The sequence below is a fragment of the Tasmannia lanceolata genome, unplaced genomic scaffold, assembly GCF_043159265.1.
Source record: "Tasmannia lanceolata isolate RefF3 unplaced genomic scaffold, GAP_Taslan_0.1 ptg000037l, whole genome shotgun sequence".
NCBI classification, from domain to species: Eukaryota; Viridiplantae; Streptophyta; class Magnoliopsida; order Canellales; family Winteraceae; genus Tasmannia; species Tasmannia lanceolata.
The window spans coordinates 47,058,864-47,203,042 of NW_027518714.1; the positions used below are offsets into that span (position 1 = coordinate 47,058,864).

Consider the following 144,179-nt stretch of genomic DNA (forward strand, 5'->3'; position numbering starts at 1 on the left):
AAATTAGATGCACCTACTGAATACAAAATTTCCCATTAGCCCTTCAAGACGAAAAGTTCAATTGCAATTCAATTGTTGAGACCATATATGAAAATTTCGGGATTTATATTGATAATTATTTTGTATTTTATTTATGTTTATTCGAGTTATGAAATAAAACATTGTCGTAAAATTCATTTTACTATGAAAATCAAGTTTGTTTAGGGACACGAGCTCCAATTAGACCCATCTGAAGCATCCCACAAGTACACTGTATTTCCAAGGGCCATTGTTAAGATATTGCTACTACTCCAATTCAGCAAGTTCAAATAGTAGTTATCTACAATTTTTTGGGTATCTAATTTCCCCACTGCAGACTGTAAGATCATAAAAGGATGATCAGTTAAAAAAACTGTGAAACAACCAATTACCTCAAAAGCTTAGGCTCTTAGTGTTCGTGTTATTTAATCTTTTATCCTTCCACTTTGCACTTTAATATTTCCAGATTTGATCTGCACCGTTGGATCAAGATGAAGGTGGACCGGTTGGATGGGTGGGTCAAATGGTTCGTAGGCCCATCAAGCCGACCGGTTGGGTTGGGCTTCGGTTCGGGCCTAATGGTTGGCCCAACGGGCCCATAACTCCAACGGTCAAAGGGTGTGATCAAATGGGTTGTGTCCCTTCCCCCAACGGTAAAGTGCCAAGGGGGTGCGATCCACACCATAGATGGTTGATCTAACGATGACTGGGTTGGAGAGAGGTTTTACTCAAACCAACAGTCACATCTAGGATCGATCAAGACCGTTCAATATTAATGGGTGCAATCTAACGGTCAGATTTCAAACATTCTGGAAAGGTGCCCTGTAGAGGTGTTTTTCACACTGAAAAGACACTAGGTGGTCTACAAAATGTGCAGAATTCGGTCATTTCAAAAAGAAAAAACGAATTGGAAATTCTGACAGACTTTACACTCTCTTCTACACTCCTACAAAATCCCCAAGTATTTCTACATACTGTTTTTCTTTTGTTTACTGTTCTAGATACTGTTTTTCTGCAGAAACATTATCTAGAAATTTCTCTAAGGCTTGAAATTTCGGAAGGGCATTTCGGGTTTTGATTCCGCTAGTGCTACGCGTCATCAAACATTAGTAGGGCTTCCCTACTAGGCTTCATTGTATCTTGGAGGCAATTCGCGGATCCCCTTTGCACACTACTAGTGGGGGCGAATCTTGTCTTAAGGAAAGTGATTTCACGCCTTGAAGCAACAAGTTTCTGTTTTCTATCAACAACAGTACCCTCAATTTTTTCAACAATCTTAAGACAAGAGTCGTCTACTGTTGTTTCAATGTCACTTTATTCGGTTCGTCAAATGACCTAAGACTTTGTCAAACTCGAACGTTTCGACAAAGGAAATTTCAAGCGCTGGCAGAAGAAGTTGCACTTCATTTTGACATCACTCAAAGTGGTCCGGGTTCTCACTACTCTAAAGCCGGCAGCAAATGAAAATGAAACTTTGGCGGAGGCTCGTGCAAGGATGAAGTGGGAACAGGATGACTACATTTGCAAAGGGCACATGTAGACTTTGATATCACATATGACAACATTCACATAATTAAAAGTTACATTGTTTTAGGTGAAGTTCTAACCTATCCGGAAGGAAAAGGCAAGAAAAGTATTCCCGGGTTACAAAAAGAAAAGGATCCACTATGCACGGTACTTGAGATTGCCCATTTTCTTCTCCTATTTTTTAATACCTATATCAATTCCCAACATTTATCAAAAAACCACCTTTGTTTTTTTTGTCCAGGACCAAGATTTCAAATCAGATGACCTCAGTTTGGAAGAAGTTACATAACTTTCTTGGTTGAGCTTAGTTTGGAAGAAGTCACATAGCTTTCTCATCACTTTTGACTTGAGAATCAGATGACTACGCTTTTTGTTTATAAAATATGTTAATATTACATGTAAATTAACTACATACATCTAGTTTTTAACCCTATGTATATTTTAACTACAGCTTTGTAAATAGAAGTTACCTTGTGTTTATATCTTGACGTAATCTTAAACTATAGATGTAACTTATGCTAATTTTCCCACTTTCATGTGATCTGTTTTCAACCTGAACACCACATGAAACAAAAAAGATACTTATCACTGGTTTGATCTTCTAAACAGGTACTTACAACAAAACAACTCTTATATGCATCCTTTTTTATGCTTACAACTAAATCACTAATAAATAGTGTGTAGACACCCTCATTTTGCTACAAGCTGGCCAACGCACCTCATCCCGAACCTCGGCTCACTCAACCGCTCAGGAACGCAACCTCTCATGCTTCCCCAAGTCACTACAATGACTTGGAGAACCGGGGGGCAAATGATGGGGTATGGAAAGCCACATCCAACCAGTTGTCGACACTTGGCCCCCTAAGGGCCCACCAAGGAGTTGACACAGCCCTAAGGGCAACCTAGTAATCTGCCAAGAGCAGGTAAAAACAAGCCCACACATGGGCCGACACCTGTCTAGGGGTAGGTAATCCAACCACCCCAGAGCTCTCACCATAAATAGCCTTCACTCATGCTAAGGTAGGGGGAGAGAAAAATTCTTAAGCTATAACTCCAAGCTCTGGCTTTACTCTTCTGCTCATACTGACTTGAGTGTCGAAGGGCCCGTCCGGAGCAAAGACTCCCGGTTGGTCTTTTGACCTTGTGCGCTACTGTGCATGACATTTTTAAGTCAACTTGGACCACCCAGATCAGCTCTTTTGTCACTGCCGTATCTGTTACCAATTTTGGGCCTAACATGTTTAAATGCTGACTTGACTCTTATGAGTCATCGTTAATGTAGTATTAAAACATAACAAAATAACAAGTTAACAGGAAACTCGGCTGAGGTGACTCGACTCAATGGCAAATCGAGCCTAACTTGTGAAAATGATTCAGTGTTTGTATCATAAGAAAAACAAAAAATATACCAGATGCCAGAGGTGCTAAGCCTAAACTAAGGCCCTATTTTCTTGGGCGCTGTTCGTTTCAGATATTGGCAACCGATGGTTAGGGCCCCAACCGATTATTAGCACATGCATGTGCACGTGTGTTAATGGGAAATGAGTCGATGTAATGCCAAGTCAGTTTACAACTTGGCATGGAGGTGTCGTTAGGTGGATCATGTTAGGGGTAAAATTGGTATACACGGTACCGACCCTCAAACCAATCCTTCACCGATCGACTAGATCATGTCAACCTCCACAAACAATACTCATTAACGAATCACGCCCATAAGACTACACCTTCATATGGTAACGAACCTCAGAAGAAGTCAAACACAATCGCGGGAATCTCGCCATTGTGCGACCAATCCGGACTACCGTTGCACCTAAGGCGCAATATTCAAATTCGAAACATCCCGCCTAGACCACCGTCCAAAATCTCTGCCCAGAATCGTCGGAAATCATATCTCCACGATCTTATTCTCCATCCATCACGCTCCACGTAGGATAAATTCAAGGCCTAATTAATATCTCCAAGATTGTGGATCTCTTCCCCTATAAAAAGGGGTCTACAAACTCAAGCAAGGGCATTCAGTCAATTCTCCTTCTCCTTCACCTTTTCCCTCTTTGGTCTGGTAACTTGGCTTGGCCCTCCCCCATTCATCGTCCATTGTCTGTGATTGCCTATTTCTGACTTGAGTGTCGAAATGGCCGCCCGGAACCACAACTCTGGGTTCACAGACGCTTTTTCTGTGAGCGCAGGATTCCAGGTTCTGCCATGCTAGTTCGTGCAGTCAGATTTTGGGCGTCATCAAATTGGCACCATCCGTGGGACCTGTCTATGCGAAGGTCGAAAGCTACCTCCCAACCTAACGGTGGAATGGTTACAAGAAGCCAAGCCAGTCAACGAAACCAGGAACAGCCGGAGGAGACAGGAGAAATGGTTGTCACCTGCAACTCCCCAGTTACTATGACCACCTTCAACTAGTTCACACAACAACTCGGAGACGTTGGCCGCCCTCCAACAAATACTTCAGAGAATCCCTCCTCAACCGGTGGCACCACCCCCTCTTGTGAACCCACTGACCGAGAGAATCTCACCCGCCGAAATTTCAGAGGAGCATGAATCCTCAGAAAGACAAAATCCTCAGAATCAAAAACCCCTCCAGCACCAACAACGATCTGCATCAATCACCAGCTCGCCATCTGACTATCGTCGTGATAATCGCCGTCAAAGACGCAATGACCCAATGGCGGAGCCTACAAATTTGGCTCATCAAATTGATGATCAGATACCTCCACATAGAGAGAGCCCGACGAGAAACGACCAAGCAGAACAAAACCCCACTATCATGGCTGATCTCCAACGTCAGATAAGAGAACTCCAACAGCAAATGCAGGCACCTTGTGACCCGGACCTCCTAGCAGAATGGGATAGCAAGATCGCTTCTCAGTTCATCCGAGGAATCATCAATGCTATCGTTGCTATGAATTCAGACATGCCTCGATTGGACCTCTATGACGGATCATTCGACCCTCTTGAGTTCCTTCGAGCATACCACCGTGCGATGGTGATCAGGAACGCTTCTGACGCCACAATGTGCAAGGCATCCTCTGCCTACCTAAAGAAAGATGCCAGTAACTGCTACAGCCGACTGAGGTCTAACTCCATTGAGTCCTTTCATGAATTAGGGAAGGAATTTGTCGCCTATTTCGTTAACAGTCGGCCCCGAAAGAAACCGGCAGACACTCTTCTGACTTTGAGACAGGGGAGGGACAAGACACTCAGGAAGTTCATTGGTCAGTTCCGCGCAGAACTTCACCAGATCAACGAACCAAACTTCGATATGGTCCGGCCGCGTTTCGCCATGCCATTCGAGATAGGGATATGAAAGTAGCCCTGAACATGAACCCCCCTCAAGACCTCCAAGAACTCATGGCCACCGCAAATCGGTACACAATAATGAGGAATCTTTTGCCATGGAGAAAGAGCTGGAAAGTACCCGAGGAGTGAGAAGCGGAAAGACTATTTCAGATCGGGACCGAATCATAAACAAGGGTGATACAACGACCGCCAAAGTCATCGCGCCCCTAATCCCCATCCTGAAAGGGTCAACTTTACTCCGTTGAACACCACCATGTCAAATATCCTGTACGAAATTCGTAATAAGGAACCCATACATTGGCCCGAAAGAATGCGAAATGCAGGAAAGGAAAAAAATCTAATAAATATTGTCACTTTCACCAAGATCATGGGCACACCACCGACAACTGTTATCATCTTAAGAATGAAATTGGAAGACTTACGGGACTTGGTCGGATCGATCGTTACCTCTAAAACCCTCCAAGGAGCCAGCAGGGACCCAGATCCGAAGTACACCGACCAGATGAACATCGATGTTCGCCCGGCCTCCAACTGAAAGGTAGCAGACAAAGAACTTCGGATCAAGAAGAAGCACCCAGGATCACTGCGAATATCGATACCATTTATGGTGGTCCCGCTTCCGGTGGACCGACCGTGGAAGGATGCACCAGATATGCTGGACAAATCAATTCTATGGAGACCCCCTCGAAAAAGTCAAAATCAGACTCGAACAACAACATGCCTATCACTTTTACTGAGAAAGACAATGGAAAGATAGTTCGACAGCATGACGACGCTATAGTCATTCGACTCGCTATCGTCAATTTCAATGTAAGTCGAATTCTCGTAGATACTGGAAGCTCCGTCAACGTTCTCCACCAGGATGCTTTCACTGAGATGCATACCCATAAAGATAGACTGGAACCGGTGGATTGGTCTATCTTTGGATTCTCCGGAGCAGAGGTCAAAGTGCGGGGAAAAATCAAACTCCCTGTCAAATTTGGAAGTTACCCTGCTCAGCGAACCATTATGCAAACCTTCGTGATAGTCCACGTCCCTTCTTCCTATAATGGTATCATCGGACGGCCAGCACTGAACGAGCTGGGGGCAGTGGTTTCTACTGCCCACCTGAAAATAAAATTCCCCACAAAGATCGGCGTAGGAGAATGTGTCGGTGATCAGGAGAAAGCTCGCAAATGTTACGCCGCCCTGCTAAAAAAGAAGAAGGCAGCCAAAGAAACCTTCTCGATCGGTGGTCCCGACCCTCGAGTTGAAGTAAAGCGGGGAGAACCGGTCGAGGAACTTACAAAGATTCCTTTGTTCCCATGATCCGATGAACAAACCATCCAGATAGGTTCTCTCTTGACAGGTAAGTTTAAAATCGAACTTATCAATTTCTTAAAAACTAATTCGGATATCTTCGCCTGGTCCGCGTCAGACATGCAGGGAATTCCCTCTGACGTAGCAGTCCACAAACTAAACATGGACCCGAGTTACAAGCCTGTCAAACAAAAGAAACGTAATTCCACCGCCGAAAGACAAAAGCACATCAAAGAAGAAGTGGATAAGCTTCTTGAGGCCAAGTTCATAAGGGAAATTCATTACCCAGAGTGGCTCGCCAATGTGGTGATGGTCAAAAATTCTAACGAAAAATGGCGGATTTGTATAGATTTTACCCATCTTAACAAAGCTTGCCCCAAGGACTGTTGCCCGTTACCAAGGATCGACCATCTCATCAACGCTACCGCCGGACATGAAATGCTGAGCTTCATGGATGCCTTTTCTGGCTACAACCAGATACAGATGTACGAACCTGATATTCTGAAAACCTCCTTCATCATCAACCAAGGATTGTTTTGTTATGAGGACATGCCATTTGGCCCCAAGAACGCTGGTGCCACGTACCAACGATTGGTCAATAAGATTTTTGCCAAGCAAATCGGAAGGAACATGGAAGTGTATGTTGACGATATGCTCGTCAAAAGCCTCGAAGCGCAAAACCACATTGCCGACCTTGAAGAGGCCTTTGCCGTACTCCGTCGAAACCGAATGAAGTTCAACCCCGTCAAGTGCACCTTTGGGGTTACCTCCGGAAAATTCCTAGGCTTCATGGTCAGCCAGCGAGGAATTGAGGCTAATCCCGAGAAGATAAAAGCGCTACTAGAAATGACAGCACCAAAGGAAGTCAGGGATGTGCAGAGGCTCACAGGCAGAATCGCGGCCCTCTGCAAGTTTATGTCTAAATCCGCCGAAAGATGCCTGCCATTCTTCAAAACCCTCCGAGGCGTGAAAGATTTTCAGTGGACAGAGGAATGTCAGGCCGCCTTCGACCAACTAAAGGCATATCTCCAAACGCCTCCATTACTCTCAAAGCCGGTACCGGGGGAAGATTTATACCTGTACCTGGCTGTTGGATCCAGCTCGGTCAGCTCCGTTATCGTTCGGCAGGAGGGGAGAGCAGAGCAACCCATTTATTATGTTAGTAGAGTACTCCATGATGCCGAAGCGCGGTATCAAGAGGTTGAGAAATTTGCCTTTGCCGTCGTCATATTTGTAAGAAAGCTTTGTCCGTATTTTCAAGCTCATCCCATTACAGTCCTCACCGACCAACCTCTTCGAAAGATATTGCAGAAGCCCGACACCTCGGGCCGACTAATTAATTGGGCAGTCGAGTTGGGGGAATTTGACATTCAAATAAAGCCACGGCCCGCGATCAAATCACAAGTACTCGTAGACTTATTGCTGAACGCAGGGTACCGATGGACGAACTGGAAAAACAAGATACTTCGCCGAGGAGCCGACTCCTGGTTCACCGGACCAGAATCCTCTGTGGATGTTATACGTTGACGACTCTGCCACCGCTGGGGGCAGTGGCGCTGGATTGGTTTTGTCAGGACTTTACAACTTCCTCACAGAATACGCCCTGAAGATGGATTTCAAAGCCTCGTACAATGAAGCGAAGTATGAAGCCTTAATCGTTGGAATAGCACTTGCGGCCGAGTTACGTGCCAACCGAGTCAGAGCACATAGTGACTCACAACTGACCGTGAGCCAAGTCAACGGTTTTAGTGAAGCTAAAGAAGAGCGAATGATCAAGTACCTAGAAAAGGTGCATAAGGAGATCTCCGCCTTCGAAGAATTCCAACTACTGCAGATCCCCCAAACCATGAATTCCTGTGCCAATGCACTCTCCAAAATGGCATCATCTGGCATAGTTAAATCAGGAAATGTCTTCACCGAGATTCTCTCCGAACCCAGTGTCGAAGGAAAGAAAATCATACAAATCGGAGAAGAGCCTAGTTGGATGGACCCGATAGTGCACTACTTAAGAGACGTCACTCTACCCTCTGAAGAGAAAGAGGCCCGACGCTTGATTGCCAAAGCCTCCCATTACATCTTCGACAGACAAGCGTTATACAAGCGATCCTTCTCATGGCCACTATTGAAATGTCTCCAACCCTCGGCTGCGGAACTTGCCATGAGAGAGGTCCACGAAGGAATCTGTGGTGATCATTCGGGCGGAAAGGTGTTAGCTCACAAGATACTCCGCCGAGGTTTCTTCTGGCTGATTCTGCAGCAGGACGCATCGAATTTTGTCAGAAAATGCGAGTAGTGCCAGAAGTTCGCTACGGTGACCCATCTCCCTGCGGTTCCCTACAAACCCATCTCCAATCCTTTCCCGTTCACCATGTGGGGAATGGACTTACTCGGACCTTTTCCGAACTCGACCAAGGGGCACCAAATGATGTATGTTGCTATCGACTATTTCACCAAATGGGTCGAGGCCAAAGCGATGAAAAAGATCACTTCCAAAGAAATGGAAAACTTCTTCTACCATGATATTATTTGTAGGTTCGGAATTCTGCAGGTCCTCGTAACCGACAGTGGAACCCAGTTTCCAAGCAGGCAGTCAAGGACTTTGTGGGAAACTCGGCATCGAACAACGATTTACATCGGTCGGCCATCCACAAGCTAACGGACAGGTTGAAGTAACCAACCGGACACTCTTGCAAGGATTAAAGAAGAGCGTAGAGAACGCCCGGGGCTTATGGGCAAAAGAATTACCAAATCTCCTATGGGCATATAGAACCACCCCCAGGACTACAACAGGAGAATCACCATTTAGCCTCGCCTTCGGAGTAGATGCTGTTATACCGGTCGAGATTGGTGCCCACTCCCCATGGCTTGAAACATACAACGAACAGGCGAACCCCAACACCTGAGAAGTAGTCTCGACCTTGTAGAAGAAACTCGAGAAAAAGCCTGAATTCGGATGGCCGCGTATCAACAAAGGGTCGCCCGATACAACTCCAAAATAAAGGAGAGGGCAGTGAAAACAGGAGACTTGGTTCTACGACGAGCCGAAGTCTCCGACCCTCGCAACTCGGGAAAGTTGGCTCCTACTTGGGAAGGGCCCCACCTTGTCTCCCGCATACTCCAACCAGGGTCATATCAGTTGGAGAGTCTGGAAGGCGACCCTATTCCCCGCACTTGGCATATATCGAACTTGAAGAAATTCTACCAATAGGCAAGAAGGCAGTTCTTTTTCATTTTATGTGTTTTCAATAAATCTATGTGTTCGTTTTTGTCTTTGTGATATTGCAGACCTGTAATTTTCTCCTCCAAATAATGAAATCTCCTTTTCAATTCTCCATTCGTAGAGCAATTACTCCTCAACAATAATAAATCTCCAAGACAAACAGGCTACAAACTAAGGTCGAAATTCAAAAAGATATGACTCGTAAACCGACGCCCCAAGAGCCTCGGTAGAGAGTCTATCTACTTAAAAGATATGACCCATAAACTGATGACCCAAGAGGCTCGGTAGAGAGTCTATCTACTTAAAAGATATGACCCATAAACCGATGCCCCAAGAGGCTCGGTAGAGAGTCTATCTACTTAAAAGATATGACCCATAAACCAATGACCCAAGAGCCTCGGTGGAGAGTCTATCTACTTAAAAGATATGACCCATAAACCGATGCCCCAAGAGGCTCGGTAGAGAGTCTATCTACTTAAAAGATATAACCCATAAATTGATGACCCAAGAGGCTCGGTAGAGAGTCTATCTACTTAAAAGATATGACACATTAACCGATGCCCCAAGAGGCTCGGTAGAGAGTCTATCTGCTTCAAAAAAGTAAACCAATATCCTATGAGAATCGGTAGAGAACTTACCATCGCCAGTAAGAGGTAAAAACGTCCCAATTACATCACCCTAAAAAAAGGATTGCCTCGAAGGACAAACCCTTCCGTCCCAATTACGTCACCCTAAGTTTTTACAGAACAAGTTCATGAAACAAGCAAAAAGAAAATCACTGGATCTCGACCCTTAAACATCCTTCTCCGAGTTTCCTTCTGCAGGCGGAACGGAGGATTCCACTCCAGGAGATACAACCACAGGATCTGCCACATTCGCTTCAGTCGCCTCAGAATCCTCTCCCTCAGAAAGTTCGGTCCCTGGTGGTCCCTCCAGCCTTTCGATAGGAAATTCGGAGTCAATGGCCTTAACCTGGTTCCAATAATCAACAAACCCCTTTGCTTCAAATTCCAAGACATGAAGGGCCATATCCGTCTGGTACTCTTAGGACTGGCGAAACTCCGCAATTGCCATAGACCGAATCTCTCCTTCTCGTTGCGCAACCTCATTCCACTCCTTCTCGAGGTTAGCACGGATCTCCTTCTCCTGGTTAAGTTGATCCTTAACCCTCTGAAGGTCGGCCTGGGCATCTGTATAAAGTTTCTTCGCATCCGCCATGGACTCCTCGAACACTCTCCTATTCTCCACCTGCATAACCGCATAATTCTTCACCTCTTTGGATGCGTGAGCGTAAAGAGATTGGTAATTTTCCATGTGTCGCGAGGAATAGGAACAAATATCTGATAACTGCGGTCACAAAGAGAAAAAAGATAAATATTTGCAGTTCCTGAAGGACGCTCAAAGAATTAAAAATAAAAATGCACACCTTCTTGGCCAAAGCAACCAAGTCCCGATTCTAGGCATAGTGCGAGCACTTTTCCATCTCTGCCAAGTCTTTTGGTAAGACACTCGTCATCGCCATCTCCACCGCCACCCTTGGGTTACGGAAAGCGGAATTAGCAGTACTGACCTTCCAGCTATGATCAAAATAAAGCCCCTGTTGGAATGCCTGATCCTCTGAAAGGGTCACCGGCAGAAAGGTCCCGTCGCAACCCTCGGCAGGGAAGGTCTCCGAAGTCACGGCTGGATCTTTACCTTTGAGACCCTGACCCTCTGCCAACTTGCTCTTTTTACCATGACTCTTCTCTCGCAAATCCACTTGCCGCTTACTGTGGACCCCGATCCGAGGAAGGTGAGGGAACTTGTCCCTAACACCCTCTGGATCATCCACGTGTGAATGGAGAGCTCTACCAAGGAACTCTCGAAACGGATGCCACCCTCATAGCATAGCACGAGTGGGGATATAAAAAGAAAGAGATATGTCTTGATTCGGAGCCAAGGCTCGAAACCGAGACATACCTAAAATAAACTCAGAGTCGCCATCCATGGATATGCCATGGAACCCTAAAATCAAATCCTCTGTGCAATGGATAACCAGAAATATATATGGGTTCGTGCCTGGTTACGAATGGAGAAGGTCTGAAGAGCACCCCCAATTCGTCTGAGTGCAAGCACTTGGTCTCTTATGCCATTTTCATTAACTCCAAAGAAGTTTGGGTAAAAATCATGTCAAATGGGAACAAATATCCCCTCGTGAACGTCTACCTAATCATGCATGACTCGGGGGTGAAATAATAAGCACACATAAAGTAAGATAAAAGATGTGTCACCTAAGCATAGCTAGGTTATGAGTGACATGCCTAATGGGTGTCTAAGTTCCGATGTGCAAACACATGCAAACTATAGCTAAAGGTATAGGATCAGTACAAGAAAGTAAGAAAACACATCAAAACATATAATAATAGCACAATAAATCCTAAGACTCTAAACGATTCGCCCGAGTCCTCGGATGGTCTGGTATTCATCCAAAGAAGCCTACGTATCCCCACCTCAACGAGAATCAAGGCAACGTAGTTCTTCGCGCCTATTCTAAGCTATGATGCCTAAGACACCTAGCCCTCTATCCTAGACTCGATCTAAAAGACCGGACCAATTATTAAAGTTCATTGTACGATTATTTAAATTCTAGTGAATTGTAGATTTTAGGACACCCTATATGCCCTAACTAAATGCAGGTTAGCCTTAAGCTAATGCAGGTGGTTCCTACAACCTATGTGTAACTAGGTTGTGCGTCCTAGGGAAAGCAATGGGATCACTAACACATCTTAGACCTAGTCATCACTCGGCGATGTGGATCACCGACTGACCGGACGGAGGCGCTCCTATAACTCTAAGACAGACCCCTAACTCTAAAACAAGCACACAACAATCAAACAAACAAACAACCTACAAAAGAAACTTCTAACTCTAAAACTCTCTATCTAAGAGAAACTCCTAACTCTAGAGGAATCTCTTTTGAAAATAAAGTTTTAAAGGTTTTTGAAAGATTTTCAAAATTTATTTTACAAGGTTTGGCTGGACTTGGGATAAAGATCCCAAGCTGCACTACGTACCTCGTGAGAGAGGATCAAGCCAACGTAGTTCGAAACGAACTCTCCTAATTACTACTTCTAAAACACTCAACACTTTAGACTTTTTTAAGGTTTTTCAAATAATTTTGATGTTTTAAATTTATAATATTTTTGAGTTTTAAGATATTCAATGTTTTTGGATTTTAAAACTTTTTCCAATGTTTTGAGTTTCGAATTTCTGATATTTTTGGATTTTAAAATATTCCAATACTTTTGGATTCTTAAATGTTTTCACCCTTCCAGGAGACACGCTAGCATAACCACAAACTAACGCAAAGCCCTAAATCAAAAGGGGAAACCCCGAACAAACAACAAGCGTCTCAAAGAGACGAACCACAACACGTAAAGAAGTGTCCCAAGAACAGAGAAAATGAATTCAAGATCTCAAACAAGCAAAGCTCTAATAAGACTGAGTTAGTCTCTAATAAACAAGAGTGACTACAACACTAAGGAGAAGCTCCTAAAAAAACTATAGAAAAGGGGGAAATGAGTCAAAGACTCTCTAATAACACTCTTAAAAGGATAAATGAGTCAAGGACTCTCTAATAATACCACTAAAAAGGATAAATGAGCCAAAGACTCTCTAATAACTCCACCACAAAGATGAAGGAGTCAAAGACTCTCTAATAATACCGCTAAAGGGAATAAATGAGTCAAAGACTCTCTAATAAGGACAATTGAGTCAAAGACTCGCTAATGACATCGCTAAGAAAAACAAATGAGTCAAAGACTCTCTAATAACATCGCTAAAAAAACAAATGAGTCAAAGACTCTCTAGCAAGACCAATAAAGACAACTTAGCCAAAGACTCTCTAATAACACTATCTAAAGGACGAGTGAGTCAACGACTCTTTAATAAAAAATACTAAAGAAGACAAATGAGCCAAAGGCTCTCTAATACTACAACTTAAAGGAGGAATGAATCAAAGACTCTCTAAAAGGAGCTGCTCTAATATAAGCCTAGGTAAGCCTTCTAAAAATGGAAACCCTCTAAATGAGACAAGGCTTGTCTCCATATAGGGGCTCCACAAATGAGGCAAGGCATGCCTCCTAGGGGTACACTATCTGAGCAGTCCAATACCTATGTGAGAAGATTAATCTCCAAATATGCTTTAACATATGACTACTTGTCACGCAAGGACAAAGGGAAAATGCAAACCATTTTTAAATTGAAATGTAAAGAACTGAAAATAGCTACTCCAATATGACAATTGTCCAAGGGAAAATGCAAACCATTTTTAAATTGAAATGTAAAGAACTGAAAATAGCTACTCCAATATGACAATTGTCCCTCTTTTAAGAGCCAACTAAGTATCCAATGACATTACCATATTCACTCCAAACCATCCCAAACATTCAAACATGCACCCAATGATGGAAAATTACATACCATTTCCCACAGTTGATAATATGAATGCATAAAGATTCCTCATCTAAAATTATTCCAATGGGGTTGACATGACTGTTATTGCTATAACCATTATATTAAACCTATCTCACTTGATACATCAATGAAAAGCAAGACCAGCAGCAATTTGTTTGATGTTAAGACAATTCAAGGAATAATGAGAAAAACAAGCAGACTTGGTGTACTTACAACAACTAGCAGGTGACAACACAAGCACTACACTATGTTTCTTTGCCTATTGAAAATAGCAAAAATGACACTTTGAAAAGGACAAGGAAAGGGAGTAGAGAAAGCAATTATAAGCATAGATAATTCCTAATATTAATTTTGATCCTTCAAAATATGTCAAGAATTAACCTCCCCATAAACATGCTCTCAACATAAATTACATCCATTTTCGTCCAAAATCTCCTTTGAATACAAATGTTGGAAACAGGTAATCCGAACCAAAGTAGGACCTAGGGAACCAAATTAGGATTGAAATACATGAACTAGACCCCATCTATTCAGATTGAATAAAATATGGATTTGGCCAAGGCAAAATTCTAGAAATTAAATCCGTTCAACACATTTTAGGGCACTAAAATTGAAATGGAAATTAACAGGATGAATAGAAAAGCATGATTTCTAAAATAGAATCAACCAATCTCATAGATGAACAAATTTGAAATGAGCTGAACAAGAGAAAATACCTAATCCAAGGGACCTTTGTTAGATTCGAGCTTCTCTTATTTCCCTTTCTTCTGCCAATGAATGAGAGCTTGATGGTGGAAAATGCTCATAATGGTGGTAAATATGGGTTATATGAAAGGGGTTTCGAAGATAATGGCTCGGTAGAAGAGATGGTGGATCTAATGGATTCGGTGGTCAACGAGCATAGGTTGTCGAAAAATAGAGACGGTGGTGGTGCCGGTCAATGGTTGAAGAGGTGGAGGATGCGGCTGTGAAGAAGAGGGTGGTTAAGATGGGGAAGAAAATGGGTTTGATGATGAAGCTTTGGGTTGATTCTACTGGTAATGAAGGTGGAATTAGTAGCTATGGAGGAAATGGGTTTTGGATAAAGCAGGGGATAGGTTGGAGATGGGTTTACGGGGGTGGCTGTGGTAGTGGTGGAGATCTCGATGGTGATGATGATCGGCGGCAATGGAGAGGTCGAGGAAGATGATCGGTTGGAGGAGACGATGGCCACGGCTCTCTTTTTTCCTCTTCTCTGCGATCCCTCTTCTTTTTTTCTTTTTTTTTTGATGGATGGAAATGGGTTGCAGAGGGAGAGGAGGATGGTGGATATGAAGATGGTTGTGGTGAGAAGAGATGAGATGGAGCCGGAGGTGAGCCGATGAAAATGGGTTTCAAGGTGGATGGGGTTACCGGATTTAATGGGGTTGGCCGGCGGGAATGGGTTGGTGGAGAAGAAGAGAGGGTTTGGGTTGTGGGAATGAGGTGATGAAGAAGATGGAGGTGGGTTTTGTGATGGATGTGATGGAAGAAAATTGAGGGGGATTTAACAGAAAAATGGTTTGATGTGGTGGAGCTCGGCCGGATTCCTGCAATCCGGCCGGAGAAGATGGGAAGAAGAAAATGGTCGTGGAGATGAAGATGGGCTTGGCCGGTCCTCCTCCTCCTCCCTCTCTCTTTCTGCGATCTCTTTCCGCAAATGGGGTTTTTTCTCTTCCTCTCTTTCTCCCTTCCCTCTGAAAAATCAAGAAAAATCCTTTTTAATTTCTGAAAATCTCAGATCTGGATCTGAGATTTTCTCTCAAAATCTCCTTCTTATTCTCCCCTCACTCTCTGTTTCTCTTTCAACGAGAATGAGATCCTCCTCTCTTCTACAAAAAATGATATATTTGCCTCCCTTTTTCCGTGGACAACCCCTACCTTGATTAATTCAACCCCCCTATTCAGTTATACTACGATGCTCTTGAGGCTCGTCCCATTTGCCCATTCTCGGCAGATTTTGCCGCAACCTTACAGGGGCCCTGGTGGGACCTTAAGCTACTTCAGGGTTCAATTTGGGACCCCCAACTCACTTATTGGACAGGGTTTTGCACAATCAACACGAACTTGGGTCTGGTCAAAATGGGGTGTCTACAGATGCCCCTCTTTGGCATAGCGTGCTTGTCATGCGAACGGCAAAGTTGAACAGACAACACATTTTGATTGACCCGAAAACAAAACAAAGCAAATTTTTGGGTTTTTGTTCTAAAACAACATTCACAAGGGTAAAGCAACAAAGTGACTCCTAAAAGGACTCTAATACTGCAAGCAATAAGGAGATAGTCTTTCACTGACTCTTAACACGACAACCATGACATCTCAAAGAGATAGCCTCTCCCTAATACTCATGAGTCAACTATCTAAACTAGTTAGCAAATATGAATGATTGATTATAAAACACAAACACTTTTTTTTTTATCAGGCTAAGCCAAAGTAAACATAACAGTTGCCCAAAGAGCGCCAAACAAACAAACAAACCAATCACTTAATCATTCAAAGAATTTTCATTTTTTTTTAGAAACTTGCAAAAATAGGCCAAAGACCACTGTAGTGAAACTCGTCCAAAACAAGCTTAAGACCAAATACTCAAAGAGTTTTTTTTTCTTTTTATAACACGTCGATTAGTCTAAAACTTACTCGACCACTAATTAGGGTACTCAAATACTTGAGCCAAACTCAAACTTCTAATACCGAGGCGAAACTAAGTTTCAAGCCTGGCGATAGATATACAGATCATTGCAGAAAATAAATCTGTTTAGGTATCCGAGTAACTCTGACTCCTCTCTTTCAAGGTAACGAATCACTCCGGATCATGTGGTTCTGTTAAACAGTTCCACATAAACCCAAATTCGTATGTTCTGCTAAACAGTCCCATACAAACCTCTTCGCAGATACACATGACTCCTAACTCGTTAGGAAGCTGCACATTGCGGAACGATGATTAGGCAAGTCACTATGTGACATTGCACTACTAATCATCAGGGTACTAAATACCCAAGAGAAGGAAGAAAAAACCAATCCGTGTAACACAAGATCAGAAATATTTTCCCTATTAAAACCTTTCAAAAAGACCAAACCGTGTAACACAGGTTCAGTACTTTCTATCTCTGTTAAAATCTTTCAAAAAGACCAAACCGTGTAACACAGGTTCGTTAATTTCTATCTCTGTTAAAATCTTTCAAAAAGACCAAACCGTGTAACACAGGTTCAGTAATTTCTATCTCTGTTAAAATCTTTCAAAAAGACCAAACCGTGTAACACAGGTTCGGTAATTTCTATCTCTGTTAAAATCCTTCAAAAAGACCAAACCGTGTAACACAGGTTTGGTAATTTCTATCTCTGTTAAAATCTTTCAAAAGGACATAACTGTGTAACACAGGTTCGGTAATTTCTATCTCTGTTAAAATCTTTCAAAAAGACCAAACAGTGTAACACAGGTTCCGTAATTTCTATCTCTGCTAAAATCTTTCAACAAGACCAAACCGTGTAACACAGGTTCGGTAATTTCCAATTCTATTAAAATCTTTCACAAGGACCAAACCGTGTAACACAGGTTCGGTAATTTCTATCTCTTAAAAACACTCAAAGAGTTTTTGTCATTGAATTAAAACTTTATCAAAGCAAATAAAAACCAAACACTCAAAGAGTACAAATCAGATAAGTACACACTAATCATTCAAAGAGTTTTTTTTTTTTATAGCTTTATTAAAAAATTTGTCAAAACAAGTATAAACCAAAGGTTTTTTTTTTTTAATGATGGAAGAAAAGATCAAACCGTGTAACACAGAATATAGTAATTTCTTCCTTTATTGAAAACTTTCTAAAACCATGGAAGAAAAACCAAACCGTGGAACACGGAACCATCAATTTCTATCCTTATTAAAAACCTTCAAAAGGAATAAAGAATTTACCATCTTTGATCGATTTCACTAATGGGCCAGTCATCTCTTACCGAGAATAACTATGAGCGCATGATCTTTGCTGAAAGCAAATCTCAAGTAGATTGATGAGATTTTCAGGTGCTGACTCTCTTTAACAAGTGAAAAGCATTCTGATGAGGTTTGAAGGATGCAGGAGTAGATTCTATACTTCGCTAGGAATTGAAGTTTCTGAAACTGACTCCAAAAGAAACAATTTGATCAAGGAATTCAACTCAAAGAATATGTCCAAGCTTCTCTGGTTTCTATTTGCTAAGAATAGATATCCCAGTTATCATTGTGTAATATCTTTTATGACGCAAGTCATAAAAGATGCCCCTAGTATAATGCGCTTCCATGACAAGGTCTGAAGAAAGCAGAACCAAGGTAAGTAGGAAAATTTTGAGTTTGCATGGGTTCTTTCTCTGGTATATGGGTAAAAGGATATCCACAATGGATGAGTCTGAGAATTTTTTTCTTTCTTTCATTGCTCACTACTTGAGGCTTTGATGTCTCTGGCAAGTTTGAACAAAATGTCTCTTGCCCTTTCCTTGATTTCTAAACCAGGATCTGCTCTGAATTTTTTTTGCATTTCAGAAAGTATACACTCGCTCTTCCAGTGCCAAACACTCGGACTTTAGAAGAAATGAATATCAATGAAAAACAGACTTCTAAGGACTCAACAAAGAAGACGCAGATTATTCAAGGGACCTGACTCACTTTCGATTCACCCTTAGATAAAATGTGTTATTTTGTTATGGTAAGGCTAGCCACTCTTAGAGTACTCTCGAAAATCATGTCAAGAGGCTCTAGTTTCCTCCATCAGGACATCCGTCATGCTTACCCCCTTCGGATTGCGCAATGTTAATGCCCCTAGTTTAAAAGGATATCAAAGTAAGTCTTGTCGACACTACTCGGATTCCAGGATCCAGCCCTGTGTAGAGGTTGCTTCTCCGTCTCCTTGATTTCTCTTTTCGAAAGAAGTCAAAACTAATGCCTTCCAATTTTCGGTCTAAAAGACCACTTGTCTCAACTTTTGCTTTCCAAGTTTTCAGTCTAAAAGACCACTTGTCTCAACTTTTGGTTGCACTACTTGCACTCAAACTTTGGAATTCTTCGCTACTGAGGAACTCTTTCTGCTTCCATTCAACTCAACTTTTCATGGGAAGTCTTTGCCTCTGACTAGATTGCATCTTCAAGTTTTCAATCCAGCAGACCGCTACCTTTACTTTACATAAGCCAATCTCTTTGGTTATTGACTTAGCAAGAAAATGACTTTATCTAGGCCGCCATTTCGGGTTTTCAACCTAGTGAGTCTTCAGATTCTCGTTCTTTTTTTCTGTTTTTCTTTTCATTCGGTCGAACCTTTGCTTGTTTCACCAGAAGGACTTTCTAGGCGGGCTCGAGTTCAAAAGGGTTGAATACCTAAGGTTCTAAGGAATTGGACCGAATCTGGTCTTGCCAGACTTCCTATGTACCCCAAAAATGGATGATCAGATCCGCGTAGTTCACTTTGGGGTTTTTCAAAGAATGGTTTAGCATTTAGCTTCAAAATTTTTAAAAGGGATTTTATCCCAAGGTTTGACCAAACCTGAATTAATCAAGTTGCCTACGTACCCCTGAAGAGTTAGGGATCAGGTCCGACGTAGTTCGGGTGCATAAATGCCCCGGGTTTATAATATGGTTAGAAAAAAAATATGGTTTGATTTGACTTTTTGGCCCAAAGGGTTTACAAATGGATTTTAAAACATTAGGATTTTGGCTATAAAAGTTCAAACGCCCAATGATGGCCTTCCAGTGTATTTGATGTACAAGCTCTTGAATGCTAAGGTTCAATGACTTTGAATAATTTTGCCAAGAAGTCTGGCGGTATTCTTAGACAAGACTTCAACCACGGTGTTCAACTTAAAGTTATACTCATTTCAAAGATCTTGAATTGGTACTCAAGATTCTACAACTCCTTGTCTAAAAATCTTCTCTTAATATCTCATCAGCTCCACAGGATGTCTGATGCTTTTCTCTTTAAAATTTTACTCTTCAACTGGATGTCTAAAGCAGATGAAGTCTTGCTTTGCTCAACGACAGGGCATTCCCCTGGTTTATCCCTATAGGATCAAGCAAGACTACTTCAAACCCCTATAAACAGGTTTATCAATTCTTTGCGCTCCTCGGGAGATAAAGTTTTGCCAATCCATCTTTCCCGAGTTTCGGATTTTGAAACCACTATCGATAGCTTCGATTTCTTCTTCAAGTGGCTATGCTAGACACTCTTCCTCTCGTTTGACCATCTTTCAGATCTCGAGGTGAATTTTGTCTGCATTCTCATCCGAGAAGGGAGTCTTTAGTTGTTTAAACATTAGATCTAAGAGTGAATCACAGAGTATCAAAGATACGAAATCAACCACTCTATTGAATTGAAGACTGTAAGTACATTGATGATTTTTGACACACCTCAATGGGCTCTTCATCAGTTCTGATAGAAAACAGAACACTGACTCTATATAAGAAAGACTGATAGATATGACACTTCTCTCTCTTTTTTTTAAACATCTACATAACTGAACTTTTTCAACTTAGAGAGAAGAAAGTTGATGTACACTCAATGAAAGACAAATCTAAAGACATAGGACACTTCTTCAAAGGTAGTGAACTGACACTGAAAGTTTATAGATGATACACCTTTCCTCATGATAATGATAACTATAAAGTTCGATCCCGGAGTAGGAATCCCAGAAAAGGCAACTCCACAAGGTCTAGGTTAAATGGGGCAACAAAAGGCTTATATTGACAATGTAGGTAAAACAATAGACTGCCTGGATCAAGTATGATTGGAAATGGTCAGTTTTTAAAAAGAATGGTCTTTCGCTAAACATAGACTCTCGACTTGGAAGCACACACACTAGATCAATAGTCAAGGGATAAAGATTCTGAACAAATAGAGAAAAGAGTAATCTTGAAATACACCAACGGGTATTTTATTCTGAAAATCAAAGAAATATTGTCTATGAAGGTCAAGGAAAAATAGACAGTGATAATATGACCTACATCAACTGGGTCTCAAGGAATTCTCAATCCACTCCTTTAAGTCTTTTTGAGATATGGCTGCTCTCTTTTGAGGTATGAAAAAGTTAGGAATGATTAACACCCCTAATCTAAATGAGTTTGGACCTCTGCAATAATCATGCACTCGAAGGATACAGGTAAGATCAAACTTTTCCATCAATGGTTTCGATATGATCCAAGGGTAAAATGATATATGATAGATAAACATGGATCAAATGAAAAATCAATGGCTCAGATAATAGACCATGGCCATAAGAATGACAAAAGTAGGGTCAAGGACCAGATCTAAAATCTGAATGATGGATATCAACAACTGTACAATCAATATGATCAGAAATTATAGACCATGGCTATAAAGGCACTATATCAGCCATCAACCAGGTCTAAGACACAACGAGTAGACAGGTAAGGATCTAATCCTACTGAGCAATGTATACATAAGATGAATTTATGATACAACCAAAGAATGGATACATAACCAAAGGGTAGCCAATAAATTGTGACCACGAGAACGACCCGTACAGACCACTAATCCAGTAAAACTGAAAGGAATGCAAATACAACTGATCAAGCCAGAAGTTTTCACTAGAAATGGGTTTTAAGCTAATCGAGGCTACACATGGGAATTGAGGCAAGGTAAACTGACTCTAAAGAATAGCAGTCATGCTCAAAAATATTTTGCGAAAAATTAAACAGCATAACGGCTAGACAAGAAAGTCAAGGTAAGGTAAACTCATGGTTTAACTAACTCAAAGAAATAGCGGTTATGCTCAAAATATTCTGCGAAAAATTCGGCAGCATAACAACTAGACAAGAAAGTCAAGATAAGGTAAACTCATGGTTTAACTAACTCTAAAGGATAGCGGTCATGCTCAAAATATTCTGGACAAAATCAGGCAGCATGAGGACGCTAGGAAGGATTCCCACAACTCAACCAAAGGTATATGAATAACGGTGTAAGATAAGCTCGGAATATGGTTACCAGAAAAAGGTGACCAAATGAAGAACCGACCAAAGGTGAGAACATACAACAACGGGCCAAACCCTATAATCAACAGATCAAGGACTAAACCTGGCCAAGGTAATGGCAATCAAAAGCCACTGACTAGATCTAGAACTGAATAATGAATGGATACAACTGATTAAAAGGAATAAGGAACTATAACTAAGAGGAGAACCCTAATATATATAATTAGTATATATAGGGATATACACACATACACAAATCCTAACCAGGGGCACCAGCCCTAATCTAATCTAACTGAGTCAAGGAAGCCTCGACTCAAGACTGACTAATGAGTGTACTAGGACCGCGCTGTAGCCATGTAAAATGAGCTACCCTAGTATACAAATGGGACAAAGCTCCTATCTCTAGGCTCCACATGTGTGAGCAACACATGTTAGACCCTATATGAATGCAATATGTATATATATACGGGTACTTCCTAGGTGGATTTCACTAAGTCAGTAAGTATATACATAATATATAAAACAAAGAACGACTCCGGACTCAATCTATCGGGTACTATGCGTATGAAACATACTTAACATGTATAACACAAGTACGCCCCATGTTATACATAGTATGCTTCGTTGCTCATCGGCTGCTGTAGACAAAAGTACGCCTAATGTCTACGGCTGCAACACCGGCGCATAGCTTGAAAATAGATACAACAGTCCCGTCAGGGTAATAAACTCCCAGTCTGGCACGCACTGTATCTATTTTCGTAGAGCCAAGAATAATGAAAAACAATGAAAAAAAAAAGTAAAGAAAACAATATGATAACATATGATGTGCAGTGTGTGAATCCCTTGTTTTAATTATGCACCTATCTGGTGCCCCTGGATTCTAACGATAGAATTCCCATTTAAAATGACTTTAGCCCAAATTTCTCCAAAGTTAGTAAAAATGGCATTTTTATAGAGTTAGCCAATGTTTCAAGAACTCCCCAGCAGAGTCACCAGCCTGTGTACCCCGATCCGAGGAAGGTGAGGGAACTTGTCCCTAACACCCTCTGGATCATCCACGTGTGAATGGAGAGCTCTACCAAGGAACTCTCGAAACGGATGCCACTCTCATAGCATAGCACGAGTGGCGATATAAAAAGAAAGAGATATGTCTTGATCCGGAGCCAAGGCTCGAAACCGAGACATACCTAAAATAAACTCAGAGTTGCCATCCATGGATATGCCATGGAACCCTAAAATCAAATCCTCTGTGCAATGGATAACCAGAAATATATATGGGTTCGTGCCTGGTTACGAATGGAGAAGGTCTGAAGAGCACCCCCAATTCGTTCGAGTGTAAGCACTTGGTCTCTTATGCCATTTTCATTAACTCCAAAAAAGTTTGGGTAAAAATCATGTCAAATGGGAACAAATATCCCCTCGTGAACGTCTACCTAATCATGCATGACTCGGGGATGAAATAATAAGCACACATAAAGTAAGATAAAAGATGTGTCACATAAGCATAGCTAGGTTATGAGTGACATGCCTAATGGGTGTCTAAGTTCCAATGTGCAAACACATGCAAGCTATAGCTAAAGGTATAGGATCAGTACAAGAAAGTAAGAAAACACATCAAAACATATAATAATAGCACAACAAATCCTAAGACTCTAAACGATTAGCCCGAGCCCTCGGATGGTCTGGTATTCATCCAAAGAAGCATACGTATCCCTGCCTCCACGAGAATCAAGGCAACGTAGTTCTTCGCCCCTATTCTAAGCTATGATGCCTAAGACACCTAGCCCTCTATCCTAGACTCGATCTAAAAGACCGGACCAATTATTAAAGTTCATTGTACGATTATTTAAATTCCAGTGAATTGTGGATTTTAGGACACCCTATATGCCCTAACTAAATGCAGGTTAGCCTTAAGCTAATGCAGGTGGTTCCAACAACCTATGTGTAACTAGGCTGTGCGTCCTAAGGAAAACAATGGGATCACTAACGCATCTTAGACCTAGTCATCACTCAGCGATGTGGATCGCCGACTGACCGGACGGAGGCGCTCCTATAACTCTAAGACAGACCCCTAACTCTAAAACAAGCACACAACAATCAAACAAACAAACAACCTATCAAAAGAAAATTCCAACTCTAAAACTCTCTATCTAAGAGAAACTTCTAACTCTAGAGGAATATCTTTTGAAAATAAGGTTTTAAAGGTTTTTGAAAGATTTTCAAAGTTTATTATACAAGGATTGGCTGGACTTGGGATAAAGATCCCAAGCTGCACTACGTACCTCGTGAGAAATGATCAAGCCAACGTAGTTCGAAACGAACTCTTCTAATTACTACTTCTAAAACACTCAACACTTTAGACTTTTTTAAGGTTTTTCAAATGTTTTTTATGTTTTAAATTTCTAATATTTTTGAGTTTTAAGATATTCAATGTTTTTGGATTTTAAAACTTTTTTCAATGTTTTGAGTTTCGAATTTCTGATGTTTTTGGATTTTAAAATATTCCAATACTTTTGGATTCTTAAATGTATTCACCCTTCAAGGAGACACGCTAGCATAACCACAAACTAGGGCAAAGCCCTAAATCAAAAGGGGAAACCCCGAACAAACAACAAGCGTCTCAAAGAGACGAACCACAACACGTAAAGAAGTGTCCCAAGAACAGAGAAAATGAATCCAAGATCTCAAACAAGCAAAGCTCTAATAAGACTGAGTTAGTCTCTAATAAGACTGAGTTAGTCTCTAATAAACAAGAGTGACTACAACACTAAGGAGAAGCTCCTAAAAACAACTATAGAAAATGGGGAAATGAGTCAAAGACTCTCTAATAACACTCCTAAAAGGACAAATGAGTCAAGGACTCTCTAATAATACCACTAAAAAGGATAAATGAGCCAAAGACTCTCTAATAACTCCACCACAAAGATGAAGGAGTCAAAGACTCTCTAATAATACCGCTAAAGGGAACAAATGAGTCAAAGACTCTCTAATAAGGACAATTGAGTCAAAGACTCGCTAATAACATCGCTAAGAAAAACAAATGAGTCAAAGACTCTCTAATAACATCGCTAAAAAAAACAAATGAGTCAAAGACTCTCTAGCAAGACCAATAAAGACAACTGAGCCAAAGACTCTCTAATAACACTATCTAAAGGACGAGTGAGTCAACGACTCTTTAATAAAAAACACTAAAGAAGACAAATGAGCCAAAGGCTCTCTAATACTACAACTTAAAGGAGGAATGAATCAAAGACTCTCTAAAAGGAGCTGCTCTAATATAAGCCTAGGTAAGCCTTCTAAAAATGGAAACCCTCTAAATGAGACAAGGCTTGTCTCCATATAGGGGCTCCACAAATGAGGCAAGGCATGCCTCCTAGGGGTACACTATCTGAGCAGTCCAATACCTATGTGAGAAGATTAATCTCCAAATATGCTTTAACAAATGACTACTTGTCACGCAAGGACAAAGGGAAAATGCAAACCATTTTTAAATTGAAATGTAAAGAACTGAAAATAGCTACTCCAATATGACAATTGTCCCTCTTTTAAGAGCCAACTAAGTATCCAATGACATTACCATATTCACTCCAAACCATCCCAAACATTCAAACATGCACCCAATGATGGAAAATTCCATACCATTTCCCACAGTTGATAATATGAATGCATAAAGATTCCTCATCTAAAATTATTCCAATGGGGTTGACATGACTGTTATTGCTATAACCATTATATTAAACCTATCTCACTTGATACATCAATGAAAAGCAAGACCAGCAGCAATTTGTTTGATGTTAAGACAATTCAAGGAATAATGAGAAAAACAAGCAGACTTGGTGTACTTACAACAACTAGCAGGTGACAACACAAGCACTACACTATGTTTCTTTGCCTATTGAAAATAGCAAAAATGACACTTTGAAAAGGACAAGGAAAGGGAGTAGAGAAAGCAATTATAAGCATAGATAATTCCTAATATTAATTTTGATCCTTCAAAATATGTCAAGAATTAACCTCCCCATAAAAATGCTCTCAACATGAATTACATCCATTTTCGTCCAAAATCTCCTTTGAATACAAATGTTGGAAACAGGTAATCCGAACCAAAGTAGGACCTAGGGAACCAAATTAGGATTGAAATACATGAACTAGACCCCATCTATTCAGATTGAATAAAATATGGATTTGGCCAAGGCAAAATTCTAGAAATTAAATCCGTTCAACACATTTTAGGGCACTAAAATTGAAATGAAAATTAACAGGATGAATAGAAAAGCATGATTTCTAAAACAGAATCAACCAATCTCATAGATGAACAAATTTGAAATGAGCTGAACAAGAGAAAATACCTTATCCAAGGGACCTTTGTTAGATTCGAGCTTCTCTTATTTCCCTTTCTTCTGCCAACGAATGAGAGCTTGATGGTGGAAAATGCTCATAATGGTGGTAAATATGGGTTATATGAAAGGGGTTTCGAAGATAATGGCTCGGTAGAAGAGATGGTGGATCTAATGGATTCGGTGGTCAACGAGCAGAGGTTGTAAGGAGAGGTTGTCGAAAAATAGAGACGGTGGTGGTGCCGGTCAATTGTGGAAGAGGTGGAGGATGCGCCTGTGAAGAAGAGGGTGGTTAAGATGGGGAAGAAAATGGGTTTGATGATGAAGCTTTAGGTTGATTCTAATGGTAATGGAGGTGGAATTAGTAGCTATGGAGGAAATGGGTTTTGGATAAAGCAGGGGATGGGTTGGAGATGGGTTTACAGGGGTGGCTGTGGTAGTGGTGGAGATCTCGATGGTGATGATGATCGGCGGCAATGGAGAGGTCGAGGAAGATGATCGGTTGGAGGAGACGATGGCCACGGCTCCTTTTTTCCTCTTCTCTGCGATCCCTCTTTTTTTTCTTTTTTCTTTTTTTTTTGATGGATGGAAATGGGTTGCAGAGGGGGAGGAGGATGGTGGATATGAAGATGGTTGTGGTGAGAAGAGATGAGATGGAGCCGGAGGTGAGCCGATGAAAATGGGTTTCAAGGTGGATGGGGTTGCCGGATTTAACGGGGTTGGCCGGCGGGAATGGGTTGGTGGAGAAGAAGAGAGGGTTTGGGTTGTGAGAATGAGGTGGTGGAGAAGATGGAGGTGGGTTTTGTGATGGATGTGTTGGAAGAAAATTGAGGTGGGATTTAACAAAAAATGGTTTGATGTGGTGGAGCTCGGCCGGATTCCGGCAATTCGACCGGAGAAGATGGGAAGAAGAAAATGGCCGTGGAGATGAAGATGGGCTTGGCCGGTCCTCCTTCTCCTCCCTCTCTCTTTCTGCGATCTCTTTCCGCAAATGGGGTTTTTTCTCTTCTTCTCTTTCTCCCTCCCCTCTGAAAAATCAAGAAAAATCCTTTTTAATTTCTGAAACTCTCAAAATCTCAGATCCAGATATGAGATTTTCTCTCAAAATCTCCTTCTTCTTCTCCCCTCTCTCTCTGTTTCTCTTTCAACGAGAATGAGATCCTCCTCTCGTCTACAAAAAATGATATATTTGCCTCCCTTTTTCCGTGGACAACCCCTACCTCGATTAATTCAACCCCCCTATTCACTTATACTACGATGCTCTCGAGGCTCGTCCCATTTGCCCATTCTCGGCAGATTTTGCCACAACCTTACAGAAGCCCTGGTGGGACCTTAAGTTACTTCAGGGTTCAATTTGGGACCCCCAACTCACTGATTGGACGGGGTTTTGCACAATCAACACGAACTTGGGTCTGGTCAAAATGGGGTTTCTACACTTGCCTTGCTTGGCTTTCTCCGGAGAGGCAACCTCTTTGGATCCTGCGAGGCCGACCCTTTCCCAGCTTTGTCCGCCTGACGCTTCAAAGCTTTCTCCTCCTTCAGCCAGGCTATTTCCTCTATTTTTAATCTCCGAGCCTCCGCCAAAGCCGAGGCAGAAATACTAGCACCCGAACCTTGTGTTGGCATTTCTGCGATAAGACTAAGAAACAAGTCACAATACAATAAAAGGGAAGCAAATAAAAGCGCGGGAAAGAAGGTCGGAAGAGGGAATCACCAGACTGACTCTCGTCAACACTCGTCTCATCATATACTCCTCCTCTTCCCCACCATCGTTCTGAACCTCATCCTCCGAATCTACGACTACATTGCTTAGGCCAAACTTGACCAATACTTGTTCGGATTTGAAATCCCGAACATCAAACCTTTCCTTTCCTACTTCTATACCCCTACCTACAACATCGTTGAATACCAACTGACTCAATGTTCCTAAAGAAAACTTCAGCCCCATCTTCTCCTCGTTAGGCTCCGTCCAATCAAAGGGAAATCGCCACCCGGCTGTTTGAGGTGGCTTCACGAAGAAAAATTCATTCTTCCACCGCTTGATGGAAGACGGAGATCCGCCCATGATCATCATTGTTCGCCGCTGAGCCACATCTACCCAATCCCCCTTCATCTTTATAAGAAAATACTTCTGAATCACATCCAAGGATAGCGGGGCTCTCACCATCTTACTTTTTACTATGTACGCCAAGAGACCCCTCCAACCATTCAGAAAAATCTGGAATGGTGCCAGGCCAAAAAAAAAATCCATCAGAATTGGATGAAGGGGGAAACGAACGCCCGCCTCAATAACCTTCTTGGAAAAGGCCGACTCCCCCTCCACGCTGTTGTTGCATGCCCGCTCGTTGAAGGTAGGGAGCCGAACTTCATAATCATCCGAAATGTGAAACTTCTCCCGCAATCGCTTAAGATCTGAAGGTTGAAGAATACCTATTGAACCCATAGCAACTTCAGGGCGATATGCCCCACCATGAGGCACCTGAGGCCTATGAAGCTCCACAGACTCCCAAGCTAGGCACCTAATGTGAACATCCATCGGTGCCAATTGTGAATTACTCCTATCCTCAGACAACGTGACAATCACGGGGGCTTCACTCGGCACCAACTCTGTTGCGCCTGGAGGCTCAAGGGGGAGAATCGGATCCACCTCTTTCCTTAAACGTGGTGCTATCCTTTTCTGTGACCCTCCGCTTTTTTCAACCGCCATGCCATTACCGACTCTTTTGGCCCTAATGTTACGCCTCTTCACCGACGATTGCTCCGACAGACTCTCTACCTCTATTTCCGACTGGATTCGAGGAGAGGAGGAAGATTCCTCCATTCCCACAGGTTCAATGTATTGGTTTTGAAAATCCGTGTTTTCCGACAAAATTATTCTAAAGAAAATGAAATGCGAGGTCGGGTTGAGAAACGCACCGGTGAGATCGGAGAGAAACGTTGAAAAGCTCGCCGGAGAAGACGAACCAGCGTTGGAAAAGGGAGGAACCGGACCAAAAAATTTAAAGTTTCGACGAAAATCGGATAGGACGGAAAGCCCCACCAAGAAAAGGAAGATGATTCACTAAAAGAAGTGGGATCTCACGCCGGAAAATCCAAAGGAATCTCACCGGAATAAAAGAAAGAGGCAAAGGGAGAGAAAAAGAAATAAAGGTGAAAAAGAAAATGTAAATGGGCGGGCTTTTATAAGACCCGCAGGTGGGAAACTCAAAAGTCGCGTCCCTCTGACATGGGGCGCCACGTGGCATCCCGTAATCCACGCACGACTTTTGGAGCATTAAATACGTCGTCTCATCATTATTTGAAGCGTCAAACCGCCGTTACTAAAAGGTCACGACCGTTACACTTGTCTCTCCCAAGCACCCCTCAAAACGCGGCAACAGATACTCCCAAGACAAAGCTTCCCCCGGTGCCGGATATCATTTGGGAGACTTAATCCTACAATACACCCGAGTTATGTGATATCCACGCCAAGATCAGAATACCCTCGGAACCGAATATACGCACTTGTACCACGAGCGTAACTCCAACTAAACAACACATCCTCACACGGTGATGCATAATTCATGACATTCGGCTCCAACTGTTATCGAACAACGTACCTGGCAAACATCTACAAGCGTCGGCCGCGCACTACTATCGGTATTGAATAATACTGAAAGTTACAGGAAAAACAATAGAAATGACAAATATTCTTTTATTCAAAAGTAAGAAAACTTCTACAAAAGGAGGGCTTCTAGGCCATTTACGAGAAAGAAATAACATCTGAGACTCCATCAAACTACGTCTAACTACGAAGGACGAAAGGAGCTTGAGTCTAATAGTGCCAAGGTCGTGGCCGAGGGCGTGGTCATTCGACCGGATCTTCCTCCGGCTCCTCTTCAGGGTCTTCCTCAGGATCCTCCTCTGGCGAATCCTCCTCCAGATGAGGTTCGAGACCGGATGAAACAGATCCAACCCTCATGTCACCTCCAGTTACTCCTTGTAACATCGCTTTCAGGGCCTCGTTCTCCATTTCTAACTTCTCGACCTTGGCCCTCAATCGAAGAACCTCTGAGCAAGCTTGCTGAAGAAGTTGATCCGCCACCCCGCATCCTCTCTCCATAGTATGCTTCAAGGACCGCTTATAGTTGGCAACAAAGTGGGGAACGTCACCAAGAGCAAGATAGTCTCCGAACGTAGGGGAACCTGAATGTTCCTTGGGTTCCACTTTCCTCTTCTTCTTACTCTGGGAGCCGCGATCCACTCTCTCAACCCCGGCCGAGGGGGAAACTGCCACCGGAGTCACCACTTCCGGCAAGTCAACCTCCGCCACTTGTGGGTTTTTTGCCCTCTGCGACCCCCTAGCTCTCTGAGATACCGGTTCTTCGATGAAAACTTAAGGCTCCTCATCCCCATCCGAGGGCGAATTCACCTCCACCACTGAAATTATCGCTCCTGGTTGGTCATCACCGATAAGCTCCTGAGACATTTTTCGACAAAGAAAAAGGAAAAAGGAAGAGGAGATGGAAAATAATCCTTTTCCCCACTCCTATTTTATAGGAGCTACTGGGCGGAAAAATTGGGCGGTATTTGATGTCCCGCCAATTTTTCAAACTCATTTGAAGCGGGAAAATAAAAACCTCTCCCATTTTCAAAAAATCATGTTGAAAATTAGGCGGGATTCAATGCCTCCGCCACCCATAATGAAGATAACGGTCGACAACGGGTGAAAAAACGTGCCCCGCTATGAGCCGTCTCCTCAAGAATCCACGCCTATCAAACAACGTGACCCACCGATTCCCGATAAAAACTCTTCAACTCCATCATCTTCAGAGAGTCGGCACCAGTCCACCGCTTGAAAATTTTAGCTACTTCCTTGACCCTTATAAAGGGACAAGAAAGTAGGGGCAGTATGTTAGGGGTAAAATCAGTATACACGGTACCAACCCTCAAATCCATCATTCACCGTTCGACTAGATCACGTCAACCTCCACAAGCAACACTCATTAACAAATCACGCCCATAAGACTACACCTTCATACGGTAACGAACCTCGGAAGAAGTCAAACACAATCACGGGAATCTTACCATTGTGCGACCAATCCGGACTACCGTTGCACGTGAGGCGCAATATTCAAATTCGAAACATCCCGTCTAGGCCACCGTCCAAAATCTCCGCCCAGAATCGTCGGAAATCATATCTCCATGATCTAATTCTCCATCCATCACGCTCTACGTAGGCTAAATTAAAGGCCTAATTAATATCTCCAAGATCGTGGATCTCTTCCCCTATAAAAAGAGGTCTACACACTTAAGCAAGGGCATTCAGTCAATTCTCCTTCTCCTTCACCTTTTCTCTCTTTGGTCTGGTAACTTGGCTTGGCTCTCCCCCATTCATCGTCCATTGTCTGTGATTGCCTATTTCTGACTTGAGTGTCGAAGTGGCCTCTCGGAGCCACAACTCCGGGTCCACTGACGCTTTTCCTATGTACGCAGGATTCCAAGTTCTGCCATGCTAGTTCGTGCAGTCAGATTTAGGAATCACCCACCGAAGGATGAGCGCAGGTGAGACGGTGGCAAGGTGGGAGATGTAACTGAAAGGGCAATTTTTGCAATAACCGTTAGTTTGAAACGGTGGAAAGGAGGCTTTTCTTGAATGGATATGGTGAAAGGTCATGATGGCTGAACGGCCATGTGTGGATCTGTTCTACAAGAGAGCCCAGACCCTCCTCTTGCAGTCATTCAATTCATTCGAGATTTCTGCCACTGTCGCATTCTCGTTTTATTATTGGATGAAATACATAGCCCTTTCCTCTCTATTCTCTCATATTTTTACATATTAATTTGCATATGTTTTTCTCCGTGTAATCTTTCAGTGCTCCCTTTATCTCTTGTGTTATTGATAATTTTAAACCATTGATTCACACAATTTATCACTGCTCAAGCATTCGCATGGGCTGGTGATGATGGTATTATCACTGTCTACGTCCAAGCACATGGTGCTATTGTTGGCTAGCTTCGAAGAGAGATGCATTTTGGAGTCAGATATGGGCTCCCACTTGGACCTTGAGTCATCGCAGTTGATCCCGAGCTTCGTGGCCATGTTGGAACCATAGGCTTGGAGACACTTACCCTTTAGGGTTAGAGTGTTTTGTGGTGTGTAGGTCCAATGGTTCGATCCAGAACAAGGACCGAGCTTAAGTGGCTCCAATAAAGACTTTAGGACCATGCAGAGGCCCGTTAATGGATGGAAAACTATATTGTATGGTGCAACTTTGGATAATCCTGGGCCTGCATTTTCAGTAAAATATAATTAGTTCATGGTTTATGTTGGGAAAGTTGCCTTATTTCCCATATACGGTGGGAAGGCAAGTAGGCAATAAACCAAAATAGCAATTGCTTTTAGGTTTAGGAGAACCTAGTGATAAAAAGAGAGTATTTTCTCTCGTGGGAAGTTGCGGCAACACAGTGGGCTGCAAAACGAAAGTTTTATATTCTCTTTTTGGCCTCTTTGGTTGCAAAAAGAATGGAAGACGGCTGGGCTTTTGTGGTATTCCGAAATGCTGGAAGATGTTTGGTTGCCAAATTTGAGCTCAAATTCCATTTGACTACCAAATATCAAGGGGACGTCATTATTACAATTTTGCTTAGGTGGCGCTGATGTGGCGAGAATTGTCCCCTCCACTAAAATTCAAATTGCAAACCTCCTTTTTAGAGTTTTTATATAAGAAAAAGAGTGGAATTTGTTTGTCTTATATAATCATTGCCTTTTTCCTTTCTTTCTCTCTCTTCCTTTTCTTTGTCTTCCACCGCCCATTTTGATAATGACACCCCAAATATTTCCACACATCTTCTAGCAACCAAACGCCTTACTGTTTTTTCCTTTTGACTACCACTCTTCTCCCCAAGACAAGCCTACACAACTTCCATGCTTGTCACCTCCCCCTTTGACTACTTCTTCCACTAAAATCCCATAAACCAAACAAGGCATTTAGGGTGTGTTCGGCTACCTCAAGGTGAAAGAGGAAAATAGGAGAGGAAAAGAGAGGAGAGAGAAAGAGATAAGGAGGAGAGGAAGGTTTCTTCTTGGGTTTGTCACGGGGTTCTCTTGGGTGTTTTCTTGGGTTGCTCTCGGTGTATGGTCTTGGTTTGAGTGAAGCAAGGAAAGGGTTGCGAGTTTTGGGTTTTGGGTTAAATCCATTGTAATCCTTGTATATTGTTTTTTCCCAAAGTGGAAGATCGTGGAGTAGGCTTTGCCGAACCATAAAAAATCTTGGTGTTCATCTTGTGGCTTGTTTATTATTTTTTATCTTTTCCGTTTAATTTGTGCACGATCGGATCAGATTGCCCAATGGATTTTCTCAACAAGTGCTATCAAAGCTCAGGTGGAGCGAACGTTGAGGCCGGGTGGAGTGATTGTGGGTATTGTGGTAGGATCGCGGTTAGAGCGATTTTTTTTAGGTGGAAAGATTGCCAAAGAAGATTCTTGTTCGAGGTGGAGCGATACACGGAGAAGTGCGAAGTAATCTGAGATGGTAGTAAAATCGAGTTCTACCCAGTTCAACATTGTCAGATTTGACGGAAAGGGTAGTTTCACCCTATGGCAGATGAGGGTGAAGGACATCCTAGTTCATTAGAGATTAGCTAAGGCATTGAAGGGAAAGGATGGGAATCCGGAGAAGATGACGGGTGCCGAATGAGAAGACATAGAATCGAAGGCGGTCAACACGATTCTACTATGTCTTGCAGATAGCGTTATGTTTAACATTATGGAAGAAGAAGATGCGCCTAAATTATGGGAGAAGTTGGAAAAGCTTTCTATGTCAAAAAGCTTGGCCAACCGGTTGTATTTGAAACGGCAATTGTACGGGCTGAAGATGCAGGAAGGCGGTGACCTTCTGGAACACATCACAGTGTTCAACGGGCTTGTGGATCAGCTCCACAAGGTTGATGAAAAGTTGAGGAAGAAGACAAGGCCCTACTACTTCTTACTTCACTTCCTGATTCATATGACAACCTGGTGACAACTTTACTGTATGGTAAGGATACGATAAAGTTGGAGGAAGTCACGGCATCGCCCATATCGAATGAGATGAACAAGAAACCTGTTCTTGGTGGAAATGAAGAGCATGGGTTGGTTGTTCATGGTGGGAATCAAAGAGGAAGGTCGTTTGACAGGGGATCTAATAAAGGTAGGTCAAGATCCAGAGTCGGCGAAAAAGGCGTGCAATGTTACCGTTGTAAAGAATATGGCCATATCAAGTGTGATTGTCCAAAGCGAGCTGACCGGGCGGACAATGGTGCTATGAATACTATGGTGGCGACGGATGAGCAGAGCGAAGTGTTTGGAGACATTCTCAGAGTCTCATCAGGTAATCACACTTCTCATGATGAGTGGATTATAGATTCAGGTCGCTCTGTTCATGTATGCTCCAGGAGGGAATATTTTGATACGTTCCAGGAGACAAGGGCAGGTGTAGTGTCCTTGGGTGGCGGGTCTACTTGTGACGTCACGGGAGTTGGAACGGTAAAGATCAAAATGTTTGATGGAGTGGTTAGTACTTTGGGTGGTATGGTGTATGTCCCAAAGATGCGAAAGAATCTAGTGTCTCTTGGCCGGTTGGACTCCAGGGGGTTACAGGTTTTCAGCTACAAGTGGAGCCATGAAAATCACATGCGGCTATATGGTTCTGATGAAAGGAGAGAAGTGTGGCGGACTATATAGTGTTCCCAAGATCTCGATGGTTAGTTGGAAACGGAGTGGTAGCACATGCACACGTAGGGTCTCTTTCGCAGTTGGTGCAGAGACATGTTTCCAGGTTGCAGACGATTGTGAGAGGATGACAGTACTTGCGCTAGGGGAGGATGGATCGAGATCCCTCTCCAAGGTTGACTAGGTGAGTCAACAGGTTGGCAGCTACACATGTGCATTGGTCGTGCTAATCGAATCGGAACGAGTCCGAACCAGGATGATTCTGTGTAGCTGGTACTTCTGAAGGCCAATGGTGTTTTACGGTGAAAGGGACCGGTGGTGACATCAAGGGAAAATCTTCAGGTGGTTGGGAAATAAGCCAAGGTGGTGATTGTTGGGAAAGCTGCCTTATTTCCCATATACGGTGGGAAGGCAATAAGCCAAAATAGCAATGATAAAAAGAGAGTATTTTCTCTCATGGGAAGTTGCGGCAACACAGTGGGCTGCAAAACGAGAGTTTTGTTTTCTCTTTTGGGGTGTGTTCGGCTACCTCAAGGTGAAAGAGGAAAATAGGAGAGGAAAAGAGAGGAGAGAGAAAGAGATAAAGAGGAGAGGAAGAAGGTTTCTTCTTGGGTTTGTCTCGGGGTTCTCTCGGGTGTTTTTGCGGGTTGCTCTCGGTGTATGGTCTTGGTTTGAGTGAAGAAGGAAAGGGTTGCGGGTTTTGGGTTAAATCCATTGTAATCTTTGTATATTATTTTTTCTCATAGTGCAAGATCGTGTTTCTCGCCCGTGGAGTAGGCTTTGCGGAACCACGTAAAATCTTGGTGTTCATCTAGTTTCTTGTTTATTATTTTTTATCTTTTCCGTTTAATTTGTGCACGATCGGATCGGATTGCCCGGCGGATTTTCTCAGCAGTTTATGTTTAAATTCCGACTCGACTCTTAAGATTCATGGTTAATGTAGTACTAAAATACTAAAACATAAAAAAATAACAAGTTAACTGGAAACTCGGCTGAGCTGACTCGACTTAGCACCAAATCGAGCCTAACTTGTCAAAATGATTCAGTGGTTGTATTATAAGAAAAATAAAAAATATGCCAGATGCCAGAGGTGCTAAGCCTAAATCAAGGCCCCGTTTTGCTTTTTTTTTTTTGGCACTGTTCGTTTCAGATTGTGACAATCGATGGTGAGGGCCCCAACCAATTATTGGTCCAAAATTAAAATCATTTCAGATTGTGACAACCAATGGTGAGGCCCCAACCGATTAATAATAATCGGTTGGGGCCCTCACCATTGGTTGTCAAATCTGAAAAGAACAGGGTCTTAAATTTTGCAACCGAATGGGAGTCCAAATCAATTGTTACTCAAAATTAAACGTGATTTTGTGCATAAATCAATAACCGCAATATTGATTAGAATGCATTTAACAAATTGCCATTAGCGTAGTCGGAGCAATTGGGCCTAGGCCAGGTCGGGTTGAGCTTTTGCTAAGAAATGAATTAGAATCAACCGAACCCAAATAGATTTTACCAAAGTTACTGGCGATCACAACTTACCTTGGAAGGGAGATTGCAAAGCTGAGATCCTCTCCAAGAAGCTCAAATTTCGCGGACCACACCAATCCCAACCCAACATCCCAAAAGTCTCATCCATCTCCATAATCCCTTCTCTCAAGTAGTAGCTCCCTTGTAAAGCCCACAAAGACCAATCCAAATCCAATTCAGCTGCAACGCCAAACATGCAATTCAAGAACCTGTTTTCATTCACATTGGTACCCCTTTGATCCACTCCGAACTCACTCAAAAAAAGTGGCCACCCTTGTTCCAAAAGGAACCCTCCTCTTCTCTTGAAATCACCCTCCAAGCTTCCACACACCTGATTTGGATTCCCATTTGCCCGAGCCCTATTTGCATGCCAGTGCAGCTCAAAAACTAACTTTCCAGTAAATGAGAGCTGCACCTGCTTGTTTGAAAGGAAACTCAACTCTCTATCAAATTTCAGACCTGATAATATGACCAGAATGTTTGGGTTTGCTGCGTGGACTGCCTCATCCCCTTTCTGCATGTACCTAAATAGTTAGACCCAAGAGAAAAGTAATTAGGACTATAGTAAATTCAAACCGAGTTGACTCGCCAACAACTCGACGGCCGTGAAAATGTGTAGAAACCACCACAGAGCCAAAAAAATCAACCTAAGGCCCTGTACGTTTGAGATTGTTACAACTGCATGCCCCCTAGCAGATTATTTGACTCAAATTTAATGTAATTTTGACTCTAATAATCGGTTGGGAGCTCACAATTGGTGGTCATAATCACAAATGAACAGGGCCTAATGCCATATAAGTTTATGACAACCGATTGTGAGTGCTAAACCGATTATTGAACAGGGCCTAAGGCTGTGACAACCGATTGTGAGTGCTAAACCGGTTATTGAACAGGGCCTAAGGCTGTGGCAACCGATTGTGAGTGCTAAACCAATTATTGAACAGGGACTAAGGCCTAGTTCGTTTTAGATTGTTGCTAGTCCCAAACTGATTGGTTGATTAAAATTAAAAGTAATTTTGAGTCCAATAAGGCCACGTTTGGATACTAGCAAGATTTGGATTTGGATTTAGTTGATATTTTGAGCTAGATCAGATCCTTAGATTTCCAAATCAGCTACAACAGTGCAAAAAAATCTGATTTTCAAATCTTTTCTGCGAGACATTATTTGGAAATCAATATTTGTGGCGACTTCCGTCACCATCGCTGCTCCTCGACGTTGCAGCGAGACATCCCTCCGTCCCTCAATCTCTCTCTTTCTCTCTTAAAACATGATCATGAAGATGATTGATGTGTTTTGTATCCAAAACTCAAATCCAAATCAAAATACAAATGCATGAGGTATCCAAACGGGCCCTAATTGGTTTTGGACTCACGATGGGATGTCAAAATCTAAAATGAACGTGGCCTAAAGGATTTGTGAGGCAATTTTGTGGAAAGACATTTCCCGGCTCACGTTTGCAGGAGAGAACAGCCACACAGGCTCACTTTGTAGCAGATTTTCTCTTATTCATTTAATTCATTAAAGGTGGCTCTTTCTTACACTTCTCAAAAGTAAGCCGTGAAATGGCTTTCCAAGAAATTGCATTGCAGATTCCCATATATAATGTAGGCATTCATATGGAAGATAATTGTTCTCTTTACAACAAAGTCCTCGAGTTTCGACTCATAAATGACTCATTTAAGTTCACTAGACTCGATCGACCCAATTTCAAATCTAGTAGAGTTTTGAGTTTTTGAACTATGATTACCAGTGGATTTTCTATCAGCCATTAGCACCTATCCCTAATAAGGCTCTGTTTGGATTGCAAGACAAACATTTTTGATGGAAACTTTTTTCTTCGGATTTTTTTGCTTTTTGCAATTTAGAGGGAAATGAGATTTTAATTTAGAGGGATAACTAGGGCTGGCAATTTCACCCAGGAAAACGGGGATCCGCCCCGCTTGAGGAGGGGATTCCCCGATTTGAGTGGGGAAGGGGAAGGGGATTTAAAAAACTCTCCGGTGAGGGGAAGGGGAGGAGAAGGGGATGGAGTTGGCCCCGCCCCGCCCTCATTAATGCCATTTTTTTCTTGTATTTTTGTAAGTGTTTTTTTTTTTTTTGGGAAAACTACTATAAGCCCCTTGGATCGAAACATATCTACAAGATTCTCCCAAAATTTTCATAATTTCCATTAGTACAGTTTTGTCCCTGAAATAGCTTTTTATGTTTTCTTTTACCCATAATCTATTTGGCATTGTCCCTCATTATATTAGTATATTACCCTTAGAAATCCCTAAAATCTCTCCATCGAACCATCACTGTAAGGCAACATTAAAATCCTTTGAAAATCTCCCTCCCCCAAATGAAGGCAACATCTCTTTGATGAGTGATGAGATTTTATATGGTGTGCGCTCGTATAGTCCATTATTTTTCAAAAAGTAATGGCCCATCAAATGGACAGTTTGGATCATCCTACAATGTGCCCATCAAGTGGAAGGTTTGGATCATCCTATGCCTATGGTAGTATGGTGTGCCCATCAAATGGACGGTTTGGATCTTCCTATGGTGTGGCACGGACAATACTTTTTGGCAAGTGGGATTGGGAATCAGGGATTTGCTAGGGACTTGATGATCAATTAAATAAATCTGAGAGCAACCACCATTATCCCTAGGTTAATAAAATGAATAAGACAAAATCTTAGCTTGTGTGGGTTGTGTGGCTACTCTCACATGCAATAGCCAAGCCGCAACATGCCTAAAGTGATTGTCCCTAGCAAATCTTTAGTTTTAAACCTAACATTTAACAAAGTAAAGTGATCGTCCCCGAAGGAGGCGGGGCGGGAAAGGGGAGGGGATGGGGATTAGATATGCCCCGTGGGGAGGGGAGGGGGGATTCCCCATGATCCCCGCAGTGGGGAGGGGAAGGGGAGGGGAGAAATTCCCCGCAGAGGGGAAGGGGTAGGGGACCCCAACATCCGGCCCCGACCCGCCCCGTTGCCAGCCCTAGATAACATCCTAAATTGAAGATGCCTCTAAATACAAATTGAATAGTAGTGCATGTTCAAGTTATCCTTCTTAATTTCGTGTGTAAAAAAATAGCTTTTAGAAATATTTTTCTTACCTGTACGAATCGTTGAGGTTTTGTTTGCGCCCACGAAGTTCATTCCTTAGGCTCATGCCGACCACATAGCTCGCCCATTGAACATGGTCGCCATTCGTGTGAGTCCGGTGAGCCATAGGTTCGGATCAAAGTACTTGTCACCGAAGAAGCCGTTGTCATCGGAGCTGCTACAGCACCACCCCGATGAATGATTCAAGCTTGTACCCCAAGCAAGCAGTTATTGCAGACCTGAAAAACTTTGATCCGATTAAGTTCAAGCCCAAACTGAAGTGACAGTTAATAATGAGTTGGGTTCTGCCCTTTCTTTGTGCAAGAATGACATTAGCAAAAATTAACACTGCCCAGTAATTCCTGTCTTGAAATATGCTGTAAATTATCAGCAGTTGGGTTTTGGATGTATTATAAATCTGTTGAAACTATTGGTGGCTGAATTTACTATAATGCCCAGTAATTACTATTGGTCTTGGTTTAGAAATACTATCATTGATTTGCCATTGTGAGGAAAGCTTATGATGCATTGAGAACAATGGTTGGAACTCATTGCTTCCAGAATTTTCTTATGTATTGCGTGATAGACACATTTTAATGTCGTAGGTGTAGGACTCGGAAGGGAAATTAAAGAAAGAGCCCTTTATCAGATTTGAACCGATGACTTACGCCTTACCAGGGCGTTACTCTTACTACTTAGTTAAAAAAGGGCCCACTTTCTTCTATTCATGAATTAGTCACTACTCACTATGAGTTTAGTGCATGTACCTATATATATATATATATATATATATATATATATACACACTATTGGGCTATACCGTACTTTTTGACAGATACAGAGTTTTGTATGCCCACCTATTTAAGTTTCAGCCCAAATAATGGAGGGTTTGGATCATCTTATCGAGTGGGCCATACCGCCCTTTTCGAAAAATTAGGGTTTGTACGGCCACCATCATATAATTTCAATCTCTCCCTCAAAAGCCGAAACCTTTCACGGTCCCAAACCCTCCTCAGGGTTTTACATTCTACAAAATTAAGTCTATGAAGGGTTCCTACAGTACTTGAAGAACCCACCTAATTAATTCTCTCCTTTTATTTCCTCTCATCTTTCTCATTAATCAGTATGAAGTTCATACAAAAAATCTCGGGTATTTCTCCATCCATCCATTTATCTCTAAACACAGTCAATACCTACTACTTTCTTTTGATTTTCCTTCCATTTTTGTCTTCAGGGCATCGATTGGCTTTGAATCGCGTTCTGGGTTACCCTTCTTTTGGTTCTTCATATTCAACATCTGCTTCAACTGACGGATACGCCAAGAGAAACTATGCAAACAATGTGTCAGAGTATAACACTGTTCTTGGTTCGCTTATCTCTCAGAGAAGGTGATTTATTTCTGAATCCATTTCTGTCTTTTTTCTCTATGTTCTGTGCATTTTGGTTTTAAATTTCGGTTCTGGTCATGAGCAAAATAGAAACATTTTGGTTTCGGTACGCAATTTGGGCTGAAATCTTGTAAAATCACGAAAATATTTTGGTACAAAATCACGACTGAAATCCAGATAAGATTCTTCACCACTAGATTTTCGTTAAGTTATGGCCCTGTTTGGATTGTATGAATTTTCTTGAAAAGTTTGGAAAAGAAAACTATTTCTAAATTTTTTTACCTTGTTTTACACACTAAAAGGGATGACTTGAACCAACCCTATTCAATTTTTACTTAGGGACCTTCAATTTATGATAGTATCTCACTAAATTAACCATAATCATACCACTTCTCTCTAGATTGTACTCAACTCAACTCAACTCAACTAAGCCTTTGTCCCAAATTAGTTGGGGTCGGCTAATGAATCCTTTAGAAAATTTTCATGAAGAAGGTGAAAGGATCTACCCGGCTCAAATTGACTAAGTCTAATCCTGACACTTGTTGGGTTCTCTCTAAATTGTAGAAAGAACAAATTTTCGTAACACAAAAAAAATTGTCAGAAATGTTTTTCTTGCAATCCAAACAGGGGCCAAAGGGATCTCTTTTTTTTCTCTTTCCTGCGGGTGGAGTTAATTTTTGTTAGGGTCTCTATCGAACTGTTGGCATTTTGACAAAAACTTTGTTTTTTATCTGAAAAGTTACATGTTTTGGATGAAATCTCGAAATTTATGACGAAATCCCAAAATTTCGGAAGGAATCTTGTATTTTTTGAAACTAAGTGGATTTCATTTCGGTAGCGGCCGAAATTGAAATTTATCGGGCCAAACAAAATGTTTTGACCCAAATTTAAGAACATGGTTTTGTGTTGTTGATGGGTTTTGCTGCTTACAGGCATTTCTTGCTGAGAGATGTCTATGATGACATGATGCTTGACGGGGTTCAGCCAATAAGAGATACATTCCATTCTCTGATCTTGGGGACGATGAAGGGGAGTCGTCTGCAAGATGCCTTTTTCTTCAGAGACAAAATGAAAGAAGTGGGATTGGTACCTGATGTAAGTATTAGTTACAGCTTTGTAATGTAGTTAATACATTTTACATAGCTTGATAACTTTTGGGTGGTAAGGGTTTCAATTCTCAGATCTGATAACTTTTGGGTGGTAATGGTTTTGATTCTCAGATCTTATATTTTCTAAAATTTTAAAAATTTAAGAGTTTTTTTTAGAAAATGAAAAGAAAAATTTAAGCCTTGCAATGCACAATTATACTATAAGCTCAGATTTAACTCAGTTATATACTTCTATTGTATTCAATGCACAATATTCTATGACTTATCCTGTGAAGGATGCAACGAAGAATTACTTTCGTCTGATATAAATAGTAAATTCTAACGGGAGATGAAAATTGGGTGAGAATGAGGTGATCAAATGGCTTAAGCTTCTTGTCCATAAGAAATTGGACCAATGGATAGAAAGCATCATTTCCAAACTGTAGTAAGGTCCCAATTTTGTCTGGTTTAGTTTTCATCAGCACAATCCGCATCCTTCAGAGAAATTGTTTTAGAGGGGACCCGGTGTGTTGAATGGATATGGAAGCAGGCTTTGTAAGTTCACCTGGTCTATTAAAAAAGACATAGATTCAGGTGAAGTACTTTATTTACATTGTTTTTTGAAACAGATAACATAGATTAATAAAGAGAAGATTACAAGTGCAAAAGTCAGGGGGTAGGGACTGCTTCATAAACAAGGAACCTCTAAGTGCACCGATTTGACCAGACGATCTGCCAACTCATTAGCACTTCTAGGTGTTGGATATATATGTTTGTATGTGTGTAATGCCAAAGGGGCATAGTTGTCTTTTCTCTCTTTATTCTTTAATATAAATACATGAGTGAATGGGGAAGACCCTAACTCATTCAATTCTCTCATCTCTTTCTCTCTCAACATGGTATCATAGCCCTAGGGTTTGTGTGCCCTAGGGACCCTCCTTGGAGATCATCTCCATCTTCTTCTCCCTCATCCCCTCCACGCATGCCCTAGCTTCTCCCACCCGCTTCTCTCTCGTCTCTCCATCTCTCTCGACTCTCTCTTTCTCGCCCCACCCTCTCTCCTCACCCTCTCCATCTCTCGCCCCAACCCCCTTCTCCCTCTCTTCTGTTTCCCTCCCGCCCAAAACCCCCTCCCGACCTCCCTCCCTCACTCGCCGACCCTCTCCCTCTCCCTCTCGCCTCTGCAACTCCTGCCCCACCCTCTCTCTCAAACCCCTTCCCCACTCGCCCCACTCCCTCCCTCTCACCCTCCCACCTCTCTCCAGCCCCCTCTCTCACCCTCACGACCCCCTCCCTCTCTCGTCCCCCACCTTCTTACCCTCTATCACTTTCCCGACCACGTCCGTCCCTCGTCTGCTGCCTCCCTCACCCGCCACAACCTCTCCCTCTTCCCTCTTCTTCTTCCATTCTTTTCCTTTTTTTTAAAATTACCCCTCTCCCTCATTTCCTCCAAACCCTAACTTCCTACATCTTTTTCCCCTTCTCCCTACCCTCCTTCAACCCTAACTTTCTCTCTTCCTTTTTATTTTCAATGGTCTAAATCTCTCTTATCTTTATTTTTCCTTAATCCGTGGCTCCGATCCCTTCTTCTGCTTGGCCATCGTCCTATTTCTATGCTTCTCTATATGTTTTGTCCACCTATGGCCCTTCTCTTTATCCTTTGTCATCGGAGCCACGCTCTTTCGATGGAGTCCACTCTTTGACTCCTTATTATCATCATCATTGTCTTCTCTTTCTTTCCAGTGTTGGTGATCCTCACCTTTTCTTGTGGATTCTACGATTACTTCGGCTCCTCCTGCCAGCCCCTCACCTGCTGACAGTGGGATTGCTCTCCCATCAGCTCCTTCCTCGTCGAGCTACAATCCGACAATACATTCTCCCTCTGTCGAGCAGTCCTTTCCTCAGATGACCTCGGAGCGCCTCGACGACTCCAGTTATCTTAGCTGGTGAAGAGCGGTTGAGACCTACCTTCTCGCTCGGGGTAGAGTCGCTCTCATTGAGCGTGGTCCTCCCCCCTCCACTGACTCCTCCTATGACAGGTGGCGTTAGGATGATGTGATGGTTCACACCTTACTCTGGCAGAGCATGACTCCCAATATTGCTCGACCGATGACGGACTTGGCCACCGCTAAGGATATTTGGGAGCATGCTGCTCTCATGTTCTCTGAGGTTGATAACGTCACTCGCATTTGCGCTACCTACTCCGAGTGGATTCGTTTTGAGCGCGGTGATTTGTCTCTCGTCGATCATTACAGTCGAATCATCTCTTTCTGTCAGCAGTTGGACGTGTTTATGCCCCTTACTTCAGACCTGACGGTCCTTGCTCGTCAGAGGGACCAACTTAGGGCATTCCACTATCTTGAGTCTTTGGGCCCGAAGTTTTTACCATTTCGTCAGCAATTAGTTGGCTCAGGCTCCATCTCTTCTGTCACAGAGATCTACTCCCGTGCTCAGCAGTGCCTCCCAGGCGGGTCATCCACGACTCTCCCTAGTGAGGGTTCTGCCCTTGCTACTTATGATGCTAGGGACTCCTCTCGGTGCAGCACTACCTCTTTTGGTTGTGGCACTGACTCTTTTGGGCGTGGCTGTTGTCGTGGCTGTGGTACTGGGGGCTGTGGTCGGCCATGTTGCACTCATTGTCAGAAGGATGGCCACCGTATTGAGACCTGCTTCATGCTTCATGACGAATTTCGCCGTTCGCGTGCCGAACATCTCTCTGCTGCCTCTGCCCCCGAGGGCCCTGTTCAGTCTGTTGGTTCTGGCCTTCCCGAGGATCCTTTTGAGTTCACCAGGGCCGATTATGAGGACCTTCAGCGTCTCCGCCTTAGCAGCCGCCCACCCTCTATGGTTGTTGCCCAGTCAGGTAGTTCGCCCGCATCCCTACTCACTAGCTCCAGCTCTTGGATCATTGATTTTGGGGCCTCCAATCATGTGACCGGTAACTCCCAATCTCTTACGTCATTTCAGTCATTTCGTTCTCATTATCGATCTGTCACTCTTGCTGATGGCACTGAAGCCCCCATTTCTGGTATTGGTACTCTCTCACCCCATGAGGGTCTTACCCTCTCATCTGTCTTGTGTGTTCCTACCTCACCATTTATCAGTAAGTCAGCTTACCAAAAATTTGAATTGCTCTGTCTCATTTTTTCCCTCGTATTGTGTTTTTCAAGATCTCTTGACTGGGGCGACGATTGGAATGGGTCGTGAGCTGGGCGGCCTCTACCACCCCTCTAACACTATTTTGAGTACTTCTGTTGATGCCTATCAGTGGCACTGCCGTCTTGGTCATCCATCTCTTCAGCGCCTCCGGCAGACCTCTATTGTCTCCTCTAGCATTCAGCCATTTCAGTGCGAGTCATGTGAACACGGGAAACACCATCGTGTGTCGTTCCCTTCTAGGCCTGTTACTAGAGTTTTGTGACCTTTTGAGTTGGTCCATTCAGATGTATGGGGTCCCTCGAGGACCAAGTCACTTTTTGGATCTGCATACTTTATTATATTTGTGGATGATTTTAGTCGGATGAGATGGGTTTATTTACTTAAACATCGTTCTGAAATTTTAATGCCTTTCGCACATTTTATGCTGAAATTACTGCTCAATATAATTTTACTCTCAAGTGTTTACGCATAGATAATGCACGAGAGTATTTTTCCTTGTCGAGTGGTTTTGAGGAGTTCTTAGCGAGTTGTGGTATCCTTCATCAGTCTTCGTGTGCATACACCTTTCAGCAAAATAGTGTTGCTGAGTTGCGCTATCTTCTTGACATGGCACGTACTCTACTCTTTCAGATGCATGCTCCTAAGATATATTGGAGTGATGCCATTCTCACGTCCTGCTTCCTCGCTAACCGTCTTCCATCGTCAGTGTTAGACAATCACTCTCCCTTCTCGATACTTAACCGTCAGGGCGAAAATTTCCCTCTTACTCCTCGTGTGTTTGGCTGTGTGTGCTTTGTCCACAAGTTAGGTCTAGGTGTGGACAAACTGGATCCCCGGGCTGAAAGATGTGTTTTTCTGGGTTACTCTCGTACCCAGAAAGGCTACCGGTGTTACAGTCCTCGTCTTCATCGGTGCTTTGTCTCCGCCGATGTTACCTTCTTCGAGTCTGTTCTTTATTTTGCTAGATCTACTCCTCATCCACATGTGTCTCTTGTTCCGGTTCCGCTTCCAGTTCTCCCTGATCGGGTGCCTCCTATTCCTGCACCAGTGTCCTCTCCGTCGGCTCCCCTACCGGCTTCTCTTCCGGCCTCCGGCCCAGTGCAGTTCTACTATCGCAGACCTCGGCCACCTCCAGCTCCACTTGCGCCCCTCTTGTCTCAACCATAGATTCTGCCGTCCACTTCCTAGGTATTGCCTCCTTCTGATCCTCCTTTAGATTCTCCCATTGCATCTTGTACCGCTCTCGTACTACGGCTCATCCTATATCTTCTTATGTATCTTATGATCATCTTTCTCCTACATTTCACAGCTTTGTGTCTTCTTTGTCTCCTGTCTCCTTGCCTAGGTCCTTACAGAAAGCTCTTGCCCATCCTCGGTGGCGTGCTGCTATGGATGATGAGATGAGCGCCTTTCAGCGAACCATACTTGGGATTTAGTCATTCTCCCCTGGAGTCCATCCTGTTGGATGCCGATTGGTCTATGCCATCAAGTACCTTCCAGATGGGTCAGTTGAGCGCCTTAAAGCGCGGTTGGTTGCCAAAGGATACACTCAGACTTATGGGATTGATTATACTGAGACTTTTTCTCCTGTTGCCAAAATCTCCTCTTTTCGTGTTCTTATCTCGTTAGCCGTCAATCATGGTTGGCCTCTTCATTAGCTTGATGTCAAAAATGCATTCCTCCATCTAGATTTAGTTGAGGAGATGTATATGGAGCAACCTCGAGGGTATGTTGCTCAGGGGGAGCTGACCAGTCATAATATGGCCTCAAACAATCCCCTCGTGCGTGGTTTGGCAAGTATAGTGATTCTCTCATGGGCTATGGTATGAAACAATGTGAGGTGGACCACTCTGTGTTTGGCCTCAAGTCCCACACTGGTCATGTCATTCTCATAGTCTATGTGGATGGTATTATGATTGCAGGGAGTGACTCTCATGGCATTCAACGGCTAAAGAATTTCTTGCAGAAACAGTTCTCCAAAAAAGGATCTTGGTTGCCTTCGATACTTCTTAGGGATTGAGGTATCTTACTCCAGTACCAATATCTCTCTATCTCAGCGGAAATATGTGTTGGACCTCCTAGATGAGACTAGATCCTTGGGGATCAAACCTGCCACTACTCCCATGGACCCAAATGTAAAGCTTCTATCAGAAGAGGGGGACTTATTAGAGGATCCTGGTCGATATAAAAGACTTGTTGGGAAGCTCATCTATCTCACTGTCACTCATCCTGATATTTCTTATGCTGTGGGAGTTGTCAGCCAATTCATGAGTAACCCTCGTACTTCTCACTTGGCGGCGGTAGTGCATATTCTTTGATACTTGAAAAGTGCCCTAGGGAAAGGACTACTTTTCAAGAAACATAGTCACATAAAGTTAGAGGCCTTTTGTGATGCTGATTGGGTTGGTTCTCCAGCTGACAGATGATCTACTACTGGATATTGCATATTTGTTGGGGGAAACCTAGTGTCCTGGCGTAGCAAGAACCAAACTGTCGTGTCTAAGTCAAGTGCTGAAGCAGAATACAAGTCTATGTCTTACACTTGTAGTGAGCTTATCTGGCTGCGCTCTCTTCTCTTTGAGATTGGGTTCCCTCCATCTTCTCCTACCGAGTTGTATTGTGACAACCAAGCGGCTATCTATATTTCAAACAATCCAGTGTTTCATGAGCGTACGAAACACATTGAAGTGAACTGCCACTTCATTAGACACAGGATCCAGCAGGACGTGGTGCACACTTCCTTCACTCAATCTGCCGATTAGCTAGCTGACACCTTCACCAAACCGTTGAGCAAAGCGAAGTTTGTTCATATTTGTAACAAGCTAGGAATGTGTAATATATACATTCCAGCTTGAGGGGGAGTGTTGGATATATATGTTTGTATGTGTGATGCCACAGGGGCATAGTTGTCTGTTCTCTTTTCTCTCTTCAATATAAATACTTGAGTGAAGGGGGAAGACCCTAACTCATTCAATTCTCTCATCTCTTTCTCTCTCAACACTATGGATAAGAGAAACAAATAAAAACCTATCTTTACCCATCTCCCTAATCTCATTAATGTTATTTGGCTAGCATCCAATGGCCGTCGCAATTTCCCTTGGCCAACGACATAATGTTGGAAGAGTCACATTCCACTTCAAGATTACCCTCCATCTAGCTAAAGAAAATGCTTAGGCCCCGATGAAGAGTGTGAGCCTCCACCTCATAGGCATCTATGTGACCAATTTATCTTGCAAAGGAATAGGTGATGCGACCCCTGAAATCCATTAATAAGCCAACAATACCCACCATGCCTGGGTTGCCAAGGGGTTTTTTCCACCTAGCTACCACTTTTTCTTTAGGGACAATGCCTTCCAACATTGCTCCACAGTTTCAAAGAATGCTATCAACTGAGAAGCCCCGAAATGCCTTGTGTTGCAATGCCCATGTGACCACAATGAACTTGCTTTTCCATGCCAACCATCTAGGAAGAAAGTGCTTTATTTAGATTGCCTAAAATTTTTCATAGTGGGGGGGGTGGGGGGGGGGGGGGGCATAGATGTTTATGCTTGGGTAATACTCCTACATCGACTCTCAAAGGGGTTTATTCTAAACCGAAGACAAATAATTTTATGTTTGAAATAAAGCTTCTATAAAATTTTCTTCGAAAGCATCTTGTAACTCACGAGGGTAATTCTGGAAAGAATGTTTAATTGCTGAACCTAAATGACTAAAAAGTAAAAATTGGAAGACTACAAATTTGTAAAACCTGTAATATAATCAACCGTGAAGTTATCCTTAACTTACTTGTAACTCTAACCTCCACTGTAACCCTAGCTATTCCTTCTTCTTCTTCATGATTTGCTTCTCCCATTTGCTTGTGACTGCCAATTATGATCTAAACACCTTCCAGTAATCTCTAAAATTATTCATAGTTTTCAAATATATCTAAAATTCTCATTAAGCTGGTCCTAAGAGAAGATACGAAGTCCCCCTCTCCCCCAAATAGTAGTCTTTTTTAACATATGCATATTATTAACTGGAAAAGCAGCACAGTACAAAAAATCCACATTTGGTCCTGAAATTATTCACAATGTCCAAATATATTTAAAATTCTTCATAAGCAAGTCCAAAAAAGAAGATACTGACTCTTTTGCCCCCAAAATGCTAGTCTTCTGTTTGAACATATGAATATTATTAAAAGTGAAAGCAACATACTAGAAACAAGTAAAGATCCGAAAGAAGGAAAAAAAAGAAAGCAAAAAGATAAAACAACAAAAGAAACCAATACAAGCCAAGACACATGTTCAGATAGGCCTTATAACAGAGATTTGTTACAGATCAAACATATGGTTCCAAGGTAATGTATCATTACAATTGACCCCAATGTTTTCTAGTTTATCTGCCTTAATGTTTTCTTCATTATGAATGTGGGAGAAAGATCGCTCCACCAAAATGGCACAATTTGGTTCCATCTCTCTTTTGCTTTTTGAATGGTAGGTTCTCTCTTAAAGTATCGCATATCTTATCTCGAAGGGGGCCTAGATATATTCTCAAGCAACAAAATGATGACTAGTCATGTTTTTTCATGTATATTCACATCAAAGGTCTTAAAAATCAAATAAAAAAACCACAATCTTGTAATAAAAATGACTCATTTTGGTGAATTTTCCGCTCAAATTAAATCTATCATTAACAAAATTAATATTATGAAATAATAGAAAAATGTGTAAATAAACACATAAATAACATTACCAATTAAAAAAACACACATAAATAACAATGAAGCTGATAGAGTTGTTCATACCGGAGTTCGTGAAGACTAGTATCGGTTTTTGATTTTCTACCTCCCAAGGATCTCCGTTTTATGTAGTTTCTTGTAGGTTATAGCCTATCTCGGGTGCGGGTACGACACGACACGGGTACGTGGGTACTTGATTTTCCAAAAAAAAAAACGAGTGCGGGTACGCCGAATATAATAATATATTTTAATATTTTATTATAAATTACAGCACAGCACATTACAACACAATAACACATAACATAACAAACAAACAACAAATTACAACACTATTCACATAAAATAAAAGAGAGAGAGAGAGGAGATAGAGAGAGAGAGAGACAAACAGAGAGACACAGACAGAGAGACACGGAGAAAGAGAGAGACTGAGAGAGACCGAGAGAGACAGAGAGAGAGAGATACAGAGAGAGATGCAGATTGAGAGAGAGAGAGAGAGTGAAGAGAGAAAGACAGAGAGGGGAGAGAGAGACTTACCGAGAGAGGAGAGAGAGGGCTAGCCGGAGAAGATGGTGGATTTCTGCCGGAGGAAGATCGTTGGGCGGGAGTGAGGGAGAGAGGGTTTAGGCCTTTAGGGAGAAGTGGAGAATGATTTGGGGAAAATGAGCCCTTGCTCATTCTAAACGACGTTTTAGAGTAAACCCCCCCCACCCCGCACCCACTCTTTTTTAAAAACCCTTTCCACTTTTGGATAAGATACCCCTTCTGCTTTTTTTTAAAAAAAAAAAATCCCTAAATATGTGTTGGGTGTGCACACTACGCGTACCCGACACTTACCCGAGCACCCCCTCTTCTCAATCTCATTGTATTTCTCTCTCTCTTTTTTTTTTATGATATTACCGTTCAAAATGGAAAAAATAAATGTATAAATACCACCCAAATCTCTTCATCTTTCAAAAGATATGCATATTCTATGAATCATGCATGTTTTTGATGTATTAAAAGCATAGAGTTGTTCATACCGGAGTTCCTGATGACTAGTATCGGTTTTTCATTTTTTCCCTCCCGAGGATCTCCGTTTTATGTAGTTTCTTGTAGGTTCTTTCTTGTCTCTTCTTTTGTCGTGAGGCACCCCTCTTCTCAATCTCATTGTATATCTCTTTTTTATTTATTTATGATATTACCATTCAAAATGGAAAAAATAAATGTATAAATACCACCCAAATCTCTTCATCTTTCAAAAGATATGCATATTCTATGAATCATGCACGTTTTTGATGTATTAAAAGCTATCCGTAATAAAAAATAGAAGAAATAGGGATTTTGCCTCATATGAAAAAATCCTCAAATATCTTGATGCGGGCTTCAATCTTCTTTTATTGGTCGATTCGTGCTTCAAATCTTGTTGTGGTTGGATATTGTAGTTCTTGGTTGATTATTCATCAGTCAAAAAAAAAAAGAAGTTCTTGGTTGATTTATGTTGCATGCCTTAAATCCCTCAAAACACCTTGGAATCAAACAAGGCATTTGGGCAAATATGTTCAGGTTGATCTTTTGCATGAAAGAGCACTCCGAAAACACATGGGGATGACACGTTACAATACCCATACATGCCGATACACCTAGCTTATTGGCCAATACAACCGATATGCCTAGCGTATTGGCCAATATGATATTGATGCACATATGATTTTCTATTAACATCGATACATGCAGTGTATTCTATACATTCGATGTTTTGAACCGTGATTATGCCTTATAAGTCTTGCTATTAGAGTATTAGTTAAGTTAATGAATTGTATCTGGCATTTAGGCCTGTAGCTCAATGGATCAGGCTATGTATCTCAACCTTGAGGTCGCAAGTTCAAATTCCAGCTTACCTACCAAAAAAAATGAGTTGTATCTGGCATATTCTTTGTGATACATAGAAAAATGTAACACATTACTGATAATGGCCTGTGTCAAGTCCAAAAGCCAACAACTGAGTTGTGGAATGAATTGTATCTGGCAAATTCTTTGCGATACATATTAAATGTAACACATTGCTCATAATGGCCTGTGTCAAGTTCAAAAGCCAACAAATGAGCTGTGGGTTTTCTCTCTCTCTTTCTCTCCCATTCTTTATGCCTTCTGTTGGCATTTGGAGTTTCGCAACTTCTACGGAAATGTTGCCGAGTCTGGTTCTTCCTACTATAAGCAACTTCATTGATGGTAACCAGGAAGAAAAATATTTCCTTTAGTTCAATGGATGTAATTTGGAGATCTTGCTTCTCTGTTTTCCTTAAAACGAATGCCTTTTCTTCTTTGGGATTCTCAATATACGTACTGGAAGAATATTTTCCATTAGTATTCACCTAACTATACCCAATAAAATTTGCGTTCACAGCTGAGAAGCCATGAAAACAATCATAGACTGTATATGTTGTGATTCAGGACCCCAACCCAGAGCTCGAAAAACTCTTTAACATTTATAGAGAAAAGAGAATGAGACACGTACGGTGGAGTAATAAACATCAACTGAAATTGGGGGAAACTCTATTGATTCTCATCCCTTCTTTACAAAATCAACACCAAATCGGAAAGAAAATACATCATTAACAACCCTTGAAATAGTTACCGGATTTGTCATCCGCCCTCCGACCCGCGATCCGGGGTCGCACGATCCCAAACATGGTTCGCTAGCGACCCAGATCGCCAAAAATGACGACCCGCAGCGACCCGCGGGAGAGAAAGAGAGAGATGCATATAGACTAAGGGAGAGATGGAGAGAGAGCTACAAATTTTATATAATTTGGGTTGGATTAGAACTGGAACTTTCTTTTTGAAAAAAATATGTAGGGCATACATGGGTTTTTTTATGGCTGTAGTATGGACCATGGTTTTAAATTTCGGTTTCGGTACCGGTTTCGGACCCCACTGGAATCAAAATTTCAGCCGAAATCGAAATTTCGGCTGAAATCCGGCGAAACCAGAAAAACACTATTTTATTCGATATAAAATTTCGGCCGATATTACTTGAATTTCGGTAAATTTAGTCGAAATTTCAGTAAAATATTAATTTAATAAAAAAAAACAGATTTTTTGGGTGAAATTTCGGGGAAAAACGAAATTTCGACCGAAATTCTGAAATTTCGGACGAAATAAAATACCATTTCGGGTATTAGTGATTTCGGTGTCCACCGAAATCCGAATTTAAAACCATGGTATGGACTATGGAAGGATATTCATATATTCCAACGGAAACTTTCTTTATGAAAAAATATGTATGCCATACATGAGGTTTTTATATTTTGTGTATTAAATGTATGTAGTGTGTTCTATGGAATAATATTCGTATAAAAATATATGAAATTATATATGTGTGTGTGTGTGTGTGAGAGAGAGAGAGAGAGAGAGAGAGAGAGAGAGAGAGAGAGAGAGAGAGAGAGTTAGCGCTCCAAACAGATACCGACCCCGAATAGAGAACCAACATAGCATACCCTCTCGTACCGCCTACCGGGTTACCATCGTACCCCGTACCGGTTCCTGTACCACGTACCGGAACGAACCGCATTCCTGGTAACATTGTCTCAAACACAAACACCTAACAAATCTTGAGATCCATGTCCAAAGTTGCAAACAGATTTTTCAAGTTTTTCGGACTGAAATCAAAACTGACACAGTGATTCCAAAATTTTTAACTAAATGCACCAAAATACATGATAAAGCAAGATCTTCCAGGCTGCTGACCCCCTACTGTGATTTGTTGCTGTCAAACTTCAGTGTGGTGACATTGGTTTTACGACCTCAAAAGTATAAAAAAGAAAAATATTGTGATAAACACATTAGAAAACCATTATTTTTCAAAAAATGTCATTATCTTGCATATCTAAGATCTAATTTTAAAGTGCTTCATCACCAATAAAGTTTATTAGAAGATAGAAAAAAGCATTAGACATCGAGACCCTATGTTATGGGTCTGATACCATTTAGGGGTTCAATATTAAGAATCATGCATTTTTACATGAGCTCTACACTGTCCTTGATAAATACCCTATATACATATACACCCACTAAGATGAAATAACTAGACCATCTTTAATAATTCCTTGTTACAAAATGCACTCCTACTCAAAGGATGAATAGCAGTTAAAAATTAAAAATGAAGCTTGTTACTGAAATCCAGCCCTAGATAATGGTTTGTGCAATTCCACTCGATACTTGTGTTACCCGATTGCTATTTTATTGGTCTAGGAAGAAGATCTTGAACCATATCATCTGCTAAATTATGCATATAGGTTTGTCCTGTTTAATTATGCGATAAAAAGGATGAAATCGTACCATTCAAAAAAAATAAAAAGGATGAAATGGTCATATTACGTATAGAGACCCATACTTTTTAATGTAACTAAAAAGAGGTAATCTAAACTGAAGGGCGCCCTTGCATAAATAAAGTGAAAGGGCGCCCCCATTGGTTGAAAGTGCATTTAATGCCATTGGTTGAAAATGCATTTATAATAGCACCGTAGATGTAAAAGTCAAAGGCATTAAATGCACTTTCAACCACTGGGGGCGCCCTTTCACCTTATTTATGCAAGGGCACCCTTCAGTTTAGATTTCCTCAACTAAAAACACCATAACTTAATTTGTTATATATCTATGCCTACAGGTTTATGCACTGATGTGACAAGTTATTCCATTCATCAATGTTTTTGCTGTGCCCAAATATGTCAATTGTTGACAAAAAAATATCTATACAAGTTGTTCTTTGTTCTTTTTTGTTTTTCATATTCCCTCTACTTGTAATATTGTACAGCTATAATGAATATTATTATTTCTGTCATTCCCTCTACTTGTAATATTGTGCAGCTATACTGAATATTATTATTTCTGTCACAGGTTGCTTTATACAACTTCTTGATATCAACTTGTGGAAAATGCAAGAATTCTGATCCTGCAATTCAAGTATGTTTTCTCTTTTTCCTTTTCATCATTTTTCTTTTTACGTAAGAATACTAAGTAAATACCATTCAAAAAAAAGAAAAAAGAATACCAAGTAAATAATATTTTCTTCTCACTTCTCTTTATATAATTGCTAACTTGTTTGGAATCTCTTGAAATTGAAGCTCTTGGATGAAATGAAAAGGCTCGGGGTGAAACCAACTGGGCAAACCTACATTTGTCTCCTTAATGCTTTTGCGGCAACCGGACGTATAGATCGAGTGTATGCTATTTCATACTATACACCTGGTTCCTTTTCATTTTTGCCAATACAGTACTATGATTTTTTTTGCAAGATCAGTATTATTTTTTGCAAGAACAGTATTGTAAATGGCTTGGAAGCAATCTTTTATATGATAAGACGTACCCATGTGGTTGTGGTTTGCACCAAGCCTGTGCTGCAAGTTCATCATGGTAAACCTCATTTTGAACAAGGATTGAAATGTTGGTTTCGTCCGAAATTATAGAAAAAAAATTTCGGGTTTTCCGAAAATTTTGGCTGAAATTTCTGAAATTCCGATTTTTCTGCCAAAATTTCGGAAATTTCGGAATCTGAACCGACACTGAATCTATGTACTTTTGGTGTCAGTCTGGACCGAAATCCGAAATATTGGTATTTCGGCCAAAATTTAAAACTATGATTTTGAATTGTTTGGGACATTTTATCTGAGTAAGTTTTACAACAAAATTTTGCTAAAGTAGGCCTTCCATGGAGAATGAAAATCAGAGCCATTTCGGTGGGAGTACAAGAATGAAATGGAACAATTATTAGCATAAACTAATACGGATCTTTGTGGTTGGTTGGAAAATTTTGTAAACTGTTGTGATATGGTGGTTCTTTTCTGTATCTTTTCGTATCTATAAATATATGAGTTGATTATAAGCTATTTGTTTGTGAATGAATGAAAAAGTGAGAAAACCATCGATACGTCTGCGCAAAAGTCATCTGAGTTGACAATAAGTCAAAGGTAAACTTTCAAAAAAAAAAAAGACACTAAGTAAAAGGTATATCCATCAAAGATTCCTCATTGAAAATCTATACCATGTGGACTATCCAAACCAGTTTTCATTTTTCTTATATGTCTGAGTTTTGTCCCAACCATGGTTTTAAATTTTGGCCAATATTTCAGATTTGCACCAAGAGCGAAACAAAATTCGCATATTCCGCTGAAATTCCAAAATTTCCACCAAAATTTCAATTGAAATTGTAGAGAAAACAAAATTTTTCCACGAAATTTACCAGATTTCTGCCGAAATTTCCACGATAACCGAAATATTTCGATTTCCATTGTGACTGAAACTGAACCAAAACTGAAATTTAAACCTTGGTCCCAACACCAGCATTTCTTTGCAGTAGCTTCGAACTTCGGCCAATTAATCTCTGAGCAATCCATTGAGTGATTATAACATCGAGAAGCAATGACGGGAAAATTCATATCTTGCCTTGATTCTTTCTTTTATGAGAAATTTGGATATGAATCCAAGATGCAGCTCACTTTGGGGCCGTTTGGATACGCGGATTTTAGAATCTTGTATTTCCTCAAAATTGTAGATGGGAGACGAGAGAAGAAAGATACCAGCAGGAGATTGTCCCATGTTTTCAGGTTTTAGAAATCTCAGGATGGGGGAGAGATTTCTAAAACCTGGATTTCTTACATAAAATCCAAGAAACGCTGTCTGGACAGCATACAACAGCTTCATCATTAACCTTTTTTTACCCTGTTTTCAAACTCAAACCTGGATTCTAAAACCCGCGTATCCAAACGGACACTTAGTGGTCTTGTATCCACATGTTTTAGCTGTGACTGATGAGTTGGCAACTAATCTAAGCAAATGACTCTTTTTCCCACTCAGTTGAGTTGGAGATGTTGACTGTCTCAGTACAAGATTCTGAGACAAATCAAGTTACTTATTCGTTGGATAAATACATGATTCTATTGTTTCAAGATAAATTTGTGTTGGTTTGAAATTTCGACCGTATTTGCATAAACACTTAAGGTCATTTTTCTTGGTCAACACTACAGTTCATTAAGACCAAATATTGCTAATGTCTTCAAGGCAACCTAAGTGGAAATCTGCTCTCACTGGCACATGATTCCAAATCTTTTTGCCCTAATATTTGCTGCCGTATGCCCATGTGTGACCTTAAATATTTCCAAAGCAGGAAAGAGATAGAAGTTTTTAACAATACTATATCATGTTCATTTAGTTTCTTACTCATAAATTTTATTGTATTGTTTTTAAATATTATGGACTATCCCTTTTAATTGTGAATCAATTTGTTTAGTTTTTTCAGTTTTTCTTCAGTACATGTGTTGCATTATTATCTTTTTCCGGAGTCAGGTTAAATACGATTTTTAACAAGAGAAGGATACAAAGGGATCCAAGAAGTCAAAGTCCTACAACAATTACAATTAATTGTCAGTTCTGAGAGTCAGGGGTGGTCTCTCACATTATGTGCTATCTCTGTTTTTCTAGCATTCCAAAGTGGCTTATGATAGTGATTGAGTTGTAGAAACAGAGGTGATGGTCTACAAGATGGTGGTGGCTTTTGCTACCATGATTTGAAATTTCGGCAAATTTTAATTTTTAAAATTTTCCTCGAAATTTAGAATTTTAGCTGAAATTTCGGCTAAAAATTCGGATTTTTCCGATTTTTTAACAGTATTTTGGCTGAGGCCGAAATCATTACCAAAACCGAAATTTCAAACCTTGTTTGCTGCGAGTGTGTGAGAATGGAACATCCATCATGCCATTTTCTAGTTTAAGTGTTTCACTTGTTTGAATGGATTTCGAAACTAAGTGACGAAATATATGTTTTACTACTGTTACAGGTATGCGATTGTTCGTGATATGACTGCTGCTGGTCTTGGTTTAAACAAGTTCTGCTATGCTGGACTTATTACTGCTTATAAAAACAGGGCAACTACAACTGATGAGACAACTACAAAAGTATGTGATATATATTGTAATCAGAAGCTATGTCACAAAGATCTCTGATTTTTTCAAAATTTAGCGATTTTATCACATCACTTTGATAAAACGAAAAAATCTCGAAATAATCCCGAGAATTTAAAAATATAGCTATATTTTCATTTACCGTGATAATATCGCTATAATATCAAGATATTTTTATGGTATTTTTATCATTTTTAATTTTTTTTCTTAATTTCCATATTTTTAAATAAAAAATTTATCGTTTTTTTCCCAATATAAACCGGAAAAAATAAAACACATTTAATCTATCCCGAGATTTTCCCTTGCCAAGAAGGTCCCGATAACGATATTTTTAACTTAGATCAGAAGTAGTCAAATTGTTGCTTGCATATTACATTGTGTGTTTCTTTTTTGTTTTTTTATTGTAAAGATCATTGATCTTGTGAGGCAATCGAAAGGGTGGTCGTCTGTTGAAGAGCGAAGCGACAGTGCAGAGAATGTAATGTTGGGTGTTCCTGAGGAGGAACTTTATAGTATCCCAACTGCAGAATTTGTTCACAGGCGTGGTGGATTTCTTAATAGGAGATTGACCGTTTATCATGTTGCTCTTCATGCTTGTGCGGATTTGCAGAGTGTAGAGGTAGTATTTTATCACCAGCTTTATTTAAATTCTCTTTAAAGAAGAATTTCAATCAAGATTTATATCAGAGAAGGAAATCTTTGCTAGTATGCTACTAGTACCATTTAGTGTTTAGAACAATGGGCATTTTCTCTCTGTCATGGTTTTTTAGGTTGTTTTATGTCACTCACACTGTGCTATCAACTCAGGCTTACAATGTCGTGGGTTCTTTCATCTCCAATACCACTTGCACACAATGGAAGGATAGGGCATATAACTGACAGTTGGCTTTTTCTTTTTTCATAACAAAAAGATAAAAGGCAAGGAAGAACCGTTAGAACATAGGGTACATATTTGAAAATGGTCTATTAGGTAAGAGTAGCTCGTTCGTCAAGGCTTCTCCAATTGTGTTACTATATAAAGGTATGACCGTGGGAGAGCAATGGTGGAACACCGAACTTGTTGTGGGGTCATGCTAAAGTAGTAATCCTTTCTAACAATGAAATATTGCATAGTATGTTAATCTTTTTTTTATTGATAACATACTATGTTAATCAAGGCTTGTTATCATGCCACTTTGGGCTAAGAACTTACCCCATTTGGCCATGTACATGTGCTATAGTACATGCGTATCTTTTTGGGAATGATGGCCATGACATCGTCCATTCTGACCCAGAAAATATTGTGATGCCTTCCTCAACTTGTGGCAAAGGAAATCCATAAATTTTGCCTCCGGTTGATTTCCATGGCAATCCAGAGCTCGCTTAGATGTCTCCTAACTTGATGTCTTTGGCTCTTTGCTTTGGACTCTAGTAGCTCCACATTAATGAGCTTATTCAATGCCCTCACATAATCAATGTTTTAAATTTTTGTTTTGGTTTTGGTTCCAGTTGCCATGGAAACAAACCGAAATGATCGCTTGCTGTTGGAAATTTCAATAGAAATCCTAGAAAATCATGAAAAACATATGCAAATGATAGAATTTTAAGGTGAAACCTTGGGAAATGCTAGAATAAGCACAAATGCACACTTAGAAACCATCACATAAGCAAGACAACCATCCATAATGGTTTCTTAACATCAAACACCTAGTGACATGTGCTGTCATGCATGTCTGATAATTCACTGCATGACACATTACAAATAATTCATATAAATATTTGTATATAATGCGTATACCACATTTCACAAGTAATTCATATAAATGGAATTGTGTAGCACGTACTGATATAATATACAAGTAATGCAATTACGATTTTGGTTTCGGAATAAGTTTCAGCTTCGGTATCATTTCAATGGGGATGGACACATAAACATTTTGATCTTTTCATGTTAGTTTCGGTGGAAATTTAAAACCATGCACATAATAAGTAACATTCCTGTAGCTTCAATATACGTGGCCTCCTTACTTAGAGCTTCAATTACGCCAACTAATCTTGTCCCCGAAGATCATTATGGGTGAGGTTTGGAGATTGGTGTCTTATATTAAAAAACCTGTCATATTTTTTTTGCTTATTAGTGTCTTATATTTGCAATTTATTGACTATTGTCTTGCAAAATCTATATTAAATTATTATTAGGTACATCACCTATGTTAAATCTAGTTATTTTTACGATATTTTATTTATAGATGTCTCGATCGGAAAAGAATCAATAGAAAAAGAAAGAATCAGAATTGATCGATCTCTTTCTCGAAACAAATGAAAAGGAAAAGAAAGATGAAACATAAATCAAGGATCAACTAAGCCCTCTCGGGGGCTTGCTTAAGAATAAGAAAGAGGAATCTCTATATATATTTTTTGAAAAGCGACTAGAATATTTATATTAATATAGAAATTAGAGGATACAAAAGATGGGGACCAGCAGTCCCCAGCATATATACAGACATGAGGGCTACTCATCAAGACTCGAGGCCGAGAGCTCTCATCAGAAGCGAAGACCTCCTCATCAAGACTCAAGGCCGAGAGTTCCTCATCAGATGGAGCTTTGTCATCTAATGCTCTCTTTCTGGAAATCATTGCCTCTAGTTTCTGAATCCCCTCCAACGAAGGCACCTTGAGGTCTGCTCATCCTCCAATAATTTGATGAAAAGAGGATGCTTGTGCATGGGAAGTGAGATTCTTTTACGTTACGCAAACCAGTCAGACTAAAAAACACCTCGGCATCCTGTTAACTTTGTCCTTAAATAACTTCCATTGATGTTTTAAGAAGTCCCTAGTAACCTCTCTATGAGTAGGCAAGTGTTTAGATGCTAATTTCTCCAGGTATGCCATCTTTTTCAGTAGTTTTAAGGAGGTCTCCATCTCAAAAGGATCCACCGGCAGCTTTCTCTTTCGGCCAAGAGGCAATCTTGAAGAAGCAGGGCAAGAGGAGGACGAACCGCTCTGGTTTTCCATCTTAGGTACAAGACCCTGAACCCAGAAGAAACAAAGGAAACAAAGAACCAAAAAGGAAATGCACCGCCTCAGGATGGGTACTGAGGGAAGGCCAAGTAACCAAACCGATAATTAATCTAGCATGCAAAAATCTCCCGCTATGATGAGATAACATTAATTGTGCCAAAGTGGCCATTTCCAAATCCCCTAATACAAGTAACCTTTTCTGATACTCTGAATTATTAAAGTCCCAAAAAATGGATACTTTAGTCATATGTCACACTAGAGATACCACCCAACTTTCTCACGAAAGGAAATAATCATACTCCAATAGCCGTCATCCAAATAGAAATCGTATCACAAAAGAGATTCACCTTCTCCGATTAATATCCGAACTCTGAACCAGGACATGGGAACCCCTCATCCACATGCGACACGTGTCTGGGGTAGCGAGGGGGTCCCAACAATAGATTTGAAAGCTCCTAAAATTTCAGCCCCCCCACCTAGTGGATATTTCAGGGGGTTTCTCAATTTGTCCAAGATTGGTCTTCCATAGGATGGCCCCCCAATAGATTCAGATTTATCCAATTTGCAGCCTTGAATCCTTGGACCCACCTTTTCCGACTTTCGAGACTCGAAGCGAGCTCTCGAAAAAGGTAAACGAGAAATCAAAAGTCTAAGGGTTTGAAGATCTACTCTTGACTTCAAAAATCCATTCTGCCAAGATTTTTGACAAAGGGATCTGACAAGCCTAAGAGGGTGACCATGCCTCTTCCTTAAGGGTACTCTCTTAGAAGACTCTGGTATTGAGGAAAGGGGAGGACCTGAACTGGGGAGGTTGGAGACTTCTGATGCCTTGCTTTCATTCAGAGAAAGAGGCAGAAAAGAGGTAGGCACCGTACCAAGCCTATGACCTGGCACCTTAGAGCGATTCAAATTTGAACGCAAGGGCCCCACTAGGTCAACAGTCTACTTACGCTGAGATTCCAAAGGGGGGCAAGTCAGCGATCCCCCGGCCATCGGCAGCTGCTCCGAACTCTGATTGCTCCGAACTACAACTCCCACCGTGAAACTTTGATCCAATACTCGAATCTGAATAGAGGGTGGAGGCATCTTCCACCACGAATAAGGATTTTAGCGGATACAAACGTCATACAGCTTTTATGCTCCCCTTCCATTTGCACTTCCAAGACTTGACCAAGTAGATTTCCTATTGTCGATAGGGCGCAAACATGGAGGGGGATGCCATAGAAGTTAACCCAAAGCGCCTCCATGCCTTGTGCATACTCTGTGCTCCAGGGGTAGAGAGAAGTCAAATGACTAATCCATGCCTTCGTTCCTTTGGCCATAATCATGGTAGCCTCCTCCGAATCAAACATAAACAAGATTTCATTCCTTGATAACTCAGAGGGGCACAGAAGGGAGGGAGTATTCCAGGAACTCTTTGCCCACTGCCATAAGTCGTCGAGGGATCCGGCATCAATCTGTTTCCTCCCAATGAGGCAACACTCAAGGGAATCCAGCCTTGTTTCCACCTCCTTACCCGAGATTGTTATAGATGGCACACCCCCTTCAACTAGCGAGGAGATTTGTCCCGAATCAGGCCATCGGTCAACTTCTTTACTAGTAGTTTCGAAAGATTCACCCTGATTATTCTTTTTCTTACTAAGGCTAGATCCCTCCGTCCTAATCAAGTGGCACCTTCGGCATTTGTTCCTCCATCCAAAATTTGGATATTGGCAGGATGAACAACTCCAATCTCCGGGACTCCGCATCAGATTCTCCTTGCTTTGAGTCCGTAATTCCTTTCGATATGGGGTTGATGCTCTTAACAGGAGATCCCGATGGATTTGCATGCACCATCGGCAGCACCAACGCCTTTTAAAGTTCCAATAGGCATAGGCCGAGCAAAACCAATCCCTCCCAGAGACAGCCTCGCCATTATCCATTTTCTTATTTTCCAGAACAAGGTTACCTGGAACGCGGTACGGGAACGGGTACAGGGTACTGTGGTAGCCCGGTACAAAGCGAAGAGAACATAACTACCAAATTCTGAAATAAAAATATAAAAACATGAACAGACTAATAAACTATTGTGCAGCTCTCTTTTCTTAATTCACCGAAGTGTTCCCTCTCTATGTATCTCTCCCTTTTCCGCGGGTTGCCCGGGTCGCCATTTTTTGCGATCCGGGTCGCAAACGACCCACGTTTCGGGTCAGCGATCCTGGATCGTGGGTCGGAGGGTGATCCCGGTAACATTGTTCCAGAAAACCTCTTCTCAGACCTCAACCGGAATTGTTCACCAAAGTGTTGAATATGACTGGAAACCCACCCCATGTAAGAGATGCAAAGATTTCAGTCATTCCCCGGATAGATGCCCAACTATCCAAAATGCCCCATTACCAAACTCAAATCAAGTCAAGCAAAAATGAATCTCTTTATTTAAGTATCGCAGGTAAGATATACTTGCCCATTCTTTTAGTTATTCTCTCTTTGGTGCCTGGACAAATTTGTACCTTCAAGGGGACATTTTACCCCATCATGCAAATGACGTTATTTAATATTAGAATGGCCTCCTTACTTAGATCTTCAATTACGCCAACTAATCTTGTCCCCGAAGATCATTATGGGTGAGGTTTGGAGATTGGTGTCTTGTATTAAAAAAACTGTCATATTTTTTTTTGCTTATTAGTGTCTTATATTTTCAATTTATTGACTATTGTCTTGAAAAAGCTATATTAAATTATTATTAAGTACATCACCTATGTTAAAATCTAGTTTATTTTTACAATATTTTATTTATAGATATCTCGATCGGAAAAGAATCGATAGAAAAAGAAAGAATCGGAATTGATCGATCTCTTTCTCGAAACAAATGAAAAGGAAAAGAAAGATGAAACATAAATCATGGATCAACTAAGCCCTCTCGGGGGCTTGTTTAAGAATAAGAAAGAGGAATCTCTATATTTAAGTATCGTAGTAAGATATACTTGCCCATTCTTTTAGCTATTCTCTCTTTGGTGCCTGGACAAATTTGTACCATCAAGGGGACATTTTACCCCATTATGCAAATGACGTTAATTAATATTAGAATTATTTTGGGAACTTCCTCACAAGTTTACTTTAAAAGTCTTTGATAGGAACCACCCATTGTTTAAAAAGGTAGAGGAAGCGGTGCGAGATCTAGAATTCTCATGAGTGATAGGTACAACTCAATGTAGAAGGCATAATCCTTGAGGCACAAGTCGAAAATAGAGAAAATGGGGATTCTATCATGTCACTTGAGGTGGTTGTTTGCCAAGATAAATTTAGTAAAACCTTCTGCATGAGAGAAACCGGTTTCACGACTTTTGAGTCCATTGAATGGTTGCACAAAAATCACAAAAGCACTATGGACAAACTGATCCCTAGAAATTGTAGACCTGGAATTTGTCAAATGGGGTCAAATTAACCCCTCAATATCTGTGATTCAATTCTATTTGACCCCCAGGTTTATTTGGTCTTGGATGGCAAAAAAAAAAAAAAAAAAGGGAATGCGAAATGCTTCTTTTATTTCACTATTTTTGGAATTCGGGGCGTATGCCTCCTTATATGCTTATGTCTCTCATGAGAGGTGTACGTTTCTATGGCACCTCACTAGATGAGAAGTGTGCATTGTGGCGCCTCATTAGATGAGATGTGTGCATTGTGTCTATTTTGCTTCAACCCTATGCCTTACTTGTCTCAAGTTGCCTCAAGTTGTACATCATTCCTCACTCCCTACCAAGGTTTTAAATTTCTATTTCGGCTTTCGTTTCGGTCGCCACAAAAACAAAAGCATTTCAGTTTTTGTTGGAAATTTCGGTGGAAACCTTGTAAAATCACAAAAACATATGAAAACTTATCCAAATGATATAATTTTAAGATGAGACTTCATTAAATGCTAGAATAAGCACAAATACATAGAAAATATCGCAAACGCAAGGCTGTCATCCATAGTTGTCTAACAACATCGGTGACATGCATTGTCTCGCATATTTGATAACTTAGTACATACCACATTTCACATGTAATTCATGAGATTTTATATCGTGCATGCCCTTATAGTCTCGTAATTTTCAAAAAGTACTACACGGACCACATCATAGGATGATTCAAACCGTCCATGTGATGGAACAGAATGTAAATAGGCTGTACCCCAAAACTCATTTTCACAGGATGATCCTAGCCCTCCGATCTATAGAGGTTTTCATGATATGCAGTTCCTCTAGAGATCGGAGGGTTGGGATCATCCTATAGAAGTGATTTTTTGGACACAATCTTATTACGTTGTGGCCCATCACATGGACAATTTGGATTATCATATATATATATATATATATATATATATATATGGTCCGTGCATTACTTTTTTAAAAATAGGGGACTATAAGCGCTTGCACCATATAAAATCTCGTAATTCATAATAATATTTATCCATAATACATACACCACATTTCATAAGCAATTCATATAAATAAAATTATGCTATACTTCTTGATATTGTATACCCACTAATATGCTTACGGTTTTGGTTTCAGCATGCGTTTCGGTTTCAGCATGCGTTTCGGTTTTGGTATGCGTTTTCTGGGGATGGAAATAAAAGCATTTCAGTCGTTTCATGTGGATTTCGTTTAAAATTTAAAACCATGCTTTCTCAACATAGGACTATCATTATGCCAGCCATTCGATGATTTAATATTTAGAGCGTTTCCCATGACAATTTTGGGACTTCTACATTCACCCCATTCATCAATCTCGTGGCATTCTTGATTTTCATCCCCAAGCACCATGCTTTATGAGTTGAAGTTGTTTCTTGCCCGCACATATTTAACACATTTAACCCTGTTATTTGCTGCTAAATTTACTTACATCTTGACTCACTATTAATATGCCATTTCCAACATGGAACCATCATTAGGTCAGTAACCGTAGGGGACATTTCTATGTTCACCAAGGCATTTTGATTCACATTGAAGCTATTCGTTGCTCTGACGCAGTGGATCAAACGAAAGTCGTAACCGAAGCGTACAATCCGGGAATTGCCCTAGAATCCACTAGGGAAGAAGAACCCTAGAATCCACTAGGAAAGAAGAGAGAGAAGAAGAGAAGAAGGACATAAAAAGAAACTTCTATTCCAATATTCTTGATTGATGAAAACTACAGTTTACATTGCCTTGTATAAAAGAAATGCAATTCCTAATTAAGTAAACTTCTCTTAAAAGAAAGGCCTAAAATCCTACCACATAAAGAAAGCACCTATAATTAGAACACCTACAATTAGAAGTGTAATCCTACTATACTCAGGAAACGAAATCCTAATAATTAGTAAACTAGTGTCCTATGTCCATGGTTTTAAATTTCGACAGAAATCCGAAATGGAGACCAACACCGAAATCACGAAAACCCGAAACGGTATTTTATTTCGGCCGAAATTTTGGAATTTCGGTCGTAATTTCACCCAAATTTCGACCGAAATTAAATATTGAATAAAATATTCTTTTCTTTGTTTCGCCAGATTTTGGCTGAAATTTCGGTTGAAATTTCAAAATTTCAGGGGCCCGAAACCGGTACCGAAACCGAAATTTTAAACCATGCCCATGTCAGACCATCCCACTTGAAAGAAACTCGCCCGTAAGTTTAGACAAAAAATGAATAGAACAAGCTGAAATTTAGACCCTTCGTGGAATAGATCTGTATGGATGAACTACTCGCTCCGGCCTTGAATTGCAATCCTCTCCATCAAATCAAATTCTTCTATCTACCTGGTAATCCGGCATGTGTTGACAGAAGGTTCGACTTGATTCGACTAGAAATTAGTCATAAGATAAACTCTTCGATCCATGGTACCTGAGGCAGAATGTATCCTTCGTTGTGCTCGATATGATCGGCGTGGTCATAGAGATGGGGTAAAGCTTCGTCTGTCATCTCTGACTCATGCGCTGCAACTAAGAATTTCATCATGATTCTCCGCCGATTGATTAGGGCTCTGCATGCTCTCTGAATGACATTGGTAGCATATTTGGTTCACAAGTAATCAACTCGGGCAATCTTTTGACGCCACCAACTCTGAATCTTGATTGCAGAACTGACACACTTCTTAAATTCTCTTTGGGCACGGTACATGTGCCATGTCTTTTGAATTAGAAGACATGCAGCTTCTTCTTGGCATGGTCCATGGCCTTCTAAGCTTTCTCACGTCTCAATCTGGCTTGGATCTTCAACCTCTCACGATCGGTAACCGGCGTGAATTCTTTAATAAATAGATCACGTACTTCATACCAACAACTAAGCGATGCTTAACACAACATGTATCGCTCCCATTCCATTTTTAGTAGCATCGATGTAACATGACCACCTACTGTCGCTCTAGCATATTTAATCACCTCAATTAGAAATGGAGCTAGGGTAGAAGAGAGGAAGAAGAAGAGGAATGGAGAGATGGAGTGTCTCCACTAGGGAGCTCCTCATGAATTTGATGTATATATAGGCCCAAATTAGGGCAACAATGTACAATGACTACAATACTCCTAACTACTACAAGCTAAGAAGCACGGGTACGGGTGCGGGTACGACACGACACGGGTACGTGGGTATGTGATTTTCCAAAACAACCAAGTGTGGGTACTTTGCGGGTACACCGAATTTAATATATTTTAATATTTTATTATATATTTATAAAAATTTATAAAAACAATTGAAGAACAATCAAACAACACTAACATCGCCAGAATGGTAAAATCTAATATTACTTCATATTTCATAAGTTCCATGTACATGATTGCATCATTCATTAGATATAACGTCATTCGCCTCATCTCCAATTTCATCCTCTACATCATCTGTAAAAACAACAGCCTCCAACTCCGGCTCATCCAATGAAAGATTAGCACCAACATCCTCAAAAGAATCAAATGAATCTCTACCTATGTCCCACATCTTTGTCTCTCCCTGTTTATACTGTGGAGATCGTCTTGATAGAAGACGAAGATTGCTATGAACAAAAACCAAGCCTTGAACTCGTTGTGGAATTATCTTGTCCCTTTTCAGGGAATGCACAAATGAGTAAGTGCTCCAATTCCTCGACGCACAAGACGAGGATGAAGGCTATATAAGAAGCTTCAAAGCTAAGCTTTGAAGCATAGGAGCACATGTACTATGGACAACCCACGAATCATGAGGCTCTAAAGTGGCTCGGTCATTGATGGAATCACTGTCATTGAATAATTCAGACTTCATAGAGAAGTGGGCAAACTCCATATTAGCCTTCTTGCGATTTGCTGAATTGAGAAAGTACCTTTTGAGGCACTTTACGCTCTCTGCATAAATCTCCGTATTCCTATGTGGAGGAACTCGATTTGAACCCTCAACAAGCCATTCTTCTCTATAATACTTGTAAGAGTAGAAAAAAATAATTGAATGTGCCAAGCAATGAAGTGGAGTGTTGCTCTTGTTCCAACGATCAATAAGAATTTCGTGCACCACTTCATAAAAGTTAAACGACTCTCCTTTCCTGTTTCCTTCCTATATATTGCCGCCTTCACTTTCTCAATCATTGTGTCTCACATATCATAAACCAAATGAAGACAAGGCTTATCCGTGTAGCACTCTCTAAGCATGTCATACATAGGAGATATAAATGAGAGTATGTATTCGATAAAATCCCACCAAATGTCATCTAACACCTTATCTTTCACAAACCTTGCTTTTCTCACATCATCCTCTCGATAGTAAGTCCATTTGTCACTAATCACCATTGCTTGAATGCCTTGCTTTAAGAATTTAGATTTCTTTAGCATCACAATTACACTTGCAAATCGTGTCTCCGCAACGGAAAGCAACTTCAAACTATTAAACTCATTTAATATAGCCAATCTCATCGAATGATTCACGATGAAATTATTGATTACCATAACATCTCCCGCAACATCCGAGATCCAACTACATTCTTCATAGGCAACTTGATTTGTTTCCACATTCTTTGCAGCACATATATTCTTCAAAGCAAGGTTGAGTGTGTGCACCACACACGGGGTCCAAAAAATGGAAGTAAATTGCGCTTCAACTAGTTGTCAGGCCGCCTTGCAATTTGGAGCATTATCGGTAATTACTTGGACAACATTCTCATGTCCAACCTCATTAATTACCTCCTTTAACAAGTTAGTAATGAAATGTTTGTTCTTTGTTTCCCGCGAACAATCTATCGCCTTAAGAAACATAGGCCTACCTTCCGTTACCGCCATGAAATTAATGAGGGGCCTCCTTTGTGAGTCGCTCCATCCATCACTAACAATGTTCACACCTTTCTCCTTCCATGTATCTCTAATTGGTTGCAACAACTTATCAATATCAGCCCTCTCTCTTTGTAGTAGAGTTGTCTTAGCAAATTGTACCCTGGAGGCAAATAACCCGAAAGTGCATTATTGGCAGCAAAAGTGTATGAACTAGCCTAGTATGAGTTTCTTGCTAGGTGAAATGACAAGCCACCAGAGTAAAATATCTTAGCAATCTCGGCATGTAGTTGATCACGGGCCGCCATGTTGAATGCGGTTTCAATTGCACTCACACTTCCACATGTCTTTCTCTTCTCTAAATCATAACTTGGAGGGACAAACATACTTGTACAACCCAATGATCCACTACTAGATGATAGTGGCAATGACGCTTTCTTGGGAGCATTTTGCTTCATAAGTCCCTTAGCTTCTTCTTTCAACCTTTGTATTGCAGCTAGATCACTCTTTTTAACCTAAGGACATGCTCCGATTCCTTGTCTGGCTATCTTTATCAAGTGAGTCTTAACCCTTATGTATGAGCTACTAAAACTCCTCTGACAATAATTGCATTGCCACTTCACATTCCCTTAACCTTAGGATCTCTATCAAATCTAGACGGATGCTTCCATAAAGGCTTCGAGACATCTTCATCACTAGAAGGTGTATGTGCGGTACTGGCACTGACACCGGATGAAGACATTCTTAAATCTATTAAAGAACAAAACTAATTTTAGTACGCAAAGTAGCAAACCCAACAAAACAAGGCAACATTTGCAACCTAAATAAGATTTGGGTTTGGCCCTTTTTGACTCCAAATCAACTGTCACAATCTCAAACAAACAAGACCTAAATGGCTAAATCAATCAAAAAACCCTAAAATAAACAGGGCCTAATTGTAATTGTGAGCCCCAAACAGATTATTGGACTCAAAATTATACATAATTTTGAATCCAATAATCAGTTTTGGGCTCTCAATTGGTTGTCACAACTCACAATCTAAAAAATCAGGGCCTAAATGTAATTTTGAGCCCCAAATAGATTATTGAACTCAAAATTAGGCAATTTTGAATCCAATAATAAGTTTTTGGGCTCTCAATTAGTTATCACAATCTAAAAATACCGAAAAATAAACATTTTCAATATATCCTGGGTATGTCATGAATCGATCATCTCTTTGATCCTTGGGTGGCACTCTGGACCCTTCACTGACACAAGTAGTGCTTTATGGTTGACCTTCCCCTACGCCATAATTTGGAACGTTTGAAAGGAGCGTAACAGGCAGATATTTGAGGAAAAAAGTAGAAACTCTGGTCGCCTTGCTTCAGACATTAAAAGTCAAATTAGTTTCATGGACAAAGGCTAAGAAAAGAACTACCTATGGGATGAGTGATCTTATAAGGAATTGGTGGTAAGTCTTATGGGACAGAGCAATCAGAACCAAACCCAAACCAAAATGGGCTCCACCGCCACTGGGGTGGCTGAAACTTAATTTTGATGGCTGTTCCCTTGGTAATCCAGGGAAAGCTGGTATAGGGGGAGTTATCAGAAATTCTAGTGTCTCGATGGTTATGACTTTCTTTGGACCAGCTGGTATCTGTGATGCAAATGAAGCAGAAATCAGGGCTCTCCTATTCGGACTGCGTTGGGCTTTTGAGAACAACAAGAGTCCCCTAATTGTTGAAAGGGATTCTACCAATTTAGTAGCCTAGGCCTCCGGTCTCTCTAAGGGATCCTGGAGATTGCATGAAGTAGTTGAGGAAATATTGGATCTGATAAGGGCACTTGATCCGAGGATTGAACACCGTAGGCGATTGACGAATGAAGTAGCGGATAGCTTAGCTAAGGCTAGAGTCCAAAGGGACGAAATTGAAATAGCATTCTTCCTGTAAACCTAGTTCAGGCCGCTGAAAGGACGGAAGTAGTAATCCAGGATACTGTACTTGTTCTACCTTTTGTTCCTTTGATTTGGCCTCGGGTATTTCCGTGCCTTCGCTTTAATACTTTGTAAAGCAGGTTGGAACCTCTGGTCCCGAATGCCATCTTAACATTAAAGAAATAAGTCAATTTTCAAAAAATAAATAAACATGGCCTAAATAAAATAGAGGCAGAGAGAGAGAGAGAGAGAGAGAGAGAGAGTCGAATAGAGAGAGGGCCATATAGAGAGAGACAGAGAGAGGGTTGGAGAGAGGGTCGAATAGAGAGAGAGGGTCGGATAGAGAGAGATGGAGAGAGACAGGGAAAGGGTTGGAGAGAGGGTCGTAGAGAGAGACATAGAGAGTGACAGAGAGGGTTGGATAGAGAGGGCCGTAGAGAGAGAGAGAGAGAGAGAGAGAGAGAGAGAGGGTCGGATAGAGAGAGAATCGTAGAGAGAGAGAGCCGTTGGAGAGGGAGAGAGAGAAAGCGTCGGGGAGAGAGGGAGAGAAAAAGACCCTTTTTAGGGTTTTAAAGTGAAATTAAGCCCCCCTTTTTCAAACAGACACCTCCCTTTCTAAGATTATAACTCGCTCCACCCCGCTTTTTTACTCGGGACAACCCTAACACCATTCAAAATGATAAATACGTGTCAGGTGCACACCTTAAGTGCACCCGACACGTACCCTATCCATAAAATCCATTTTTGTAATTTTTAATTCTGAGTGCGTTTCCGATACGCACCCAGTGCGTACCCGAGCGGACCCGAACCCTGTACGCACCCGACACTGGTGCGTGGGGTTGGGGAGAGTACCCTTACTTCTTAGAGTACAAGTAATGTCTAAACTACCCTAATACATTATTCAACACTGCCCCTCAAGCTGGAGTGTATATGCTATGGAACTCCAGCTTGGTATAAAGAATACTACAACAAACAACTAGAAATAAAAAAAGGTATCTAATCTCATACACACATCTAACACTCCTCAAGCTGCTGTGGTGAATATATGAGGAAAGCATAACAAGATAACGGCTACCATGAGAGTATGGTCGTCAAGATCAACCGACACAAAAAAAAGAACAGCTGCCGCTGAAGTAGCATTACGTCAAGAGTAGTAAGAACCGGATCTCCCCCTGAATGAGAACTCTGCAAATAAGTCTGGAACCACAAGGATCGAACCGTGCACCTCGGCTGAGGAATAGCAACAATCTATCGAGCAAAAAGGCAAACCAAAGGTGCGCACGTGAGCAACGGCGAAGCACCACGAGCAGGAACACCAGCTAAGCAGCACCACGCTAATAGAAGATAACCAGATGGGAAAACCATCGGAGACAAGGTCGATGGGGAAACTGTCGCTGGAGAGAAGAATAGATAGAGAAGATAACTAACCAACGATGGGGAAACCATCGTCTGGTGACAAGGTCGACTTCATGAATATCGTCGCCTGATGACAAGAAAAGGAAGGAAAAGATAAATCAACTAACGATGGGAACACCATCGTCTAGAGATTAGGTCGACGGCATGAACATCGTTGCCTGAAAAGAGCCGACCAACGATGGGGAAATCATCGCCCGGAAAAGAGAGGTTGACGGAAAAAGATCGTCGCCTGTAAGAGAGGCGATCAACGATTGATATGGAAGCTATTGCCCGGAAAAGAAGGGAGAAGATAACCAACCAACGATGGAGAAACCATCATTTGGAGACAAGGTCGACGGCATGAACATCATCGCCTGAAAAGAACCGACCAACGATGGGGAAACCATCGCCCGGAAAAGTGGGGATAAGGCATAAAGCCGAGAAGACAAAGACTGACTAGGGAGCGCAACAACACTCCCCCTCGGGCGAAACTATATGAGCCCAGAGAAGACAAGAAAAGACAACAAAGAATACGTTAACAACCACCAAGGGGACGGACAAAGATTATAAAGAGAAGAGATAACACTCTCCCTCAAGAAAAGACAATATAAAAACATTACACCACTCTTCCTCAAGTTGAGGCCGAAGACAAACAAGGTACTACACCTCTTTCTGACATTTGATCATACACGTGGTGTGCGCCGTGGAGAAGAAGAAAAAGGAACGGGGACAAACAAGGCACTGCACCTCTCCTAGACATTTCATCGAACACTTGGTGTGCGCTTTGAAGAACAACCCAAAGGCCATGAAGCCAAGAAGAGAAAGAGAAAACAAAGAGATGACAACAAGACAAGAAAAGGAGAACTACAAGAAAACAAGACAAGACAACACTCCCCCTCAAGTTGAGGCCGAAGGCCTTCAACTTTAAACGAAAAGAAGACTTTCAAGGCACAAAACTCCTTTGAGACATTTCATCAAACACTTGGGGTGCACCTTGAAGATTTGATGAGAAAGACAAAGGCCATAGGCCAAAAAGCTACAGAGAAGAGAAAATAAAGCGAGATTTTAGAGAGATTTAGAGTGGAGGAGAACCCAAAATAGGTTTACACAAGTAACACATACATGATTTTTTGTTTTGTTTTGAGATATATGACAGAGAGAAAAGGGGTTACACACGAAATGGGTTTGATGAAATGAGAGAAAGAGTGAGATTTTAGAGAGATTTTGTAGTCTTGGCAAAAAGGAAACGAGCGAGAGAGAGATTTTCTTAAAAAAAAAGGGTTTTACACAAGTAAAGAGAGAGATTACGAAAGAGATATTTGAGGGATTTGAGATTTGAGGGAGAAAAACAAGGGATTTGGTTTGCACAATACACAAACTTAGAGATAGAGAGATGCAAGACAAAGAGAAAACAAAAAATGCCGTGAAGGCATGAATGGCGTGGAGGGAGATTGAGTTTTCTTCTTTCCTTCTTGATGATCAGCCCATTGGCTCTGATACCATGCTAGAAATGGAGCTAGGGTAGAAGAGAGGAAGAAGAAGAGAAATGGAGAGATGGAGAATCTCCACTAGGGAGCTCCTCATGAATATGATGTATATAGGCCCACACTAGGGCAACAATGTACAATGACTATAATACACCTAACTACTACAGGTACATGGTTTAAAATTTCGGTTTCGGTAACCGTTTCGGACCCCACCGAAAACCGAAATTTCAGCGAAATCCGAAATTTCGGTCCAAAATTTGGTAATTTGGTTCGAAATTCAGGACCGAAATTCCAAAATTTTGTAACACTTTAAAAAAAAAAATTAAAAAAGGCATATAATCGAAATTTAAGACTGAAATTACCGAAATTCCGAAATTTCGGCCGAAATTTGGTAAATGGCGAAATAATGAATTTCGGCATATTTCGGTTTCGGTCCCCACTGAAATCCGAAATTTCTGTCTTAAATTTCGGATTTCGGTCGAAATTTAAAACCATGTACAGGTAATGTCTAAACTACCCTAATACATTATTCAACAACCTCTATGTGCTCAAGCCATATTCATCTATACAATCCTCAATTGCATCAATCCCGGACAAACACGTGGACTCACAATCTCCATACCCGAAGATAGATGGGACTAACTGTAAATCAATAAGAGGTTAAGAAAATGGGAAGTAAAACTTGGAAAGGGGGCAGAAGGTCGGATGTTGAATCACGGTGGTGTCATTATCAAGAATGGGGAAAGTGTTTTTGCAAAGGAAAAAAAAGAAGACAAGGGCTATTTAAAGTTAAATGAGGGTAGGTTAATTAGGTAGAGGGCAACTGTGAGAAACATGAACTAGGATAGGTGTTTGAAGGGAAAGGAGGGTTTCTGGGTTAGATGTGTAACTGGAAATTTGGGGGATTTAAAATCAGTTAGGACCGAGCTTTAAGGTGTGGTTAAGGGGGCTGTTTCAGTGAAAAGAAAACCCAGAAATTATGATAAACGAACTGAGTTTGGGCTGGTTTGGGTAAGGCTGGCTTTGAGATTTGCTTTAGCTGATAAAAGATAATATAGTGCAGCTTGGGAAAGATGGCAGGGATTAAAGGGAAGGTCTCGGGTGAGACTAAACGAAGTGGCAGACTGCTTGAGAGTCACAGGGGCTGCTGGTGTTCTGCGACCAGCAAAAACGAAAAAAAGGCTGAAATAAAGGAAGTTTGCGTGATGTGTCTTTGGTAGGTGGAACAATGGGTTTGGAGCATCTAAGGTTTAGGTATTTTCGGCTGATATTTAGGGTGGAAACAGGCTGCTAAAATCAAGGCAGTTTGGAGGGCTGAGATGTGGTTTTGGGGAAGATGGGTTCAAGCTTTAGGAGTTTAGTTATTTGGGGGATCTAAAATTAGGTAACATTGAGGGGTTCTCAAAAGGGCTAAAAGAAGAGGGAAAATGTGGCTTAAAATAGGAATTCTTTCTGTAAAACAAGGATGGCGGCTAAATTATAGGAGAGTTGCAAAGTTTTCGGAAAGCCAAGGTGGCAAGTGCGGCTATTCTTTAGGGATCTATAAACTAAATTGTTAACTTACCAACCTCTCCAAAAGCTTAAGCTATTGGAGAAAGGCGTTATTTATCTTTTATACTTTAACACTCCCCCGCACTTTTGGGCCACTTGGCAAACACGTGGCACATGTGGTCCCACTATGGATTTTTGCTATCCGGGAGGTTTGAACTAGAGACCTTTGGCTCTGATATCATGTTAACTTCCCAACTTCTCCAAAAGCTTAAGCTGTTGGAGAAAAGCTTTATTTATCTTTTATACTTTGACATAAATGATAGGAAGCTGGATCAGTTTTGGGATGTTAAGTTTGGGACGCTTACAAAGGTGGCTGTTGCGGGCTGATGAAGGGCCGAGAAAAGGAGATGAAAAGTCGACTCAAGATGGGCTTTGGCCTAAAGTTTAGAGGTTTGGTGAGATGGCTGTGGAGGGGTGTAAAATTTTCTAGAAATAATGCTGAAAAACAAGGTTTTGCAAATCTGCAGGTTGTCTCGAAGGGGCTCATTTATAGGGGTGCAATTCGGGTTGGGTTGAGGCCAACCCAACCTGACCTGAGTAACCCTTTTTTTGAACCCTTTTTTCCAACCCCAATTCGACCCAACCCGATTTCAAACCCGACGAGGGTCAGCCCGAGCCGAGCCGAGCCGAGCCGAGGAACCCTTTTTTCCAACCCGAACCTAAGCCGACGCGAGTTCAACCCGACCCAACTCAAGTTTTTAAGCTTACAAAACAAAAATTGACCGGGCTTCACTCAGGTCGGGTTACCCAAACCCTCAACCCAAACCCAACCCGAACTCAACCTGGGTTGGGAAAACATAACCCAAACCCGACCCCGACCCTACGGGTTTGGGTAGAACCTGACCTGAGTTGCACCCCTACCGAACTCAACCCAACCCAACTCGACTTTTTTTTTGGGTTGAACCCTACGAGTTCGGGTAGAACCTGACTTGAGTTGCACCCCTAGGTGGAAGGCTGGGAAGGTTGTGTTGGCCTATGAAGCATGGGTATGGGGTGCGGGTATGACACGACACGGGTACGTGATTTTCCAAAAAAATCGGGTGCGTACGTCGGGTACGCCGAATATAATAATATATTTAAATATATTATTATATATTTATAAAAATTTAATAAAAATAATTGGAGAGCAATCAAATAACAATAACATAACCAAAATGGAAAATTCTAATATTACTCTTCATTTTAAGTTTCATATTTCATAACATGAGGCATCAATACATCATTAGAAAAAAAAGTCTGTCGCCTTGACCAGTGCCTGACAAGATGAATAATTTTTAGAGACCAAATTATGAGATTTTTTATACCGTACTTTTGGGATTTAATAATGTTTGGATGTGAAAGATTTTATGAATTTTTAAAATTTGAAAAAGACCCCACCGTTTGGAAGTTACGAAAGTTAAAATTTTGACCCGACCCTTTTTCTTTGAATTTTGTACTATAACAGGAGAGTTGACGTTTTCCTTTTAGATTTGAATCTTGAAACTATTTTTAATAAATCTAAATGGGGGGTATTCCGTTATTTACACGTAAACCATTTAAGTAAATGGCATTTACTTAAATGGTTTACATGTAAATACTAAGTACAAGAGAGGAGAGAGAAGAACTAGAAAGGATTTACACCAAATGAGAGAAGCAGGATGTGTCGGGTACGCGTGGGTGCGCACCCTAAATGCACCCGACACGCAACCAAAATTGGATTTTTTTTCCTTTCTAAACATGGGTACGTACCCAGGGCGTACCCAAACGTACCCGCACCCAATACGTGTCGGGTACGGGTACGGGAGCCCCGGGAGAGTACCCGTGCTTCCTAGGTGTTGGCTAATTTGACTTTTGAGGGTTTATTGGGAGAGGGAAAGAGGGCTGTGAAAAGTCAAGTGAAAGGGTGGGGGAAAATTAGAGATTGCAAGGAAGGGAAAAAGAAGTCAACCGAGAGGCTTTGAGGGTGAATTAGTTGGCGAGTTTACTACAGATTTCTAGTAGGGATTTCGATAAAAAAGGGGTTAGCAGACACTGATTTGCATGAGGAACTTTGGATGGTGAAGGCTCAACTAAAACTAAGTGGCGGAGGCTAAAGAGGAGAAAACTAACTTGAAATCGTAGGAAGTTGGACCGTTTGTGCGGCAAAGCCACATTAGAAGTCCGAGCCACGATTGATGGCAGTTAGATGTTGATGCAAGATGGTCCAGTTCGAGTAGAGAACTCACTCTGATACCGGCTAACACAACGGATCAAACGAAAATCGCAGCTGAAGCTTACGATCCGAGAATAGCCCTAGAATCCACTAGGGAAGAAGAAGAAACCAAATAATTAGTAACCTAGTGCCCTATGTCATGCTCCCACACTGATGACAACCGATTTTTTTTTGAAAAGCGACAAATATATATTATAATACAAAATGAAGATTACAGAAGATAGGGACCATCAGTCCCTTGCATATTTACAACGTCTGAAACCCGGGATCTTTTCTCGGTCATAAGAGACGCAAAAAATCCTAAAAATCCAAAAAATCCTTGCCAGATTTCATTTGTCAAGAACCATCCTTCAAGACCCAAAACAAATTACCTCTAAACCACTATCCATGAGTACCCTGGGATTGTAAAAATTGTAGTACCTCTTAATGGAAGGCTCCCCTTAAGATGAACATTTCTGTAAGTCCGACAGGAGCCCAACAATCTTAGAGGCGAAGACTTGCTCATCAAGACCAATGGTCGAGAGTTCCTCATCTGATGGTTCTTTATCTCTAGATGCCCTCTTCCTATTGATCATAGCCTCCAATCTTTGGATCCCTGGCTCTTTATCTTCCTCCCACCGGAGAAGTCTTGAGGACTTTTCATCCTCCAGCACCTTGATAGAGAAAGGATACTTGTGCATGGGTGAATGAGTTTCTTTAATATTGCGCGACTCTATCACGCTAAAAAATACTTCCGGCGAAAGAAAGAAAAGTATATTTTATTCAATATTAAATTTCGGCCGAAATTGGTGAAATATTAAATTAATTAAAAAAAACATGTTTTTTGTGTAAAATTTTGGAAAAATCGAAATTTCGACCGAAATAAAATACCGTGTCGGGTTTTCGTGATTTCGGTGTCGGTCTCCACCGAAATCCGAAATTTATAACCATGAACCTTAGTGAAGCAGCCTTGGTTTTTGCTATTCAGTGTTTTCAATAAAATAAAATGCATAGAGCCTGATTTTCTCTATTTTATCATTTCAGGAGGAAACTAATGCATGCCACTGTTGAAGTTACGCATAGTTTTTGTTAAAGCATAAAAGATAAATAAGCCCTTTCTCTAACAGCTTAAGCTTTTGGAGTAAAGTGGTAGTTTACATGGTATCAAAGCCAAAGGTCTCGAGTTCAAACCTACCAGATAGCAAAAATTCACATGCGATGGTTGGCCCAACGTGGGACCACATGTGCCACGTGTTTGCCAAGTGGGCCACACGTGCGGGGGAGTGTTAAAGCATAAAAGATAAGTAACCCCTTTCTCCAACAGCTTAAGCTTTTGGAGTAAAGTGGTAGTTTACAGTTTTGACTTAATAATAATTATTAAAATAACATAAAATAATAAAAATACAATAATTGAGATGTTAATGAAAATCAAACAATATCTATATGAGATAAATTACCATTAAAAAAAATCTATATGAAATAAATTCTTAGATCTGAAATATGTAGGCGTGGAAAAATGAAAGTGACGGCGAAGGTAACATCCATGCTTAATAGTGTAGTAGGAAAAAAGGTTCCTTGACGGATGACTATCAGGGACGTCTTCAGAAGTTGTCGGAACATCCCACCGGGAGGTTCTGCGCTTCAACAATCGTCGGAATTTTTCTGTGTGTGTGGATCTAACCTTTAGCGACTATGAGAACCTTTTCTGTCATGCTTAGATGGAGGCTACTCTACTATAGAAGTCTTTGAATCCCTTGGGATTTTTAACCTATGCTGCAGGCGATTCCTTTTTTCACTTGGGCAAGAAGCTAATGCGGAAAGATCTCACTAGCCTCAATGGTCCCCACCTCGATCGCGTGCGGGTTCTTTGGGAAGATTAGGACACCAGGGGGAGGAGGTTGGAGTTTGGAGCTAGGAAGGCTCCTGGTCGCATAGCTGTGGAATCTAATCGCAGGCCATTCTCGAATGGGAGCGATTGGCTGTGCTTAAAATGTAACTACAGAAACTTTGGCTCTCGCACCATATGCAAGAAATGCTTGGAACCTCAAAATAGAGAGAACCCTAACTTAGTTTGGAAACCCAAGAAGATTTAAGTTGCCCCTCTTGACGACCATCGATGTTTGGACGTCCCAGTTTCAGTAGTGGAAGACAGAAAAAAAAATCTTAAGAGCTGTCTTATCGGAAGTTTAAAATCTGGCTCCTGGCTCTTAGAAGATGTCTGGGCTTGGGCCAAACATTTCTGGGGCCTTCCGGAGTTGGAAAAACCTTTCGCTATTAGCACAGTGGATATCCTATTTCGTTTCGACTCTGAGGTTCAGGCTACCTCTATTCACCAATGTGGAGGTGAGGCTTTTGGGGGATATCTCTCTTCCCTCCAGCCCTGGTTCCCTACTTATAATATGGGGGCTAGAACAGTTCGGTTACGGTTTTATGATATTCCACTTCATGCATGATCTGTTACCACGGTGGAGATTCTTGGTTCACATGGGTTAGGTCCTTGAGACCCAGCTTTTTGGGAATCATACTCATTGTTTGGCCTTTGCCTTTGCCTTTGCCCTGGTTATATCCCCCTTGTGGAAATCCATCCCTCAATTCATTAATTTAAGGGTAGATTCTACCATTTATTCGGTGGGAGTTAAGGTGGTGTATGAGGATAGTATAAATTCTCTAGCAATGTCGGTGGTGGGAGAATCCAGCAGTAAAGACAATTTGCCTCTTTTTGAGGGATCCGATCAGTTTCCCATTGATAAAGGCTCACCGGCGGCGGTCTGCTTATCGAAAAAGGTGGCAGAGGCCACTGGCCGTGGATCGGAGTCGGCGGTGGTCCCCATTTCAAATTTTGAATTGCCCACCTACCCGTCTGTCCCCTCGGAGATCGCCCCTGTCTCGTCAGAAAGTAGGGAGGGCTAGGTTGGGGGGACCTGTGAACCTGCCAAATGTAAGGAAATCAGTATTGGCTATACCACGTGGCACAAAAGGAAAGGCGGGTAGAAAAGATGTCGTAGACTCTTTTAGCCTAAAGTCGGCAAAGGAGCTGAAGGCTTTAAAATTAGAAAATAGGTTCCTCAAGGAAGGTAAGAGTGTCGATGCGAGGGGTACACGCTCGGGTAAAGGTAAATTCAGGAGAGGCCTTGGGAAGGATGCTTGTATCTTGGCTACCCATGGTGGGCTATCAGTACTTAATAGAAAGATTAAGTGTCTGTATCGGAAAAAGGAAGTCAGAAAGAAAAATCGTGCTTCTGAAAATCACCATTACTTACGAATCCTGCAAAACTCGCCTAGTTCAAGTATGTCTGGCAATGATCGGTCTAGGACACAAGAAGTGTTGTTAAGGGTGTAATTACCCTGGTGGATGGAGACCTGGATCTCCTAGAAAAACGTAAATATAATGAAAAGCTAGAGATGAAGGAATCGCCTACACCTGGTGAGGTATTACTCTCTCCTCTTAAAAAACAATGGATGAAAGAAAGGGCAACAGTTAGTCGTAATTCGCGATTGTCTCCTTCCCAGACCACTTTGAATAGTGAGGAAGAACTTCACACGCCCCTTCGTAATTTGCCCATTTTCAACAAGATTTTAGAAAAGGAAGGGCGAACTTGAAGGCGTCAGTGGGAGGGGGAGAAACAACTGGCGATCTCAAGTTTGGAAATTAAGCGCGAGGCCCTGGGCGCTGACTCGGAACGGGGACCAGGTTTTCCAGAGGTGGAAGATGGTCGACGATTAATGCAGCTTAATGAGTCCGGTAGAAATGATAAAGGAAAGGGCGTTTTGTTACCACCGACTCTCGAGGAACCTGGGCACCCAGAATTGGAGGGTTTTAATGATTTCTTAGCAATGAGAGATGTTTTTGGGATCTCTTATCAGGAGGATCTAGGCAAGACCAGAGAAATGTTCCTAGCAATGAAAACCAGAGTCGCGAGGCAAAAAATAGACAGAGTCAAGGCGGCTGAAAGAGTATCTGAATTGTGAGAGTAAGAGAACTTATCTCGAGAAGTTGTTACGATTCACTACTCCAGGGAGCCTGTATTGCCTATCAAAGATCTTATGTAAGGAGAATCCGTTAGTTGTGGATCTTTCTACCCGATTTCTGGTGGAGCACTATTTAGACATGAAGTTTCTGTTAGATATAATTAATAGAGCTTGGTTGGGAAGAGGACGGTCACAGGAAGCCTGGAACTTAGTACGGGGGTGGTGGAATTTGTGATATCAGTTTCAGTCCTATAGGTTGGGGGTAAGGTAACTTGCTAGAATGAATGTGTCGTAGGGGTCAATCTCTGCGTTAGGTAATTCCAGATCCTTGATGAGTTGAGAAAAGATTTAGCTCCTCAATAGCTTGAGAGACCATGGTCTTTCGCTAGCCGAGGCAATTTGGTCTGGGAGTCATTTTACTGTTATTAGTCAAGAAATGATTAGACAAAGGAATGGAGGAAAGATTTATGTGCAGATTAGAATCAAGTGTAGTTCAAGAATTATGCGTAGAACAATAGAGGAAAGGAATAGTTGGTTTTTTTGTAACTTATTTTTCTACTTCTAAATTGGTTTCGGGTATGCCCGTGCCAACTCATCCTAATATTTTGTATTTCAGGATGGGACTCCTGGTCCTGAATGTGTTCTGAATATTAATGAAATTTGTCATCTTTCAAAAAAAAAATATGTAGGCACTTTTTTCTTTGTTGCAAGCTGTTTGGTGCTTTGAGCATAAGAATGCATTCAATCAGTCAGATTGGCCCTTGTTCAGCTTTGCTGGCTATTAAGAATAGGTCCGCTTCAAGCTGCCAACATTTATTCATCCATACCAGCTGCCGCTCACTTTTAATTGAGCTTGATTTAGCGATGTTTGCCATCCTATATAACATGTTTCTTTGTAAAAGTTTTACAATGTTTGCAATTTTTGTGAATGACGAACTTTGTTAATGTAGGCTTTGCATTTTATGCTTGTTATTGATCTAGATTTAATGAATTCTGTGATATTTTTGGTTCATCTACCTTATTTCTTGCACACAGTCTCATTTGTTTGGCATTAAACCAAGTTCTGAGCCATAAGGGGGCCGTTTGGATACTTGGACTTTTGAATCTTGGATTTCCTCAAAATCCTGGATGGGAGACGAGAGAAGGCGACCATCCGTCGTTTTCTGATTTCTCGCCCTTCTTTCCGTAGAGCGAGAGAGTAGGAGATCGTCCCTGGTTCCAGGTTTTAGAAATCTCAGGATGGGGCAGAGATTTCTAAAACCTGGATTTCTTACTTAAAATCCAGGATTCTAAAGCGAAGCAAAGCTAGGAGTGCGGACTGCCATGACTTTCAAACTAAAACCTGGATTCTAAAATCCAGGTATCCAAACAGCCCCTAAGGGTTTAGTTGAATTTTCTGAAGTCTGGGATCTTCAGCACCTAACACTACTGGAAGATATAGCTATTTACATAACAAAAAATGAATGGAACAAACAGATTAAACAGAACGGAGGGATAATAAGGATTATCTGGCTGACAAGAATAAGTGTCAACAATATGTTCTAGTGCATGCTATTTACATGACTGTTTGTTGCTATAGATCTACGTTTCTATTGTATGCACATTGAATTGATTATTTCTTATTCTTTCCCCATACTCAACCTTAGGCATTTTCACAATATTACTATAATATACAAAATTGTTTCGACAGCCTTATCCCTTTAAAATCTTTCTTCCATGTATATTGTTGACCTAGATACAAATTTTCAACAATTATTAACCTATTATTGTGTTGTATACTTTACAGGTAATTCTGACGCTGTTTAATTTTGTCTTTATTAGTGTTATTTTTTCATTTCCTTTTACTCTTTTATCATTTTAGACATTGGAAACACTTCTGGAGATGCTCAAGCAGGACGGATTTTTTCCTGATGTCTTTATTTTGATGCAAGCTATGAGGTAATGGTTAGTTGCTAGTCATTCTTCTAGAGAAACAAAAATTCTAATTTCATGTGTTCAGATACGTATATTGATCAATACAGAGGTTCACTGTCACTCCAAGCATATATATATATATATATATATATATATATATATATATATATTCACATTATATCTTATTTTATATTCATCCTATTTTTCACATTTTTTACATACATTGTCAAGTAGCCTAGCAGCCTATGTATAGAAGGCGACGATATTTATATTTGAACAGTACTATATGTAGAGAGTAACACAATAAAGTTATTGTGGCATGTGGGTCCTACTCACCTTCTCATGCGTTGCGGACTTAACTCATTTTCAGTCCCTCATTTTCTATGAACTTCTTTTATTGGATGTACTACAAATGCACGCCCTTGCTCGTCCACAAAACTTTGTTCATTAGTATTAATGTGTTTATTCATTCTAGTTTCTCATTTCATGCTTGTGGTTCTATTCATTAATTTATGGTATCATAATTGATCGTGCACATGTCCCGTTACATAGAAATCTTTGCTTGGTTCAATGATTCATTTGCATCTGGTTTTTTCTTTTTCCTGTAGCATTTTAAGGGATTATTATCTTCATTCATTAATACATAAAAATTGTTGTGCTTAATTACTAGAGTATTCAATTTTTGACATTTCAAAAAGAAATTGCTAGGGCATTCAATTTTTGCTTCTTAAACTTCCACATTTTTTGTTTCTTTCCCCTAGGATTTATTACCATAGGATAATGATACAATGCATTTACGTCTTGGTTTCAGATCCATCCACCTAGGGTTGTGAACCTGTTCCTGGACTGCAAACTCATCAGTTTGGGTGATTTGTACGAAAAACATTCACTCACCTTTGAGAGCATGCTATCTGCATATTGGGAAGACAACCCCACCTCTCTTAGGCACATTTCACCTCCTTAGATTATGAGTTTAAATATATTATAAATAATATGCTACAGTACGAAAATGTAATGTTCATACATTTTCATAATCTAACTAAGCTTTCAAATATATAAGTTGAATATATCTAATTGCTAAGTGTTCCACAGTGGCATTTTTTTTGAAAAGTGTCTCACAGAGGCATTGTAGCTATTTGTGTATATACAAGGGCATAACTGTCATTTTAAAGTTTATTTATTGACATAAATACACGAGGAGGGTTGGTCGACTTGCTTGCTCCTCTCTTCTTCTCCATCTCTCTCTCTCTCTCTCTCTCTCTCTCTCTATATATATATATATATATATATATATATATATATGGGAAAACTGTTTCTATATATGTTTGGCATATTCGGCACCTCTTCACATTAACGCATCACATCTCGGTAAATGGTCGACCAAAAATACTTCTCTTTCACTAGCAAAATAGTTTTTTCTCTTCCAAAATGTCCTCCCAAACCTCTTGAATGTAGTTCTTTCATAACATACTCTCTAAGGTAGCATTTTGGAATGCATAAGCGACTCCCCTTAAAGTGAAAATCATCTTGAAGAAGATAATCTTCATGCTTTCCTTCTTTGCAAAGCTTCCAAATTTCACCAAAGTCTTCATCATTAGCATACATGTCTCTAATGGTATTAAACCCTTCAAGTTGCACACTCACGGAATTAAGAAGAGCCACTCTTCTACTAAGAGCATCTGCCACTTGATTGCACTTTCCACTCTTATGCTTTAACACAAAAGTATATTCTTGTAAGAAAGAAACCCACTTTGCGTGACTTCGATTTAGCTTGAATGTTGATGTGCTTGAGAGCTTCATGATCGGAATTCAAAATAAACTCCCTTTGAACAAGATATGATCGCCATTGCCGAAGTGCTTGAACAATGACATAAAATTCCACCATATGTAGAGTACTTCTTCTTTGCTTCATTGAGTTTTTCACTAAAGAAGGCAATGGGATGACCTTTTTGGCTAAGTACTCCGCCAATGCCCACATGAGAGGAGCACTAGACAACTTGCCCTTTATAAGTTGAAAACTCTTTTCGGCCTCCATAGTCCACTTGAACCCATCTTTCTTCATGCAATCCGTGAAGGGGGCTGATATAGTGCTGAAATTTCTTATGAATCGACGATAAAATGAGGCCAATCCATGGAAACTCCTTACTTCTTGCAAGCTCTTTGGAGTAGACCATTCTTGGACAACTTTGATCTTCTCATCATCCACTCTAATCCCTGTTGAAGTCAAAACAAAGCCTAGGAAAGGTAGGCTAGTTGTCATGAAAGAACACTTTTTGAGGTTTGTATAGAGTTTTTCACCTCTCAAAGTTGTTAGAATAACCTTCAAATGTTCTACATGCTCACTTTTATAATGATTATAAATAAGAATGCCATCAAAATAAACAACAAACTTTCCAATGAAAGGGTGAAGGACTTGATTCATTACCCGTATGTAGGTACTTGGAGCGTTAGAGAGACCAAATGGCATAACAAGCCACTCATATAAGCCTTCACATGTCTTGAAAGCGGTCTTCCATTCATCACCCGGCTTGATTCGAATTTGATGGTAGCCGCTTCTAAGATCAATCTTGGAAAATATCTTTGCACCGGCAAGCATGTTAAACATATCATCAATTCTTGGAATGGGAAACCGATATTTGATACTGATTCGGTTTATGGCACGACTATCCACACACATACGCCATGTTCCATCTTTCTTTGGAGTAAGGCTGGCACCGCACAAGGGCTCATTCTTTCTTTGATGTAACATTTCTTCAACAACATGACTTGCCTATTCAACTCTTCATGCTCTTTAGGACTCATACGGTAGTGAGCCTTGTTGGGAAGATTAGAACCGGGAATCAAATCAATTTGATGTTGAATGTCTCTGAAAGGAGGGAGTCCATTGGCCAACTCATCGGGTGTGACATCCTTAAATTCCTCCAAGAGTGGTTCTAACTCACTGGGCTGAAGGACATTTCCAAATCTTTCGCCACTAGCTTGTAAATGACACCACTACTCTCACTTTCTCTTGCAAACATTGATGAAGTGAGAAAATTACTACCCTCTTCTTGTAAAGATTTGAGTATCTTTTCCTCCTTACTAGGCAAAAGAACAATCTTCACTTTTCCCATTCGAAAGGTATATGTATTTTTACGACAATCATGGGTGACATTTCTATTATATTGCCATGGCCTTCCTAAGAGTATGTGACACACATCCATAGGGACGACATCACCCATGGAAAATGAAACTAAACATCGTTTAGTAACTTTTACCTCATTACCCTTCTTAAACCATGCAATCCGATAGGGCTTTGGATGTGGTTCGGTTTTGAGCTTGAGCTTGTTCACTATTTCATGAGATACGATGTTCTCACAACTCCCACCATCGATCACAATGGTGCAAACCTTGTCATGAGATTTGCATCTAGTCTTGAAAATATTGGAACGGAGCCAATCATCATCGGATTCAACCTTTGGTATAGCGAATGCTCTTTGGATCACCAAGCTTTCTTCTTTTTCAGGTTCGATTTCTTCATGTTGTATGTCATCTTCCTCATCATATATGGGCTGATTTGAATCATCAACAAAATCATCATCATTTTCTTCATCACCGAAGGCCACTACTTGCCTCTTTGAACAATCTTTGAAACGATGGCCAACTTGACCACACTTGAAACAAGCATTTGAATTGGTGGGACGATTGGGATGATTTCTAACTTGATGTGTAGGGGCTGATTTTGTAGAATTTTTGTTGAAATATTCGGACCTTGACTTTGTGTCAAAAGCTTTAATGCGGGAATGCACATTGGAACTCCACCAAAACCACCTAGGCATGACTTGGCTGCCATGTTGGCACTGCATCATATGTTCAGCGAACCATTGGGGCCTGTGAAATTGAAAGATGCTCGTAACAAGCTTGGAATGTACAATATATACATTTCAGCTTGAGGGGAGTGTTGGACATATGTTGAGTAAGGGCAAACTTGTAATTTTCACATTTTTACTTATATATATTTGTAGTTGTGTGGGAGGGGAGACAACCCTCTCTCACGCACTCTTCCCTCTATCCTCCATCTCCTCTCTTCTCCATCTCTATCTACTCTAATCTCTAATGTAGATTGTAATTATATATATTATATATATATATATATATATATATGTATGTATCTGCATACTTGTATATTATTACATGGTACCAGAGCACAACACCATACGTTGCATGTAAGGATTTTTCCCCATTCTCTTCTTTTCATTGTTTATTCTTTGTTTCTTCCAATTCAGAAAAGGAAAAACCCTAAAACTAGCAAGGATGGTCACAACCACATAGGGGTCCCTTCTTGATTCTTTGGTGGAAAGATCCATCATTCGTTGGAATTCCAAAAAAAAGAGATCAATCATTGGCAATTGGAAGTTGCTAATTTGGGATGGAGAAACCAAAAGTCGTCTTTCCTCTCATTGGAATTCCCCTCCCAATGGATGGCTCAAATTTAATTTTGACGTTAGTGCAAAATGAAAGCTGGGACCTGCAGGAATTGGAGGGCTAATTCGTGACTCCAATGGCGCATGTTGATGTCTTTCTCTGGATTGATTGGGATTTGTGATTCCAATGAAGTAGAGGTTGGAGCTCTTTTTTTGAAATGGTGGTTGGAGCTCTTTTGTGGGGCTTAAAGTGGTATATGTTGCATCTTTCCACGCCAATGGTAGTAGAGGGTGATTCTTCCAATGTCCTCGCTTGGGTCAACAACTCGGCTAGTGAAGAAGCTGGCGAACTCACCAAGCAGAGATGGAAGTGATTTCATCAGGTTTTAGTAGTGGTTGAAAAGATGTTATAGCCAACTGGTGTGGGCTAAGGGATCGTATTCGTATTGGGAGACATTTCTATGCTGTAACGAACTCTACTTTGTTGAGTTTTAATAAAGTCACCTTTTCTAAAAAAAAACGAAAAAAAGATCCATCATGTGTTCTGTTCACTACATCTAAGGCTGCCACAACCTTTTTTGGGTTTTCTTGCTGCAGCCCAACCTAGATTTGGGTTTTTCATGTTTTCGCAACCTAGTGTTGGGTTTTCCATCTTTCCGCAAATCTGTTAGCATTTGGAATGCTGCCAAAACCCTTGTAGGTTTTTTTCCATTTTGGTTTAATAAATTAAAATTGGAACTTTAGGTTCTTTCATATAATATAATAAAATTAGTTCTTTCACATAATAAAATTAGTTTTTTCCCATTTTAGTATATTATGATGTATGGGAACTTTGTCCCTCATTTTATCTTTCTGGTTCATGTTATTATTTTATATTCGTTGATGCCATCTCTTGTTTTTACTTTGATATTTTTTTCTAAAACTGAAGACAAATGTTCTTTCTGTATTTTCTTGGTTTCTTACCTATGTCGCAACATATCATAGAACATGTAGCAAACACTTGTAGAGCGATCGCGGTGGTGACTATACTTCCCAAGCCTTCAGCGGCGGTGAGCATACTTCCCAAGCCCTTAGGGACGTCTACCACCTCAATTCTCAATCTATTTCCCTCTTACGCCTTCCAAATATAGCATTGTTGAGCGTGAGCACTGACATGTCATAGAAGTCAGCCCCGTCTATGATGTTTCACACAGGAGGTCCAGTGGATCTTTGCATTGAGGCATTTCATAGTGTGGCACATATCACTAATCTTCTTCTATGCTATGTTTTGGGCCATCAGTCACCTACCGAAGTTCTTGAATGAAAGCCATATTACTCCGATCTTCGACTATGGGGAGGCATATGCTCTGTCCTCGTGCCTGCTGCTCAGTGCAAGCACTTCTTTCCCAAAGCCATTATTTTCAGTTTCTTTCAGGTAAATTTTTTTGAAAGTTGACAATTTTCATTAATATTGAAATAGCATTCGGGACCAGTAGTCCCATCCTGCTTTTTCAAATATTAGTTGGGTATCAGGCATACACGAAATATTACAAAAAGAAGAAGGCATATATGTCCTTCCAGAAGTCAGAAGCACAGTGCCCTTCCCTAAGGATCGAGGCTAATTTCAAATATGATACTACTTCAATATCTTCCCTATTAGCTCCCGCCTTAGCTAGAGTGTTGGCCATCTCATTTGCCGATCGCCTGCAGTGTTCGAGGTTTGGATTAACTACCCGCATCAGGTCCAGAATCTCCACAACAGAATCCTGCAATCTCCAAGGACCCTTTGCTGATTTAGGGGGAGTTGACCACCTCTATGTGCCGTCTTCGCAAGTCCCTATATGGTCTCAAACAAACCCCTCGTGCTTGGTTTGGCAAGTTCAGTGATTCTCTCATAGGATATGGTATGAAGCAATGTGAGGTGGAACACTCTGTGTCTAGCCTCAAATCTGATGCTGGATATGTCATTCTCATAGTCTATGTAGATGACATTATCATTACAGGGAGTGACTTTTGTGGCATTCAACTATTGAACAGTTTTCTTCAGAAACAGTTCTCTACAAAGGATCTTGGTCGCCTTCGATACTTCTTAGGGATTGAGGTATCTTACTCAGGTACAAATGTTTCCTTATCTCATCGTAAATATGTGTTGGACCTTCTGGATGAGACTCCTTGGGGATCAAACTTGCTAGTACTCCCATGGAACCAAATATAAAGCTTCTTCCAGAAGAAGGAGACATATTAGAGGATTCTGGCAGATATAGGAGACTTGTTGGAAAGCTCATATATCTCACTGTCATTCGTCCTGATATTTCATATGCTGTAGGAGTAGGCAGCCAATTCATGAGTGACCCTCGTACTTCTCACTGAGCAGCTATGGTACATATTCTTCGTTACTTGAAAAGTGCTCCAGGGAAAGGGCTACTTTTCAAGAAACATAGTCACACGAAGTTAGAGGCCTTTTGTGATGCTGATTGGGCTGGCTCCCCAGCTGACAGACGATCCACTACTGGATATTGCACATTTGTTGGGGGAAACCTTGTGTCATGGCGTAGCAAGAAACAAAATGTTGTATCTAAGTCAAGTGCTGAAGTAGAATACAAGGCTATGTGTCACACTTGTAGTTAGCTCATTTGGCTACGCTCTCTTCTCTTTGAGATTGGGTTTCCTCCATCTTCTCCTGCAGAGTTGTATTGTGACAACAAGGCAGCTATCTATATTGCAAACAATTCTGTGTTTCATGAGCGCACTAAACATATTGAGGTGGACTGCCACTTCATTACAGTATTTAAAAACTCCTTGACTCGGCAAGGAACTCGCCCGAGTCGACTCCTTTTTACCTCGGCCGCATTCCGCGTTTCACCACATCCGCGTTTTGCCTTACAGAGTCAATAAACTCCTTTGACTCTCCCGAGTTATGCCCTTGTCAACCGTGTTAACCGCGTTCTTGGCCGCGTCCGCGCCGAGTCAACAAGGATTTTTCTTGGCCGCGTTCTGCGTCAAATCCGCGTTTTTAAACACTGCTTCATTAGACACAGGATTCAGCAGGGCGTGTTACGTACTACTTTCACTCGATCGGCCGACCAACTAGCGGACACCTTCACCAAACCATTGAGCAAAGCTAAATTTATTGATATTTGAACAAGCTAGGAATGTGTAATATATACATTCCAGAATGAGGGGGAGTGTTGGATATCTATGTGTGTGTTTCTATGTATGTAATGCCATAAGGGCATTGTAGTCTTTTCCTCTTTTCCATCTTAATATAAATACTTGAGTGAAGAGGAGAGACCCTAACTCATTCACTTTCTCTCATCTTCTTCTCACAACACAGTGCAATCCCTAACCTTTCACGGAACTTATATCATGCACCCAGTGAATCATGTCTATTAGCACTTTCATGATGCCAGAGCACACTTACAAACAGCCAAAATTATTCTTTAATATGTTTGTGGCACAATCGATTATGGACTTTATTATGGCACATACAAAATGGGAGATACCATGACTTCAAACACAACGGAGCTTACATGTATATGGCATCTTCTATAGGAACTTCATTTGAAGTCACATACACGGCCTCCTTTGTGACTATCATAATGCAATAAGGATGTCTTAGAATCTCATTTTCCATGTTAGAACCAAAGACAGATTAACGACCACATCATTCCAGAGAAAGTAGAGAAAGGTGAAGTGCTTTCTTTAAATGTTTCTAGTCTAGATCTATTTGCCAATGTATTCACCAAAGGACATAGCTCAGACCAACATCATAACTTGATTAGGAAGCTGAGAATGTTCAAAGGAACCTTTCAACTTGTGGGGAAGTGTTATAAAATATCATACATTGGTATTTTAGTCATTTTATTTAGTATTGTATATAAGTAATCGTATGCCTCACTCTCTAAGTCAGCGTCGTGGTTGTCTCTTCATTTGTGCTTTTCTCTTCACATTAATCTTAAAAACAAAAATCTTGGATTGAAAATGGTTCGAACTTTCAAATAGCGGGGAAGTGGTATAAAATATCATACATTGGTATTTTAGTCATTTTATTTAGTCTTGTAGACAAGTAATTGTATGCCTCATTCTACCTCAGTGTGGTTGTCTCTCCTTTTGTTCTTTCTCTTCGCAATAATCTTATATACAAAAATCTTGGATTGAAAATGGATTGAACCTTATTGTGGACGTGTAGAGGTTTCTGCATCGGATACCTTAGTGATAGTTGTCCAAAACGTAAATCCTACATATTGACGAGAAAAAGTAAAATAAATGTAGAGAATTTGTTTACTGAGCTGAGATAGGAGTTTCATTGGGACTGCTAGGACTTGGAAGACATCCAGAACAATGCAACCAAACTTCTTTATGCTCAAACATTTTTGGGTTTCGAAAAGAAAAAGGATTAGTTACTTGAAGAGTAAGGCAAAGACCTACGCTAATGGCTAGAGGAGAGATGTAGATGGAACTTGGATTGACGAAAAGTTGTTTGCTCAAACCAAGCTTTGATATCATGAAAGCCTTATAGCCTTTGATGGTGTCTTGATGAAACGTAAAACAAGAAAACCAGTAGATAATAAAGAGGGAATTCCTATGGGCTCACATGACCTTTATTGTAATAATTCAAAAGGATGTGATAAAAAAATCCATACTAGTCCTGATGAAATGTAAATGAAAAAGAAGTCCAATAGATAATAGGAGCCCGGGGGGGGGTTACACCTATGTATCTCACAATGGGCTCAAATGGCCTCCATTTTCTAACACAAAAAAAGATGAAAATAACCTCGTTACAAAATATCCTTACATTTGCACTATCCAGTGAAGAGGGTGAAGATTTTGGATGTTGTGAACTTGATATTGGGTTTTCCATGTCGAGAGCAGCTTGCTTTATTGAAGTTAAATTCCTACATACATTCATTTTTAACATTAAATTTTGTTTTGATGTTGGAAAGGACTGCATTTGGTAGCCTTTTTTCTAGAATTCTCTCACTCTATATTCCAGAGAACAAATACTGAAAAATGAGGTTTTATTAAACACCATTTTCTACAACAATTCTCTCATTCTGTGGTTCTGTAGGCACATTTCAATTGAATTTTTTGTGGCAAAATGGGATCACTTCCATGCTTCTCTGCAACAATTCTTTATAAATGATGAGAACTTCAAGCATGTTAGTTAATGAACATGATTATATTCCCGAAACCATTTCGGAGAATGCATAATCCGTGGAAGTGATTGGAATTCTAGAAATAGAAAGATCAGAATGTACCAAACACAACCCAAATTAACAACGAAAAGGGGTTTTTGGATAATGAGAATAACAAATTAACAAGCAAAATGAGCTGTTGTTTTAGCTCGAAGAAATCAGATAAAACTACATGAATTCCTATCAACCATCCTCTACATTCCCATATAAGAAAGATTTTTTAGGGAATAAAAAAAAATCTACGATTGTCTAATGAAACCATTCAAAAAAAAAATCTAGTAAATAACAATACGAAAAGTTCTCTGGTATTCTAACCTAGTCATATATGGTAACCAAGACGCTATAACTCAATTGAGAAAAAAGAAATGTTATGATTGTCTAAACTAGGGCTGCAACAGGGTCGGGTTGGGTTGGGTTTTTCAAAACCCTAGCCCAACCCTGGATCCCATTATCTTGGCCCTGACCCACCCTGACCCTAGTCAGGGCCAAAGATACCTCAACCCAATGCCCACCTTGCAGGGCTTAGCGCAGCCCTGGCCCGCCCTGATTGGCCCTGATTGAGCCGGGCCAGGCCGGGCTGCCCTGATTGACCCTAGTGCAAATACCTGTTAAGAGTGCCAAAAATAAAACAACCACATATCATATAGAATAAAATGATCAATAAAGAGAGAAAAGGGAACAAATTAAAACAATATGAATTCAATAACTTGACGGGCAATACAGACAATAATAATAATCTAAAGAAACATCAATCCAAGATAATAGAAAACATTAACAAAAGAAACATGCACAGTTGGTTCAATTCTTTAATAGAAAACTTAGGGTTGGGCGGGGTCGGGCTGACCCGAGGTATCAACCCTAAACTCGACCCGACCTTGAGGCCCGCCCTTAGGGTTGAAAAATCTAGCCCAGACCCTGTTCGGGCTCAGGGCGGGTCAGGGTGGGTTAGGGCTCACATGGCCAAACTTGCACCCCTATGTCCATAAGTGCCTTTAATATTAAGCTCCACCTATTGTACAAAAGTGTGTTAGACATTACAAAATCTCTTTGCCAAATCATCTTATTAATCAAGCAACTAGTAATCCTTTTTTTTGGAAAAACCACTAAACTCAAGCATGGTGAAATAGTAGAAAAGTTGAGACGTTCTTGCAACAATAGTGTTAAAATTCAGAATAAAAAAGGAAACGAAAAGAGAAGGAATAGGGATTGTTTTCATGACTCCATATCTCCCTAACCACGCTATTACTCAAGATTTAATTCCTAATACAAGAAACACTAAAAATTCTCCACATAAAATAAAAACTTGGAACTAGATCCACATAATATTCCTTTTCTTGGTGGGAGAATCATCCAAGATGTTCTGAAATTTTTCTATTCCAAGATATTGCATGGTTACTTCTTTCTGTTGAATTTTCTACCTTGCGTCAAATATATGGCACTCTTGTTGAATTAACTATCATGCTTCTTGTTTGCTTAGTATGGCATGTTTGTCTCTACTCGATGTTTTAGGTCTAAAGATAGTTAGAGATTTTTTTTACAAAATCTCTTGGTTGAAATCAATTTGGAAAATTTTGTTCCAAGTTGTATGTATGATATCTATGCTCTAGCTTGAGAGGGAGTTTTAAGAATGTATATCATGGAGCCTACCATTAGTAAGCAGCATACTCATAACTAGTAGTTGTTAGAGATTATATGTAATAAAGTTAGAGGAAGTCGTGGGGTTATGTTTTGACACCCTGCAGTCAACTCTTCTCCCAGTTCTCGGCTAGTTCTCTTCCTCCCCTCATCTCATCTTTCCTTCTTATGTCTTGCTCATCTAATTTATGTTTCCTTATTTTCATTGCTATACTTAATATTATTAATTATCTTTTTCTAAGTCAAATGTAGGTAAGTTTTCTAGTTAGTTATTTGTTGTTTATTTCTATACATTCTGTGTTGTACACCATAGCCTGGAAATCATATAACAGGCTGATTATGATTGTGAGGCCCTTTAGAAGTGTTTTAAGGTTTTTTATTCATAGGGATGTAATTGTCCTTTATTTTGTAGCGATATCTTTCTCATATTAGGTGGTTTTAATTTATTTTAGGGCAGTGATAAATCGACCCCCATATAGGGCAGTGCTGAGAGAGAGAGAGAGAGAGAGAGAGAGAGAGAGAGAGAGAGAGAGAGAGAGAGATAATAGGGGTCGATTTATCGCTGCCCTTATTTTATTGTTAATAGGAGATGGGCCCACATGGCCATCAACTTGTTTAGGTGGACTTGTTTTTATTTTCGTAGAGTTTTAAGTGACTACTGACTAGTTTTATTTTCTCGGGGCTTAGTTTAGAAGTGTCTATAAGTTAGGGTTTTAGTGTTCACACCACTATTCATGTCCACCATTCACAAGTGTTAGGGTTTTATTTGTTTTATGTCTTGAATTCTATAGAAGTCCCGGACAAGCTCTATGTATTGTAAGCCTAAGTTCATTGAAAGATGCGACTTGATGAATGAAAATGTACTACTTTTTTGAGAACTACGAGTTTTTCTTAAAAAGTGTGATGCTTTTCTCACTTGGTGTTGAGGCTTCATCGAAATCCCTCTAAAATAGTGAAACTCTCTTCCGCTTAGGCCTTATATGTTGTGAGCTACTACATCCTATCCATTTTTTGTTTTTCAATTTCCATTGATTGATTTAGATCTTAGAGTTAGTTTTCCTACTATTCTTTTATATAGATATATCGTAGATTTGGATTGAATCTGATCGCAAAGTATTGATTGACTTACTCACAGATAATAAAGAACAACCTTGGTCCATCAAATTATGTTGGTAGGAATTGAAATCTCCAACCATGGAGTTGAAGCCCCGGTTGTCTTATACTTAAAAGAAGCAAATCAAGTGGCTGACACTTTGGCTAACTATGCTTGTCATAGGAAATGGAATAATGTTTTTTTTGGCAATGGATTGAATGCCCAGTAAGACGAGGGGTGTGATAAGATGTGATGCTTTGGGTATTCCAAGTATCCATCAGAAGCAAGCGTAGTTTCTTTTGTTGTCGATACCATTTCGTTCTTCGTTTCATTTGGTCAGTGGAACAGAATGTTTCAACGTTTCATTTCGGAAAAGGCATTGGAGAATTTTTTTTATGGTTAAAAATTAAAAAAAATTCTAAAAAATAAAAAATTCCTAAAATTGGAACACCATGGTTATCCTTTGCAACCCAATCCATCGAAACATCAAGGTTGTAAAGACTAAAGATCCATCATTTACTTAAAGGAAAATCGTCATTTGAAATGCTTGTGTTGACGTGCCTGACTAGATGCAAAATTTTTAGACCAAATTAGATTTTTTTTTCTTGCTTTTGGGATTTAATAATGTTTGGACTGATAGAATTTATGGATTTTTAAAATTGGAAAATACCCCATCGTTTGGAAGACAAGATTTTGAGCCGACCCGGAATGACAGATAAAGGTCGAATTTTGTATTGGAAAGCTGGCTTTTTATCGTGTTATAATTGGTTCTTGAAACTATTTTTAAGAAATCCAAATATGGGTATTTCCCTATTTACATGTAAATCTTAAGTGAATAGACATTTACTTAAATGACTTTGCATTTAAAGACCCAATTCCAGGAAGAGGCAAGAAGAAGAGAACAAAACTAATAAGTGGCAAGAAGAAGAACAGAGAAAAAAATGTGTTACGGACAGAACAGAACAAAATACAGCAACGTATGAAACAGGACGAAACATGCCGAAACGCAGGGGGAAACGAAACTTAACCATGTTCCGTTCCGGTTTTCTGGACGAAACGAGAAGTTTCGGCTGAAAGTATAGTTGTAAATTCCGTTTCGGTCGCCATTTCGTTTTGGTCACCGAAACGAAATTTCGGTGGGATTTCGGTGCATTTCGGTCGAAACTTTTCGTTCACACAAAAAATATATTAAAAAATATGAGAAAAATCCAAAAAAATAAAAAATCAATAGAAAAAGATGAAAAACTAATAAATAGTCCAAAATAAGTATCCCAAAAGGCATATTCATTACTTAAACACATAAAGTCTTGCACAAGTCCAACTGATAGTTTGATACATAGAAAAACATAAAAAAAAGAGATACATGAAAGTGAAACATAGACAATAGCTAGTAGCAACAACTCTCAGTCATCATAACCCGGATGATCATACTCAATGTCTTCTTCTTCGTCGTCGTCGCCGCCGTCATCATCACCTGGACCACCAGTAGGGACATCTTCTTCAAGAGGCATGAGAAAGTCGTCGTCGTCGTCCCTGGCCCCAACCACAGCAGTAGGTGCTTCAAGATTTTCCCACTCAATGTCTTCCGACGTGAATATGACATCTTCTTCTTCTGCAATCCAATCCATCATGACATCCAGATGGTCTATGCTCAAAGGGTCACTAGTGGTAGATGATTTCCTCAACAAGTCCCTGAAAAGGAAAACATTAAGTTTAATGTCAAAGGTTAAACTTAAAAGCTTAAAGTGATGAGGTGAGAGTTGAAAACATTATATTACGTTGTATACCTTTCTCGAAACTTAAGATTGTAATGGACAAACACCAAGTCATCTAATCTCTGGTGCTCCAACCTATTTCTCTTTGCAGATTGAATGTGTTCGAAGGTGCTCCAATTCCTTTCACACCCAGTCGCACTGCAGGTCTAACTGAGGATTCTGATTGCAAAGGTCTGTAATTCTTCCACGTCACCTCCGAATTGATTCCACCATGCAACTGTAAAGTAACAAATAGTAAAGCATTATTTGTTGAGAAACTGAAAGTTAAAATGAATTATACTTAATTAAACAAACAACTCAAATATACCTGGTCCCAACTTCGTTCGGTTGCGGATTGCAAGCTTCATTCCAAACATACCCTTAGCCTCTCGATAATCCTCAATCTGATTGGTGATGAGGTCTTGTGTACCTCCATCAGGTACCAGTCCAGTGATGCATGCTAACAAGCCTCTGGTTACTTCACTGTGCCTAGAGAAGGTAGGAGTGAAAAAGAGAGCAGGGTTAAGAAAATATCCTGCTGCATGGAGGGGACTGTGGAGTTGCCTATCCCATCTTTGGTCGATGATCCTCCAGATGGGATTGTAATATGATTTTCTCTTCAACATCTCCTTGATGTTCTCATTGGCCTTATCCATGGCCTCATATAGGTAACCCATTGCCGGTTTGTCTTGCCGATCTACCAAACGCAGCACTCTCACTAAAGGCTCGCTGATGTTTAGAATGTACTTGCATTGGTCCCAAAAAGATTTATCCAACACAGTACTAACTACCCCTTCACTCAGTGGGTGTTGGACAAACCTACTAGTACTATACTCATCAGACACAAACATCTGCTGAAGTGCTTTCCGATTCAACACCAGACTTTGTATGCTAATGAAATTTGTAGCAAATCTGGTTGCAGCAGGGTGGCACAACTCCTTCCCACCTGTGAACTTCTTCCTCATCAAATTCAAGAGGCTTCCATGGTTGTAGATGAACTTTGTAATCGTCCGAGCCCTCTCAATTGTGGTTGCTATGTGAGGAAATACAGTCGGTTTGCACAGATGCTCCAAGATGAGATCTAAGCAATGAGCTGCGCACGGAGTCCAGAAAAATGTACCAAACGCGGCTTCTAGTCTTTTCCCAGCAGCTTTGTAACTTGGCTCACTGTCAGTTACAAATTGCACCACATATTCCGGATTCACCTCTCCGACAATCTTTGCAAAGATATTGTATAATTCATCGGCATTCTTCACTATGCCAGATGCATCAACGAATTTGAGGAATATGACTCCTTTAGGGCAGTACACCAAAAAGTTGATTAGGGAACGTTGTTTGGTGTCTGTCCATCCATCTGCCATAATGCTACAGCCAGTGTATCTCCATGACATCTTAATCTCCTCCAAATAGTTGTTTACCTCTTCCATTGTATTCTTCAAAATGGGACCCCTTAAAGCATGATAAGTAGGTGCCTTATAACCCGAACCCACGGCATTCACATCATCAAACATAGGTTGCCAAAAAGGTGAATTGGCAACGTTGAAAGGGAGATTGGCATCGTAGCAAAGCATGCCAACCGCCATGTCTGCTCTATCCATTGTTTCTTTAGTAGCCAAAGCACTTTTAATGCTTGGCTGGGCTCCAGGGGTTGTTCGTGGTGAAAAGAAATTCCTGATCCCTCCTGTGATTCCCTTCTTCTTCCTTTTTGTACCACTCGGTTCTACAAGAACTTCCTTACCTCTTCGTTGAGGCAATTGTGTGCCAATGTCTTCTTCATCCTGCTCTTCTTCTTCGTCTGGTGTGCCATAAAAACCTCCAACCTCTGCTCTGCATAGGCTCATCCTAGCCCTTTCTTTTCTCTTTGCATCTAAAAGTTGCTTCATTCGATATTTTACATCTTCAGTCACTTTTTTGCATGATGCTACTTCACCAGGAACAGCCGCTAAATGTTCTTTCAAGCGGGTTATACCTCCACCCGATATGACTTTGCCACAGAATATGCAAGTTACTTTATTTTTTTGACCTGGAACCAATGTACCGTAAGCCCATGCCGGGTCATCCGATCTAGCGGGTGCCGAACCAATAGAGGATGCTCCTGCAGAAGGTCCCGAGCCCGACCCACTCATTCTGAAATGAAGTAGAAGAAGGGGAAAAATGAATTAGAAGAAAGAAAATTGAAACAAATTACAAAAAAATGAAGTAGAAGGGGACAAATGAAGTAAGAAATAAAAGAAAGGAAATGGAAAGAAATAAAGAGAACCTTGAGGTTGAACTTGAGTTGAAGAGAAGAAGAAAAAATTAGCCTTCACTCACTTGAAATAATCCTTTGGAAATAGTTCTTGACTTCTTGTAGTGGTAAGTTGAATGTATGCCTTCCCTTTGCTCCAAAATAGACTTGGATTGAGTTGAGGAAGATGGTAGACTTGTAGGAAATTTAGTAGAATAGATAATGTAAGTGAAAGTAGAGAAAGAAGGAGAATCACTTATGTGAAGGTGGAGGATAAGAAGGTAGGGAAAAGGCTATTTATAGAGTTTTTAATTGATTATGCATTTAAAAATGACTAAAATACCCTTCCCAACAGCTATAAACTGTCACATTTTGAGGTTAAAATGGTCAAAAACCAAAAAGAGCCGTTCCAGGGGCATTGTCATAAATTCTGCAAAATCCAGTCAAACTAGCCGTTATAGCCAATTTCGGACGAAATTCAAAATTTCGTCCATTTCGTCCGAAAACCGGAATTTCGGTCAATTTCGAACGAAATGACCGAAATTTCGGACGAAACGAAATTTTGAAGATTTCGTTTCGTTTTCGTTCCGAAAACGAAATGTTTCGTCCATTTCGGACGAAACGAAACGAAATTTATAACTATGGCTGAAACGAAATGAAATCGACAACTATGGTAGCTTCTCTACTGGCTTTTGGAGGTTACACACGTCCTCTTAGTTTATTCTTTTCTATTAATCATTAATATTTATGGTGGGGCTTGAGTTCCTAGTTAAATTCCGGGTTAAAAAAAGATCTATTGTAGAAATTCTGTTACTTTATTTTTATTTTAATCAATTATATTTTTTGCATATTTCAAATTGCTAGAAACCCTAATCCCATATTTTCATGAAGCCCTAAATTTGTAAGACTTTCAAGCCACTTCAAAAAACTTTTCAAACCATCAATACTTGGCCTAATTTCCACATTTCTCTAATAAACACCTCGATTCCCAAATGCCAAATGCTATCTACTTTCCTGATTCCTATTTCCATTAGAATTCCTTTAAGACCTTGTTTTCGTTTGTTATCTTACATCAAAGTGCCAAGTCGTATCTCCTGTCCAAGTATCCATCCCTATATTTGTATCGAATTCGGGCATCATAGGCTGTAATAAGTTGTGCGTAATTTTCCTATGTGTATTTTAGTTTTTTCTCCATCGTTCATATTTTCTTACTATTTTACTTTCTATATTTTTAGATACATTTGCATTATCAATAAAATTATTTCTAAGGAGCACTTAAGCAAACCTTCAAGTAGAATCAACTATACTTTAAATAAGGTCCGGTGGAGTTTTACATTTTAAACACATTGCTTAATAGTTCTGATGGTATCGAATTCTAAATCATAATAGAGGTCAAATTGTATTGAAGCTAAATGGTAAGACTCATTCAGATTTATGTAAAGGATTTAAAAAAATTACAAAAAAGTTAGAAACAAATCAAAGTAAGAAAATGGCTATTAATCGATTTACTCGCAAAATTCTGTAATTAAAATAGCAACTGTCATGATTTGTAGTTCATTATCATAATAGATAATGGCAGTATGGTAAGTTGATAACTAATCATGTTAATTGAAATATAACCCATGCAAATTGAGTTATAATCTCGAAAAAAATACTAGTTGCAAGTCCAATTCAATTCTCAAATATCAAACATCAGTCATCGAAAAGCTGCAGTTCATCATTGGATCCTAATCTTAAATTGAATTAAAGTTATACGTCCTTCTCAATTCTGTACGTCGTTCTCAATTCTCTACAATCAAACATAAATCATCAAAAAGCTGCAACTCGTCATTCTTGTCCTCTTCATAATCTACCTCCTCAATATATATTGCATTCTCATCTTCCTTAGATTTGATGGAAACAAACTCTTATTCCTCTTCTTCTTGGTCCTTGTCTTAGCTTTCCATGTTCTGGCTTTCCTTAGGGCCGATAGAACACTCACTCTTAGTGAAACTAAAAGAATTTGCAGAAACCTTGGTTACAACCACAAAATCACAACTTTGGCGAACAAAATACTAGAAGAGAAGGTAAAAAAAAAAGAAGAAGAAAAATGAAGGAAAGAAGGTAAAAAAGAGGAAAACAGAAACAATACACTGACACAGCTACAAAAAAGGCTTGAAAGCTTAAAAAGAAAACAGATACTAACTTTATATTCTCATCAAGCAAATATGGTTGTAGAGTTTTAGGGCCATGGGCTCTGTTGTTTTGAATAGTTGAGTCCCACTCCACCGCCGCTACCACCTCTTCCGTTTTCTCATCACTGCTGCCAGACGGCTGACGCCTCTCTTTTACTGTTTTCCTCTATTACTTCGTCTTCATACATCACTAGTCATGAAGATTGCTGATGTTTCCCACGTTGCCATTGTGTCGTACCCGAAACTTTCAAAGCCTGTGCTGTGCTGAATAGGGTTTTGGCGGGCAAGGGTAGAGGTGAAGTTTCTCACTCATGGGCTTCAAATGGGCTGTTGGGAGGTTCGGGCTTCTGACTCAATATTGTTTCCCTCCTTTTTATTTGAATTTTAACAACAGTTTTGTTTCCCCATGGGATGTGATTTTGTTTCTCTTTAGTTTTCTTTTAATTTTAAAACATTATCCCGCTTGATCAGTCTTTGCGTGCTATAACATTTGAAGGCATGAAAGCCCATTTAGAGAATGTCTCCTATTTCAAGAACATAGTAGTCAACACCATGTTAGAGTTATGGAGAATTACTATAGAAACCAAAGATTTTAGACTGAGTAGGACTAAGACAGAGTATATGGAGTGCAACTTTAGTATATAAGGAGGCGGGATGAGGATGTAGTAAATATGATTGGACAGGAGGTACCTAAGAGGGATATCCTTCGCTATCTTGGTTCAATTCTGCATAAGGAAGGAGAGATTGAAGAGGATGTAACCATAGAATAAGAGCAGGTTGGTTGAAGTGGAAGCTTGCCTCAGGAGTTTTGTGCGACAGTAAAATCCCTACCAAGTTGAAGGGAAAGTTTTATAAGACAGTTGTGAGGCCAGCCATGCTGTACGGTTCAGAATGTTGGGCCACCAAGAAGCAGCATGTGCATAAATTGAGTGTAGCGGAGATGCGAATGCTTAGATGGATGTGCGGCTACACAAGGTTAGATATAATTAAAAATGAAGACATTCGTAAAATGGTGGGGGTGGCACCAATTGAGGAGCAGATGAGAGAGCACCGCTTAAGATGGTTTGGACATATCCAACGTAGGCCTTTGGATGCTCCAGTGAGAAGAGGCGACTCGTGCCAAGTTGATAGAGTAAAAAGAGGTAGGGGCAGACCGAAAACAACTTGGGTAGAAACAGTGAGGAAAGACTTGATAGCTAGGAACATAACAGAGAACATGACCTTGGATAGGATAGAATGGAAGAAAATGATCCACATAGAAAAACCCAACTAGAGCCAGGATTAGAGCCAGGTAGATTCCTTTCACCTTCTTCATGAAATTTTTCTAAAGGATTCACTTAGCCAACCCCAACTAGTTTGGGACAAAGGCTTTGTTGAGTTGAGTTGAGTATTCAACACCATATATAGGTACTTAACATTGCTCGTCAATTTGAAAAGTATGGCCTTATTTTACTATGTGTTGAATATTGTAATTGAGGAACGTTTGGTTGTTAGGATCGAGCCCATATCTCAGTTGGAAGGTGCTTCCTGTCTTAACCACGAGGCTGTGGGTTTCAGCTTGCTTACGTACAAGAAAAAGAAAAAAATGATTTTTTAATTGTTCCATCATGCTCAATGCTATATGTTTTATCCATTACATTTGCATGTCATTATATTATGCAAGATGGTCGTTGACATTTTTCCTCCTAATACTTATTTGATTGTGCAGCCAACTAAAAATAGATAAATGCAACACCTTAACTATCTATCTATTTGCATGTTTCGGATCAATTCCTTTATATCATTAATTGACTTGCCCATAGAGTTTGTCTACAAAATTATTGTTTTTTGAGATTCTTGTCATTCCATCTTCTTTCATATGTTGAATTGTTGTATCTTTAATTTGAAACTTTTTCTCTCATAGATGTGCTAAGTTACCTAACTACTGTACTGGTTATCTTCTATTTCGCACAGGTGTTATTTACATTGTGGAAACATTGATAGCGGTGTCAAGGCATTTGATGACTACATGAGTTCGGGAAAGCCTCCTATGGTTGAATTATATGTAGTGAGTTCTACCAAACTAATTCCTGTAATTACTTAATAAATGCTAATTTTCAATGCAAAAAGGTCATTTGCCATTATGTCCTCATGTCACTGAATTTTGTTGTTGTTATGAGGGCATTTGGATGCACTGATTTGGTTCTGTTGAAGTTTCGTAAGTCACCAAAAGCTTAAACCAATGAAATTTTTTCCATGGGATAGGTTTTACGTTGTTTGGGTGGCATCCTATATTTTTTTGGATGCATTTTTATGCTGTTTGGATGGCAGGCTTACTTGGATCATGTGGTTTCTTCGTAATTTTTTTTGAGAGATGGATTCAATGGTCAGGTTTTAAGTGCTCTTGACACCATATTCATGAAGAGAAATAGACGCAATAAAAGGATCTGGATCTAGAATTCTGTCGGGGTATTCAACGTAAAATCCTTCTGCCTCCATCTTGTCCTAGCCTTCCCTCACTCGCCAACAGATGGAATATCAAGGTGTGTCCCTCCGAGTGGTCCGCAACTTTGGTTAAGATCCTGACAGTTGATCACTTGAGGAGTTCAGAAATTTCTTGTTGTGGATCATTGTGCTTGTGTATCTCTTTGCTAGGCTTGTATTATGCTTCTTCCTGTTTTCGATCACCTCGGTCGTTGTCTTCCTCCTTTCTTTTTCAATAAAATCTCTTTGCCATTTCAAAAATAAGTTTCAGTTAGGACACTTTTGGTGTTGTTTAGTCCCAATGCACAAGTTTTTTTCTAATAGTAATGCACAAGTTTTCTTTTCGTTAGTTTTGCAAACAAACTTGTATTGGCTTGTAAGCACTTGCAATTTGAATCAATAAAATTTCAAAGAGCTTTGCAACCCTTTTTATCTTGCCATGTTGATTTGTCGCGTTTTCCCTTTTAGGTGGGTTCCTAGACATCTCAATGCTGGATTCCTTCAGTATGTGGTATCATCTTCTAGGTGGATTATTATTAGAGATCTAGGTGTATTCCTAGTGGTGAATTCCTTTGGTAACCTTTTTTTTTTTTTTATTATTCTTTTTCCGTTCTCCCTGGATTGCTATAGATTCTCCCATTTTCAATGCTACTTTCTCTATTCTGTGTTCTTTATTCCCTATAGCTTATCCCTTTCACCATACATTTTTCAAATCTTCCTATCAGTCAGCTATCTACAATCCAATTGGTTACCTTTTCAATATAGTCTTGTTTTTAGCATGTAATTCTAAATATTTACGTTTTTTGAAATCTTTACGTTTTTTTGGGAGTCAAGGCGAGTAACACAAGCATTCCTAGAACGTTTTGCTTCATATGTCTCTAAACATAATATATTGGTGAAAAGAGAAAAAATCCATTACAAAAGAAAAAAATTAAGCACATATAGTTTGGTGGTCCTATCACCTTGAATGCCAAATCACTAGATTTTGTGTTTTTTTTACAAGAACATGGGAAGAAATCTTGTGCCATGGGCATCAACTAACAATAACTTGTAAGTTATGATCATCGATCTTCATTTTTGCTTGGGAACAACCATCCTATATTATCTTTGTTGAGAGATGTTGGAATATGTAACTTGCCTAAGGGCATTTAGGACTTTGTACATCCCTTTATGCTTTAGTATAAAGATATGAGTCAGGGGGAGATAACCCTAAGTCATTCTATTTTCTTTGTCTAAACTTTCGTCTAACATGGTATCAGAGCCTTAGGGTTTTCTGATCCCTAGGGTTCTCTATCAGCCTCCATCTTCTCCGCCACCCCCCACCCCTCTCGCTGCGAAAGCCAACTCCGGGCCAAGTTTCATCCGAGGTATACCGGCACACTGTCTTTTCGAGCCGAAGGCACCAGGCCCTCCGTCCCCGTCCCTCACGAGTCACGCCCGCCACGTTTCTCCTCCCCCGCGCATAGTTCCTGGTCCTGTACCCCCGCGCAGCAACCCCTAAAATTTTCCAGGAAAATATTTTCTGCCCCCCCCGCCACAAAATCACTTTCCTGGAAATAAGTTTCCAGGGCTGTGTTTCGCCTCACACCAGAAATTTTTTTTCCAGCCCTAATTCGTAGGTTTGCTGGTAAGCCTCACACCCCAAGTTTTTCAACCCCCATCATTTTTCCTCCTCTTTCTTTCATCCCTTGGTAAACCCTACCACTCTTTTCTCCTTGTTATTATGTGTTAGATCTTCATCTCTTACTCTTACCTTACTTTGATTCTAGTTTGTCTTTGCAGCTCTCCTCTGTGCCTCATGGCTTCCCTCTTGTCAAGCTTCGTCGATGCCCGTCATTCTTGGAGCCGCGTCTAGCTGTCTTGGCGTATCCTAGTTTGCCCACCTATTTTGTTATCTCCTGTTATTCGTCTTGGTTTGGATTGTCTGTTTCTTTCTTGCTTGTTGTTATGGAGGAGGTGCTTGACAATCCTTCCACATGAGTGGCTCCTGGTGTTCGTCCGACACCCTCTTTGGCGTCTTCTTCGTCATCATCTCTCTCTGTGGATGGATCATTCCCACATATCACTACTGTTAAGTTGGATGGGGCCAACTACGTTACTTGGAAAGCAGCCGTCGAGAAGTATCTTATTGCCCGTGGGAAAGCCCACGTCATTCGTCGTGATCCTCCTCCTACGATGGATCCCACCTTTGATCGATGGGAACAGGAGGATGCTCTTGTTTGTACCCTTCTGTGGCAGAGTATGGCCCCTCACGTCTCTGGGCCCTTGATGCTTCTGCCTACTGCGAAACGGATCTGGGATCAGGTTACTCTTCTTTACTCTGGGGTGGCAAACATTAGTCGGATCTGTTCTATCTATTCCGAGTGGGTGCGTTTCCGCCGTGGTGATTTTCCTCTTGCCACCCATTACAGCCAATTCGTTGGCCTCTGTTGATGTTTACGTGCCGCTTACCACGGATCTCACAGAGGTTGCCTGTCAGAGGGATCAGATCCGTGTTGTGCAGTACCTTGAGAGTTTGGGTCCAGAGTACATGCATCTTCATCAGCAGATTATCGGTTCTGGCGCTATTCCTTCCCTTACTGAGGTTTACTCCCGCGTCCAGCAGTGCTCTCCTGGTGATCCAATGATATCTGTTCCTATTGATGGTTCTGCTCTCGCGACCTATGATGCCAGTACTCGCCCGCCTCGTGGTGGAGCCTCCTCTGGTCGTGGCCGTGGCCGTGCCGGCCGTGGTGGTGGTCGTTCTGGTGGTGGACGTGGCCGTTCTTTTTGCACTCACTGTCAGCGCGAGGGACATTATATTGACCATTGCTATACCCTGCATCCTGAGCTTCCTCAGGCACGCTCGGCTCACATGGGTCCTACTACTGCTTCGGCTTCAGATTGCGCTCCCTCTGCTTCTATTCCTGCACCAGCTGATTCCACCTATACATTATCGCGTGCCGATTATGAGGAGTTCCAGCGTCTGTGGCTCAGTTCTCGTCCTCCCTCTGCAGGTTTCGCCCAGCCAGGTAGTTCACCCACTACCCTTCTATCTAGCTCAGGGTCATGGATCATTGACTCTGGCGCATCCAATCACCTGACTGGTAACTCTTCTCAGCTTCATTCTTTTCGCTCTTTCTCGTCTCCCTCTCAGTCTATCACCCTTGCTGATGGGTCCACTACACCTATCACTGGTGTTGGTCATATCTCCCCTCATCCTGCTCTTACCTTATCTTCTGTTTTATGTGTACCAAAATCACCATTTAGTTTACTTTCAGTTAGCCAAATTACTAAATCTCTTCACTGTTCTGTCTCATGTTTCCCATCTTACTGTTTATTTCAGGATCTCTCAACTGGGAAGACGATTGGAACGGGTCGTGAGGTAGATGGACTCTATCGTCTTGACTGCCGGCCGCCTACTGTCTTACATTGCTCTGTGGATACATTTCAGTGGCATTGTCGCCTGTGGCATCCTTCACTTCAGCGGCTGCAGCAGACTTCTCTGGTTCCCGGACCTTTTTCTAGTTTTCAGTGCGAGTCCTGTGAACTCAGGAAGCACCGTCGTGTGTCATTTCCGTCCCGGATCATTAGTCGAGTGTCTAGTCCATTTGAATTAGTCCATTCTGATGTATGGGGACCCTCTAGGGTCGCGTCTACTACTGGCTTTCGGTATTTTATTGTGTTTATTGATGACTTCTCACGCATGACCTGGTTATATTTACTGAAGAGTCGATCCGACGTGTTCTTTGCTTTTCGCACATTTCATTCTGAAATTAAAAATCAATATAATTGCAATATTAAATGTCTTCGTACTGACAATGCTAGAGAATATTTTTCTGATACTAATGGCTTTCAATCCTATCTCTCCCAACATGGGATTTTACATCAGTCTTCATGTGCGTACACCTCTCAACAGAATGGTGTTGCTGAGAGGAAACTTCGTTATTTGCTTGAAGTAGGTCGCACTCTTCTTTTTCAGATGAGTGTTCCTAAGGCATACAAGAGTGATGTCCTTCTCACGGCGTGTTTCTTAGCAAATCGCCTTCCTTCCTCTGTCTTAGAGGGTGCCTCTTCTTTCGAGATTTTATCTCCTAGTAAGGAACAGTTTCCTCTGACACCTCGTGTATTTGGATGCGTTTGTTTTGTTCATCACCTTGGACCTGGCCGTGACAAACTCGATCCCCGGTCTGAGCGTTGTGTCTTTTTGGGGTATTCCCGTACGCAGAAAGGCTATCGTTGCTATAGCCCTCGTCTGCGCCGCTGGTTTGTCTCAGCCGATGTTACGTTCTTTGAGTCTGAGGCATTCTTCCAACATGACGCGGCATCTTTCACCCCTTCTCTCGAGTCCGAGGTCTCGCTTCCCTTACCAGATCTACCTGCTTCTCTTCCGTCATCTCCTATTTCCTTGCGGCCAGCTTCTGCAGGTTCTACTTCTTCTGCCACGTTGGAGAAGCCAGCTCCACCTAAAATTACACAGCAGTATCAGCGGCGTCAAGTTACAGATATGTCTCTTCTACCTCCTCTCGCACAATCATCTTCTGAGCCGATGATCCCTCTCTCCCGCTCTCAGGTATCTTCTCTTCCGCCTTCCTCTGTTGTTTCTGATTCTCCTATTGCATCTCGTACGAGATCCCGTTCCACTGCACATCCTATTTCGAGTTTTGTTTCTTATGATAAGCTCACCAGTACCTTCCAGAGCTTTGTTTCCTCCTTGTCTTCTATGTCTTTACCACAGTCAGTGGCTGAGGCTCTTGACCATCCTGGCTGGCGTGATGCTATGAACCTAGAAATGGGCGCTCTTCATAGTAATGATACATGGGATCTGGTTTCTCTACCCCCTCGTGCCCGTCCTGTTGGTGGTCGGTGGGTAATACCTCCCTAATGGTACTGTCGAGCGCTTAAAAGCACGGTTAGTCGTGAGAGGATACACTCAGACTTTTGGTGTTGACTACACTGAGACCTTCAGTGACGACTATGCCCTTAGGCTCATTACATATATCCAACACTCTCCCTCAAGCTGGAATGTAGATATTATACATTCCCAGCTTGCTACAAATATCATTTAACTTCGACTTAGGCAAGGGTTTGGTGAAAATATCTGTTAACTGGTCCACAGATCGAGTAAAGGAAACATGTATCTCGCCCCTATAGATTCTCTGGCGAATAAAATGGCAATCAACCTCTATATGCTTCGTTCTCTCATGGAAGACGGGATTGGTGGCTATGTGAATCGCAGCTTTATTATCACAATAAAGCTGAGCTGGAGAAGAAGGAAAGCCAATCTCTGTCATGAGGGAATGTAACCAAAGAAGCTCCCCACTCGTATGGGACATAGCTCGGTATTCTGCCTCGGCGCTAGACTTCGAAACAACCTCTTGTTTCTTACTTTTCCTTGACTCTAGATTGCCACCAACAAAGGTGCAGTAACCCGTGGTTGATCTCCTATCTGCTGAAGATCCTGCCCAATCTGCATCACAATAGCCTTCTACCCTGACTTGTCCATTTCTCTTGAATAGCAACCCTTTCCTTGGTGCCCCTTTCAAATAGCGGAGAATCTGAACTACTGCTGCCCAGTGAGAGGTACGAGGAGCACTCATAAACTGGCTAACTACTCCAACTGCATAAGAGATATCTAAACGAGTAACAGTCAGATATATGAGCTTACCAACCAGTCTTCTTTACTTGCCAAGGTCTTCCAACAGATCTGCTTCCTTTGGAATAAGCTTTACATTGGGATCCATAGGTGTAGATACAGGTTTTACTCCAAGATTCCCTGTTTCTTCCAGTAAGTCCAACCCATACTTTCTCTGTGATAGAGATATCCCATGAGAGGAATATGCCACCTCTATCCCAAGAAAGTATCTGAGCCGGCCCAAATCCTTTGTAGCAAACTCTTTTTTTAAGAAACTCTTCAACCTCTGAATTCCCCCTGACCTACTACCTGTAATGATGATGTCATCAACATACACAATCAAAAGAATATACACTGCAAAAGATTCATGATTGAACACTGAATGGTCTATTGCACACTGTCTAAGTCCAAAGCGTATGACGGCCTCACTGAATCTACCAAACCTTGCTCGTGGAGATTGTTTCAAGCCATACGGTGATTTCTTAAGGCGACAAACAGATGACATCTCCCCCTGAGCAGCATACCCTGGAGGCTGCTTCCTCCTGGAGGTCGCCATATAAAAAGGCATTCTTGACGTCTAGCTGATGCAGGGTCCAACAAGTATTAACTGTCATGGAGAGTATCAGTCGAACTGAAGGAATCTTCGCAACTGGTGAGAATGTCTCATGGTAGTCAACCCCAAAGGTTTGAGTATAACCCTTGGCAACCAGATGGGCCTTCAACCTTTCAACTGTCCCATCGGGTAAATACTTGATGGTGAGTACCCAACAACAACCTACAGGTCGAGCCCCATCAGGAAGAGGAACAAGATCCCATGTCTGGTTTGATCGGAGTGCACCCATTTCTAGATCCATAGCACCGCGCTAGCCTTAATGTTGAAGAGCCTCCTGTAATGACTGTAGTAACGCAACAGAGGAAAAGGACGAAACAAAGGCTTGGAAAGAAGAAGTCAGACGATCATAAGAAACAAAATGAGATATTGGATGTGCAGTAGAATGAGATCAATTGCGAGATGCAATAGGAGAGTCAAAAGCAATAACAGAGGTGGGTAAAGAAGATACCTGAAGAGAGATGGCAGGGACCTCGACAGATGAAGGCGATGGTTCGAGTGAAGGAGGTTGAGGTCCATCTTTCTGCAGACGTCGCCGATATTGTTTGGTAACTGGTGGTGGAGCCACTGGTATTGATGAAGATGGCGACGGATCTGGTATCGTAGCAGGCTGTGAGGGTACCTGAGCCGAGTCAGGAATCAAAGGAAGAGATAATGGGACCTCATTATCCAAGGGATTTGTAATAGGAGTGGATGAAGGGCTAAAGAATGCTTCAGATTCAAAAAAGGTAACATCAGCTGAGACAAACCATCCGCGTAAGCGAGGACTATAACAACGGTAGCCTTTTTGAGTTATAGAGTAACCTAGAAAGACACACCGTTCTGACCGAGGATCGAGTTTGTCCCGACCAGGACCAAAAAGGTGGATGAAGCAGACACACCCAAATACCCCAGGGGTGAGAGGGAATGGATCTTGCTAAAGGTATAAACGTGAAAGGGAGAAGAGCCACAAAGGACAGAAGAGGGAAGGCGATTCGCAAGAAAACAGGATGTTAACACTGCCTCCCCCAAAAAGACTTAGGGACTCGCATTTGAAACATGATTGTTCGAGTAACTTCAAGTAAATACCTTAATTTCCTTTTAGCGACACCATTCTGCTGTGACGTGTAGGCATAAGAGGATTGGTGAAGATTTCCATGACATGAAAGATAATCCTGAAACCCATACGTGGAAGAGAAAAATTCGCGAGCATTATCAGTGCTAATATTGCAATTAAACTGATTCGTTATTTCAACATGGAAATTCTAAAAAGCAGTGAAGACCTGAGAGCAGTCTTTCAACAAATATACCGATGTCATACGCGAATAGTCATCAATAAAAACTACGAAATACCTAAATCCATTACTTGACGCGACCCTAGATGGCCCCCATACATCAGAATGAACTAAAAGAAAATGACTATCAACTCGACTAATGACTTGGGAAGGAAAGGACACCTGGTAGTGCTTCCCGAGTTCACAAGACTCGCACTGGAACGGAGAGGAAGGAACAAAGGACGTCTTCTAAGGCGCTAAAGAGAAGGGTGACCAAGACGGCAATGCCACTGATAGGCGTCAACAGAACTATGCAAAGCGGTAGGAGAACGACTGCAGTTAAGGCGATAAAGTCCATCCACCTCACAACCCGATCCGATCGTCTTCCCAGTCGAAAGATCCTTAAACAAATAATAAGAGGGATAAAACGAGATGGAACACTGAAGATTTTTTGTTAATTGACTGAAAGAAAGTAAACTATGTTGAGATTTGGAGAGGAGAAAAAGTGAGTTAGGGGAAACTCCCCCTCAGTAATGTATTTATTTAAAGAGAAAGATAAGTACAATGACGACTATGCCCTCAGGCTTATAACATATATGCAACAGTCTTCTATAAAAGAACTAGGCATTTTCACAATCAGTTTTGTCTTGCTCACGCCAAGTTCATTGTGTCTGGTTGCTATTTTATTCAAGGGAATGAATTGGCATATTTGATGCAAAAAAATTGTTTGATTGGATGATCTTCGATAGAAACTCGTTGGCAAAATATATAAAATGTGTCATGTACAATATGATGACCAATTTGCTGGCATAATAACCATGACCTGTACCTCAAATTCCATTAATATCAAAAATCTATCTAGGTGTTCCTATGGATTTGGATTGAAAAATCTCAACACCTGATTTATCTAACTAGATGTAGATCTGAAGGCTTCCCTCTAAAATCAAGGTATGCACAATGGATTATGTATCTTTGCAATTTTAGAACATGAAAAACTGCTGTCGGAAATATTGGGAACTTACATATCGACTTCGTTCCATTTTTCTCCTTGTGTTTTATTCCAAAAAACGATGCTATGACGGATGGAAAAAAATTGCATAACAAAATTGCAAGAAGCAAGTCGCTTTGAAGCTTGAGTTGGGGCTTAAGATGGTTTTAGGATTGAATGGAATGCTCAATAATGTGAAAATGAATGAAGGAAAATGTGTAATGGTCGTAAATTTGTTCTGTTAGCTTTACCCAGCTTTATCCATACTGGTTCTTGGCATGCCCGATCCAGCCTTATTGATATTTTGTAACACAAGACGGGACTCCTGGTCCCATTGCCTTTATAATATCAATGAAATTGTCACTATTAAAAAAAAAAAAGTGAAATGAGGGGGTTTAGATGTGTTTTATTTGCCCCTCAAACAATTAGAAAGAAAAAAACAACCACTGAAAAGGGGTAGAGATGACAACTCCCCCCCCCCCCCCCCCACAACACACACACACATCCCACACCCACGAAAAAAAAAAAAAAAAAAAACACACGGAAGGGAAAAAATCAAAAAAATGCAAACAAGGCGGAATTCTACTAGAAACATTTCCTTCCACTTTTTTTCCGTTTTCCAATCGAAAATGGAGTATTTCATGCATTCCAGTTAGAATGGAACATAATTGATAGCTAAGACTAGAAGGGATGACAAAACAAGGAATCTCGGGAAAAGGCTCATAACACTACAAACCGCGAAAGCACTACATTTCTTAAAAGTTAGGTTTAGACACTGTAAAGTCGTAAACGGTGAAAGAACTAACATAAGCCTCAATCTTGATCCATATCATAAAAATACAATAATACGGTTTCAGATCCCGTAGAAAGCAATCTCTATAAACATCTTCAAGATCCACATGAAGAAGTAAACAGGTAGTAATAACCCTGGTTTTGAGAGGAAAATATGATAGAACTTGACATTACTTGGTTGCGACAGCAATCTCGCGCAGAAAATAAGATGGTCCATAAAACTGCTTTATGTAGAAAATCAACCCTATTCTATTACCCAATAAAGTAGAAATCTACAACCCCATAAAATCCCGTCAAAATCTATTGCCAACTCACTTTATTAAGAACACTTTACAAAGTGAGGTTATGCAAGATTGACCAAAGGGAGGACTAATACTTTGCTCTGATAGACTGATACCAAACTGAAGTTGGATGAATCTATGGAAGGCATTCTGTCTACTAATTTTAATCACGGATTGAGGAGTTTATGGCTGGTTCTTGAAGGCATTTGAGTTTCAAAAAAAAATATAAATCTGGATGGTTTAGAAATATAGGAAAATGTTTGAGAATATGGGAGAAAACTATGGGTGAAAATTAGGGTCCATGATCCTAAAATATGTGATTAGATTGGAACACTATTTCTACTAGGTTTCGGGTAGGTATAGAAGGGTGGAGACGTATGCCGAGAAGGTGCAGACAAGGGTTTTGGGTAGGATTAAGGGACACAGGGTTAGGATGAGGTGGGATGGGTAAAACAAGATGAAAATAATAGGGTTTGGGGTTTTTTACACGGGGAAATGAATATTTTTAGTTGCCAAGGCAGATTGTTTGTGTGGAAGAAACCAAGAAAAGAAGAGAAATATAGATTGCTAGTAAGAGAAACAAAATACTTATCTCAATGCATCCCACCAAGAGTTTTTCCATCTCACAAAGAAACTTTGGCATCTTGCTGAAGAAGAAGATTATGCTAGAATCACACTAGCAATGCTGAGGCTTTGCACCTTAGGAAAGATCAAGGCATCACACCCACAATTTTGTAAAGCAGCAAAGAACAATTCTTTTCAAAGCATCTCATTGCATCCATAATCAACATCATTATTAGAAAGTGTTCTGAGACTTGCAATATATACAAAAAAGAAGAGAACTAAGAAAGCTCTAAAAACCTAAACAAAAACTTGCACTTTTAGACTGAAGTACCATCTAATGACTTAAAACACCCGCGTTCCACTTTACATTCCCGTCATACATGTGTGGGGCCTAGTTATAACACTCTTAACTCAAAAAACTTAAGTTATTTCGATGTGAAAAACTGTGGTACCCTTATAATAACTTATGGAACTTTAAAGACACCTAAAAATTAAAATTTGGAAATTAAGATGGTCCCCATCATACTCCCCTGCTTAGGAAAGTATGTGGGTGGTTTGTGGAAGAACTCAGGCCTGGAGGGGGAAGCAAACCTAGAGAGGTTGAGCACTTGGCTGTTTCTTCTTGATAAAATGTCGGGAATCAGCAGAGCTTCACGGGGGACGTTGCTGAATTGTATGTGATAATAACCTGCAAACAGCGGATCTTCATGCATATATGAAGAGTCTGAATCGAAGCAAAACAGAGGAACTGATTTTAACTGCTGAAACAGGAACAAACATCCAAGATTCGTATGCTACGCTAGGAACTCACGGTGGTAATATCAATGGAGTGTTGTTCTTGCATGAAACAAGAGTTATGAGAAAGAACCAATCAGAATTGTGCAAATTCCTGTGTTGATATCTCCAAAATAAAGGAAATAGGTGGAAAAAAATATAAACCAGAATACTTGATTCAGTTCACATCTTTCTTTTTTTTTCTGAAAATTAACAGGACTTTTATTGAAGAAAAAGTGGGGACAAGATGTCCCATTACATACACATCAGACGCTATACAACAATTCTATTCCTCAAGAGAGGCAAGGGAATCAGTACAAATTACATTGATTCCCATAAGGTTTACAACCTCTTTGGCTAAAATATCCGCTGAGCAATTTGCAGTTCTCCTCCTATGAATAAGTTGAGGGCTGAGACTCCTAACAAGATCCCGAATTTCGTCCAGAATGTTCTGTAGTCTCCATGGCCCTCCACTTTGATTACCTGCCCACTATTACATTTGACAGTCCCCCTCCACTATTAGAGGGACCTAAATTATGGGATGCATACCACCGGAGACCGAAAAGAAGTCCTCTGGCCTCGGCCTCATTCGCATCACATGTTCCCGCTGGTCCGGAGTAGGACATTATAGTTCTGCTCTATGAATCCCTAATCAATCCTCCAAAACCAGCAGGCCCAGGATTTCCCATTGAGCTGCCATCAAAATTTAGTTTTAGCCACCCCTCCCCAGGCGCCTCCCATAGCGGCCTGATTTCAGACCGAGGCACTCTTTCGTGCATGACGAGATTCCAGTTCTTCAAGACCATCCCAGTCGAGTATGGGATATTGTTTTTCACCTTTGCCCAAGAGATAATTGATAGTCTTGTTTCCAGTGCAATATGCCTCCAATCCCTAGCCTTGTTAGAAAATATACGATTGTTCCTTTCTTTCCAGATGTTCCATGTGATTGCAAAAGGTAATGATTTCCATAATTCCTCTCCTCTATAACCATGGAAGGCCCCTCCCCAATTTATGATTACATCCGATATTTGCTCCTGCATTACCCATTTGATACCAAAACAGCGAAACAAAGAATTCCAAATTTGATTCGAATACGAGCAGTGGATAAAGACGTGATCAATGGACTCCTCTGCAATCCCGCATAAGACACATCTCGCATGGAACCAGAAATTTTATTTCATCTATCAAAAGGACTCAGATTTTCTTTTACATGCAATGATATTTATAGAACTTGCCAGGTAAAGTTCTTCTCGAGCTAAACTTCTTATTTTCTCTCTATTAAAACTCCAACTTTCCCTAAAATTTCTCATATCCAAAGAATTGGAGAAAATGACCAACTCCTAAGCAAAACTTATCCTAAAAGACTCCTAAAAATCTAAGTCCAACTTTCATTAAACGACTAAAATCCAAGGGCTTTAATCGGCCAGCTTAAAAACTACCAAAACTCTTTAAACGGAAACTAAACTTGTTCTCTTGTGAAACATTGCAATCAAGGTGGGCTGTTGATCTGGCCGGTGAGCCTATCTGTGGATGGTATTTCATGATCATGGTACTTTCAAGTATAATCTAGACTTGATCATCGGTGTCTTCTGATACTCGATCTGTTAGTGGTTCGATCATGGCTTTGATGCTCTTGGCCTTTGATCTGTACAATCTGATTGATTCGAGGTCCGATCTTGATCATCTGGCTTTAGATCGGCTTGGATGCACCTGCATCACCTCTGCATCATCAAGACATTTTGAATAAAGATCGTCGCCATCTTTATCCTCATGTAACGCATATGAGCTTTCTAGTTCTCTTCTTATGAGGTTGTATAATGGGTCACATCTTCATCTCTAAGTTGTTCAGGACCAGTGGCGTTGAGTTTCTCAACCCTTTACTTAGGATTAGTCGGCTCTATTTCTTGATGGGGGGCAGGGAAGGGATATAACTCAGCAATATGTGCTATGTCAGCATGATGACACTAATACATCACTCATTTCATTGTCTTCTCTCTTTTAATAATTTAATGACCCCTTGATGTATTTATGCATCAGATGAGCTTCATTTAATCTATCATGTCAGTGGTTTCTTTTTTTTGCTCTTATTTTGGATGGCTATTTAAGTCATTTAACCAATATTTCTAAAACTGTATATAGGTAATCAAGTCAATCTAAGTGACCTGTCTAGTTTCATATTTTAGTTTTCTCTGTTTTCATATTAGAGTTTTAAAGAGTTGCGGAGCATTAACACCTATAACTAGCATAGTTCATAGGTTCGATTAGGCATTTTTTTTTTCAGTATCTCACCCTTCTCAACCGGTCCTCTATGTCATTTATAAACTTCTCGTCATTTTCTTGCAAAAGCAGTTACATTGCATTAGACAATACACAAGTAGTGAACATACCATCAAAGGAAGCAAACCTATTGTTCACTAGAATTCAGTTATATTAGACACTATAAGCTTTGAAGCACAACTACTGTGCACACAAATGCAAGAAACCAATAAATTAATTATCTTCAGCAAGTGATACCACTCTAATTTAGTTACATATGAAAAACCGGCCACCTGGAAATCTTACTAACCAAATAATCCATGGACAATTCCCATCTTTTTTCCTTTGGCCACTTGGCTAGCTTAGTTACTCTATATTAAAAATTTGCCGTATAAGCTTATGCTACAAGGAAATTGCATAAAATGTTCAGCAAGTGATAGCCAGGAAGACTCTAACTCCATTCCCATCTTAGCCTTTTGTTGGACCGCATTGTGTTTCCTCTATAATCTATAGTTTGTAGTTCAAATGGCATAAAAAAGTTCTATGTAATTACTTTGGAGTTGAGACTGAATAATTTGCTTTGTTGAGAGTACGAGGATGTGTGGTGTCCTGGGAAGTCCTTGTGTTGCACCCACTAGTTTCTTTTGCTTGCATGCACGTGGATGTCTATGTTTAATTCTTGAACTTATGTCTGTAGACACTAATAGAGGGGGCCATGATCGGATATACTCCTCGGGGAATGCAAATTGCTCACGAGACGCTGGTAATTGGTCATACTTATTTCTCAGCATGATTTAATCCTTTAATATTAGAATGATTTTGCAGGTTTAGATCACATATGTTGACATGTCCTGCAGGAAAAAATGAACTCCAGAAATTTCTTCTTGAGCCTAAAGATGGGAAGTGAGCTCCTCCTTGCTGCTGCAGGAGAACAGGTAAGCAGAAAATGACATCTTTGACCATTAGGTGTCACTCAGCTTTTATTATGTTCCATTAACTGGTATAGATTTTACTCCTTGTAAAGAAAGTGTAGTATTTCTCTTTACTACTCCATCCTTTCCTGTTAATCCAGTTGAATGGCTACCATGGTTTAAAATTTCGAACCGCCGAAAGTACATGACTTCGGTGTCGGCCTAGATTTTGGCCATTTCTATTTTTCCCCAAAATTTTTCCCTAATTTTTTCTACAGGGCCGAAATTTTTGTTTAATCACTGAATTTCGGCCGAAATTTCGGTGATTCGGCTGAAATTTCTGTGTTTCGGCCACTGCCGAAACCGAAATTTTAAACCTTGATGGCTACTAGGGCTGTCTGAAGTAAGAAGTCATATTAATGTGGTAGTCTAATCAAGTGTTTTTTTTTTAATGATTGCGCACAGACGGGTGGATATACTACTGCAAACTTTATATGGGATCTGATGCAAACTCGCAACATTACCCCTACTCTTCCTGCCGTGGATGCATATTATAGGGGCTTAAAGGTCGCTCATTTACTTGCAAGTATTAAGCTCATATATAGAAAGTGTCTTGTTAATATTGGCTGAGGGGGCGAAGTTTGAACCTTTTATCTCAGTTCTCAACCTTTACGATGCATGCTAACTTAATGTGATTTTGATTTCAGCAACGTGAGATACCTTCTGATGACCCACGGCTCTTATTGGTTACTAGGACACTGGATAACCTGCGGATGAGATTTGGAGCAGCAAGGCCATCATGAGGAAACCACCCAACCTTGGTCTGTTTGGTAGAAATGTTATTGTTTAACCAAATGGTCTGAGGATCAAACCTTGGGTGGTGCACACAAGATCAAAGGCCATCATGAGGAAATCATTGATTCTGTTGCTTGGTAGACTCTTGAACTCACTTTATCCCATCTGTTTCCTTCTATATTCATGTGTTAAGAGAAAGCTTTAGTTCATCCACCTCCCTCTTAAACAAGTTTCAGTATGCACATTGATGTCACATTTTTTTTTTCTGAAAGTGCATTTGCATTAATAAAAGCAATGAACAATTAATATTATACAAAAATGCAGTCCAAATTGTAGCATTTGCTGGGAAATCCTTAAATTAAAGTTCTTTATTAGGCTAATCTTTCTTGGTTTTCCATCGAGGATTTCTTAATCTGTGAAACTGCATGCTTGGGTTGTGCCTTATGCTGTAATGGAGGAGTTACTGTTGTGTTACCGGTAACAAATCAGCATATATTTCATTTCCAATTGAAATTTGGGAGATACTTTCCAATTGGTTTATCTTATTTGATTCGTTTTCTACATACAGCACAAATTGATATGGGTGTGTATGGTTTCCCTGTGGTCTGTATTTCTCAAAAGTAAATGGATAACATCCTAAAAATCCAGTGAAGAGCATGGTGGAAAAATAGTTTTTCTGCTAATGAACAAATTGAATTTGAATGGATTTTCAAGCTATAGGAGATCAAAGATGTCCCCACCAGGTGGAAGGTCCAAATTTATAGGAAGTGTGAACTACCTAGTGGTCAAACCCATTATTGATGCTCTTCAGATAGCTGGGAAAAGAAAATTTAGGAATAAATGGATCAAATCAGACTCCCTGCAGTGCATTACAAATTTCTGCATTGGGGGGGGGGGGGAGCTTAGAGTTGCCCAGTTTAGCTGCTTGTGTTTTCTAGATACTAGGTAGTGTGAAATTTGAGCTATTTTGAAAATGATTTAGGGCCCGTTTGGATGCCGAGAAGATTTTGATTTGGAATTCTCACATGTGCAGCCCTTTTTGCGTTGACATTTGGATCCCGATCAAATCCTTGAATTTCCAGTTTCCTTCACCATCTTGGCTCCTCAACCTCTCCCCTGCAGCAGGAATTACCCCCTTCCCTCTCTGTCTCCCTCAACATGAGCTGGCAGATCTATTCATTTTGTACTGAAAACTCAATTCCAAATCCAAATACAAAATCTGAGTTATCCAAACAGGCCCTTAGTGAAATTCAAAGAAAATGAGATTTTTAATATTTGATAGGAAACCAATGAAATGTAGACAAATTGATGTAAAAAATGATATGGGTGGGAGTGGAGAGCATCAGCAATCCCTAAAATAGTGAAAAAAATAATAACTACTTAAATTTGGTATATTCTTTACCTAAATTTTAAAGGTTTTTCATGCTCTCTCTCTCTCTCTCTAGTTTCTACCTCTCTCAAGTTTCTTCCTCTCCTGCCTATTTCTCATTATCATAAATTCGTAACCAGCCCCACAAAGGGGGGGGGGTTTTAAGGATGCCAAAGACTTCCCTTGTGTCTGGACGTCCGGGCGACTGATGGGAAGGTTTCAAGCACTCATGACTCCCTCTGCTTCATTTACTGCCCAAAGAATTTCAATAAACACAAGTCTAGTTAACTTTCAAATGTAATAGCAAACAAGATCTTGATAAGAGGAATGAAGAAAAACATTTGATCTGCCGAAAATCTAGAACGTCCTCTCAGAAAGGGGAGAAAAGAATGATTCAGGACAAGTTTGGTAGCCATGAAAGTATTTTCATTAGAATATTAGTTTATCGGGTGGTGAGAGATGGGCATGGACCATGGTAGGGGTGAAACTCGGGTCGGGTTCAACCCGAAAAAAAGGTCGGGTTGAGTTCAGGTTCGGGTTGACTTTTCCCAACCCAGGTCGGGTTCGGGTCGGGCTTGGGTTGAGGGTTTGGCAACCCGATCCGAGTGAAACCCGACATTTTTTATAATTTTTTTTATTTTTTAAGCTTAAAAGCTCGGGTTGGGTCTGGTCGGGTGAGGTTCGGGTTGGAAAAATGGATTGCTCAGGTCGGGTCGAACCTCGTCGGGTCGGGTTGGGCTAGGTTTGGATTGGGTTGGAAAAATGGGTTCCTCGGGCGGGTTGACCTCAACCCGACCCAACCTGAACCGAGTTTCACCCCTAAGGCATGGAGGGTGGGAAAGGGATAGAATTGAGACGACTCGAAAGATGATAGGGTGACAAGTGGCTGGAAAACATGGAAAGTAAGATCTCTTTCTCTCTCTCTCTTCTTGGTCTCACTTCTACATGTGTGCGTTTCTGCAACTTTCTGTTTTCTTCTCTCTTTTTTTCAATAAAGAGGGATTGTAAAAAAAATTTCCAAACTAATCTCACCTTTTGATTAGGAGAGATTTAATCCGATTAGGAGAGAGAGAGAGAGAGAGAGCCATTTGGAAAGAAATCCAAAGAAATCGATTTATAAGAGTAAATCTTTTGGAAAGGAGATGTTTTAGAAGTAAACCTTTTGGAAAGGAGACCTTTTGGCTCTGTTCACTTGTTTTCCCGGGAAAGGAAAAGAAAAGGTTTCCCGGGAATCTGACGTGACATTAGGAAAAGAAATCCAGGGAAACTGTGTAGGAAAAGGTTTCCCGCGCCTGTTCACGTGCGCAGAAACTGTGTAGGAAAAGGTTTCCTGAGAAACTGCTTGCTCACCTTTTTTCACTAGTTTTCCCGGGAAAGCAAATCCGACCAAAATAGTGGGATTTGGTTTCCCACACTTGTGAGAAAAGAGACATTTCCACATCATTTTTGGCAATTTCCATGTCATTATTTGACATTTTCTACCTAAGCTTGTTACTTTATTAGGAATGCAAGTGAACACCAGAATTCTGTCTTGTCATGGTCTTGTCAAGGAAAAAAGAGGATGTTTTCCAGGGATTTGCTTTCCCGGGAACGCAAGTGAACAGAGCCTTTAGGAGAAATCCAGAAAGAAACCCATATACTTTATTCCTTTTTTTATTTGCGATTTTCCATTTTGAATTTTCATCGATTTAGTAAATACCATGCCACGTAGGACATAAGCCCAATGGAGGGACTGTCTGCGTCAATGTGAACAGTGGAACCCCATCCTGCAATATTATAATAGAAGATAGATTCATTTAGTATTTAAGTTAAGAATTTCATATTTTTGTCTTGGCTATTTATGTATGGATAAACCATGTTTTGATGATGGATGAGCTCACCTTGTTTTACATTTTCTAACTAGCTGTCAAAGGCTATTGCATTTCCTCTCAACAGCCAATCACAAAATTGTAAAACAAAGTGTCTTCTACTTTTGTTTTGCTTAAGGTCTCTTTGGTTGCACAATATCCAGGGTTTTGTAGGGGTTTTGTGTGATTTTCGGTTGCCATATTAGCAAAATATTATGTTTGGTTGCATCTAGAGTATCAAAGTACTAGGAGACTACCTGGGTTGTCTCCTTGTGTCCTCCTTGTCTGCTTGCATTAGCAAAATTCAAGCAAAAAGCCACCATTTTTGCTAGTAAAAAAGGTAATATTTTGCTTGCATAATCTCTCTCAAGGTGATATTTTGCTTGTATAATCTCTCTCTTGTTAGAAGGGTTTTCACCTCCGGGCGAAATCGTTATGCACAGCGGAACTAGAAATTGCATAGAATAAAAAATTTCTCCTCAGTTTTGCCCGTTAAGTCAGGATCCTGGGGTCTAGATGATCTGATAGTGATTCAAATTGAAAGATAGAACATAAAAATACCTTTGTGGGTTCCCACAAAAACAGCCTTTGCTTAATCTACTCATCGAACGGCCACGAACGATCCGATCGCCAAAGGCCCTGCAAGTTGAACCAATGGATTCCTCCGAGTTGCGAGAAGGGAAATAGAAGAACTTTTCTTCTACAATAGGTATTGATCTATATCAGTATCTTAGATTGGGAATTGGAAAATCCCATGATAGAGCTTTAATATTTGTTCTTGAAGATTAGAACTAGAAGAAAAGAGAGAAAACAACGAGAGGAGAAGAGAGAGAACGTCTTGGGCGTTGTTGGAAAGTGGGAGAATGTTTTTTCTAGCCCAAATCTATATAAAAAACACGTCCATATTGTGTCATATATATTTAGTTTAGTTTCTCTATTTAATTTCTTACAATTTCTCCTTAAATCATGCTTTTTTTTAAGAAAACTAGCTTTTTAGTTTTTTCAAAAAATTTAATTGAAAATTTTTAATACTAATTTGGAAGTATTTCCCACAAGTGGAAACACTTTTTTTCTTTCGAAAAATATTCCCAATTGGCTCAAATTAAATTCCTAAAAAATCTCCAAAAATCTCTCATACATTCTCTTTTTCCACTTTCCTGCTACAAAGCTGCTGACCGATTTTCAAGCTCATTTTTGGACTAGTAGATGAACTAATCTGAAAAAGTCATAAACTAAGAAGTTGTAACCCTTTGAAAGATATTTCCAATGAGTATTTACACACTCAATTTGGCAAAACGGCCAGACAGTTATGACTGTTTTAGTAAAATGGGTTTATAAGCTAAACACACACTTGTTATTTAATTTTTCTAAATAAATAAACTTATATCGTCTAATCCAAAGTGATAAAAGGTCCATCCATAATATTCTAAATTTTCAAAATAAGCCTAAGTTAACAATTAACTTTTTGGGTATTCCAAATGCGTCATACGGTGTGTATACACCAAAGGAATTAAGTAAATATTTTCCCTTGCATCAAATGCGACGAATCTAGTCTGTCCGTGGAATCTAGTAAATGCGGGACCCTTATCCAAAGGATATAAATGGGTCATTCGAGTTGTGAGTGAGATCGTTGCAAGGATCCGACATTCGATCCTACAGAACCCAATAATGGGCCCCACTATAATTTTGCTCAGTAGTCAATAACTACAATCGCATTGGATTAGTGGCCTCTATCGAGACATAACCCTGAAAATGACCGTCAAATTATCATACCCCTAATCACATCTAATATATGCTAGTCATTTCTCTATTCCTTGTCTACTAAGTTGGGTCATACGGGGGTGGACAACTACTACCTTCTGGACGCACTTGTGGTATACATTACAGTCAAGCAGTTTGGCCCGCAAATGCATTTGCAAAATCATTTCAAAAATATGTTTTAATAAAATATTTGATAAACCATTTATCAAATCCGCTTGGCCAAGCTATTTTATAAGCCTATTACTTTGACCGAAACTGTAGATGATATCTCCTTAAATATGGGTGAGAATTCCATCGGGTATCCCTATTAGCCTCATGTTCCAAGACTCCAGTACTACCGTCTGATGACCCATAGAAGGACCATGGTTAGATAGACCAAGAATCTAGGCCGGGCCCACACACCGATATGACACCTCAGGTCTAAGGACTAAAGGGTCATGTCTGGTAGAAAAGCCTTACAAACTCCTGTCCACAGGTTATTCTATTGCAATCTTGTTCAGTGCGCGATCATGTCGTCGTACCCGCTCTTCTTGCTTAGGGTCCACTACCCAAGTGAAGTGACTGAGACAATCCACTCCACGACACGTGCATGTAGGCAAGACTAATGCTGGTTATGTACATGAGGAGATGTCTAATCTCAACTCCAACCTGGAACCTTTAAGGTCTGCAAAGAATTGGGATACCATATATCCCTGCTCCATAGGATCTGTGAATCCTTGAGCATGGTATTCCTACTTTGCTACCTAAGGACGAATATGTGATGAATAACAAGAACATCAAACATATTCAATCATATATTACACATTACATGTCACAAAGTTAAACCTTTATTAATATTAATGCAACAAGATATATGAAATGTACTGGCTTTTATGGAACTAACTCTGTGTGTGTGTGTGATGACACCCCACACCACATCTCTACAAGCCTAGCAAGGAGATTACTCGCTTGTCTCCTCCCCGTGACTACTTTAAGTTTTAATTCACCATTATTCTACAAGGTAACTAACTACAACCAAACTTATGCCTATGGAAGAGGAAGAAGGCATCTGGTTAATCTGACCTATTATCTTCCTCTTTTCCCTCCTTGAACGGGATTTTACGAATCATTTTTCCATCATATAAATGACTTGATTCACCATCATCACTAGAAGATGCGGTGAATTGGTTTTGCTATTTTCCTTTGTCTGTCATTATATTTTTTTTAGATTTTCTTCAATAAGTTTTCTATTTCATTAATTCCTTGCCATTGGATATTCAATTTAGATTTGTTTTGGCAATTCATGAAAATGCTTTCAAAATATAGAAACAATAATCACTTGATTAGTCGATATGTCATTCACACTATTGATATTGCACGATATTGTAGGTATACACACTGTAAAATCTAGAAATGAATGTGGAAGGCCTCATGTGTTTGCGAAAAAATGGTAAACCCTGGCATTGTTTATGATCAATCTGAGAGCAGCAACCGTTGTAGCAATGGCTAGAAGAGAGAAAATAACAATATTGACCCAATGCCATGCCTTCTCTCCTACTTTAGCTGTTTTCCCTTTAACCTGTTTCAATGAAGGACACAAAAAATTAGCTTAATCATTTAGTTTTGTTAATCCTAATCTACGGAGGAGTGAAAGTCCTTACCTTGAGGAAGATCATGCTTGGGAACACAAAGGTTAATGGGAAGAGAGCGAAGGATCCGAAGAGGTTTACGAAATCTCCCATGAAAGGGAACATAGTTGTTATGAGCGTGTTTGTTGAAAAAAGAAGGGCCCGCAAGGCGAATAGACGCTTGAAATTATGTTTGGAGTACATGCTCTCATCTAATTTTAAGAATCTTGTATCAAGAGCCTCATGGATGGGTGCACAAAACATCTAAATTCCATAGTGACAAGATCATAAAGGTGTTAGTTAGAAAGATTTTCATTAGAAAAAAAACTGCATTACTTCAATGCCTAAACTTTCAATTAGTAGCTAGGTGAACAGCCCCTATTCTAAGATCATGAAGGAAGAAATCAAAGGGAAAGAAATTACGAAACTTACATGTTGAGAGATTATTGACTGCAGAAAGACTGTTGCATTGGTAAGAACCTTAGCCCATTTTGGCCCACTTAGTTCCTTGGGGAGATATTCTGAAACTGATGAACCATATGCCCAATATCCAACTAGGCTCACACCATAGTATATTGCTAGACCAATGGAATATTGCAGGTAGAGAGCTTTCCTCATGTTCTTTATTGCCGGCTTACGAAGGGTTGACTGTAAGATGATCATTGTAAAATGACTTGCATTCATGACGATGTCATATACTCATATTCAAGATGAAAATGAAAAATGGACTTATTTCAACAAACCATATGTAAAGATGTAAGATAAAAAATGGATTTATTTCAGCAAACCATATGTCGATACTCAATGTATAAACCATATATATATATGCTCGAGCGCACCAAGCTTATGGTGCGATCGAGTGCCCAATCACATGGGGGCTCACTTTGTTAGGATGATCCAAAGCATTCATTTGAAAGGCCCTTACATAGATGGGATGTGTACCAAAAATCAGCTCCATAGGATCATCCTAACCCATCCATTTGTGTAGGTCAAAATGGACAGACACTGTTTGTCCACAAATCTGCCAATTTTTTCCCTCCACTTTTGGAGGGGTTAGGATAATTCAATGGACCTAATTTTTTGTACACACCCTATCTATAATAGGGCCTTGCAAATGAATGGTTTGGATCAGCACAAAAAATGTGGGACCCATGTAATTGGGCACTCGAGCGCACCAACATTTTCCTCTCTCTCTCTCTCTCTCTATATATATATATATATATATATATATATATATATATAGAGAGAGAGAGAGAGAGAGAGAGGGGGGGGGAGTTTTCTTAAGCTATATCTTAGTGGGCTCGAGCGCACCAACATTTTCCTCTCTCTCTCTCTCTCTCTCTCTATATATATATATATATATATATATATAGAGAGAGAGAGAGAGAGAGAGAGAGAGAGAGTTCTTAAGCTATAGCTTAGAAAAGCTTATCTAAGCTATAGCTCTAAAACACATGTGGCCCCACATTTTTTTGGGATCCAAAGCATTCATTTGGAAGGCCCTTCCATGGATAGAGTGTGTACCAAAAATCAGCCCTATAGGATCATCCTAACCCTGCCATCTGCTGAGGGGAAAAATGAGCAGAAACATGGATATACAATGTCTGTCCATTTTCCACTCCACCTTTGATTGGGTTAGGATGATCCTATAGGGCTGATTTTTGGTACACACCCTATCCATGGAAGGGCCTTCCAAATGAATGCTTTGGATCCCCCAAAAAATGTGGGGCCACATGTGTTTTTGAGCTATAGCTTAGATAAGCTAGAGCTTAGGTACACTTTCCTTATATATATATATATATATATATATATATATATATATATATATATATATATATATATATATATATAGAGAGAGAGAGAGAGAGAGAGAGAGAGAGAGAATAGAGTTCCTAAGGTGTCACCTCATATAGCTTATATGAGGTGGCGCTTAAAAACATAAGGGGCCCACTTTGTTTGGATGATCCGAAACATCCATTTGATAGGCCCTCACATAGATAGGGTGTGCCCAAAAAATCAACTTCATAGGATCATCCTAACCCTTCCGTTTGTGGAGGTTGAAATGGATGGGTATAAACCTCCATAAATCTGCCCATTTTTAACCTCCATAAATGGAAGGGTTAGGATGATCCTATGGACCTGATTTTTTGTAGGCACGATATTCATCTAAGGGCATTTCAAATGAGTGGTTTTGATCACCCCAAAAATATGGGCCCCTTATGTTTTGTGAGCGCCACCTCATATAAGCTATATGAGGTGACACCTTAGGAACTATTCTCATATATATATATATATATATATATATATATATATATATATATATATAGAGAGAGAGAGAGAGAGAGAGAGAGAGAGAGAGAGAGAGAGAGAGAATATTGTTTCTGAGCTAGAGCTCGGATAAGCTTATCCGAGCTCTAGCTCATAAACGGTGTGGGACCACGTTGTTGGGGGGATCCAAAGCGGTCATTTGAATGCCCCTATCATGGATAGGTTGTCCAGTCACCACCACACTTGGTTTTGTGGTTTTTCCCACATCCACCTCTAAGGTATTGAATACCTTAAGACTAGGTTTCTCTTTCCTATAGTCAAACAAGAAAACACTTAATCTACACCTAGCCCTAGACGACACTTAGTCAAAGAAGAGTTTCCTCTTCCTACGTAGGAAACAAAACAGGACACCTAACCCAACAGCACATCCATGGGCCAGTCTTGGTTGGTGCGTAAACTGAAAATGGAATTGTATGGATGTTCTTATAGATCAATAGCATTATGTTGGATGATCAACAAAAAGCCTAGGAAATGATCCGACCGAAAAGAAGTCTATTTTAGCATTGATCTTTTGGTTCAGTTTTTGGGCACATCGGATTAATCGATCTAGTTAGATTCGTGTGCACCGATTTGGTGATTGAGATGATTTATACACTTAGTCCTGGTACATATTTTATATCTCCAGAAGATAATATTTCTTACATAACTTGGAAGAATAAGTTGAATTAGTTCTAATTAATCAGTTATCTGACCTGTATCTCTGGCAGCAAGCCAGAGGTATTGCAAACAAGAATAGCCGCGATGGCACCAAAGGCATTCAAGACCTTGTCGGCTTCGCTTCCATGTATCTTATAGTCCCTTTTTGGATTATTCTTCCCTTCAAAAGTTCAAACACAATTAAGGATGTAGCCGCAATGGTATATGAGTGTGAAATTACAATGAATGAAGGTATGGTGAAAAGAAGGGGTACCATCTTTTGCTAAAATTGTAAAGAGGATGACAATGTAAATGGAAGTGAGGATGGTTGAAGCTCCTAACCAGCTTCTCATGGCTGACATTGTAGGAACCATAAAAGCAAAGATGAAGTAGACTGCTCCTGTAATGACAATGAATTCTTGAAGCCTCATTGGAGAGTTACTGAAGTCAGAATTGATTTCCTGCTCAACCCAATAGTCACAGTTAGTCTACCAACATAATGGGCATGTTTTCTAGGCATTCATAGTTCATTTGTAGATATAACATTGTTACAATTGTTTGTATGTACTATATAATTGTTGGCAAGATTTTAAGCATAGTCTCTGATTTATGCAACTGAGATAAAGGGAATGATTTTAGGCAATACCTTAAGTGCTCTCCCTCCAAGAAGGATGAAACCCATGTTGCCAAGGACTAGGGTCAAGTACTGTAGGACCCAAGTGACATAATACATTTTCCTGCCTAGGTAAACCAGGAATGAGAAGTGTCAATGCAATTTGAGAAAGGAAACTTCAATCTAATAGAGCTATTATAAGGGTGTGCTCAAATTTCTCATGATAGAAATATGCAAGTGAAAATATAGGTGCGCCATTTGTTTGACAATCAATACTGTTTATCAAATGGGTCTCATTATGGATGGACATCTAAGTAAAACTCCTGTAAGAGAAAACAATTTGATTTGTGGGATTGATTCGTTAAAGATAGTGATCAGATGGATAGCATAATTGTGACACAGCGTAGGAGAGGGAGAGACTTGAGAAGGAACTAGTGGAGAGACCATGGAGAGAGCATGAGAAATCAATAAAAATCAGTGAAAATATTATGCTATTTCAATTGGTTTTTTTCCCCTTATGTTCAGGGGATTTTCATGATCACTTCCTTCGGATGATCCTAACCTTAGGATGATCCTAACCCTCCGATCCATTGAGGTTTCTATACTGTGCCATCCATTTTAAACCTCCACAATCAGAGGGTTAGGATAATCATATGCAGAAGATTTTTTTAGGAAAACCCTATCTATGTCCAAGCCCATCAAATGAATGGTTTGGATCAACCAAACAATGTGAGCCCCACTGTATTTTGGGGCTGCACCTGCATGCACGCCGGCCACCATATAATTTCTATTGTAATTGTACTATTTCCTGGACAAAAAAGGAAAAAGTCATAATTTTCTTGCCCCGGCACCTCCTCTAGTGTTCTAATGACTAGGGTTGCAACTTGGGTCGGGTTTTACCAAAACCCGACCCGAAAATAATACGGGTTGGGTTTAGAAATCATGGGTCTTGGGTAGGGTCGGGTTTAAAGAAAAAAAACTTGAAATCCGACACCCAACCCCACTCATATGGGTGTACTGTGACTTTCTTAAATATATCTTGAATAACATAGAAAATTACTTTCCAATATATAGATATGCTTTCATTGAGGTGATCATGTCTGTTATGTAAAAATATAGCATTGCTCTTGAATGTATACACTTAATGACATAAATTTAAAGATTTTTGGTGTGAAGATTGTTTTTTTGTTTTGCTTCAATCTTTAAAATTAGTCCTTATCCTACGCTTAAAAATGAATACCCGACCCGACCTGAGAAACTATCTTGGGTAGGCTTGGGTTTTCTTGTAAAAAATTAGACCCGAGAAGAGCTGGGGGTGAATATATCATTGTCCTTTCTTTAGGGTACTAATTAATACCGCACGACCATTTCTGATTAGTTGCTGACAGCTTTTGGAAATTTGAAAACATGTAAAACAACGTAAGTTCGTACCATTATCAAAACGTGGTGATCCCAATATCAGTGCCCTTTTTTATGAACTTATAAATTAAGCACTCTCATCTCATACTGTATGGAATCTATAGATCTCATACTGCATTGATCTATGCCTACGCCAACTAGTTCGGGAAAAAGGCTTAGTTGAGTTGAGTTGAGTTGAGTTGAGATCTCATACTGCATAGATATTTTGGGGATTGGCGGAAGAGGAATGGGAGCTGCACGCGCAACTTCACCTAAAAGTCTAGAACACACATAAAGTCGTAAACGTGCAAAACAACGAAAATCCGTGGGGCAAAAAACATATATTTTAGGGAGAATTTATATGATGGGTGGCCGTGAAAACACGTGAAGTCTGAAAAAAGTAGGTACGGCCCACTTTTTCTGATGATCCAAACCGTTCATCTGTTTGGGCACAACGTAAATAGGTTATGCCCCAAAAATCATTTCCATTGGATGATCCTACCCTCCGATCTGAACTGATCTGAAAATGGAGATTTCCAAAAATCATTTATAGGATCTTCTACAGATCGTAGGGTTAGGATCATCCTATGGAAATGATTTTTGGGGCACAACCTATTTACGTTGTGCCCAAATAGATGAACAGTTTGGATCATCGAAAAAAGTGAGCTGTACCTACTTTTTTCAGACTTCACGTGTTTTCACGGCCACCCATCATATAAATTCTCTATTTTAGGTATGCATGTTTAAGTTGCGTCCATATATATTTACAAAATGGGCGATGATATTTTTATTGCCCGCAGTACGCATACTCCCTCCTATAATGTGATTTGATATTAAAAAGCCATAAAGTTGCCCACTGTTCACGTCAAATCACCTTATAAGAGGAGCGCATGCATAATGAAGGGGGAGTTAAAATATCATCTCCCTTACAAAATTCGGATTAAGTGTTTGGAAAATAAGAAATGAGTTTAAGAAAAATTCAGGAAAACTCATTGGTTGTTCTAATTTATTTACAGCATAGTGACTATATGTATATATATATATATATATATATGTTTTTTAAATAAGACACAACAAAACGCATTTAGGGATGGTGGAGTGCATATTAAATGCTAGACTAGGATTAGAGTTCAATTTTCAGTATAATGTCTTTTGTGTTAGTCTTTAATTCCTCGCGGGATTCACATATGTGTAGATAAGTTATCTACACACTAGCTTAAAATACAGTGGGGGCCACATTATTTGGGTGATCCAAACCATTCATTTTTAAGGCCCTCACATAGATAGGGTGTCCACAAAAAATCAGATCCATAGGATCATCTTAACTATTCGAACTGTGGAGGCAAAAAATGGACTAATTTGTAAAGGTTTAAAGACATCCATTTTACCTCCACAAATCGTAGGGTTAGGATGATCCTATGGATCTAATTTTTTGTAGACACCCTATCTATGTGATGGCCTTTAAAATGGATGGCTTGGATCACCCAAACAATGTGGGCCCCCACTGTATTTTAAGCTAGTGTGTAGAGAACTCTCTACACATATGCGTAGGAACCGTTTTCTCTTCATAAAATTTGCCTATTAAGTCCGAGAAAATTGAGTTTAATCTGGAAATTTTGCATTTAATTCAAAACGTACGACACTTTTGGGCCATCCAATTGATCCGCTGTAAGATGTCCTATTGAACAGAAAAATCAGATCAATCAGATATTAAATGCTCAATCCAATCTCATTGGTAATATGGACGACCTAGATTGATCGATCCAACCTCAACGTATCGGGCCAAATCATATACACTAAAATATGGTGTAAATCATAATCGTCTGCCTAATTTTGCCTAGAATAAAAGGATTAAGCCTCTGTTTACCTCTGCCTAATTTTCTTCTTGCCCAAAGGGGTCTTGTTTCTGTATTTTCTGTTTTTGTTTTTCACTTCTTTCCTCCATTCTTGTATAGACCTCCTCGGTCTTTGCCAACTTTGAATGAAATATTCTACCGTTCCGAAAAAAAATAAAAAAAAATAAAAATGTTTCTGATGGAAATTTTTTTCTTTCCGCAATTTAGATGGAAATAATATGATTATGGTTAATTTAGACGGATATGATCATAAATTAGAACTCCCTCTAAGTAAAACTTGAATAGGATTGGTTCAGGTTACCCTTTTTCATGTGTACATAAAGTAAGAAATTTTGGAATTATTTTTCCTTTCCAAACTTTTCCAGAAAATTCATGCAATCTAAACATGGCCTTAAAAGAAAAACTCACCAAATACAAAGCCCATCAGATCCCTGTATCGTATGAACCTGTGGCCGTCGATTATGTGAAATCCTGCCAAGAGCCAGTTCGCATAGGAAGTGATAATGGCCATAAGAATCAAAGAAATTACACCCCATAACCAACCCAAAGGCACAAGCATGAGGTTTGAAAAGCTCAATATGTATCCACAGTTGAAGCTTGTAACCAGGAGAAGCCCCACTTGTCCCCATGAATCTGCACTTCATCTAAAGCCCATCAAGACTACAAAATTATCAAGGAAAATATATCTACACCCCCTTCTTTTGATACATACACCCCTTCCCTTTATTTTAAACTTACCATGATCAGTGGTATGAGCTGAAGCTTGAACATATTGATGGGCTGCTTGGATCTTGGATCCACCAGTTTCAACACTTAAAGCCTCTGTTTTGCTTTTCTCCACATTTTTTCTCTCCCCTTCCATTTCTCTTCTCACAGAGTGTTTTGCTGTGGATATGGATCTCTGAAAAACCCACTTCTCAAGGAGCACAAAGACAAAGAAGTCGTCTTGATATGAGACCTATATAAAGAAAGTTGTAGAAGGAAAGTCTAATTTCAACATATCTGATAACTCTAAATTAAAAAATCCCATATATTCATAATAATTACATCATGTCCTTATTATACAATTCCTAATTATAAAAATAGCCTAGAAATTGTTACTCTCAGAGATTGACTATGGTGACTTGGTTCATGTGATTTTAACATTTCAACTACTTGTGTATTGGGGGATTCAAAGTTAGCAGCATGCCATGTGGCTGATTTTTGGGGGGTTTCACCATTTTTTGTATTTGCATACCACTAAAATGACCCACTTCTGTTCTGTTAGGCTGCTCACATGTGCTTTTTGGGCCCCTTTGTGCCACTTGGAAGTGATCCGACCGGTGATCTGGCCCATTGACACTGACCCTATGCCTATCTTGACTGGATGATCCTAGTCACTTGATCCACTAAGCCTTGTTTCGGGAATCTGCCGAGAAAGATTTGTTGGGATTTTATCTTAATTAAGGATGGAAAGCCTGCTCAAGGTGCGACCAGATCCATGTGAGTCACCTCATGATGGTCTCAATATTGACTATTTCGATCACATATACATTCTAAATATCATGATGATTTATTGATGGGATTGATATTCCAATGTATGGGGAATAATTGAGAATATTTCAAAATATTCCCAATATGATGGCTGATATATTGGTATCGGCGATATTACTGATATATCTAGACCTTCAAACCTTGCACATACATGCACCCATGTTGACAGATGAATGATCTATTGGGTGTTTATTACTCTAGTCAAATGCACTAGCATCCATCGCAAAAGGCATTTCGCGGCTTGTCTATCGCTTGTCAAACCACCCACCTCGTGAATGGAGACAAAAGCTGTTGTCTCCATTCACAAGGTGGCTGGTGACATGCAACAGACCAGCTGTGAAATGCCTTATGCGATGGTCCCTAGCAAATCCCATATATATATATATATATATATATATATATATATATATATATAGAGAGAGAGAGAGAGAGAGAGAGAGAGAGAGAGAGAGAGAGAGAGAGTGTGAGGGGAGGCGTAAGTTTACTAGGCAATTTTGCAGATGACTTTCGTACGAGAGAAATGTATTTGTGACTACTCTTTTACACTAGAGGGGCATATCCCAAGTAAAAAAATGGGGGCGAATATATCATTTCCCTAACATTTTAATACAGAAGACTAAGTTTCTTGACTTGAAAGCATGATATAGAATTTGATATGAACCAATTGACTTCTAATATTTCTAGTCGTGGTGTTTCTATCACTCATGTTTGATCTTTAGAAAAAGGGGGAATCTTCTCCTTTCAACTTTTCCATTAAGTTTTTGGACCAGAAAAAGATTCCCCCAATCTAAAAAATGTATTATTACTTTAAGGTCCTGTGCTTAGATGCAATATTTAGACATTTCCAGCCATGGTATTTTATCTTACTGTTGAAGAGATTACAAACTAAAAGGTAGAAGTCCTAATTAATTCAAGGGTGATGATACAAGCTTCCTACTACCTTTTATACTATGTTTTAGTGTAGGGTCACACCCTATAGATGATAACATTATTCTAACTTTAGAACTTAATGCAGTTTGTTTACAACAAACTCTTCCATCAAAGAAAACTAAGAACTTTACATTAAAATCAGTTAGAGTACAGATTGGATGACAAAACTCAATCAAAACTACAATTAAAGGAGATAAAAAAAAAAAAAAACAGTAATTGAAAAATGACAACACACAAAAAGCACACAAAATTTACGTGGTTTGACACAAAAGCCTAAGATAATGATCTTCCTGTGCAAGAAGTCAACAATGCAAGGATTATAACTTGATTATAACAAGATTAACTACAAACCCACAACACAACTCAACTCAACTATGCCTTTGTGCCAAACTAGTTGCGGTCGGTATTAACTAAAAACCCACAAATTATAATATTTTTCATCTACCCTCTCAACCAAGAGCACGCATTTTTTTATCCATGAAAAAAAAAACCACGTGATGGGGTATGAAAAACAAAAACTAATGAGTTGTCGACAAGTGACCCCAGAAAGGCCCACCACGAAATCGACACCTGCCCAGGGGTAATCCGGTAATTACCTGAGAGTAGGTAAACCTAAACCCACAGAAGGGCCGACACCTGTCCTGGGGTAGGTAATTCAACCACCCCAGGCCTCCCACTATAAAAGGCCTCTCAAGGCTCAAAGTAAGGGGTAATGACTTCTAAGCTACCACTCTTAAATTTTTGGCTCTGCACTCCTGCTCATACTGACTTGAGTGTCGAAGGGCCCGTCCGGAGCAACGACTCCGGGTTGCTCTTCTGACCTCGTGTGCTCTTGTGCAGGACTCAGCTCCTTCACTTTGGCTCCTCGGGTCCTCCAGCTCAGCTCTTACGTCACTGCCGTATCTGTTACATATTTTAGGCCTAACAGATTGGCGCCATCCGTGGGACTCCGAACTAAAAGCTATTCGAATCCCCTATACAAAATGGCAGGGCGGAAGAGTGCTCGGGTACCAACTGCACGAACTACCCGAGCTGTAGTACATCACGGGGTTCGAAGTGACCGAATCGCCTCGCAGGTAGTAGCTCCCTCTGCAACAGCAGAGCAGAGCCTGGCTCATTCAGAACACCTCAATCCCACTCCCACTCCGGATCAAGTGCAAGCTCTCTTCCAACAGATGACAGCTCTTGTCGATCAATACCAACATCTGATCCAAGTGCCTCCCTAGCATCCCCCAAAGGCCCCACGACCTGTACAGGAAAGGTCGAGTGCCCACAGGGGAGACCCAGCGCACCCTAGTGGAAACCGGACCCACCACTCCATAAGGCGAGTCCATCATTCTAGAACCAGGCAGGCCCATATAGAGCCTCACCACCGCCAGAGGTCACGATCTCGCTCTGCGCAGAAGCACCAAGCCAAGGAAGACCGAGCGCAGTGGGAAAAATCCCGGCATCATCGAAAGAGTCCGGAAAGTCACTCCGGCTCCGCCGTAGCCCCTCAGTAGAGAAAAATAAGTCGTTGGGCCGAGCAGACCGGAGGGCTGACCCAATGTTACGGAGGATAGAAGAGATAGACCACCGTATAGAAGAGCTGGCAAAGGATCAAGGCCGGCCCGCTGTGAAGACGTACTCAAGTAAACCTCCGTTCACCGATAATGTTATGAACGCGCCAGCACCCAGAGGGTTCAAAATGCCGACGGTTCCGCAATATGACGGAACCACCGACCATGTGAGCCACCTAGAGACGTTCAGGACTATGATGCTCTTCCACGGCGCCTCTGATGGATTCCTCTACAGGGCATTCTCGACCACACTGACCGGTGCAGCCCGGGACTGGTACTCGAGGATCAAGCCGAACTCCATTAGCAACTTTGAGGACTTTGGGGATGACCTGGTCCGCCATTTTATGAGCAGCCGAAGGCCGAGGAAAACAACAGCATCCCTGATGGCTTTGCGGCAGGAGGATAACGAACCACTAAAAACATTCGTGAGCCGCTTCAACAAGGAGGCCCTCAAAGTGCCAAACTTGGACCCCTCAGCCGCAGTAAATGCGCTCCTAGCGGGCGCGAAGTCTAATGATTTTCGGCTATCAATAGCTCGCCAAAACCCGCACTCACTGGCGGATCTGATGGCTGGAGCCGAGGAGTACCTAGCTGTGGAGGAGACTCTCTGGCAGCCTTAGATTCAAACCGGAGAAGGACCTCTGAAGAAAAGAACCCTACCAAGCTGCGTAGGGATGATAAAGCCCTGAGAAGAGAAAGATCCCCGCAGAGGAGGGAAGAGAATTACACCCCCCTCAACACCTCCAGGAGAAGCATACTGGCCGCAATCGAGGGAGAAGAATTCGTAAGATGGCCAACCAAGATGATCTCAAAAGGAAACAAGAGAGACAAGTCGAAGTATTGTAGGTTCCATAGAGACCACGGGCACGACACAGATGAATGCTGGCAACTCAAGGAAGAAATCGAGCTGCTGATTAATCGGGGGTACTTAAAAAGGTATGTTAAAAGTTGAAAATCCGATATAGGGGGTCCCAAGTTATAATAGAAATGGCAACTATGAGGAGGGAGAATGCGGTTGTTTAAGAAAACTAGAATTTACCAATTTGAAAAACTTAAACCGATTAAGGGATCAAAAACAATATTTTAAGCATACAAGTTAAATCTAATGGTGCAATGCAAATGAAAGAGCAAAGAGATAGAAAGAGTGCACCCGAGATTTAAAGTGGTTCGGTCCTCAAACCCGAGGCCTACTCCACTCCACCAACCAAACCCGTTGATGGCTTCACTATTTGATCTTCTTAACCTTGGCGAAGATCGGTGCCAATTACAATTGCTTTAACCTTGGTGGCAATCCTCACCACGGAGAAAAAGGGCTCCGCTTCTCCGAATACTCGCCCGAATACAAATCTTGAAAGATGAAAGAAAGAACTAAAAAATCCCTTCACAAGGGTTACAAAAGATGTACAATTGAGAGCCTATGATCCAAATCCTAGAGTTGGTGATGAGAGGCACAATTGAAGCTTGATTCACTCTTGGGTATTCAAATGAAGTTTAAGAGTGTTAGGATTGATAGTTTGTATGTTTAAAACACCCATATTTATAGGAAAACCAAAATATGACCGTTCAATGGCATTGAGGTAATTCCAGCAAAATTCCAAACGGCTCTTTTTCAGACCGTTGGAGTGTTCTCGGAGTTCCGAGAATAATTCTCGGAGTTCCGAGAATTCTCGGAGTTCCGAGAATAATTCTCGGAGTTCCGAGAATTCTCGGAGTTCCGAGAAAAAATCTCGGAGTTCCGAGAAGCCACACAGAAATTGGAAAAAGTCTACTGGACCATTTCTCGGAGTTCCGAGAATAATTCTCGGAGTTCCGAGAAAAACTCTCGGAGTTCCGAGAAGCCTATGCAGAGCAGATTTTCAATTCTGTTTTGGGCTTCCAATTCTCAACCAAGATGGGATTGCTATGAGGGTTCCAAGGTGTTGGAACTCCACAAATACAATCACTTGTTTATTTAGGGTGTGTGAGATTAACTTAATTATGCCTCTAAAAACCTAATCTAGGTTTGGATCAATTACATTAAAAAATGGTCTTCAATATTAATTTCTTCATGTCTTCAAGTCTTCATGACTTCTTGCTTGATGACTTTGGCCTTCCAATTAGTGGTCCAATGTGGGCTTCTTGGCCTTCAATCCAAGCATCCTTGATCTTACTTTATCAAGATCTACAACTTAGACAAACAAACACATTAGTGATAAATGATCACTTGTGTATTGGAATCATCAAAACAAGATGGGAATGCCAAGGTAAAAACCATTGGGCTTACAATCTCCCCATTTTTGATGATGACAAGCACAAGAGATTTACAAATCAAAGCATATACTCTTTTCACATTTTTCTTACACTAGAGACTTTACTCTAGATTCTTCTCCCCCTTTGTCATCAACAAAAAGAAGGGGTAAGAAAAATAAGGGTTTAAAATTTACAATTTTAAAGCTCCCCCTTTTTCAAAGAAAAATTCAATTTTAACTCCCCCTAGTTAAAATAATTTTACAATACAAGAGGGGTTATAAAAAAAAAACATACAAATGAAATATATTCAATTTTAAGTTCAAAAACCCCTAATCTACACAATATGAATATCATCATATGGGGGTTTTGGGAACCCAAGATTTCTTGGTCCCACATCTAGCCCTACTCTTGGATGCACATTGGAATTGGTAATGACCATTCATTCCACAAAAATGACATCTAACAAGAGGGTTAGATACACTAGTCCTATCATGATAAGCATGTTGAGGTCTAAGACTAGTTTTACTTAGGATTATGTCAATAATTTTATTTCCATTTAGAAATCCATGTAAACATAATCTAAGTCTTTCATTTTCATTATGAAGATGGGATGTTTGAACTAAAAGCTCATTTCTTTCATCTTCATAAGAATTGGAGGAGCTTGCCATATTTTGAAATTTTAAAAGTTGGCAAGTTTTCTCATCCAAACTACCCTTAAGGGTATTAATCTCAAGTTTATGATTTTCAAGTGTAACTTGTTCTTGAGATATGGAAGAAGATAAATCACTTTTCAAAAATTCAAGTTCTTTTTCTAACTTTAAAATGGATTTTTTAAGAACTTTGTTTTTGGAAATTTCGGTATGCAAGGTTTCACATAATTCATCATAAGGTATGCTATCACTTTTACTATTAGATGAAGAATATGAGGGGTTAGAGTTTACCTCAACTTCATGGGTGAATGTCATGAAGCAAAGATCATCTTTTTTATTTTCTTCCCCTTCACTCGAGCTTTTGCCCGATGTGCTTAACGCATCCCAACCGGCGGCAAGAGCCTTATGCTTCTTCCAATCCTTCTTACCCTTGTACTTAGAGGAAGTTGATTTTAGAAGTGGACAATCCGGTCTTTTGTGTCCTATCTTCTTGCAATTGAAGCATCTTAAGGCTCCATCAACATCACTTTCTTCTTTCTTTTTCTTATCTTTCTTATGCTTCTTTCTCCACAAGCTCTTGAATCTTCGTAAAGCTTCTTCTTCGTCACTATCCGCTTCACTTGATGAGTCTTCCTTGGAAGCCTTGAGTGCTAGGGATCTAAATTCCCTCTCCTTCTCCTTTGGCTTCTTTTCCTCTTGTCGGCTAGTAAGGAGCATCTCATGGGTGATGAGAGATCCTACAAGCTCCTCTATGGTTAGCGTCTTGAGATTTTTTGACTCTTGAATCGCGGTCACCTTTGGATCCCAATGGGGAGGAAGAGACCTAAGTAACTTACTCACAAGCTCATCGTTAGGATAAGATTTACCAAGATTAGCTAGTTCGTTAGAAATAATAGAAAAACGAGTATACATTTCCGAAATACTCTCGTTTGGACTCATTCTAAACATTTCATACTTGCTCTTTAACAAGTTTATTTTGGAATCCTTGACTTGTGATGTTCCCTCATGGGTAGTTGCAAGGGTATCCCAAATAGTCTTGGCGGAATCAAAAAGAGCAACTCTATTAAACTCCTCGGTAGCTAAGGCACAAAACAAGGAATTTATTGCTTTGTAGTTCAAATTAGCTTGCCTTTTCTCTACCACATTCCATTCTTCAAAAGGTATGGAAGGTACATTGTATCCATTTTCAACAATGTACCAAAGTTCCACATCTATCGAAAGAAGATAGATGCGCATCCTTGTTTTCCAATGTCCATAGTTTGACCCATTGAAGAAAGGAGGTCTAGTTGTGGAATGGCCTTCCGGAAGTCCGGTTCCAATTTGGTGTGCCATTTCACAATTAGAAGTTGCCAAATAAAATCTTTCCCTAGTTAGATTTTGAAATAACTTTCACAAAAATTTTAAAATCTTTTAAGAGCCAAGGCTCTGATACCAAGTGAAAATCCGATATAGGGGGTCCCAAGTTATAATAGAAATGGCAACTATGAGGAGGGAGAATGCGGTTGTTTAAGAAAACTAGAATTTACCAATTTGAAAAACTTAAACCGATTAAGGGATCAAAAACAATATTTTAAGCATACAAGTTAAATCTAATGGTGCAATGCAAATGAAAGAGCAAAGAGATAGAAAGAGTGCACCCGAGATTTAAAGTGGTTCGGTCCTCAAACCCGAGGCCTACTCCACTCCACCAACCAAACCCGTTGATGGCTTCACTATTTGATCTTCTTAACCTTGGCGAAGATCGGTGCCAATTACAATTGCTTTAACCTTGGTGGCAATCCTCACCACGGAGAAAAAGGGCTCCGCTTCTCCGAATACTCGCCCGAATACAAATCTTGAAAGATGAAAGAAAGAACTAAAAAATCCCTTCACAAGGGTTACAAAAGATGTACAATTGAGAGCCTATGATCCAAATCCTAGAGTTGGTGATGAGAGGCACAATTGAAGCTTGATTCACTCTTGGGTATTCAAATGAAGTTTAAGAGTGTTAGGATTGATAGTTTGTATGTTTAAAACACCCATATTTATAGGAAAACCAAAATATGACCGTTCAATGGCATTGAGGTAATTCCAGCAAAATTCCAAACGGCTCTTTTTCAGACCGTTGGAGTGTTCTCGGAGTTCCGAGAATAATTCTCGGAGTTCCGAGAATTCTCGGAGTTCCGAGAAAAAATCTCGGAGTTCCGAGAAGCCACACAGAAATTGGAAAAAGTCTACTGGACCATTTCTCGGAGTTCCGAGAATAATTCTCGGAGTTCCGAGAATTCTCGGAGTTCCGAGAAAAACTCTCGGAGTTCCGAGAAGCCTATGCAGAGCAGATTTTCAATTCTGTTTTGGGCTTCCAATTCTCAACCAAGATGGGATTGCTATGAGGGTTCCAAGGTGTTGGAACTCCACAAATACAATCACTTGTTTATTTAGGGTGTGTGAGATTAACTTAATTATGCCTCTAAAAACCTAATCTAGGTTTGGATCAATTACATTAAAAAATGGTCTTCAATATTAATTTCTTCATGTCTTCAAGTCTTCATGACTTCTTGCTTGATGACTTTGGCCTTCCAATTAGTGGTCCAATGTGGGCTTCTTGGCCTTCAATCCAAGCATCCTTGATCTTACTTTATCAAGATCTACAATTTAGACAAACAAACACATTAGTGATAAATGATCACTTGTGTATTGGAATCATCAAAACAAGATGGGAATGCCAAGGTAAAAACCATTGGGCTTACAAAAGTAATGGCGACGAAAGAGAGCGCAGGGGGAGAAGCCCTCATGGCCAAAGCCCTCGACGACTCACACCGTTTCCTGTGCGGAACCAATCTCCCCCGTCGTCCAGTCCACAGCCGGAGATACACCGATCCCAGCCCAAAGGGGTCATCAACACAATTATGAGCGGACCAGCCGCCGGGGGTACATCATCTACTGCTCGAAAAGCCTACGCACGCTGAGTCAATGCCGTGCACACATGCAGCAAGAAGATGAGGACAGAGAACAAGATCTCCTTCTCAGACGCAGACCTCGACAACTTGATACTCCCCCATGATGACGCCCTGGTCATAACCATGCTAGTCGCGAACTGGGAAGTGAAAAAGATCCTCGTCGACAACGGGAGTTCGGCCGACGTCCTCTACTACCATGCATTCGAGCAGATGATGATAGGAAACGACCGCTTAAGGCCGGCGAACTCCGATCTGTTCGGTTTCTCAGGGGAGGTCGTGAAAGTGGAAGGACAGATTGAACTCCCAGTCTTCGTCGGAGAGCCGCCCTGTCAAGCTTTCACAATGGTCAATTTCCTGGTAGTGAGGGCCACTTCGGTCTATAACGCTATCTTAGGACGTCGAGGCCAGAACCTCATCCGTGCAGTCGCCTCAGCGTATCACCAGAAAATGAAGTTTATAACGCCGAACGGCGTGGGAGAAGTCAGAGGAGATCAACCACAGTCCAGGGAGTGCTATGCCATGGCACTCAAAGGCAAAAATGCATCAGAATCGCTGCCGATTAAGCTACTTGATCTGAGAGACGAAGCCCAGGTGACTGAACCCGCCGAAGACCTTAGAAAATACTATCAATAGCCTGCCGCCCGACACAAAATCAGACGCCATTGTAATTACGCTTGTGTGGATAATGAAAAAAGGCTACTGCTTCTTTACAAAGTTCCGAGGTTCTCAGATCATACCACTGCTTGGTTCACTCCGGCTCGTCTCCACAAAGACTGGAAGCGCACTCCTGGTCGGGAACGGGCCCGCGCAGAAAAACCAAACCATCTCAGAAATCCAGTTCACTAAAACTTGGGTACTCGCTCCTTGGTTCGCCCCGTCTCGTCTCCACAAAGACCGGGAGAGCACTCCTGGTCAGGAACGGGCCCGCGCAGAAAAACCAAACCATCTTAGAAACCCAGTTCACTAGAACTTGGGTACTCGCTGCTTGGTTCGCCCCGGCTCGTCTCCACAAAGACAGGGAGCGCACTCCTGGTCGGGAACAAGCCCGCGCAGAAAAACCAAACCATCTCAGAAACCCAGTTCACTAAAACTTGGGTACTCGTTGCTTAGGTCGCCCCGGCTAGTCTCCAGAAAGACCGGGACCGCACTCCTGGTCGGGAACGGGCCCGCACAGAAAAACCAAACCATCTCAGAAACCCAGTTCACTAAAACTTGGGTACTCGCTGCTTGGTTCGCCCCGGCTCGTCTCCACAAAGACCGGGAGCGCACTCCTGGTCAGGAACGGGCCCGCGCAGAAAACCAAACCATTTCAGAAACCCAGTTCACTAAAACTTGGGTACTCGCCGCTTGGTTCGCCCCGGCTCGTCTCCACAAAGACCGGGAGCGAACTCCTGGTCGGGAACGGACCCGCGCAGAAAAATCAAACCATCTCAGAAACCCAGTTCACTAAAACTTGGGTACTCGCTGCTTGGTTCGTACCGGCTCGTCTCCACAAAGACCGGGAGCGCACTCCTGGTCGAGAACGGGCCCGCGCAGAAAAACCAAATCCTCTCAGAAACCCAGTTCACTAAAACTTGGGTGCTCGCTGCTTGGTTCGCCCCAACTCGTCTCCACAAAGACCGGGAGCGCACTCCTAGTCGGGAACAGGCCCGCGCAGGAAAACCAAACCGTCTCAGAAACCCAGTTCACTAAAACTTGGGTACTCGCGGCTTGGTTCGCCTCGGCTTGTCTCCACAAAGACCGGGAGCGCACTCCTGGTCAGGAACGGGCCCGGGCAGAAAAACCAAACCTGCTCGGAAACCCAGTTCACTA

The 144,179-nt window shown here is 40.6% G+C and overlaps 3 protein-coding genes and 1 pseudogene across 3 annotated transcripts; 2 read left to right on the forward strand and 2 right to left on the reverse strand.

Moving 5' to 3' along the window:
- The first annotated feature begins 5,526 nt into the window (after positions 1-5,526).
- LOC143861497 (uncharacterized) lies at positions 5,527-6,162 on the forward strand. The gene has a single exon (XM_077372417.1). The coding sequence runs from the start codon at positions 5,527-5,529 to the stop codon at positions 6,160-6,162; it is 636 nt and encodes a 211-aa protein (XP_077228532.1).
- A 25,781-nt stretch (positions 6,163-31,943) lies between these two features.
- Positions 31,944-40,393, reverse strand: LOC143861498 (glycosyl hydrolase 5 family protein-like; annotated as a pseudogene).
- A 15-nt stretch (positions 40,394-40,408) lies between these two features.
- On the forward strand, positions 40,409-119,492 carry LOC143860770 (Pentatricopeptide repeat (PPR) superfamily protein). Its single transcript, XM_077371585.1, has 13 exons — positions 40,409-40,588; positions 40,673-40,826; positions 41,759-41,921; positions 54,669-54,734; positions 54,896-54,993; positions 57,605-57,722; positions 58,138-58,347; positions 83,299-83,375; positions 103,765-103,858; positions 118,104-118,169; positions 118,264-118,341; positions 118,783-118,884; positions 119,025-119,492. Exons 1-13 carry the CDS (start codon positions 40,564-40,566, stop codon positions 119,118-119,120), a joined length of 1,347 nt encoding a protein of 448 aa, XP_077227700.1. The 5' UTR covers positions 40,409-40,563; the 3' UTR covers positions 119,121-119,492.
- Positions 119,493-125,389: 5,897 nt separating this feature from the next.
- LOC143860956 (proline transporter 2-like) lies at positions 125,390-133,688 on the reverse strand. Its single transcript, XM_077371823.1, has 9 exons — positions 133,629-133,688; positions 133,266-133,485; positions 132,936-133,160; positions 129,307-129,401; positions 128,935-129,121; positions 128,717-128,841; positions 126,129-126,344; positions 125,730-125,960; positions 125,390-125,647 (listed from the first exon to the last, which is right to left on the reverse strand). Exons 1-9 carry the CDS (start codon positions 133,671-133,673, stop codon positions 125,498-125,500), a joined length of 1,494 nt encoding a protein of 497 aa, XP_077227938.1. The 5' UTR covers positions 133,674-133,688; the 3' UTR covers positions 125,390-125,497.
- Positions 133,689-144,179: the final 10,491 nt, after the last annotated feature.

Coding starts and splice junctions, on each gene's coding strand:
- LOC143861497 (XM_077372417.1), top strand. CDS start 5,527: ATGGAGACCCCCTCGAAAAAGTCAAAATCAGACTCGAACAACAACATG.
- LOC143860770 (XM_077371585.1), top strand. CDS start 40,564: ATGAAGTTCATACAAAAAATCTCGG. Junction 54,735..54,895: donor ATTCTGATCCTGCAATTCAA/GTATGTTTTCTC, acceptor TTGAAATTGAAG/CTCTTGGATGAAATGAAAAG. Junction 58,348..83,298: donor CGGATTTGCAGAGTGTAGAG/GTAGTATTTTAT, acceptor TTATCATTTTAG/ACATTGGAAACACTTCTGGA.
- LOC143860956 (XM_077371823.1), bottom strand. CDS start 133,673: ATGTTAAAATCACATGAACCAAGTCACCATAGTCAATCTCTGAGA. Junction 129,402..132,935: donor TCTGATGGGCTTTGTATTTG/GTGAGTTTTTCT, acceptor TGGTTTACCTAG/GCAGGAAAATGTATTATGTC. Junction 128,842..128,934: donor TACAATTTTAGCAAAAGATG/GTACCCCTTCTT, acceptor GAACTTTTGAAG/GGAAGAATAATCCAAAAAGG.